Genomic DNA, 144179 nt, shown 5'->3' with positions numbered 1-144179 from the left:
GTGTAATGTTGAGGTCTTTAATGCATCTGGACTTGAGTTTTGTGCATGGTGATACATATGGATCTAGATTCATTCTTCTACAGGTTGACATCCAGTTATGCCAGCACCATTTGTTAAAGATGCTTTCCTTCTTCCATTGTATACCTTTAGATCCCTTGTCAAAAATTAGGTGTTCATAGGTTTGTGGGTTAATATCCGGGTCTTCTATTCAATTCCATAGGTCGACTTCTCTGTTGTTATGCCAATACCAAGCTGTTTTCAATACTGTTGCTCTGTAATAGAGTTTGAAGTCAGGGATGATAATGCCTCCAGAAGTTCCTTTATTGTATAAGATTGTTTTGGCTATCCTGGGTTTTTTGTTTTGCCATATAAACTTGATTATTGTTCTCTCAAGGTCTGTGAAGAAGTTTGATGGTATTTTGATGGGGATTGCATTGAATCTATAGATTGCTTTTGGTAGAATTGCCATTTTTACTATGTTGATTCTCCCAATCCAAGAGCAGGGGATGTCTTTACATTTTCTTGTATCCTCCTCAATTTCTTTCTTCAAAGACTTAAATTTCTTGTCAAATAGATCTTTCACTTCCTTGGTTAGAGTAACCCCAAGATATTTTATGCTATTTGTGGCTATCGTGAAAGGTAATGTTTCTCTGATTTCCCTCTTTGCTTCTTTATCATTTGTGTATAGGAGGGCAACCGATTTTTTGGAGTTGATCTTGTATCCTGCCACATTACTAAAGGTGTTTATCAGCTGTAGGAGTTCTTCGGTAGAGTTTTTAGGCTCGCTTATGTCCACTATCATATCGTCAGCAAATAACGAAAGTTTAACTTCATCCTTTATAATTCGAATCCCCTTGATCCTCTTATGTTGTCTTATTGCTATTGCTAGAACTTCAAGCACTGTATTGAAGAGGTATGGAGAGAGTGGACAGCCTTATCGTGTTCCTGATTTTAGTGGAAAGGCTTTGAGTTTCTCTCCATTCAATTTGATGTTAGCTGTCGGCTTGTTGTATATTACTTTTATTATATTTAGGTTTGATCCTTGTATCCCCAGTCTCTACAACACCTTGATCATAAATGGGTGTTGAATCTTGTCAAATGCTTTTTCAGCATTCAATGAGATGATCATATGGCTTTTTTTCTTTCAGTTTATTTATATCATGGATTACATTGATAGATTTGTATATGTTGAACAAGCCCTGCATCTCTGGGATGAAACTTACTTGATCATAATGGATAATTTTTCTAATGTGTTCTTGAATTCGGTTTTCCAGTATTTTATTGAGAATTTTCACGTCGATGTTCATGAATGAGATTGGCCTGTAATTCTCTTTCTTGGTTGTGTCTTTGTGTGGTTTTGGTATCAGGGTAACTGTAGCTTCATAAAAGGAGTTTGGCAATGACTCTTCTGTTTCTATATTGTGGAATACATTAAGGAGTATAGGTATTAGCTCTTCCTGGAAGTTCTGGTAAAATTCTGCTTTGAAACCATCTGGTCCTGAGCTTTTTTTGTAGGAAGATTTTTGATAACAGTTTCTAATTCTTCACAACTAACAGGTCTATTTAGATTGTTCACCTGTTCTTGGTTCAACTTTGGTATATGGTACTTATCTAAAAAGATGTCCATTTCTTTTACATTTTCCAGCATTGTGGCATATCTAATGATTCTCTGAATTTCCTCTGTGTCTGTGGTTATGTCCCCCATTTCATTTCTGATCTTATTAATTTGCATGTTCTCTCTCTGCCGTTTGATTAGTTTGGGTAGGGATTTGTCGATCTTGTTGATTTTCTCCAAAAAACAGCTTTTTATTTCATTGATTCTTTGGATTGTTTTCTGTGTTTCTATTTTGTTGATTTCAGCCCTCAGTTTGATTATTTCCAGTCGTCTACTCCTCCTGGGTGAATCAGCTTCTTTTTTTTATATAGCTTTCAAGTGTACTGTTAAGTCTCCAATGTGTGCTTTCTCCGTTTTCTTTAAGTGGGCACTTAGTGCTATGAACTTTCCTCTTAGCACTGCTTTCATAGTGTCCCATACGTTTGAGTATGTTGTGTCTTTATTTTCATTAAATTCAAGGAAGACTTTAATTTCTTTCTTTATTTCTTCCTCCACCCAGGGGTGATTTAATAATTGACAGTTCAACTTCCATGAGTTTGATGGCTTCCTGGGGGTAGCATTGTTGTTGAATACTAACTTTAATCAATGGTGGTCTGACAAGACACAGGTGGTTACTAATATTTTTTTGTATCTGTGGAAGTTGGCTTTGTTACCCAGTATGTGGTCAATTTTTGAGAAGGTTCCATGAGCTGCAGAGAAGAAGGTATATTCTTTCCTATTTGGGTGGAATGTTCTGTAGATATCTGTTAAGTCCATTTGTTTCAATACCTCCAATAATTCTCTTATTTCTCTGTTGGGTGTCTGTCTGATTGATCTGTCTATTGGTGAGAGAGGTCTGTTCATGTCTCCTACTATTAGTGTGTGTGGTTTGATGACTGCCTTGAGTTCTAGAAGAGTTTCTTTTACATAAGTGGGTGCCTTTATATTAGGGGCATAAATATTCAGGATTGAGACTTCCTCCTGATGAATTGTTCCTGTTTGAGTATGAAATGTCCATCTCTATCTCTTCTGATAGATTTTAGTTTGAAATCAACTTTGTTAGATATTAGAATGGCCACACCTGCTTGTTTCTTAGGTCTATTTGCTTGGAAAACCTTTTCCCAGCCCTTTACTCTGAGTAGATGTCTGTCTTTGTGGTTGTGGTGTGTTTCTTGTGAACAGCAGAATGCTGGATCCTGTTTTCGTATCCAATCTCTAAGTCTGTGCCTTTTTATAGGTGAGTTGAGTCCATTGATATTAAGTGATATTAATGACCAGTGGTTGTTGACTCCGGTCATTTTTGTGGGTATTAGAGTGTATGTGTTTTCCTTCTTTGTGTTGTGCTTGTGAAGGGTCGCTAGATGTCTGAGTTATTGTAGGCAGTGTTGGGAATGTTGGATTCCTTGGGTTGTGATTTTCCTTCTAATACATTCTGTAAGGCTGGATTTGTAGCTACATATTGCTTAATTTTTTTTTTATCCTGGAACATTTTGTTTTCTCCGTTGATAGTGAACGATAGCTTGTCTGGGTATAGTAGTCTGGGCTTGCATCCATGGTCTCTTAGATTCTGCAGTAACTCTATCCAGGACCTTCTGGCTTTCATGGTTTCCATAGAGAAGTCTGGTGTAAGTCTGATAGGTTTACCTTTATAAGTTACTTGATTATTATCCTTTGCAGCTCTTAATTTTCTCTCTTTAATCTGACTGTTTTGTGTTTTGATTATTATATGGCAAGGTGATGTTTTTTTTTTTTTTTGATCCAGTCTATTCGGTGTTCTGTATCATTCTTGAACCTTCATAGGGATATCGTTCTTTAGGTTGGGGAAGTTTTCTTCTATAATTTTGTTGAATATATTTTCTGGACCCTTGATCTGCACTTCTCCTTCTTCAATTCCTATTATTCTTAGATTTGTTTTTTTTATTGTGTCCCAGATTTCCTGAATGTTTTGTGATGAGAATTTGTTGGATTTGCTGTTTTCTTTGGTCAGAGTGTTTAATTTCTCTATGGTGTCCTCAGAGTCTGAGATTCTTTCTTCTATCTCTTGTATTCTGTTGGTTATGCTTGTTTCTGAAGTCTCTGTTCGTTTACCTAGATTTTCCATAACCAGCCGACCCTCGGTTTGTGATTTCTTCATTGACTCCATTTCAGTTTTCAAATCTTTAACTGTTTCTATTACCTGTTTGATTGTTTTTTCTTGGTGTCCCAGAATTTCATTTATGGATTTACTCATTTCTTCAAACTTTTTGGTATATTTCTCTTCCATTTCTTTACTCATTTCCTCAATCTTTTTGTTATACTTATCTTCCATTTTTTTACGGCAGATTTTCTCCTCCTGTTTAAGTTCCTCTATTATTTCCATAAAGATCCGCTTAGAGTCGATTTCTTCTATTTCTTCTAGGGGAAGGTGTTCAATTCTTCGTGTTCCCTGTATTCTGGAGATGTCATGTTGCCTTTCAGGTTGTTGGAAGAATTCTTGCATTGGCACCTGCCCATCTCTTCCTCTCTGGATGAAACTCCTCAGCACTTTCTGGATAGAACTCCTCAACACTCTCTGGGTAGATCTCCTCAGCACTCTCTGTATAGAACTCCTCATCACTCTCTGGGTAGAACTCCTCAGGAGTGCAACAGGTCTAGCTGGTCTTTCCAGGACCCAGGAGACAAAAGGGCGGCAGTAGTGGTGGCAGGGCGGGGTCCCGTGGAACACCGAAGACCCTGCCGCAGAAGCTGAGGGGGGAGGGGCTGTGCTCTCTTCCCAGAGAAGCAGGCCGCCCAGGCAAGCACCCACTCACCTCTCTGGGTAGAACTCCTCAGCAGTGCAACAGGGCTAGCTGGTCTTCCCAGGACCCAGGAGACACTTGTTGAATGATTTATATTGAGAGGATGTTGAATTTTTTAAATGCTTTTTGTATCAATCAAGATGGTGATTTTTGTCTTTCATTCTCTTGATGAATGACATTACATTTACTGATATTTGTGTTAAGTATATCTTGATACATCTTTACCTGACATGGTTCCCACTTTAACATATAGAATATTTTTAAATATTCTATTTAGATAGTCTGGGGACTTTTCATTACCAATCGTCCTGCGGCTTCATTTGGCTCCCGAATGTGGGCGTTTTTTCCCTTCCTGGTGCGGGCCCAGCAGCCTGAGCAAACAGCTCACCTGGGGTCTATCCAGTTCCTAGCCGCATTGGCGGGGCTACGCAACTAATTTCCTTGGCTTTTGCTACCCCAATTGGGCACTGTCTTCCCCCAGCACTCGATCTGTGAATTTAACCTCTGGATTTGAGAGTATATATTTTAGAATTTGTTTTCCGGGTCGGCACCATTGCCACGTGGATTCAGGTGTGCCCCTGCCGCTTACTGGCAGACAAGTGTCATTATAGGTAAGATTTTTCTTTTCAGTTGAAAACAAATAAATAAATACAATTTCTTTTGATTGAACGTGTCAGAAAATATTACTATCCAAAAATTTAATGGCCTTTTTAATTACGCCATGGAGGATATCCTCCATGAGGTTTCTGATATTCCCATTACTTTGCTATTTCTGGGAAATGTCGCTTTCCTGGTGTTTGGATATTTTATAAGGATGATTCAGTCCTTACAGATTGAATATACAATGCTGAGGGCAGAGATTAAAACCTTAAGGATAATTCAGACTGACACCAACCTCCTCAAAAAAAAGTTTGGAGTTTTCAAAGAGGAGACTAGATCAGAGGTTGGAGTTCTCAAAGAGCGGACAACCAAAATGACTCGTAACCTCCAGTCCGTGACTGTAAGTGCTGAAACATTAGCTGAGATGATTAAAACCATTGAATATGAAAATTGTACTTTATCAAAAGGGTATGATAGATTAATTGACAGAATTTCCATACAAGAAGGCACAGTACATGCCATGAGGATTATGTCCAAGGAGGATATGGTATCTCTAATGGACAAGCTCCATGCCTTAGAATTATCAATGAAGGCGATAGTGTCCAGGGAGGAAATGGTGTCTCTAATGGACAAGCTCCATGCCTTAGAGTCGTTAATGAAGGCTTTGGAGCATAATACTGGACAGGAGATTCAGGACTTACAGAAGGCAATGGTGAGCAGATTTAATAAGATTGAGGAAATCATAGACCCTGATGAACAGGAGTAAAAGGTAGAAAGGCCACATTTACCTCCGAAAACTCTGAGTCTACACAGAGTTATACCTGCCTTTCCAGTAATAACATCAGAAAAGATAACTGGCTCCAAAAACCCTAAGGTCATTAAAGAACATACATGGGAGCCTATACGTATGAATGATCTGAAAGAATTTAAGCAAGTAATTGTGAATTATGGACTACATTCCTCCTTTGTTAGAGAGATGTTAAAATCCTGGGCTCTGAGCAGCAGGGCCACCCCTCAAGATTGGCACCAGCTCACATCAGCTGTCCTTGAGAATGGACTTTTATAGCATTTCAAATGCCTATTCAAGCAAGAGGCCAGACTTTTACAACAACAAGAATCAGCGAAAGGAATTGAGGTTTCTCTAGATCAAATTCTAGGTGAAGGACTTTACTCTGATCCTCAGGAACAAGTTCTTTATGATTAAAACATTTTATCCATATGTGCCACAGCAGCTCTAAGAGCCTGAGACAGGGTTCAAGACTCAGATCAGAGAGTAGATTCACATATCAGGGTAAAACAGGGTCAGAGAGAACCCTTTAGTGACTTTTACAAAGACTAAGGCTGTACAAATAGGGATACCTGATCCAGAAGCAAGAAATACAGTAATTGAGTCTTTGGCTTATGAGAATGCCAATGTAGAATCCAAAAGGATCCTGGGGCCTTTAAAGATCAGACCAGTGCCTTTGGATGAATGGGTTTTACAAACAATGAATGTTGATACATTTGATTATGGCAATGAAACATGGGTGAAAGTAGAAATTTCCAAAGGTAAAAGGAGACATCAGATTACAAAATGTTTTCATTGTGGCAAAATGGGACACATGAAAAGGAACTGCAGACAATGGAATTCCAGGAATAATGGCTCTTCTAGAAACAACAGGAATAGGAGGACTCAGCCTTCAGGTTTATGTAGGAGATGTGGAAAGGGCAGGCATTGGACGAATGAGTGTAGGTCAACAAGACATAAACAGGGCAACCTGTTCCCATTGGGAAACTCAATAGGGGGCCTCTCGAAGGCCCCCATGGCAAATGTGGTCCAGTCATTTCTGATCATTGCAGAGAACATGCTTCTTCAGGGAAATTAGAATGCCCCATGCCTGCTGTTAAAAAGCAATAACGGCCTGAAGGATGAGTTAAATTTGGTGAAAGAATCAAAAAATCTAAGAGGACAAAGTAAATGTATATTCTGGCAGACTTCTATAAATGAACAAAGACCAAAGCTAAGAGTGTGTGTAAATGGCAAATTTATTACTGGCTTACTGAACACAGGTGCAGATGTAAGTATCATTACTCCAGAATCTTGGCATCCACATTGGCCTCTTCAGGAGGTAAATATTCAGTTCCTAGGAATTGAAACTCTATCTTGAGTAAGACAAAGCATGAGATGGGTCAATTGGATAGGTCCAGACAGACAAATAGGAAAACTAAGGCCATATGTAGCCAATATTGCAGTGAATTTATGGGGCCGTCACCTATTCCAGCAATGGAATACCCAAATTAACATTCCTGCTGCTTCTATAGCCTATATTCCTGAGGAAAATAGTACAAGCTATTGCAGATGGTGGAAACCGGCCATTAGAGCTATACAAGAAAGCAACACAATTGATGGCCATTCAGAGGTACCAACAGCCATGCCTCTTATATGGTTGACTGAGAAACCAATATGGATTAACAATGGCCTTTAGCTGAGGGAAAAGTTACAGGTTTTAAAACAGCTGGTACAAGAGCAATTAGATGCTCAACATACAGAAGAATCTACCAGCCCTTGGAATTCTCCTGTATTTGTTGTTAAGAAAAAATCTGGTAAATGGAGAATGGTGACAGATCTTAGAGCTATCAACAAGATTATTCAACCAATGGGCCCTCTGCAATCTGGAATTCCTCTGCCCTCCCTGTTACCAAAGGGATGGCCTCTTATAGTTATCGACCTGAAAGATTGTTTCTTCACTATACCTTTACAAGAAAAAGATAGAGAAAAGTTTGCCTTCACAGTGCCTACTTATAATAACTCTCAGCCTGCAAGGAGGTACCAATGGACCGTCCTCCCACAGGAAATGTTAAACTCTCCCACCCTGTGCCAATATTTTGTAAGCCAACCATTAAAAATTATACGCAAACAATTTCCTAAGTCCATAATATTCCATTATATGAATGATATCCTGATCTCTGATCAAAACAAATATACCTTAGAAAGGCTGTTTGAAGAAGTAAAAATAGTGTTACCTAAATGGGGATTGCAAATTACTCCTGAAAAAATTCAGAGGTGAGATTCTGTTAATTTTTTTAGGTTATAAAATAGGTTTACAAAGAATTAAGACTCAAAAGGCACAAATCAAGAGAGACCGGTTACGAACTCCTAATGACATTCAAAGATTATTAGGAGACATCTCCAGCCTACGACCGGCTCTTGGGATAACACCTGATCTAATAATTCATTTAAACAAAACCTTGGATGGTGATAAAGACTTAAAGAGTCCCAGAGAATTAACAGTTGAAGCAGAAAAAGAACTGACAATGGTTGAAGAAAAATTAAAGGAGGCTCATGTGGACAGGGTAAATCCAAAGCTTAGTTGTATTCTCGTTATATTGCCTTCCAGAATTTCGCCTACAGGAATCTTGATGCAAAGAGACGATATTATCTTGGAATGGATCTTTTTGCAACACAAACCAAGTAAAAAATTAAAAACTTATGTGGAAAAAGTCTCTGAATTGATTATAAAAGGAAAATTGAGACTCCGTCAATTAGCAGGTATAGACCCAGCAGAAATTATAGTGCCTTTCAATGATGATGAGATAAAAAAGTTGTGGGAAGACAATGAACCATGGCAAAGAGCTTGTGCTAATTTTTTGGGAGAAATCAATAACAATTACCCAAAAAGCAAGAGACTTAATTTTATAAAGAGAACTTCTTGGATCCTTCCTCGAATTGTCCGTGATGCTCCAATAACTGGAGCCTAAACATTTTATACTGATGCTAATAAATCAGGGAAAGCAGGTTACAAATCAGAAGAATTGAGTAAAGTGGAAAAAAGTCCTTATGATTCTGTACAGAAGGCAGAATCATATGCCATTTTTATGGTGCTTAGGGATTTTAAAGAACCTCTTAATATAATTACTGACTCACAATATGCAGAAAGAATTATCTTGCATATTGAAACTGCTGAATTTATACCTGATGATACAGAATTGACCTCATTGTTTATCCAGGTACAAGACATGATCAGGAACAGGCTTTGCCCTATGTATATAACACACATCCGATCCCATACGGGTCTGCCAGGTCCTCCAGCACAAGGTAATGCAGATATTGATCAATTATTAATTGGTAGTATGCTGCAGGCATCTGAATTTCATAAAAAAACATCATGTCAATAACAAATGCTTAAAAAAAGAGTTTTCTATTACATGGCAACAAGCTAAGGAGATTGTAAAGAAATGTCCTACTTGCTCTTTTTATAACTAAACACCATTGCCTGCAGGGACTAATCCAAAGGGTATTTAATGGAATAAAATTTGGCAGATGGATGTGTTTCACTTTCCAGAATTTGGCAAATTAAAATATGTACATCACACCATTGACACGTACTCAGGTTTCCAATGGGCAACTGCTTTAAGCTCAGAAAAAGTTGATTCAGTAATCACTCATTTATTAGTAGTTATGGCCATCATGGGTATACCTACAAAGATAAAGATGGATAATGGTCCAGCTTATGTTTCTAGGAAAATGAAAAGATTTTTTGCTTATTATAATATTAAACATGTTACAGGTATACCATATAATCCTACAGGTCAAACAGTTATAGAAAGATAAAATCAAACTATAAAAGATATGCTGAACAAACAGAAAGGGGTGGAAAATACCCCCAGGAATAGGTAACATAATGCTTTATTAACCTTGAATTTTCTCAGTGCTAATGAGAAGGGGACAACGGCTGCAGAAAGACATTGGATATTGGAAAAGTCTGCTGAATTAAATCAACCAATTTATTTCAAGGATGTGCTGCCCTCACAGTGGAAGCCAGGAGATGTGCTGTGTTGGGGAAGGGGTTTTGCTCTTGTTTCCACAGGAGAGGAAAAATTGTGGATACCATCAAAATTAATAAAGGTTCGGTTTGAAGAGGAGAAGCCTCTTGGAAGAAATAAATGATAACTCACAAGGATAATAATCACACCATAGGTAAGAGAAATATAGAGGTTGGGGGCAGGGTTTTCTTCTTGTCTCCACAGGAGAAGGCTCATTTTTAAAGGATCCAAGGGACCCTGGATAATTGAATATAGAAACTGCCTACGACCAAAAGAGGATCAACAATGAATCCAAATAGTTTAGGTAAGTATTACTATTTTTTTTAGCATGTACTAATGTGCATTTATTTATAAATATGTAGAGCTGGTTTTTGAATTTTACTATGGCTCAGTCCCTCTTCATTTCCAAGCCTGTTGATAAGAGATATTCCAGAGTTTCTGTCTCATGTCAAGAGCCAAGATACGGGACAGAATAACTATAATTGATAAGTTTTCTTTGCCTTTCCCCACATCTGTTTCTGTCTTTATATGTCTGAATATGTCTTTGTAGATAATGTTTAACTTTCCCATGACAAACAATAAATTTTCCTGCAGTAATCTTTAAAGATTCTAGGATGAAGATGGGGACCCACAACATCAACTTCACCTGGTTACTATGACATCATAATGTTGATAGCGCTGTATTTTTAGACCTGGTTTTGGTGGCAGCTACACAAAACAGTTGCAGATGATGCACAATATTTGACAACACTCTGGCCAGACCTCCTCAACTTATTCAGAGACTATTTACAACTCTCTCACACCAAATGCTTATATGGGAATTTTACCATCAATTATTTTCACAGAACCCCCTAAGAGAAACATTGCCCCCATGACAGCTGGAAGCAATTTTAGAGGATGAAGTCCCCTCTCCCAGTAGAATTTGCCCTCAGGTTTAGGGACATCATTTAGGGGTTGTTTATAGTTGATATAGGAATGAGGGAATGGGGGAGGTATTTTGTAAGCTCAGGGGTGTTTATCAAAAAAGAAAAAAAGAAGAAGATGGGATAGATTGGGATAATAATATATTGATATTTGTGAGTTATTGTTTTTAGAAAATTGTGTTGGTGTTGATTTTTGTACATTGATATATTGAATATAGTATGTGAGCATGCTTCTACCTCTATTTGTATTAATATATATATACATATATTTACATGTCTACCTCTGATTAAGATATTTATGTAATGATATACATTGTTTACATTTGGAGGTCATTGTACTCACTCATTGCACAGTTGTTCATTCTCTTAGTCTTCAAGTTAGATAGATAGAAATCAATAGTCATATATGTTTATTATATTTATATTTAGGTTAATCAGGTTATTTAGATGCATAGAGATCATATTTAGTATAGATAGTGTAATCTTCAACCTCTTCGCAGAGCTGTGAAAAATGGCTTTTAATTTAACTCATAGTTCTATAGTAGTGAGACACAATCACTCCTGACATCACCGCTCTACTCCCGAGAGAATGTTGAGCACCAAAGACACTCCACATGGAGCTTGTCTTCTTCCTGGCAGAACTGGCCTTTGGGCAAAGAAAAAGCCCATACCTCAACCACTGACAGAATTACAGAATATCCTAAATGAATAAAAGCAGGATTGTCTTATCTTGCCAAGACAGGGTGAGAGAGTCCTAAAAGGTTTCTTGCCTTTGAAAAGTGGCATGTCAGTTACATCAGGCCTTAGTCAAAGTTAGTTGACTCAACATTGCATATGAGACATTGGGTGATTGCCCAGGTATTCAGTTGTCTCTTCCATTCGTTGCACATTTCAGAAGTTTCCCACTTGTACTTCTGGGCTGCTTGAGTAAAATTATTTTCCTTCTCAGATCTTTGATGGAGTTGAAGATTAGATAGTTGTAGTTACCATCTACATTATTTAGACTCCCTGAAATAGAATGTTTAGCAGAACTTTTGTTATATGTTTCTTGCTTAACATTGTTTGTTACCTGTAACTTTATATTTATTATTTGCTTCTATTGTATGTAGTTGCATTTGGTTTGGTTCTGTCTAATTTTAGAAAAAAGGGGGAGATGATAGGGGAGCTCAGCCAATCACATTCTGATTTTGGGGCATGCCACCCTCAGGCTAAAGCCTGCCTATAAACCTAACAAGCACCTTCCGCTAGCTCTCTTTTAGCCTGGCTCCTGCATCTGGACAGACCGTTTGGATTCTGGTTTAAGCTGTTGTAAGTCTTACTTCTGTTTATTAAAGCTGTATATTTTATATCAAGATAGTCTGGGGACTTTTAATTACCAATTGCCCAGCGACTTCACAATTTTGAAGTCAAAGTGTTTTCAAAATACCTATCTTAGATCAATTCAGCAGAATTTATAAACAAATTTCTTTTAGCAACTGTTGCTCCTTCCTCAGCATTCAAACAATTCAAAAAGAACACAATAACATACAATATCCAGATGATTGTGTATTTTTCATATTTATGTAGCCTTATTTGAACCTCTATTTCTTTTTTTCTTTTTTTATTTTTTAAAGTTTATTAAAATATAAAAGTTTCCATTTTTGCCCCTCCTCCCAACACCCTCCCACTCCCCGCAATCCCTCTCCTCTTCCCTCTCCATCCCTAAGAGCAGTCAGGGTTTCCTGCCCTGTGGGTAGTTCAAATTCCTCCCCGCTCCCTCCAGGACCAGGAAGGTGAGTATCCAATCAGACTGGATCCCCAAAAATCCAGAATATGCAGAGGAAAGAAGTCCCAGAGTCATTGTCAATGGCTTTTTAGAAAGACTTCGGGCCAGCCACATTCAGAGAATCCAGCCTCCTCCAGAGAATCTGGTTGGATCAAGCGCTCCTTCAGTCCCAGTCAACTGGCCTTGGTGAACTCTCATTAGATCAGTCACCTTGTATCAGTGGGTGATCGCTCCCCTTGCAGTTCTGATTTGCTTTTTCATGTTCTTCCTCCTTCTGCTCCTCCTTTGGGCCTTGGGGGGCCCAGTTCGGTGCTCCAATGTGGGTCTCCATCTGCATTGCCATCCATCGCTGGATGAAGGTTCCCTCTGATCTTGCCCTCCCTGCTCACGTTCTTCTTCCTTCTGCTTCTCGGTTGGACCTAGGGAGTTAAGTCCAGTGTTCCGACGTTGGTCCCCGTCTCTATCTCCATCTATTGCCAGATGAAGGATCTATGGTGATAAGCAAAATATTCATCAGTATGGTTATGGGCCATGGCCAGTTCAGGCACTCTCTCCTCTGTCCAGAGAACAATCTGGGGATCTCTCCTTGGACCTGGGATCACATTTACAGTCAAGTTTCTAGTAAACCCTAAACTGACTTCCATAGTTGAGATATATTTTTCCCTGAACCCATATCTATCCTTCCTCCCTCCAACCCTCCCAGTCCCCCGAGCATTTCCCATTCCTCCCTTGCTCCCTTCTCTCTAACCTCCTCCCCTTCCAACTACAATCCCATCCCCCCATGCACCCTTGGTTACCTGGAACTCTTGTCTATTTCCAATCTCCAGGAGGAAAACTACCTGAATTTTCTTCAGGTTCACCTTCTTATTTAGCTTCTCTAGGATCACGAATAATAGGCTCAAAGACCTTTAATTATGGCTAGAATCCACTTATGAGTAAATACATACCTTATTCCTCTTTTTGGGTCTGGCATACCTCACTCAGTAAAGCGTTTTCTTTTTCTTTTTATTTATTTATTTATTTATTTATTTATTTATTTATTTATTTATATTATTTAATTTTTTACTGGGAAACCCTCAAGAATAAAGTCTCTTGCAAACCCTAGAATGGCTCTCTTAGTTGAGATATAAACTTCCCTGCTCCCATAACCATCCTTCCTCCCTCCCCCCTCCCATTCCCCCAAGCCATCCCCAATACTTGCCTTCTCTTGTCTCCCTAACCATCTTCCCTTACTTCCACCTCCCCACCCCCCATGCACCCGACTTTGCTTGGCAATCTTGCCTAGTTCTATTATCTAGGAGGATAACTATATAAATTTTCTTCAGGTTTACCTTCTTATCTAACTTCTCTAGGATAACAAATTATAGACCCAAAGACCTTTAACTATGGTTAGAATCCACTTATGAGTGAGTACATACCATATTCCTCTTTTTGGGTCTGGGTTACCTCACTCAGTAAAGCATTTCTATTTCCATCCATTTGCATGCAAAATTCAAGATGTCATTGTTCTTTACCGCTGAGTAAAACTCTAATGTATATATGTTCCACACCTTCTTTAACCATTTTTCTATTGAGGGGTACCTAGGTTGTTTCCAGGTTCTGGCTATTACAAATAGTGCAGCTATGAACATATTTGAACAAATACTTTTGTATTATGATAGGGCATCTCTTGGGTATATTCCCAAGAGTGGAATTGCTGGGTCCTGAGGGAGGTTGACTCCCAGTTTCCTGAGAAACCGCCACACTGATTTCCACAGTGGCTGCACGAGTTTGCATTCCCACCAACAATGGATGAGTGTTCCCCTCACCCCACATCCTCTCCAGCATAGGCTATCATTGGTGTTTTTGAGTTTTGCTATTCTGACAGGTGTAAGATGGTATCTCAAAGTGGTTTTGATTTGCATTTCCCTGATCGCTAAGGAGGTTGAGTATGACCTTAAGTGTCTTCTGGCCATTCGACGTTCATCTGTTGTGAATTCTCTGTTCAGATCAGTACCCCATTTTTTAATTGGGTTAATTAGAGTTTTAGTGTCTAGTTTCTTGAGTTCTTTGGATATTTTGGAGATCAGAACTTTGTCTGATGAGGGATTTGTGAAGATCTTCTCCCAGTCCGAAGGTAGCATTTTTGTCTTACTGACACTGTCCTTTGCTTTACAGAAGCTTCTCAGTTTCAGTAGATCCCATTTTTTCATTGTTTCTCTTATTGTCTGTGCCACTGGGGTCCTAATTAGGAAGAGGCCTCCTGTGCCTATATCTTGTAGACTACTTCCCACTTTCTCTTCTAACATGTTCAAAGTGGACCGATTAATGTTAATGTCTTTAATCGATTTGGACTTGATTTTTGTGCATGGTGATAGATATGGATCTACTTTCATTCTTTTCCAGGTTGACATCCAGTTATGCCAGCACCATTTGTTAAAGACGCTTTCCTTCTTTCATTGTATACCTTTAGCTCCCTTGTTGAAAATTAGGTGTTCATAGGGTGAGGGTTATTATCCGGGTCTTCTATTCGATTCCATAGGTCGACTTCTCTGTTCTTATGCCAATACCAAGCTGTTTTCAATACTGTAGCTCTGTAATAGAGTTTGAAGTCAGGGATGGTAATGCCTCCAGAAGTTCCTTTATTGTATAAGATTGTTTTGGCTATCCTGGGTTTTTTGTTTTGCCATATAAACTTGATTATTGTTCTCTCAAGGTCTGTGAAGAAGTTTGATGGAATTTTGATGGGGATTGCATTGAATCTATAGATTGCTTTTGGTAGAATTGCCATTTTTACTATGTTGATTCTCCCAATCCAAGAGCAGGGGAGGTCTTTCCATTTTCTTATATCCTCCTCAATTTCTCTTTTCAAAGGCTTAAAGTTCTTGACAAATAGGTCTTTCACTTCCTTGGTTAGAGTAACCCCAACATATTTTATGCTATTTGTGGCTATCGTGAAAGGTGATGTTTCTCTGATTTCCCTCTCTGCTTCTTTATCCTTTGTGTATAGGAGGGCCACTGATTTTTTGGAGTTGATCTTGTATCCTGCTATGTTACTAAAGGTGTTTATCAGCTGAAGGAGCTCTTTGGTAGAGTTTTTGGGGTTTCTTATGTACACTATCATATCGTCAGCAAATAACGAAAGTTTAACTTCATCCTTTCCAATTCGAACCCCCTTGATCTCCTTAGGTTGTCTTATTGCTATTGCTAGAACTTCAAGCACTATATTGAAGAGGTATGGAGAGAGTGGACAGCCTTGACTTGTTCCTGATTTTAGTGGAAAGGCTTTGAGTTTCTCTCCATTCAATTTGATGTTAGCTGTCGGCTTCCTGTATATTGCTTTTATTATATTTAGGTATGATCCTTGTATCCCCAGTCTCTCCAACACCTTTATCATAAATGGGTGTTGAATTTTGTCAAATGCTTTTTCAGCATCCAATGAAATGATCATATGGTTTTTTTTCTTTCAGTTTATTTATATGATGGATTACATTGATAGATTTGTATATGTTGAACCATCCCTGCATCTCTGCGATGAAGCCTACTTGATCATAATGGATAATTTTCCTAATGTGTTCTTGGATTCGGTTTGCCAGTATTTTATTGAGAATTTTCACGTCGATGTTCATGAGTGAGATTGGCTTGTAATTCTCTTTCTTGGTTGTTTCTTTGTGCGGTTTTTGTATTAGGGTGACTGTATCTTCATAAAAGGAGTTTGGCATTGACTCTTCTGTTTCTATATTGTGAAATACATTAAGGAGTATAGGTATTAGTTCTTCCTGGAAGTTCTGGTAGAATTCTGCATTGAAACCATCTGCTTCTGGGCTTTTTTTGGTAGGGAGATTTTTGATAACAGCGTCTAATTCTTCATGACTTACAGGTCTATTTAGATTGTTCACCTGGTTTTGGTTCATCTTTGGTATATGGTACTTATCTAAAAGAATGTCCATTTCTTTTACATTTTACAACTTTGTGGCATATAAACTTTCGTAGTAAGATCTAATGATTCTCTGAATTTCCTCTGTGTCTGTGGTTATGTCCCTCTTTTCATTTCAGATCCTATTAATTTGCAAGTTCTCTCTCTGCTGTTTGATTAGTTTGTTTAGGGGTTTGTCAATCTTGTTGATTTTCTCCAAGAACCAGCTTTTTGCTTCATTGATTCTTTGGATTGTTTTCTGTGTTTCTATTTTGTTGATTTCAGCCCTCAGTTTGATTATTTCCAGTCTTCTACGCCTCCTGGGTGAATCAGCTTCTTTTTTTTCTAGAGCTTTCAAGTGTGCTGTTAAGTCTCCAATGTGTGCTTTCTCCGTTTTCTTTAAGTGGGCACTTAGTGCTTTGAACTTTCCTCTTAGCACTGCTTTCATAGTGTCCCATAGGTTTGAATACATTGTGTCTTTGTTTTCATTAAATTCAAGGAAGAGTTTAATTTCTGTCTTTATTTCTTCCTTGACCCAGGGGTGATTTAGTAGTTGACTGTTCAACTTCCATGAATTTGTTGGCTTCCTGGGGGTACCATTGTTGTTGAATTCTAATTTTAATCCATGGTGATCTGACAAGACACATGTGGTTACTAATATTTTTTTTTGTATCTGTGGAAATTTGCTTTGTTACCAAGTATGTGGTCAATTTTCGAGAAGGTTCCATGAGCTGCAGAGAAGAAGGTATATTCTTTCCTATTTGGGTGGAGTGTTCTATAGATGTCTGTTAAGTCCATTTGATTCAGTACCTCCAATAAATCTCTTATTTCTCTGTTAGGTTTCTGTCTGATTGACCTGTCCATTGGTGAGAGAGGAGTGTTGAAGTCTCCTACTATTAGTGTGTTTGGTTTGATGACTGCCTTGAGTTCTAGAAGAGTTTCTTTTACATATGTGGGTACCTTTATATTAGGGGCACAGATATTCAAGATTGAGACTTCTTCCTGATGAATTGTTCCTGTTATGAGTATGAAATGTCCTTCTTCATCTCTTCTGATTGATTTTAGTTTGAAGTCGATTTTGTTAGATATTAGAATGGCCACACCCACTTTTTTCTTAGATCCATTTGCTTGGAAAACCTTTTCCCAACCCTTTACTCTGAGTAGGTGTCTGTCTTTGTGGTTGTGGTGTGTTTCTTGTAAACAGCACAATGTTGGATCCTGTTTTCGTATCCAATCTCTAAGTCTGTGCCTCTTTATAGGTGAGTTGAGTCCATTGATATTAAGTGATATTAATGACCAGTGGTTGTTGACTCCAGTCATTTTTGTGGGTATTAGAGTGTATGTGTTTTCCTTCTTTGTGTTGTGCTTGTGAAGGGTCGCTAGATGTCTGAATTAATGTAGGCAGTGTTGGGAATGTTGGATTCCTTGGGTTGTGATTTTCCTTATAATATTCTCTGTAAGGTTGGATTGCTAGCTACATATTGTTTAAATTTGTTTTTATCCTGGAATATTTTGTTTTCTCCGTTGATAGTGAACGATAGCTTGGCTGGGTAAAGTAGTCTGGGCTTGCATCCATGGTCTCTTAGTTTCTGCAGTACCTCTATCCATGACCTTCTGGCTTTCATGGTTTCCATAGAGAAGTCTGGTGTAAGTCTGATAGGTTTACCTTTATGAGTTACTTGACCTTTTTCCTTTGCAGTTCTCAATATCCTTTCTTTAGTCTGAATGCTTTGTGTTTTGATTATTATATGGTGAGGGGATGTTTTTTTCTGATCCAGTCTATTCGGTGTTTTGTATGCTTCTTGAACCTTCATAGGAATATCATTCTTTAGGATCGGAAAGTTTTCTTCTATAATTTTGTTGAGTATATTTTCTGGACCTTTGAAATGCAATTCTTCTCCTTCTTCTACTCCTATTATTCTTAGATTTGGTTTTTTTATTGTGTCCCACAGTTCCTGAATAATTTTTGATGAGAATTTGTTGGATTTGCTGTTTTCTTTGGTCAGAGTGTTTAATTTCTCTATGGTGTCCTCAGGGTCTGAGATTCTTTCTTCTATCTCTTGTATTCTGTTGGTTATGCTTGTTTCTGAAGTCTCTGTTCGTTTACCTAGATTTTCCATAACCAGCCGGCCCTCGGTTTGTTATTTCTTCATTGACTCCATTTCAGTTTTCAAATCTTGAACTGTTTCTATTACCTGTTTGATTGTTTTTTCTTGGTGTCCCAGAATTTCATTTACAGATTTACTCATTTCTCCAAACTTTTTGGTATATTTCTCTTCCATTACTTTACTCATTTCCTCAATCTTTTTGTTATACTTATCTTCCATTTCTTTACGGCAGATTTTCTCCTCCTGTTTAATTTCCTCTTTTATTTTCATAAAGATCTGCTTAGAGTCGATTTCTTCTATTTCTTCTGGCGTAGGGTGTTCAATTCTTCTTGTTTCGAGCTCCCTGGATTCTGGAGATGTCATGTTGCCTTTCAGGTTGTTGGAGGAATTCTTGTATTGGCGCCTGCCCATCTCCTCTACTCTGGATGAATCTCCCTAGCACTTTCTGGATAGAACTCCTCAACACTCTCTGGGTAGGACTTCTCAGCACTCTCTGGATAGAGCTCCTCAGCACTCTCTGGGAAGAGCTCCTCAGCAGTGCAACAGGTCTAGCTGGTCTTCCCAGGACCCGGGAGAAAAAGGGCCCGCAGCAGTGGGGGGAGGGAGGGGTCCCGTGGAACACCTAAGACCCTGCTGCAGAAGCTGAGGGGGGAGGGGCTGTGCTCTCTTCCAGGACAGGCTCGCTGCCCAGGCGAGCACCCACTCACCTCTCAGGGAAGAGCTCCTCCTCAGTGCAACAGGGCTAGCTGGTCTTCCCTGAACTTCTATTTCTTTTGTTTATATTTTTAATTTTTGGCTTTTTGAAACAGGATTTCTCTTGTATCTTTGGCTGTCCTGAAAGTCACTCTGCAGACAAGGTTATCCTTGAACTCGCAGAGATCTGTCTAGCTCTTTCTCCCTAATATTGTAATTAAAGATGTGTGCCAACACACCCAACTACTATCTTTTTTTTCTTTTAACAACTTTATTCTTTTATTCACCAAGCCTACAAATATTTTTAAACACACAGTAAACTGTTTACAGGTTTTTTTTGTCTTTGAATTTATCTTTATTGCATATCCCTTTTTTTCTGACCACATGAGTCTTTAATTTGCAAAGAAATATGGCTATGATTAAATCCACAGCTTTGACAGCTGGATTCAGCTCATTCCTTAGCTTTTTTCTAAGAATCAAGACTCATGGCAGAAGTACTGGCCAGAGCCATGTTTATTGCCACAACTCTATGGCATTTTAAGGTCATTGCCACCACCAAAATACATGCAGTCAGCTTTTCAACAACACTATTTTAGTGTTTTGTGGCAGGGCCTCTTAAAATGGCTGCACGGTTTTGTAGCTGAAGTTGAGTCAGGAAGCCTCTCTTAAATGAGAGTGATTGCCTCTAGCAAGCAGAGCACACTAGAGAAAGTGCTGCTATTTATAAGCCATGCTTTACTCTTTTATGTCTAGAATTACTTCCCAAGCTCTCTCAGGTTTTATGTGGATGCAGTTGTCCATGTTGGCACCATTTGTTTTCTTACCTGGTCTCACAGTTGTTCAGTCCCAAAGAAAAACACAGAGGTCTATATTATTCATCAACTGCTTGGCCAGGTAGCTCAGGCTTCTTATTAACTCTTATAAATTATATTGTTCCATAATACTTGTCTGTGTTAGCCATGTGGCTTGGTACATTTTTTGGTGAGGCAGTCACATCTTAATTGCTCTGTGTCTGGCTTCCTCTGCATCTGGGTAACAACTGCAGATTGAAACTTTCCTCTTCCCATAATGCTCGTTTTCATGCTTCTACTTCCTGCCTTGTCACTGTTACCCTGCCTATACTTGCCGCTGACTACTGGCTGATCAGCATCTTATTAAAATTAATACAAGCCACAGGGTAAAAGACCATTGTCCCAAAGCACTCTTGTACAGGTTTTGACAGGGTTTTTAAGGAACTTTTAATTTCAAATAAATTGGTGGCTTAATGTGAAATATACATTTTTATTCCTTTTAAAGAAAAATATTGGCTGAACTGTGCATATTTTAATATCATGTATTTTATTGGTGAAAATATTTCAGGCTTTGAAAAATGCATGCTCCCAGCCAGAGAGATGGCTCAGGGGGTAGAGTGCCCGACCATTCCGCCTGAGGATTAGAGTTCAATTCCCGGCCCAGTGCAAGAAGTTTCTTACCGTCTGTCAGGGACTCCCGCAGGCCTGCTCAACAAAGCATAGGCTTCCACCATCCACCGTAGGTCCGGGTAGAGTAGTAGGCAAAAATAAATAAAAAATAAAAAATAAAAATAAAAATGCATTCTTCTGGAGCTGGAGAAATGGCGCAGAAGATAAGAACACTTACTGCTTTTGCAGAACACCCACATATAGCAGCTCAAAGGTGCCTGTAACTCTAATTTAAAGGGATCCAATGACCTCCTCTTGCCTTTGTAGGTGTCCATGTGTACTTATACCTCATGGACATACACATATGCATATATGATAGAAAAGCAGATTTAAAAATGCATACATTTAGGTAAACTGTGAACTTTCATAGCACAAAGTACCTCTACCATGGCAGAAAATTTTTTCCACAATTTCCATATCATTAATCCTGAACCCTATTCTCCAAAGCAAACTTTTATAGTTTCTGTAAACACAAAGCAATCTTTAATTTTTTGTGTTCATACAATAATAATAATAGAATGAACACTTTCAGTACAATAACATTTTGATTTTTATTCCAATTCTAGTTGGTAGGACTGGTAGATGTTGTATCACATAACTAAATTTTTTGGAAGAAGTACAAAAGTGTTCAGCATCAAGAGCAGTCACTGCTCTTCTAGAAGATAGAAATTTGGTTCTCAGTACTGTGATCTTGCAAGTCATAACTGTACAAAACTCTAGCTCCTGTCTATCTGATGCTATCTCAGGCCTCCTACAGCAACCAAACATATTTATGTATACCTAAACAAATGCAATTTATTATTAAAATATTTTAGGAAAGATACATGTAAATATTATTGGTAATTTCATACAAACAGTATGAATCAATGTTGGATTCTTAATCTGAGACACAGGCTGAGAAATTTTTATGGAATTCTGGATATAAGGTATCCAACTGTGGTTAGATCCTGGTTGGTATACGGATATGGGATATACATTTGTGGAAATATTATATAAATGTGGTATATATGTTTTTGAGAGATAATGTGGATTATGTATAGTAGGGGAATCCCACATCAATTGTATGATGCTCTCTGAAGTTAATTATAGTATATGTAACTCTAAAGCAGATGCCTTTTGTGAGAAAAATATCAATGTTTCATAATTTTTAGAATATAAAATGGGGCAAATTCTACTTTTTTAGCAAAGTATTGAGAAACCTTACATCTGTTAGAGATCAAAGAGTATGCCCAATCAATCTTATGCCAAGCAGATGTTAAGTCTAGGTAACAATAAAATCCCTAATATCAAGGCATATAACAAACTAAATGTTATTATTTTTCACATGTATGGTAGAATTTAATATTTGAGACATCTGTTCCAAGTTTTCTCTAATGGAAGAATATTTAAATCAATCCATATCTTTATATATTTAGATATTTTATTGTTTTACTGACATATTTATAGATCTATATGAAGTGCAATGCCTAGTGAAGGAGAGAAGAAATTTAACTTTATTTTTCTGTTTTCTATAATGAAAAATCTTAGACAATGTTTCAATATTGGCAATAAGATTGAATATTTATTAAGGTTGAGTTACTGGTATAAGGGATAAAATCACTTCTAACAGAGGTAACTTGAGCACAACAAACATAACTTAAAATGTGAAATTTGGGCATATATCTTAAGGTTAATATGTAATATTTTTGTGTTGCTATGGTATTATGCTGAAACAAAACACTTTGTGCATTACAAAAGGCACTCTCACTCAAGGTGCTTCTACACAGATACTAAAGGTGATGCTGCTGGAAGGTTTACAGCTAGTAATCACCTTTCTACTGGGGCATGGCCTCTTACAATATATAACTTGATGATGCTGCAGAGTTCACCTCTTTTCTCCTCCCTCCCTGATTCCCATTTGCTCATTTGGAATGTTTGGATCCCATCTCCATCCACTATTCAAACAGAGAACCTGATTTCTAAGTTTTCCCCCTCAATAAAGATCTATTTCTCAGTTCTGAGCTAGTGTGAGTTTTTTTTTAAGTGTCTGATTTTTCCACCATCAATGTGATGTTAATATTTATCTAAGAGCCTAACTGCAGTAATTGAAGCTTCAATTATCCATGGTTGAATCTATCAATTTTCTGTTTGACATGATCTTTTCTTTATAAATTAAGGGAGTTTTGTTACAATTAGTGTTTAAATAATCATATTTCCTAAGTGTTTCCATGTTGTTAAAATGATGGCAGAATTTTTGTTTCATTTTCTTTTTGTTTTTATTTTTTCATGTAGAATCTCTGAGTTTGGAGTTTAACCATTAGCCTAGGTAGGATTTTCCAACTATCTTTTACTAAGAACTTTTGTTTGAGCTGTTGGCTTGCCTGGTAAAGCCAAGTTAATGAAATCTATGTGTTATCAGGATTAGAAAAAAAACCAAAAGTTAATGGCATATTTGTCAGAATACATGGCAGATTTGTCAATGTGTCTAACCTATAATTATTGACACCAGCACAGTATAGGATAATGTGTGGTGTGGGAGAATGGCATGTATCCTGTCAATCATGTTTTAAATAAATGCTGATTGGCCAGGCAGGAAGTATAGGTGGGTCAACCAGACAGGAAGTAGAGGCAGGGCAATGAGAACAGGAGAATTCTGGGAAGTAGTAAGCCCATTCCTCCCACTTCTACCCAGACCACCGAGAAGTAGGATGTTACCTGCCCCGCTGAAAAAGGTACTGAGCCATGTGGCTAACATAGACTAAAATAATTGTCTAACGTAATTTATAAGAGTTAATATGAAGCCTGAAATAATGGGCCAATCAGTTTCTAATCTTATGGAGACCTCTGTGTAATTTTCTGTGGGGCTTGGTGGCTATGGGGTACCAGGCAGAACAGATAACCCAACAAGCTGGCCTTCATGTTACAAATGTGCAGATGTACACAGTTGAAAAATTGATGGAAGTTTAATCTCTTATACAAAGTTTAAATACAGAAAGGTGAGACGTGACCTACTTTAAATAATGAAAATAGTAATGATAACATCTCTTTTAGTTTTATTAAAGAATTCTGTTAGACACAAGTACTTGAATTATGAGCGATGAGATGAGGGCCTAGGGCAAAAGAGAGAATTATTCTGATAGTCATGGTTGAATTCAATCTTGAAAATTGATTATTAGATGATATGAGATTATTCCCTATTGGGGTATGGAAATTCTATGAAATATCTTTCATAAGAGTCCATTTTTTTGTATCTGAAAAAGTCAAATCTTTGCCTTAGGCACTATCTATAATGGTGCTATCTTCAAAGGCATAAAGAAATGTCTGGAAAAAAGTCCTATTATAGACATGAAATATAGATATTTGTGAGATATAAATTATAAAACTTTTGAACATAGTAAAATATTTTAAGGTAACAACTATTGGAATACAACTCAATATTTAATAATAAATGTAAAGATGGGCAATTGGTTAATCAGGACATCCAATCCTAAGAAAGTCATATGAATTTTGGTTCATTTTGCTAAGTCTTAATTCTATCCTTTACCAATAATATCATAGTTTATGAAAAACAGAAGTATTACACTGAGCTCTATCATTTATAATGATTGCAGGTTATTTCTACAGTATCTAAAATAGCACATTGTTCATTTTATCAATTTCCAAGGCTTAACAGCTAGCTAGATAAGCAATATAGGAATTTTCTGATCTCCCCTAGCACTTAGCAACTTGAAAGAGAAAGAAGAATAAGTCACTGCTTTATGTATAAAAGAATGACAAAGTGACCAAGGTAGGCTCCAATTTGCATTAATGATGTCCTCATAATTGTGTGAAGCTTGAATATCTTGACAAGTGTTGAGAATAATTATTATACATCACTCTATTTTGAGCTTTGTGAATGCATTTTCAATTTATAGGTACTCCTATCTGTTAAGAGTTGCCTTGAGACTGAAAGGTGATATGGAACTTATAATTTTTAATACTGTTTGATTTGCTAAGGATTTGTAGGCATTTTGGTTATGAAATGCCTATTAGACTTTTGGGAAGAGGAACATATATTTTGAACTTTAAGTATCTCCCAGAAAGACTCATGTACTTGGTAATTTGGTAGCAAATTGGTAGCAATATTTTGAGAAGACCTGGACATTTATGCAGTAAGAATTTAATGGAAGAATTAAGTCAAAGAAGGGTATCATTGATAGTGTCATCTATCTATCTATCTATCTATCTATCTATTTATCATCTATCTATCCTTCTACCATACATCCTCATTGCCATGATATTTTGACATCATGATGTCTGCCAGCATAGTGATGAAATTACAAGCATGTGCCATTACAGGAGAAACTTTTAGTTAATTTTCCTTTGTCCCCCAGCATCCAACTTTTGTTTTACTGCTTGCAAAGAAAACATTTTATCCACTCTGCTGTCTTTTAAGCCTTGCAGTGTAGTCTAAATGGTGAGATCCATAGTGAAAAAAATTAATGGGAATAATACTATTTTTATTTATGAAGATTTATATATTAAATATTAAATCCTGAAGGAACTATTTTATCTCATGCTGGATTATATTAACTGTTACACTGTGAATTCATGAGTTTGTATTTATTATGATAATTTGGAAGTGCCAAAGACTTAATTCAATTTTAATTTATTATGTATAGTGTCAGTAATAGTTGCCAATTATAATAAAGTATGTTATAAAAGATATATATATATATGTATATACAGACAGAGAGAGAGAGAGAGAGAGAGACTCAAAGCCTTGAAATAATCTGGGCAATAAAAGTAACATATATCGCCTCACATATCTGAAGGGAAATTATTGATGTATTATATCAAACAATTTCTTATTCAGTATCTAAACAGAGGCGATTTTTCATCTTTATTCTAGATTTCAGAATGATTAATGGGGATGGGATTGGCTTAGGTGTAATAAAGAGTTTAATGAACTTAATCATAATGTAATGTATTAAATTTTTTAAACTTAATCATGGTGAGTAATTGACCTTTCATTTATTCTTACTCATCAACACCCTCTCAATTAGTAATCTACTTTCACGCTTGGTAAGTTTTGTTTTATTTTTTATTTCTTTTCCTTTATTTGAAACCACAAGAAAGTAGAGATAGTCATGATTTGTCCTTCTGCACCTATCTTATTCTAATTCAAATAATTACATTTGTGATATTACAGTGTCACAGGCTCTAGCTATGAGGTGACGATACTAATTTGCATTTTGAGTGACACAAACTGAAACTTTGAGATAGTATCCCCAGTGTCGTAATACACCTCCTTTCTAGACTTCTGTGAATATATGTCACTTCTTTTCAAGAGCATTCTATACTCTGTGGAAAAGGTGAAAACTTCTTCTAATATACAGATCACAAACACAAAAGAATAAAGAAAAGTTTGATCCATTTGACATCATAAGTGAACACCACAGATTACTAGCAACTGTCTCCAAATTGAATGCTTCTGTACTGGTATATTTGGTGTAACCTAAATCTGAGTTCCAGATCATAAACACTCAAATTTAACCCTAAAATAAACTTTTTTTCTCTTTTAGATCTAAGCTATTTTTCTTTGTTTATTTTTGTTTTCATATAGCACTAAGTCACATAATAGGGAAAAGTTACTATCAATAAATGGTACAGTGGATACAATAAACAATAGCAACAACTATTTCAAAATGTATTGAACTGTTAAATTTTAATACCTTAAACTCCTGAACTCCTGATAGCACACGTAATAAAAAGAAATATGAAATCGCTGTGAACTTCATTATAAACCTTTGTATGTGGCACCAAATACAGAGAAAACAAAAGTAAAAATGAACAAGTGAGACCATATCCAACTTGAAAGCTTTGTACTGGAATTAAAACAATAAAATTATTACCAATGTAATGACAAGAAATTGCTGCCTGGTTTCTATTTAATGATGAGTTTATATCTAAGATATACCATTTTCAATTCTTTTTAATTTGTGAAGCCTCCACGTTGTGTTAGATACTTGGCTTTGTTAATGTAAGTTCTCACTAACACTCTGCATTATTGCTGACTTTTACCTTTCATCTTCTAGATAATGTTTATCTACTCTGATAGGTCTGAGATGATATTATAGAGTGCTTTTTAAGTCTCATGTCTTTAATGACTGATGATTTTGTCTCGTTTTCACCCATTTTTTTGAACTTGTCTGTTTCCATTGCTCATTTTAAAAAAGGTATTTTCTTACTACTGATTTGTTTAACTTATTTACACTAGTTAGATGTTAATCATTTATTAAATACATACTGCATAAATGTTTCTTTGTTCTACAGGTGAAATTTTTTCTCTGTGTCATTCAGTTTTTATTTTTAATTGTTTGTGTTTGCATGCACGTTTGTGTACCAATTTGTGCCCACAACATGTAGACGCCTGAAGAAAAGATCAGATCACTTGGGATTGATTATACTGGTGCTGTGGGTCACCATGTGCCTTCTAGGAATTGAACTCATGTTCTCAGGAAGAGCAGCCAGTGAAACTTCTCTCAATTCCACATTCTTTTTGATTTGTTTCATTGTAGAAAGATTTCAGTTTGCTCACATTTGTTTTTTCTGCCTCTGTTACTGAATTCATTAATAAGAAAATGTTGCCCAGGTAATGGCCCAAAGGTTTTGTCTTTATCCTGTTTTTTTTTTTTTAAGTTGTCTTTGATTCCCGGTATATATAACTCTTAAATGGGTGTTTTTAATGCACATGTTTTCTCCGTATAAAATTTGTAAATAAGAAAGTACCACATTCAAAAATTTACCAAACCCAAAGTCAGAATATTTTATTGGGTTTCTGGATAGTGTGACATTATTTTCCTTTGTCTCCATATTACTATTTAGTTGCTAAACATTTTTTGAAGTACTTACTGCCTTACTGTGTGCTCTTGGTACCTTTGCCAGTTTTGTTTAAAATCATGTGGCCATACAGCCTGGATTTATTTCTGAGTTCTCAAATTTATACAACACAAAATCTTCAAAACTACATTAAATGAGCAGATGGAATTAATTTTCTCAAATCATGCTTTAGACCACACCTCCGGTTTTCCTGGTAACACTAAAATGGTAAACATTAGCTTTGGCTCTCCTTGAAATTTTAGTTACCATATGAAGAGATGAAGCTAACTAAACTTCATAGAGTTTCATTAAGGCAAAGCTACTTTTTTCCAAGTTAACAGAGTGGATTCTGAACTCTACAGAAAGTTAGGGTTGAGATGTGACATTCCAAGCCATCACAAGCTTCACATACTATGGCCTTCTCATTTTAAAAGTTAATCCAGCTGCTGGACCGTGGTGCCACATGCCTTTATTCCCAGTACTCAGGAGTCGATTATCTGTGAGTTCGAGACCAGCCTGGACTATAAGAGTTAGTTCCAAGACAGGCTCCAAAGCAGCACAGAGAAACCGTGTCTCAAAATAAATAAATAAATAAATAAATAAATAAATAAATAAATAAATAAATAAAAAGAAAGAATGAAAGAAAGAAAGAAAAAGGTTAATCCATCCATTCCCCCTTGTATAATAAATTCTAGAGATTTCATTGCTCTAGGCTTTGAGCATGTGCCTCTTGGTATGCTCACATGGTATAGATATAATGAACTCACATATTGTTGTGGCATATGTCATTCCAAAATTAATTACAAAAGCAGTTAAGAGGTCATATGCAGGATGTAAATAAATATTTCTTCTTCCCTTTCATTTTAAGTAAACCTTAGCTCTGTTTTCCAAGGCCGTGATCTTTTTGTGTCCCAGGGGATCAGTGAATTCTTTGTGAAAGTAATAAGTAGGCAGGAGCACATGAAAGCATGTGAAACACACATAGAAAGTACCTTTGTCATGTCCTGAAGGATTGGCCCCAGAGATTAATGTTCTCACCCTGATGTAGAGGATGATAATTCAATTTATTTGACCTCTCTCTGTGTTGTGTATTTGACTTATCAGGCAATTCCATGTTACCTTAATGAAAGTCACATCTCATAACCTTCAGAGAAATATTTCCAAACATTAGTTAATAAATATTTTAAAATAATGTTCCTTAGAACAGATCTCAAAACCTATATCAATAATTCTGTAAAGACCAGCACACTGAAAGAAAGCAGCTTTTCAGCTGCAGAGTGTAAGCAGAAAATTGTTGTTAAAACCTGGTCAATGCCAGATGAAGGTTCTATGGTGATATGCAAAATATTGATCAGTGTGGCTATAGAATAGGGTCAGTTCAGGCTCCCTCCCTTCAACTGCCCAAGGAACAAGCTGGGGACATCTGCTTGGACATCTGAGAACCCCTCTAGAGTCAAGTCTCTTGCAAACCCTAAAATAGCTCCCTTAATTAAGATATCTACTTCCCTGCTCTCATATCCACCCTTCCTCCATCCCAACCATCCCATTCCTCCAAGATCTTCCCATTCTCCCATTGGCACTTCTCTCTCCCCCCTCCCCTTACCCCCACCCCACTCCACCCCCAGTCTCCCAATTTTTGCCTGGCAATCTTGTCTTCTTCCAATATTCAGGAGGATAACTATATGCTTTTCTTTGGGGTCACCTTCTTATTTAGCTTCTCTGGGATCATGAATTATAGGCTCAATGTCCTTTAATTATGGCTAGAATCCACTTATGAGTGAGTACATACCATATTCACTTTTTGGGTCTGGGTTACCTCACTCTGGATAGTGTTTTCTATTTCCATCCATTTGCCTGAAAAATTCAAGATGTTATTATTTTTTACTGCTGAGTAGTAGAAGGAGTGAGAACATGAGCAAGGAAGCAGGATGCAAGGGGTGTACCCACTCACTGAGACTGCTGGACTTATCTAATGGGAGCTCACCAAGACAAGCTGGACTAGGACTGATGGAACATGTAATCAAACCAGACTCTCTGAACTTGGCTGAGAATGAGGGCTGACTGAGAAGCCAAGGACAATGGCACTGGGTTTTGATTCTACTACATGTAGTGGCTTTGTGGAAGCCTAGTCTGTTTGGAAGCTCACCTTCCTAGACCTGGATGGAGGGGGGGGATTTTGGACTTCCCACAGGGCAGGGAATCCTGACTGCACTTTAGACTGGAGAGGGAGGGGGAGGGGAAAGGGGGAGAGGAGGAGAGAAATAGGTGGAGGTGGAAATTTTTAATAATACTAAAGAAAAAAAACCTGGTCAATGCAACAGTTTAAGCTAGGGCACAATGCAACAGTTTAAGCTAGGGCACAAGGGCATAATCAATATGTTGCAGGAAAGTTGATGGAATGTCTAATAGATCAGGTGATGATAGTCATGACAAAGACAGTTTGGGTTTGGGACTAAGGATATTTCTCAGTGGTAGAGTACTTTCTTACCATGTACATGGTACTGAATTTGATCCCACATCTATAAAACACAGGTGATATATTCACAACCCAACTGAAGAAGCATGTTTTTCTATGTGGTACAATATTGGGCAGGACCAGGTTAAAGAACAAGAAAAAAAAATGGCTAAAAGTATCATTTTTGTTTTCCATCAAAACTCATGGATAAGTCAGCTTGAACACTCTTAACATTGGACACTTTGAATAATGAAGGGAACAGTAGTGCATAAACTCTGCTCCCTAGTTGTTTGGTTACTGAACCCCAAGTGAGTAAAGCATGCTACAGGAAGTAGTTAAGTGCTTAGGCTTTGGATTGGATGGTTGGCATTAGAAGGCATGCTCCAAGATGATTGCTTATTATCTTGAAATTGCCTTATACACCCAGGGGAATTTCCTGCTCGACAGGACAAGTTTGATGTGAAAGCATAGATTATTAGTCCTCTATATTAAGTTTGAAATGGGCCTTGAAATTTACAAGTATTTTTTCAGGAGTGAGTTTAACTACATTCAATGCTGTTTTATTCATTTTTCTTATATATTTGAATGTCTGTATTCATGTCAAATATCCCATTTTTGTATTTTTGTCTTACTTTTGTTGTTTATGATTTTATTTTTGAGACCAGATCTGAGAATGTAACACAGGCTGCCATGGTTTCTTGATCTCTTATATGCACCATCACATCTGTTTTCTTTTTATAATTTAACCCATGGATTATTGAAAAATTTCTTACATATTTTATTTCTATGAATTTTTGTGTTAACCATGTTGCGACTGAAAAATATACTAGGTGGTTTAGAATTTTTAATTTATTTCCATTAATGTTAAATGTTATAGCCATGAATGCAATATTTGTCAAAAATAATATGGTATACTTTATATATATGTGTGTGTGTGTGTGTGTGTTTAAAATCTTTCTATGTATTCCTCTTTTTGCTATTTTTGCTTTATACTAGTAGTTTTCAACATGTTGGCTGTTACACTTTTGGGTGGTAGTCAAATGATATTTTCACACAGGAAACCTATCAGATATTCTACATATCAGATATTAACATTATAATTCATTTGAGTAGCCAAACAACAGTTATGGAGTATCAAAGAACTAATTTAATGGTTGGGGTTTACCACAACATGAAAGAACTGCATTAAAGTGCTCTATTACGTAGCTTAGGAACCATTGCATTAGAGAGTTGTATGTTGTCTCTATGTGTATGTAAATATCTGTGAAACTGCAATTGCATATGTATGCATAGGTTTGCATTCATATGGGTGCACATACATGTAGAGACCTGAGGATAACCTTTGTGTCATTCTTCGGGTACAACAATCTATCTTGATTTCTTAAGCAGAGTCTCTGACTGACCTGGAACATACCATTGAGGCTAGACACACTGGCCAGCAAGTCTCAGGGACTTGCCTTTCTGCCACCTCTTCAACACTAGAAACGTAAGTTCATACTACAATGTCAAGTTATTTATTTTAATTTTTAAGATTAATTTATTTTATTTTATATAAGAGTGTTTGGTGAGCATGTATATATGGACACTTGCCTGTTGCCAGTGAAAGACAGAAGAGGTCATTAAATTCTCTGGAACTGGAGTTACAGATGGTTTTGAGTCACCATGGTGGCTGTTGGTAATCAAACCTCCATCCTTTGCAAAAATATCAAGGGCACTAAACCACTGAGCCACCTTTCCTTTTATTATATTTTTAAAATAAGTTTAGGGTCACTGAACTCAGGTTCTAATGCTTGCAACATAAATACTTTCTATTAACTTAGCCCAAATTAGAAAATTTTAAAGTTAAGAATATCATTATATATATGTAACATGAGGGGGGCCTGCTTGTTGGGGTATCTGTCCCGCCCAGTACCACACAACTGGCAAGCCCCAAAGAAAATCACACACAGGACTCTGTAAGATTATAAAACTGATTGGCCCATTAGATCAGATTACTTATTAGCTCTTATAACTTTTGTTACCCCATTATCCTTATCTACATTAGCCACATGGCTCATTACATTTCTCAGCTGGGCAGGTTACATGCTGCCTCTTTGGTGGTCTGGTCAAGAATGGTGGAGTGAGCTTCTTGCCTCCCAGAATATTCCTGTTCTCATCACCCCGCCTCTACTTCCTGTCTGGTTGACCAACCTATACTTCCTGCCTGGCCAATCAGTGTTTATTTAAAACATGATTGACAGAATACAGACAATTCTCCTGCACCATTTCCCCCTCTTTTATTTTTTTTTAAACAAAGGAAGATACCCATAGTCTATTTGTTGGGAATGTGGGCATAGTATTTCAGGCTACTTCCTGCTGGTTGGGGGTGCTGATAATCTTATGGGGACCTAAAGAAAATTTAGAGTTATAATCAAGTCCTGACTGGAATATCCTGTGAGTCTTGATCATCTCAGGCAGTAGTCCTGAATCTGTTCTATATGTAGAATTCAGACATCCAGGCCATTTGTTCCTGCTGGAGATTTCTCGGGTGGTCTTCCTTGATCAAATCTGATTTTTCTTAGCTCAGAATGAATCCACAGCCTCTCATTTCCTGTGGAAACAAAAGCACAATCTATTCTCCAAAGTAGCATACCTTTTGACTTCAATTTTGAAGCCAAGGTATTTTCAAAATATCTATCTTGGATAAATTCAGCAGCATTTAAAAGCAAATATCATTTAGCAGCAGTTGCTCCTTCCTCAGCATTCACACAATTCAAAGAGAGCATAATAACACACAGTATCAAGATTCTCTGTGTATTTTCCATCTTTATTTTAACCTCTATTTCTTCTATTTTTACTTTATCTTTTTGAGACAGGATCTCTATATATCTTTGTCCTGGAATAACTCTGTAGACCAGGCTGTCCTTGAACTCACAGAGATCCTTCTGTCTCTGACTCCCCAGCACTGGGTTTAAAGGTGTCTGCCACCACACCTTGAATTCACAGAGGTCTGTCTGCCTCTGCTTCCCAAACTTTGGGATTTAAGGCGTGTGCTACCACACCTTGAATTCACAGAGATCTGTCTGCCTTTGCCTCCTAGGCATTGGGATTAAAGTTGTGTACCACCACACCCAACTACTCTCTTTCTCTCTCTCTCTCTCTCTCTTTTTTACTTTAAGAAGTTTAATTTTTAGCCTGCTATTTTAACACAGTTTAAACCACTTAGAGGTTTTCTTCATCTTTGAATCTCTCTTTACTGTATATCTTCCTTTTTCTGACTACATGAGTAGTTAAAGAGAATACTAGAGCCATGGCTTTGATAGCGGAATCCAGCCCATTCCTAGCTTTCCAGCCTCATGGCAGAGGTACCGCTGGAGCCATTTTTCTTGACACAACTCTGTCGCACTTCAAGGTCCTTGCCAGCAAGCAAACTATAGCATTCTGCTCACAGACCACACTCAGTCGGACTGCCTGCCTGAAAGAGTCAGAGTTTGCCCTGGCAAGACAACCCAGAAAGCCAGCATTTTAAAACAGCGCAGCTTTTTTACTGCTACGACTGAAAGCAGAAAAGCATACGTTCAGCTTTTCGTCAACACCATTTAAATGTTTCATGGCAGGACCTCTTAATGAGCTGCAGGGTTTTGCAGCTAAAGCTGAGTCAGGAAGTCTCTCTTAGATGAGAGCCTTACTTGCCTCTAGCATGCATAACAGACCCGAGAAATTGCTGCTACCAAGAAAACATGATTTACTCTATTCTTTTCCAAACTTTTCAAGCTTTCTGTGGATTTAGTTATCCACGTCTGGGTGACATTTGTAACGTGAGGAGTGGCAGGCAGGCCTGCTTTTCATCCTGCCCTGCTCCGACATGGCTAGCTTAGCCCTGGAAATAACAACACACAAATTATATTCATTTAAACACTGTCTGGCCCATTATCCCTAGAGAGTTAGTTACTGGCTAACTCTCACATCTTGATTAACCCATTTCTAATAATCTGTGTAGCACCATGAGGTGGTGGCTTACCGGGAAAGATTCAGCATGTCTGACCTGGTGGCTGGCCCCAAGTTGTCTGCCTCACTTCCCTCTTCCCAGCATTCTGGTCTGTTTACTCCATCTACCTAATTTTCTGTCCTATCAAAGGGCCAAGGCAGTCTCTTTATTAACCAATGAAAATAACACAGACAGAAGGCCCACCTACATCATATATATATATATATATATATACATATATATACATATATATATATGTATATATATATATATATATATAGTTTATAACATGGTGTTGCTGGATACATACAGATAGCAAAATCATCTATTAATCATGTAAGATAACATGAACTACTAATAAATAGTAGATTAGTACAGGCACTGTGGAAATCTCTTTAGTGACATATCTTTGAATTTAAATAGAGCAACTGTTGTGTGAGCTCTTTCAGTCAATAGCTGTTTAGATACTGGCCCAATTTTGGCATGGTCTCAAGTACTATAATTACTATACAGATTAAAAGTATGTGCAGCTCTCTTTTCTGCAGGATTCAATTCCTGGTTTCTAGCCCCACAAAGAGGACTGTGAATCCTTACACATACAGTGAGTTTATAAACAAACAAATAAACCTTTCTTATACTCCATTCTAGACTATTGTAGAACTTATTAATAAGTATACAATTTGGTCATCGGTTGGGGGTTGTTAATAAGTCATATAGGGTTGATGGTGGAAATGAAGTAGGCTCAGCTCAGAGATCTCTTTTGGGAAAAGCAAGGAGTGGATGGACAGTATGAGATAATAAGCAATTAGTATATCTACTTGTGAACCTTTAGTTATAACAATTTAAATTGGTATTGATTTCTGTATATTGATACAAATTCGAATTATATGTATTGTATTTAATATACTCCTATTTATGTTTAAAATGTTTGTGCATCTATTAAAATTCATTTTGACATATTGTATGTATGCATGTTTCTACTTCTGCTTAAGATATTTTAAATATTGAGGCAATTTAAGGATATGTTCATCATATTGTACCATACATTTCTACTTCTATGTACTTAAATATACATATGTGTATGTATGTATATATATACATATATATATATAGTTTGCATTCTGAGGTTATTGGCTACATTTGCTTCACATTTGTTTAAAGATTGTATAATATTTTAATGTGATGCCTTTGTCTTTAAGCTACATATGAATTAAGAATTATAGATCTATAATCACCCATGTTTGTCATACTGATAGCCTAGTCAGGTTCTTTAGATTCAGAGAGATTTTATTCAGCCTAGATAGGTAATCTTCAAACACCTCAAAGAACTATAGAATATGGCATTTAAATAACTCAAGATTATGTTCATATGAGACAAGATTGCTGCCAGCATCAACAATCTATTCCTGAAAGAATGTTGGGTACTGAAGATATTGCAGTTGGAGCTTGTTTTCTTCTTGGCAAAACTGGTCTTTGGGCTTAAAACTGCCCCTGCATCAACTACTGGAAAAATGCATAGTATCTAAATTGGACATGCAGTATACAATCAAAAATGCCTTCCAAACCTTACCAAGACAGTGTAAGACTTTATTTTTTTTCAAGTTTTGCTGTCTGTGTACAATGGTCTGTTAAAATTCTCAGCCTTAGCCAAAGTTGTTTGCTCCAAATTTGAAAATGAGATTTTGGGTGATTGCCTAGGTAGCTGGTTGTCTCTGTCTTTTTTTCTCTTCATTTTGTTTTTATTATAGCATGTTTGCTTAATTTACAGAAAGCAGAAAATAAGCTGGGTTTTGTTTTGATCCAAACATTAATGTTTTATAGGTTGTACACAATATTTGTTTAAAAGAATATATAAAAATACCTTTTTAGAAGCTACTATAAGAAAGAAAATACAAAGCTTAATCCCACAACTTTCCTCTTTGCTAGAACTGCAAACTACTGCTACAGTTTTAAATAGACTTTTTGTTGTTAAAAGTATACATACAGGAAAAATCTAAAAAAATTAAAGAAACATGCATGTAAATGACTGCATAGCAGAACAAGAACAGTAACTGCAAACAATTAAGAAATGAAAGTTAAAAATACTTAAATATACAAAGATTCTAGAATTAATCCTCCAAACACATTCCACAAACAGTTCTTAAAAACCATCTTTTATTCTCTACCAGCAAGGCCTAGATTTCTGTAATCAAAATTGAAAGAAAAAAATCAGGTAATCCTCTTGAAGGATTGCTCCTACAGTATCTCAACTCACCTCCATAAGCAAGCAGTCTGAGATTTTAAAGATGCTTACTTTAAATTATAAAATAACACTGAACATTTCAAGTCACTCTTCTGTCTCCTACAATCTTGAAGAGAAATACTAGAAATTTTAAATATTTAAGAGTATCAATTACTTATTTTAGCCATGTCCTACCTTATCAAAAACTAAGTGATGTGGCCTTTGCTTATAACTCAACATTTTCCAAAGATTCATGGCATCACAAAATCATCTAGGAGTGTCATCTTTCAACTTGCCTACATTAATAAACTGAGGTGTAAAGAGCAAACCTCCCTCATGAAGAGGACAGGCAGACTCTAATACAAACACACACACACACACACCAAGTGCTCTAAGCACCAAAATTCACTTTGTTTTACACTATGTATATAAACAACTTGTACTTTCAAGCAGTTTACTTGCTCCTAACAGAAAAAAACAAACAAAGTAAAACCCCTAAATAACAATTATAACAATAGTTGAATTTTAGAGAAACAATGCTAGAAACAGTCTTTTCACCTTAAAATGATTTCTGCCATCACTGACAGGTTCAAAACTTAAGGGAGAATTTTTATGTATAATTTTATATTTCAATTCTTTGATACCAGCAGGGCGGGGGGAAGAGGAAAGCAGGGTAGGCTCCACGTTTCACTGAAAAGTTCAATCTTCCTGAAAATACTATTTAACCCATTTGGCATCAATCCCCAGACAGTGGAGTTAACAAAAATCAAAACCAAAACAAACAAACAAAACAAAACCTATTCCACATTGCATCATAAATAGTCACCATGGGCTTAGACATCTTGACCAGACATAAAGGTCCACCCTGAACCTAAATGTGTCTGAGCAGTCAGTGTTGTAATGTGGCTACAACTTCACTTTTATATCATTCTATCTTCTTAGCAAGCTACATTTCTAGGTTAAAACTTATACCTAATATGGATATAAAAATTTATTTTTAATAAGACAATGTTGCAAATTATGGTCAACCAACATATTTTCACCAAATACTTCAAGCATAAATAAATGAGGATCTTTAACGAAAATATACAGAAACACCACAAATTGGTAGCTGCCCATAACATTAAACAAACTGGACTCTTAAGAGTGGCTTCTCAATAGCATATCCTTTTAACTAAAACCATTGCCTGGTACAGGGAAAACTAATAAGTGTTTTTATATTTTATTTTTTAAAAACGCGTCATTGCAACATTGTATTCTTGATAATTTAAGTGTACCAAACTATGAGTAAATGAATGATACATGCCTAGAAAGTATCATGATTTATACTATCTGTGGCCACTGGACTTGGGACTAGTCCAAGAACTTGATCTAGATTTTGACCTAGACCTAGACTGTGATCTTGACTGCGATTTGGATCTAGGTGGTTCTTTTTTCCTTGATTCCTTTTCATATCTTGATCCAGACTTATAATGTACTTTGGAATCTGTTTTAGAGGTGCCTCTAGTTTTGGTGTGAGATGCAGACCTAGAACGTGATTTAGACTTCATTTCTTTCTTGGACTTGAACTTGGACAGTGATCTTGAATTGGATTTAGATCTTGAAAAAGATCGATTTTGGTGTTTGAATCTATCATTGACGGAATGGCTTCGGCTATATCGTGGTCTTCCAGTCGGTCTACTATTTCTAGGACTGTATGATCTCCTATAGCTGTAATCAAAAGAGTGACTCCTTGATCTCCTCCTTTCATAACTTCGGCTCTGAGAACATCTATATCGATCATAATCATCATATCGTGAAGAGCTGTATACATTTCTCCCTTCCTTGGCTTTCATTTGATTTGGTGTCTTCCGATCCCGCTGTGCGAACTGTATTTCAATCTGACTCCCACAAATCCATTTTCTGTCCAAATTATGTAAAGCATCTTCAGCATCAATAACATCCTCAAATTGAACGTATGAAAATCTTCTTGGTCATCGAGTATAGAAATCAAGTGAAACATAAACATCTACTATTGGACGAACAGAGATGTGTTGGGGGCACGCAGGTAGCGGGACATGGCAGCGGCACTAATGGGCTCAGCAAACCCTCTGCGGCTCCCAGCCACTCACACTCTCTGTCTCTGTCATTTTTTGCACCTTTTGGAAGCCGCTTGATTGCACTTGCTTCTTACTCAGGCAATATTATTTCCCTTCTCAGTTCTTGATGGTCTTGAAGATTTGATAACCATGACTTAGCGAAGACTTTTCAAATATAAGACTTAGACTCCTTAGGATAGGGTAAATATTGAAATATTAAGCATATATTTCTTACTTGATATTGTTTATCCTGGTTATAATCCTAATTTTTATGATTTTTATGTATGTTTCTGCCACTTCTTTTTTCTGGAAAATACTTGATATTTGTTCTTATTGTATATAGTTTTGCATTAGGTTTAGAACCCTCTTATTTAGACAAAGGGGGAGGTGTTGTGCAAAATCGTTCAGCCAATATCCCTTTAGATACTTTCCCATTTTGGGTGTGGTCTCAGGCACTGTAAGTGCAGATGAAAAGTAGAAGCAGGTCAAGGAGTACAGGAGAATTCTGGGAAAAGGAAAGCCCATTCCTCTGCAGAGCCACAGAGCCAGCAAAAATGGTACCGAGCCATATGACTAATGTAGAGAAGAATAATGGGCTAATTAATATGTCAAAAGACTTAATAAGAAGCCTGAAAGAATGGGCCAATCAATTTATAGTTAATGTAGACCTCTGTGTGATTTCCTTGGGAATTAATGATTGCAAGGACTGGGTGGAAAAGAAACCTCACACTTTTGGGCCTACACCTATTTCTATCTTTCTATCATTTTAATGAAGTCTGAGCTTCTGTTATAGGACAGATGATCATATCTCCTTTAGGTGAACACTTTCCCATTTTCTAGACTTACCTATCTTTGGTACATGCAATTTATTTATAAATGATTCTTTTTAATGCAGCTTGTGATAAAAAGATCTTATCTGTCTTTGACTGATGACCTCTGTAACCAAGAGGTTAAGTGAGAAACATATCTTTAGGCATCCTGTGCATTGTGTTGAAATATCATGGGTCAATGATTACCAGACTAACTAAAAGATAAACCAATTATATATTTCTCTATTATAAGGGACAAACTCATGAAACAGGAACAAAAAATCCAAGCTCAGATGTGTAGTGTAGGACCTGCCCATGCCTTGATCGCTGGTAAAGTACATGGTGTCTGGTATGGATAGTGAGGACACAAGAAAAAGCACTGCCAAACATTGACAAGTGTAAGACATTTCTGAAAGTTTTTCTGCCTCTGAAAATGATCTGTCAGTGACATTAGGCTTTAGCCAAAGTTGGTTGCTGCAACATTACAAATGAGATTTGGCTGATTGCTCAGGGAGCCAATAGTCTCCATCGTATACCGCTCTCTTTGGAAGCTACTTGATTTCACTTCCTGTCTATTCAAGTCATATCATCTCCCTTCTCAGGTCTTTGATGGGGTTGAAGATTAGCTAGTCTTAATTACCATCCTCTTATGATTTAGCCAAGCCATTTCCAATGCAAGACTTAGAATCTTTTATTTATTTATTATTATTATTATTTTTTTTTGGTTTTTTGAGACAGGGTTTCACTGTAGCTTTTTTGGAGTCTGTCCAGGAACTAGCTCTTGTAGAGCAGGCTGGGCTTGAACTCACAAAGATCCTCCTACCTCTGCCTCCCGAGTGCTGGGATTAAAGGCATGTGCCACCACTGTCCAGCCGGCAAGACTTAGAATCATTAGAATAAAATGTCTATTAAATATTTAGCACCACTTCCTTGCTTAATATTTTTTATGTTGTTTGTAATCATAATTTTAAATTTGATATCTTTCCCTAGCATCTATAGCTTTGAATTTGGTTTGGAATTCTCTTATTTACGCAAAAGGGGGAGGTGATGTTACTCTGAGACCTCAGCATCTGCAAGCTTAATGGTGTATAACCATGACATTTTTTATTATCTTTGTTTTATTATTTTAAATATTGTAATCTCCAAATTCAGAGAATTTCTGAATCCTCCTATCTGTTAAAATGTCATAGATTTACCCATTATAGGGTCCTTGACTCATGGCCCTATTAGTCTTTAATCATTTCTCACAAGCCTCTAAACTTTGTTTCCTGACTTTTCTTACTCTGCACCGATGAGTGAAGCAGACCCATTCAGCTGACTACAGAATGGGTGCATGAGCTACTGCAATTTCATCAGTAGCCCAGAGGCTATATCTCTATGACCACAGCCTAGATCCATAGGTCAGGCTTTATGGCAAAGGCACACGTTGTGTTTTATGGTCCCTTTATTCTTTCACCATCTCAGTAGCAGCACTGCAGCTCCATGTCCAGAGCACTGCCACTTGCCTTGGGTGCAGTCAGCACTGCAATTTGTCTTCTCCAAGTCCAGGAGTAGCCCAAAGATGGCAGTGGGTATACTGCCAGTGGGGAAATATACTGTTTACACTATCTACAAACTCTGAAAATCTCTGCATTTGTTTATACTCCACTCCAGTTTCTTTGACTATCAAAATACACCCAAGCATCTGTACAGACAGTTGAATACTATTTTCTTCTCCCATATTTACAAATATTTACAGTTGTAATACCAATATAATCATTGTCCCTTCATATTAATTTTCTATATTAATATAGGTCCTCACCTTGTATTCCTATACTTGTGGTGTCTCATTTATGGAAGATGCCCATCATGTTTCTCCATTGTACCACTGGCCACACATCCCTGTGTTGTGGGGTGTATTTGTTGCCCCATGTTTAGCACCATTTGTTGGAGACAAGCTTTGACAAGTATAACACTTACCAGGGTAGGAGCATGATGAATAGAAAAATAAGTAAAGAGAATGAAGATATAAGTGAAAATAATATAACAGAAACATAGGGTAGTACCTGGAGCGAGTTTCAGTGAATACTTAAGTGTGCCTGTGTTCTTTCCATATACTTTTATACCATAGTATAAAAAGGAGAAGAAAAAGGCTGCTTTAACATGATACAAAGAACAACTAGAACAGTTGTATTCTCCAATAATTTGAGACATCAAACCATTAATTCATTAGAAAACCATTCTGTTGTTTGGGTAGTGAACTTACCCTAGCCCAAGTATCTGGAAAGCAGTTACTCATTAGGTCAAACCTCCTAATTCAAAATAATCAGCATAAGTATGCTAGAATTCTCTGACCTTTAGTCAGGGTAGGGTGGATCTACCTGTATGGGTGATCTTAATGCCCAACATGCCAAGTAAACATTCCCTAGGTCAGAGTATGTAGCCCCACTTTCTGTCAACAACTTTGGGCAAGCTAAAACTCTGTGACCTTCAGACAAGGTAGAAATTCACTCACATTTTTGGGCCTCCAAAGCACAGAACCTATAAGATTAGCAAACAAACAAACAAACAAACAAACAAACAAACAAAAATAGACCAATACCAAATGCTGAGTTAGCACTGTGAGACAAAAAACCTCCAAGGACACATTTGAGTTCTTTTTATGATAGTTATATCCTCCTGGGAATGGATTGTACCTTAAGAGTGGCTTGTTTTTGAGACTAATCTCTGATGGCTTGGCCACACAGTGGGGAGGGATTTTTTCCTACCCCAAATTAATGTACTATACTTTATTGACTCCCTATAGGAGCAATATTGAGTTGGAAGGAGTGGATGGGAGGTGGGCTAGGGGTAGATGAGGAAGAGTAGAAGGGGTTGGAAGAGAGAAATGTGATTGGACTATAGAAAGAAATTTTAAAAATTAATAATAAAAAATGTCAAAAAAGAGCCCCCCCCCCATTGAGACTCCCTTGAAGAAAACTTTTCTTACTTGCAAGTAGCGATCCAGTGGAGATTGCTTCTGGTTTAGATATAGGGTTATGTGTCTATTTCTTTCAACTTTAAAATCTCATCTGTTGTAGACCCCTGCAGGTTTTGTGCATGCTGCTCTGTGAATTCATATGTGCTTCAGCCCTGTTTGTCTATAAGGAGTTAATTAATGATGTCTTCCATTTTTCTTACATTCTTTCTGTTTCATATTTCACAGAGTCCCCTAAGAAATGAAGGGAGGGATTTGATGAAGACATTTCTTTTAGAGCTTAATGTTCTGAGATTTATCACCCTCTGCATATTGTCAGGTTATAAATATCTGTATTTATTCCCCTCTGCTGCAGTAGAAAGTATAATTAATTTTTCAGCCACAATAACGCTGAACTTCTGACTTCTAAAGGTGAACACATGCAGACAGGCCCTCAGGAGAGATGCCTGAGCGATTAAAGGGTCCCTATGTCATGCACATGAATGCATTTGTGGTTACTTCCACATATGACTCAGCAAAACCCTTGTGCAAATGTATGCATCACCCATCATTTGCATCATCAGCATGTGACATAATCATGCCAACCCCCTGTGCACATATGCTAGGCAGCTTTTAAAAGCTGGACAAACCATCTGCCTCTCTCTGTATGCACACTGATCCCCAGGCCTGTACACACACCCTCTAATAAATTTCTAAGTGGGTTTGTTGCATGTTCCGTGTTTCCTTCTCACGAGTGCCAGGAATTTTCATTGGTACTGAGACTCAAGAGGCTTCTCCAATGGTTGGGATCTGGAACCAGGGATTTTCTTCACAACCACCACGTGTTCCATATGCCTGAGCATAATTTCTCTTAACAACACTGGCTTCAATTTGTGAATTTCCCCATTCTGGTCATCTTAACTATTTTTCTGAACTTGAGGAATTGACCATTGAACTCCAGCAATCCTCTGGTGTTCCTAGAAATGGAGGGACTGCCCCCAACCAAGGTCTTCAAAGCCCTTCACTGACATTCATGTCTGGATTTCTTCCCTTAGCTGAAATTGTGCTTGGAATGGCCCGAGACCAATCCACCCACAACCGGGGTCCCACGGTCCCTCAGATTCTTCTTTCTCTTTTTTTCCATTTCTTTTCTTTTCTTTTTTTCCCTTTGTAGTAGGGAGAACAGAGCCCTTTGTTCCATCCTGCCTAGCTAGCTTACACCCAAAATAATCACACAGAAATTGTATTAATTAAATTGCTGCCTATTCCATTAGCTCTAGCCTCTTATTGGCTAACTCTCATATCTTGATTAACCCATTTCTATTAAATTTATGTATCACCACATGATTGTGGTTTACTGGCAAGAGTCTATCCTACATCCGTCTCAGGCAGGAGATTCATGACATCTGCCACACTGCTCTTCCCAGAATTCTGTTCTGTTTACTCCATTTATTTCAGTTCTGCCCTATCAACTAGGCCAAGGCAGTTTATTTGATAACCAATGAAAGCAACACAAATACAGAAGGACCTCCTACATTATCTCTGACTGTGAAAGGTTGCTCAGAGCAGCCCCTAGCCACTCTGTGTTCCTAGTTGCTACAACTAGATCCAGTCAGGTAAGGCCCAGTAAGGCTGTCCCACACTTGGCCAGGGGATGCCTTCCCATGGGTCTTGTGATGCACTGATTCACACCCCGCCCACTGTTGAGAGATGTCTTACTGTGCGCCTTGTAGTGTCACCATATCATGGGTTTTCACAATTTTGGCTATGAGTAGCATGCCATCCAAACACATCAACCCAGCCCCCCCTCCCAGATGCCTTTGAGAGGCCCAGAAATCCCAGGTCTTAATGCCCTTCCTACATATTCCCACACTTGTCCACCATTGTTCAAAAAAAATGGCCTTGTTACAATTTAGATCACAATCTAAAGTGGCTGCCTAACAGCACCTTTGATTCCAATATTTTAGTGGAGCTTTCTAACTACTGTCAGTGCACAGGCAAATGGAAGGGGTTTCTTTACATCCAAGCCTTTTACTATTTAGGCTCTAAGCCTAAGCCCTCTGTCCTCAAAAGCTGTTAACCTGCTCACATTTTCCTGGCTATGCCATTTGTACTGGAAAATCCCTCCTCTTCCTCTCTGGACCCAGCTAATGAACCCTTGCCTTTTTTACCTCAGCAAGGCAGCTACCCCTATCCTCTCAGTGCCTACTCCTGCTCCTTCAACCCCTGTCCCTTTTGCTCCTGCCATTCCTTCATCCCCAGCTTCTACTCCTGTCTCTTTAACTCCACCTGCTGTTCCTTCAGCATCAGTTTCGACCCCTGTCTCTTTAGCTCCTGCTGTTGTTCCTTCAGCCCCACATTTTACTCTTCTTTCTATGGCAATTTCTTTAGTTACTGTTCTGGACCCCGCTAAGGAATCCACACCTTCCCAACTTCAACAGTCAGATACTTCTGTTTCTTTACTTCCCACTGCCTCTCTACCTCCCTTTGCTGGCTCTTCAGCACTATCCCCCCCCCCACTACCTGTTCCAGCAGCCGTGATGAATCAGTCTTCCTCTCTGGTGCCTGGCCTCAGCAGTTGCCTAGCACTGGCACCCACATTTGCAACTCCTCTCACATGCTCCCGTGCAGCTATGGAACCCAACCCTAAGAAGGCCAAGCCTGCTACAGTTCTCCCATTGCAAGAGAAGGCCAGCAAAGATGGATGGATTAGGATACATGTTCCTTTCTCACTCTAAGAACTCTTCCATATAGAACAAAAACTGGGGTCCTATACGTCTAACCCTACCACTTTCATAAAACAATTCCAATGTCACCATTCACGACATCTATATGATCTTATCTAGCAACCTACTTCATGAAAAGCACAGGTGAGTTTGGAAGCAGGCCAGAATATGTGCAGATGAGATTCACAAAACTCTTGCCTCCTACCCTCCCAGAGTAGAGGCAGTCACAGAGCAAGAGCCACACTGGGATTATAATACTCTGAGTGGGATTTAAGCTAGGGACCAGTTTTTGACTTGCCTCCTGGCAGGTCTCCGTAAGGCTGCCCTCAAGCCAGTGAACTATACTAAGCTCTCAGAGATCATTTGAGCTACGAAGGAAAGTCCTTCGGCATTTTTGAAACACCTCATAAAAGCTCTGTTACAGTATACTCACCTAGATCCAGAAACCATGGAAGGTGGACAGTTACTCATGACTCATGGGTTTTTTTTTTGATGTTTTGAGAAAGGCCCCTTGACTCCGCAGGCAGAACGGTTAGAGCTGGCTTTCAAGGTGTACTCTGTGAGGACTGACAAAGCCTGCGATCATCGTCATGTGCTAACCACAGGCCTCTCAACTGACCAAGGTGACAGACTGCCTGATCCATTCTGTTCATGCTGCTCCCTTGCCCCCCCCAGGGCTTGAGAACCACCACACCCGTGTTTCAAATGTGTTAGAACTGGTCACGGGGCCTGAGCATGCCCTAATCCTCATTTTGGTCCCATGAAACCTTGTCAGAGATGCCATTGGGAAGGACATTGAGCAGTAGATTGTTCTCCCCCACATAGTGGCATGGAGACATCAAACCCAGAAAATTCCCATGTTGACCTACTAGGTCTGGCCATGGATGAGTGAGGCTACCCAGACTCCTTTGATCTGACCACAAGCATCATCTGTAACAGAGAGCCATGAGTAAACATCACAGTCTCAGGACAGCCTATATCCTTTGTCTTGAACACTGGAGCCACATACTAGGTACTGAGGGAATTCTGGGGACCTACCTCTCCATCTAGTTTCCCTATTGTTGGGTTAGAGGGACAGCTTTATCTACCTCAGCAGACCCCACTACTCAACTGTGTTTTCAGGGGTACTTATCTCACTCTTTTATTTTTAGTCATGCCAACCTGCCTGGCACCTCTCATGGGAAGGAAAGTTTTAGCAAAAGTAGAAGCTTCCATTTCATTTGCTCCTTCCATTTACCTTACTCCATACTCACCAGCAACTCTACTCTTCCTTCTCCTAGCCTCTCAACCTCCCAATTCCAATGTGTCATTTCCTCTATAAGCTTCCCTGGTAGATCCCCAAGTCTGGGACACCAAAACCCCCTCCTTTGCTTAACACCACTCTGCCATTGTTATTCAATTACAAGATCCTACTAAGTACATTACCCAAGCTCAGTACCCACTCTCTCTCCAGAATCTTAGGGGACTTAAGCCTGTTATCTCTGACCTTTTAAGAAAAAATCCTACTTTGCCCCACCTCTTCTTCTTTTCACACACTTATACTAGCTGTTAAAAAATCTTATGGAACTGGTTCAAGACTTCTGGTTCATTAACTTTGCAGTGGTCCCTGTTCATCCTGTAGTGTCTAACCCTTACACACTTCTTTCCACTGTTCCTACAGGAACATCCCACTTCTCAGTTCTATACCTAAAGGATAACTTTTTCTTTATTCCTTTTAGCTCTCAATATCAAAACATCTTTGCCTTCACCTGGACTGATCCTGACACTCACCTCTCTACACAGCTCACTTGGACTGTTCTTTCCCAGGGATTCCAGAACAGCCCACACATGTTTGTCCAGGCTTTAGCTTCTGACCTTCTCTCACTGTCTCTCCCTAAGTCTAAACTCAGGCAGTATGTGCATGATGTTTTACTTTGCAGTCCATCATTGGAGATCAGCAAAACCGATATCTCTGCTCTTTTAAACTTCCTGTCCAAAATGAGCTATAGAATCTTACCTTCTAAGGACCAACTGTCTACCCCTCAAGTAATTTATTTGTGGATTAACTATTACCCCAACTCAAAAATATATTACCCTAGATAGAGGAAAGTTAATTCATTCCCTTTCAGTTCCTTCCACAAAAGAAAAGGTTTTACGGTTCCTAGGAATAGCTGACGTCCTGCTTTCCTGGATCCCCTCTTTTTCTCTCCTCACCCACCCCTTATATGAGGCAGCTCTCATCTCTCTGCATGAGCCCCTTCTCCATCCCATTACTAAATCCTTCCAGAGACTCCAGCAAGCCCTTATCCAGGCTCCAGCTCTTCATCTCCCAGACTTAACTCATACTTTCTCCCTCTATGTAACAGAGAAGGAGGGATATGCCCTTGGGGTCCTAAGACAGCAGCTGGGACCTTGTTTTGCACCCATAGAATGAATACCTATCCAAGAAGATGGACCTCACCACTCAGGTTCTGGCACCCTGCATATGTGCTTTAGCAGCCCCTGAGCTTCTTAGTTGTGAGTCAAAGAAACTAACTTTTAGGTCACCCACCACTGTCGTCTACCACCAAAATCTATCTCATCTCTTAACTTAAAAAGTCTTATAAACCTTATCTCCTTCCCTAGTTCTTTCCCTTCAGGTGGCACTAGTAGAAGATTCCACACTCACTTTCCAATGCTGCCCACTCCTTAATACCTCAAATCTCCGACCTTATCATAACATTAATCACTCCCCATCTCACTCCTGCATAGAGATCTTAGAGGATCTACTGCCCCACCCATCACATATAAAGGAGGGCAAACTGTCCCAGGCCACTTATACCTGGTACACAGATGGCATCTCCTTTTTGTGTGATGGGAACTGTATGTAATGTTTGTTCTGTCTCTTTAAGAGATAAGCCATGCCCACTACCTCCCCCATCTGCTGAAGCAGACTGATGTTCAGCTTCCTGCCTGATTTCCCTCATTTTTCTGGCTCCCTCTTGAAGAGGCAGCTTCGCTCTCTCTCTCTCTCTCTCTCTCTCTCTTCTCTCTCTCTCTTTCTCTGTCTCTCTCTCTCTTCCACTTTCTGTCTCTCTGTTCTTCTTCCATTCTCTCTTCTCTTCCATAACCACTAAATAAATATTCAACCTCAATCTGCACAGTGTGCAGTATCTCGCCCACTACTGCCATATGGCTCACCACCAGTTACCAGCCACCTGTCTCAAGCACAGTCCTGTCTAGGACTGGCTGTTCTCAGGACCCCCTGCCCACTGCCTGCAACCACCAGGGATCCCATAGCAAGCTACTTGGGGATCTGCAGCAATTTTTAATAATCCATTACATTGGTGCCATGACTCAGATAGCTTTCCCACCCCAGCCCCTCAACCAGGATCAGGACCCGGAACCAGATATTTTCTCCACAACAACTACAAGTTCCATATTCCTGAGCGAAATTCCTACTCACAACAGCAGCTTCGATTGGTGAGTTTGCTCCATTCTGCTGTGGATTGCTTCCCGTAGTGACCCAGGGTCACTCTGTGTGGTGCATTTGACTGGGGTCCCTCAGTTTCTTCTTTCTCTTTTTTTCCCCATTTCTTTTTTTTCCTCACTACAAAAGCCTGTTCGGAGTGGCCTCTGGCCTCTCTAGGTTCTGAGTAGGCACAGTTGGATCCAGCCAGGCCTTACCTTCCCACTCATGACCTGAGGGGATGCACTCCTACGAGTCTTGCAGAGGTCATATGCTAATTCACACCTTGACCACAGTCAAGAGCCATCTTACTCTGTGCCTTGTGGTGTTGCTGTTTTGTGAGTTTTTATGATTTCAGCTGTGGGTAGCAAGCCATCCATGTCTGTCCACCCCTTTAGGTGTAAGCCTTTTAGAGGCCCCCAAACCCCAAGACTTAATGCCCTACTTCTTCAGCACTTACCCTTACTTTGCCATTGACCCATCAGCTCCAATTTTAGGGGAGCTTACTGAATACTGTCAGTAGGAACTTTCTAACTACTGTCAGCATACAGGCAAATGGATCCTGCCACGGTTAGTGCTGTCAACAAGATTGGTCAGATCCATGAGATAGCCTTTTTCAATTCCAGCTTTTTGCTCCCTTCTGCGACTTGTGGCATGGCAGCTCAGCCACAGATCAGATCACACCTCTAGGTATCTCTTATTAAGCTTAAAATACCTGCATCTCAAAAATTGTGGCTTTTCCATACAACATGTGACTGCTGCCATTTTGACTATGGTCAGGTGACCTTGCTGCAATCTTGGCTGAGAGCCAGGTTAGGTAACTAAGATTCACCATCTTTACTGAGATATTTCCTGCTTTTATCACCAGTGTTAACTCTGTTACATGGGTGACCTTACTGCCATATTGACAGTATGCCATAGTGACATACTGAGAGCCAGGTCAGGAGTCCAAGTTCTCCCATCTTTTTTTATACTATACCCTACCTTGTCCCATGGTTTACTTATGTTTTTTTTTTCACTAAATTCCTCTTGTTGAATCTGTTGCCTGTGTTATGTTCAGAGGCATGCCTTTGGTAGGGCCCACCAAGAGCATCCACTTTGCCCAATTCCTGTTCACTCTCTGTGTGTATGTTCATACATGTAACTTAAATGTACCTATTGTTAATGTTATAATTGTTCATTGCAAGTCATTTCAGACTACAAAAACAATAAGTCTTATGTTTTAAAATGATATGTAATTTTAAGTCTCTTGCAAAAATACTTTATATTTAATTCAATCCTCATTTAAAATATATTAAGCTGTTCTCTACTATTGTCAATTCTGCTGTTAACCTTCTATTGCAAGCAGTTTTTTCTTCTTTCTGTCTTTTTATGAGTGTAAATCTTATCTTTTAAGTTAAGAGCCAATACAGTCAAGCTCAGACCCAGCTCTCCAGGCAGATTATATATTGTAGTTTTACCTGATAAACAGCCCTCAACTGATCAGAGATCTGGGGAATATGACATTTAAGTATTGAATTATTGGGAAACTCTTCATAACAGAAAGAGACAGGTTGGCTCTTAGTAGCACACTACTATCTGCAAAGAAGACAGAACACAAATGGGTACACCATATCCATCTACAAATTGCTACAACTGCTAAGTGCTAACCACTGGGAAAAACTGCCTTTCATATAAACAAAAGATCTCCAGACATGGACAGAATCACTGGAATCAACAGCATGGATGCTCAAGTCAAGGTAGGCTTGTCTTCCTACAGAGTTCTTAGTCCACAGGATCTTCTGGAGCCTGGCAGGTCCTGTACGAAACAGAAAATTGCAAATGGGTCCCTCAGTGTCCATGGAGAACCCTGTGGAGGAACTCTAGGTGTCAACCAAGCAAGTTCTCTGCCATTTTCTAACCAGTAACACAAATAAAATTTTATCCTTCTCAGAGATCTCTGATGTAGTTTGACAGTTGAAATATTTTGTCAGTTTAAAAGAACAACCTCACCAAACAAATTTCAGATCAAATTTCTCTCTCATGTTGCCTTTCATAGTCCTAAAAATACTTTTCATTGTGCAAAAATATCTGTCACAGTCATTCTGACATAAATGTATATATGTTTATATAATGTATATACACTGTTTATATAATGTATAGGTCTAAAACTTCTGTTTTCACAAATCCAAAGAATTTGTGTGAGCTCCAGGGAGCCGAATTGAAGGATCCACCTTAAACAAGTCAGAAACATCCCCCTCAATTCCCTGATCCTAAATATTTTTTCCTTGACTTAACTTTGTCCTCTGTTCTGTAAATACCTTAAATAGGTGTAAGAGACACCAGCCATTTCCATACCAGAAATTCCAGACAGGAGATAAAAGACCAACTATGTCAGGATGTGACCAGCACCCAGCCTTCTCAGGTTCCCCCTAAAGATGATGCTCCCTAATAAGCAGGAAGAGGTCTTGAGAATCCGTAGCCCCAATTACTTTAACCTGTGGTACCTAATTTCCCTCCTTTTTATTATAAAAAAAAGATGGGAATGTAATGATTGTTCTGTCTCTTTAAGAGTCAAGCCACACCCACTCCTTCCCCCATCCGATGAGGTAGGCTGATTTTCAGCTTCCTGCCTGAATTCTCTCTCTTTTCAGGCTTCCTCTTGGAGAGGCAGCTTTGGTCTCTCCTCTGTCTCTCCCCACCCCACCCCACCCCCGCCTCTCTGTTCTTCTACCATTCTACCTTTCCATCCATAACCACTCAATAAATATTCAACCTCACTTTGTATGATGTGCCTCCATCTGTCTCTTACCTGCTGCCCCAAGGCTTGTTGCAGGGGAGGCCGCTGGGGACCAACAGCCTTCAAAGACCTGCTGTGTGGTCTCACGTGCAGTCCCTGCCTTAGACTAGCTGCTCTTGGAAACCCTGCCCACTGCCTGCCACCACAGGGTATCCCAGAGCAAGATACTCAGGGATCTGCAGCAATTTTTAATAATCCATACACTGTAGAGCAAGTTATGAATTAGTATCAGATACTGGGGTAGTAGAGGCATAGTCACTGCCTGCCCATGCCACTAATCAGTAGGCTGATTTAATAGCTCTTACCTGTCCCTTTCAGTTAGCAAAGGGACATTTTTTAAATGTTTACACAGACTCCAAATATGCTTTTCATTTCCTCCTGTCCCACACAGCTATCTGGAAGCAGTGTGGGCTGCTTATGACAGAAGGAGGATCCATAACTAACTTAGGTTACATTATGAACCTGTTAAAAGCCTCTTATCTCCCCAAAGATATTGGAATTATTCACTGTTGTCTTATTAGATGGACAGTCCCACTATTTCCAATGGAAATAACTGGGCTGACCAAGCTGCTAGAACAGCAGAATTCAAGAGCCCACACCTACCACAATCACCTAGGGCATTCATACAGTATAGCCCACATTCTTGCAGACACCTGTGACACCCAGCAAATTCTATCCTACCTACACCAGCTCTTTCATCCTAATAGCAAAACTCTGTTATATATTTTCAAGGCTTACCTCCAACCCAACCCTGAAGACTTAGATTTCTTAAAAGCTATCACTGCCCCCTTGTAAAATCTGTCAAAAGTCAGATCCAAGACCAAATATTGTAGTTTTGCTTTTCCTACCCACCAGGCCAGGGGTCCCTTCTAGGAACTGACTGGCAGCTGAATTTTTCTCATATGCCCACAGTCAGAAGACTTAAATATCTCCTAGTCTTAGTGGACACAATGTCTGGGTGGATTGAAGCATTTCCCACCACTAATAAGAGGGTCCTGACAGTTTCTGATGTTCTTCTTTGAAAAAATCATCCACTGGTTTGGAATCCCAACCTCTCTTCACTCAGATAATGGCCCAGAGTTCATTTGCCAGATTTCCCAAAATTTATTCAAGGCTCTCAACATCCCCTGGCATTTTCATATCTCATACCACCCCCAGTCTTCAGGGAAGATAGAACAAACTAACTGTTCATTAAAAAAATTTCTTATTAAAATATCACAGGAGCTTCACCTCAACTGGGTAAAACTTTTGCCTCTGTCCCTTCTAAGACTTAGGACTCTCCCCCAAAGCCCCCCTTTTCATCTTGCCCTTTGAACTCATGTATGGGCAGTCAGTTTTAACCACTAGCCTTTCACCTAAAACCTCTACCCTTCCTGATCACCTGCTTACCCCACTGTTATCCCATTTATGCTCCCTATTATGAGATTTTACCAACTACTCATTAGTTCAATCTTGTGCTAATTCATGCCCACCACTGATTAAAATAGGGGACCAGGTTCTGTTCTCTCCCCTAGACCAATGTCCCTCAACCCTTTCCCCTAAATGGCAGGGCTCCTTTAAAGTAATTCTTGTAACTCCCACAGCTGTCAAGCTCAAGGCACTTCCTCATTGGATTCTCCTGCCCCATCTTAAACCTTTTACTCTTCCAGCTCAAGATACTCCCTCGTATATGCTAATTCAAACAGGGCCCTGTTCTCTTAAGTTCCAGAGGGCACCAAGATCAGTCACTCTTTCTCCAGTTACAGAAAAATAAAAGTCTTATCCTTAATCAACTCTCCTATGCCACCAAAAACTCCATATACTCTCACTCTTCTGTTTCCCCATATGCTTTACCAATGTTTCCATATCTCCAATGCCATGCTTAAATTTTCAGTTAACCATTCAGCTGTTATTACAGGGACTATCATTAAAAACAGAACCATAGGTACAAGGACCTTCAAAAGCCCAGTAGGTATGAAACAATAACAAGTTTGCAGTCCCAACCAAACTCAAAAAATCTCACAAAACTGACTTTAACATAGCAGGTTTGTCACTGACTGCAGCTGTGTTCCCTAGACGTTAATGTAATACCGTAATGCAAAAGGAAAACCAGTGCATTAAGATTTTATTTCAGATAAAACATTAAAGGGTCTAATTATTATCTTTTTCAATAATTTCCCACTTCTTCCCTCCCTACCACCTTCCATTCTATCATTGTCATCATAAAGTTTTAATACATTTAAAATTTATTTCTTTTCAAACATTTTTTTTTTCATAAGCTCCAGGGATTCAATTTGATCTACCTAAATGGACCAGACTCGCCCAGAATAAGTATAATTTACTTCTTCCCTTATCATCTCTGGTCTCAGAAACCCCTGGGAGATTGTCTTCTAAACCCCACAAAAGAACTCCACTCTACCTTCCATCTTGGGATTCTCCTCTCTTTATCATCGAGATCTAAAATTTTTCCAGACATAATTTTCTGTCTTTCTAGCATCTTGCGAGGTCCAAGCTATCAGCCAGCCAGTTCCTCAGAGCCCGGAAGAATACAACAGTAATCAGCTACCCCAGAACATTGTCAAGCATCTCAACTCCCCAACGTCCACAGAATTAAAGACACCCACAAAGTCAGTGTAAAGCTGTCATGAGATTCCTTATGACGCCCCATTCCCACCCATTAAGACATCCAAACTCCCAAATTTTTATAATAAACAAAAGGGTGGAATGTAATTATTCAGCCACAGATAAGGCTGGACTTCTGTGTCCTAAAGGCAAACACATGCAGACAGGCCCTTGGTGAGATGCCTGAATGATTAAAGCCTTCCCGACATGACCCAGCTGCCCGTCGTCTGTGTCATCAGCATATGACATAGTCTCAGCAACCCCCTCTTCATAAGTGCTTGGCATCTTTTAAAACCTGGACAGGCCACCTCCCCCTCTCTCTCTGCATACTGATCCTCAGGCCTGTACATGCTCCCTCTAATAATTTTGTACTTGGGTTTGTTGCATGTTCTGTGATCCCTTCTCATTCGAGTCAGATAATTTCCGGAAGCCTCTTCTGATAATGATTGTACAAGACACTGATGTATGGGTTATAGGAGAATGTCATTAAGAGTTATTTTATTGATAATTTCCTTTAGCTGAACTGAAACATTTGGTTCCCATATTGCCTTGTATATTTTGGAAAATTATGAATCTGTACAACCTTTATGATTTCTTTCTGCATTTATCTGTTTGGGTTAAGGCTTTGCCACAGCCACTAGCAGCCCTATACCAAAAGAGTCTGGAATGTTTGGATGAAAAGTTTCATCGAAAGTCCCCTTTTCTTGGAGTTTACTCAGTCGAGACTCCACCTTTAGGGAAGCCCACCAAATGTTTACTTCTCCCCAGAGATGCTCAAGAACACTCTCACTGGGTATTTAAACTGAACCCTAGAGAAGAAATATGTAGTTTCCAGTTTTTCTTCCCCATCTCCTCTCTGAGGGCCTGAAAGGCCACTTGGGAGCACTGGCATCCATTAAATCTTGACATTTTAAATTTTGGTTTAATTTGGTCTGTTCCAGATTATTGCATCAGTAGAAAGGTTTATTCAGGTGCAAAAATTTTAATCTAGAGGTCCCATGGAGGGGGATGTTTTTCCCACCAGCTCAGGGATACATGTTGGGAAAATACCATTCTCCCCTGCACCTGCTCTACACCATGTTAAGATCATCTTTGTCTGGGTAAGTTCCCATTTTTCAGTCATTGCCTTTACTGCCCAGATCTTCATTTGATTTTCGGGCTGTCTGTGGAAGATGCAGCCATGTCAAGCAGCACCCAATCTGACCAGACAAAGATCTTTCTTGTTCTTGAGGGGACAAGCACCTGCCTTGCCTTTTTGGGTTTCCTACCTTAGGCCATGTCCTTCCAAGGAATTTCCCACACCTCTAATTTTGACTCAAAAGTCTATCACAGTGGATACATTGTGTTAGGCCCTGAATCCCAAGTCTTGGCATAGATTTGCGAGATGGGAACCTGCAATTCAAAGCCTGTTCCTCAAATGCCCTTGGGTTGCCTTCTACAAACTCTTTTTAAATTGAGACTATCCAATACCATCTGTCCCAAATATCTAATGTCTCTATGCATTAAGATCTGGCCTCAATATGACATTGACAATAAGAAATAATGTCCACCTGATGGAACTCTTGAATTTTCCATCCTTTGTAACCTTGAAAATTTTGCTGGATGAAGATAAGTAGATATGACTCTTGTATGTCCATAGTTTCTGGCACAGTGCTCCTATCCTTCCCTCATTGGTCGATGTCTTACTGCACTGGTTTTGGTTACCAGGATCCCAACTATCTGGTAGCTGGGATCCTGAAAGTTCCTCCATGAACATGCTGTCAGAGGCACTGGCCACTCTTCTACTCCCTCAAATCCTGATTACCCAACCCACTCTTATAGGGCAACATTCTTCACATTCCTCACCCTATCCACCCTTTCCACTTCCTCCCCAGTCAAAGAGAGGGTTGCAGGCCAACTTCCTTCTCCTTACCTACTTTGCTCCCCTCCCCTTCCTACTACTGCCTCTCCCTACCCTTCCTTTTCACAAACCACCTCTTGGAACCCTTCTATACACTATTCTAACCCCCCAAATCCTCCCCGTCTCTTCTCATATCAGATCTCACCATACCCCTGTCCTTCTCTGCCTGCTCAGAGAGGTAGCAGGAACTGATGGAATTGTTAGAGTTCATGTTCCCCTCTCTCTTCAGCACATCTCAAAATTAAGAAAAGCAGTTGGATTATTTCTCTGCTAATCCTTTTGTTTATATCAAGGAGTTTTGCTATCTGTCTCAGGACTATGACTGGCATGATCTCTTTGTCATCCTGGCCTCTACTATCACTCCTGAAGAACAAAATAGCATTCAGGCAGCAGCTAGATAGTATGCAGACCAGACCCACCTAGAGGACACATTTCCTGTGGGGACTTTGCCATGATAGCTACAGAATCATTCCAGAATTATCATCCAGGCCAGAAGGGCCAATGGTGGTGGGACATCATAGTCCTCTGACTCCTTTAAGGAATGAAGATGGTCTTGGAAAAAGTTAACATCAACAATCTCTGAGAGATAACACAGTAGTTTATGAAAACCTGGCCATTCTTCTTCTTCTTCTTCTTCTTCTTCTTCTTCTTCTTCTTCTTCTTCTTCTTCTTCTTCTTCTTCTTCTTCTTCTTCTTCTTCTTTAAACTGATTAAAAGAGAACATAGTTCAATATACTCCAATGGACCCAGCCTCCCCAGTGGGAGTCATGGTCCTGGCTATCTAATTCATTTCTCAGTCAGCAACAGACATTAGGAAGAAATTTTAAAAGGCTGAGGAGTGTCCCCAAACAGTCATACAGGAATTGGTGAAAATGGTTTTCAAAGATTATAATGCTCAAAAAGGGGCAGTTGAGTCCTCCCAATAGACAAAGCTGCAGAAGGCAGATATGCTCCAATCCCAAACCCTAGAAGCTGCCCTGAGGCCACTGGGAGCTCCACAAGGGATACAAGAGAATTCAACCATGAGGCTCCATCCTGCAGAAGCTCAGTTAAAGTCAACTTCACCGGGAATCTGCTATACATGCAGCCATAATTGTCATTTGGCACAATATTGCCCTGAGTCTCCACTGTCTGTGAGGCCATGCCTTTTCTGTCAGCAGCCTGGACACTGGAAATCACAATGGCTCCATGAGCGCTGGTCCTTTATGCCATGCCATGGAGTTCCAGCCTCACCACCACCAACAAGTGAGACTGTGCCAGCCTTCAAGCTACTCAGCCTGATGGAGGATTAATGTGGTCCATTCTTGTTGACTCCCATTGCCCTCTCTGATACTAGGGTAACACTGTAGGTAGCAGGTAAGTCCTTTACTTTTCTTTTGGACATGGGAGCTACCTACTCTGTTTTTTCATTTTTGGCGGGGATTTTATTGCTTGAAAAATAAGGTTTCACTTTTAGAGATACATAGTTTATTTACAGAAAATATGGGCTTTTCACATTTTTCTATTTTCAGTCTTATTTATTTATTAAAAATGTCCACCTCCTCCCCACCTCCCATTTCCCTCATACTCCCCCACTCTCCCTCCCCCTCCCTCTCCAGTCCAAAGAGCAGTCAGGTTTCTCTGCACTGTGGGCAGTCCAAGGTTCCCCCCTTCCATCCAGGTCTAGGAAGGTGAGCCTCCAAACAAACCATGCACCCACAAGGCCAGTTGATGCAGTAGAATCAAAGCCCAGAGTCATTGTCAGTGGTTTCTCAGTAAGCCCTCCTTGTCAGTCACATTCAGGGAGTCTGGTTTGATCACATGTTCCTTCAGTCCCAGTCCAGCTGACCTTGGTGAGCTCCCATTAGATCAGTCCCACCATCTCAGTGGGCGGACACACCCTTGGCGATCCTGACTCCGTTGCTGATGTTCTCACTCCTTCTGCTCCTCATTTGGACCTTTGGAGCTCAGTCCAGTGCTCCAATGTGGGTCTCTGTCTCTATCTCCATCCATCGCCAGATGAAGGTTCTATGGTGATATGCAAAGTATTCATCAGTGTGGCTATGGGACAAGGGCAGTTCAGGCACCCTCTCCTCTGCTGAACAAGGAGCAAGCTGGGGACATCTTGGACACCTGGGAACCTCTCTAGAATAAAGTCTCTTGCAAACCCTAAAATGACTCCCTTTATTAAGACATCTACTTCCCTGTCCTCATATCCACCCTTCTTAAATCCAAACCATACCATTCCCCCAAGCTCTCCCCAATCCTCCCCTTCTCCCTTCCCCCTCCCCATCTCCCCTTACACCCACCCCACCCCCTCTGCCATGCACCCAACTTTTGCCTGGCAATCTTGTCTCCTTCCAATATCCAGGAGGATAACTATATGATTTTCTTTGGGTTCTCCTTCTTATTTAGCTTCTCTAGGATCATGAATTATAGGCTCAATGTCCTTTATTTATGGCTAGAAGCTACTTATCAGTGAGTATATACCATATTCATCTTTTTGGGTCTGGGTTATCTCACTCAGTAAAGTGTTTTCTATTTTCATCTGTTTGCATGCAAGATTAAAGATGTCATTTTTTTAACACTGAGTAAAACTCTAAAGTGTATATGTGTCACACCTTCTTTACCCATTCTTCTATTGAGGGCCACCTAGGTTGTTTCCAGGTTCTGACTATAACAAATAGTGCTGCTATGAACATAGCTGAACAAATGCTTTTGTAGTATCATTGGGCATCTCTTGGGTTTATTCCCAATAGTGGAATTGCTAGATCCTGTGGTAGGTTGACTCCCAATTTCCAGAGAAACAACCACACTGATTTCCAAAGGGGTTGTACAAGTTTGCATTCCCACCAACAATGGATGAGTGTTCCCCTTACTTCACATCCTCTCCAGCGTGGGCTATCATTGATGTTTTTGATTTTTGCTATTCTGACAGGTGTAAGATGATATCTCATAGTTGTTTTGATTTGCATTTCCCTGATTGTTAAGGAGGTTGAGCATGACCTTAAGTGTCTTTTGGCCATTTGAACTTCTTCTGTTGAGAATTATCTGTTCATTTCAGTACCCCCATTTTTCAGTTGGGTTAATTAGAGCTTTTATGTCTAGTTTCATGAGTTCTTTATATATTTTGGAGATCAGACCTTTGTCTGATGCAGGGTTGGTGAAGATATTCTCCCAATCAGTAGGTTGCCTTTTTGTCTTAATGACAGTGTCCTTTGCTTTACAGAAGCTTCTCAGTTTCAGGAGGTTCCATTTATTCATTGTTGCTCTTATTGTCAGTGCTGCTGTGGTTCAACATAGGAAGTGGTCTCCTGTCCCCATATGTTGCAGAGTACTTCCCATTTTCTCTTCTATCAGGTTCCATGTGGTCAGATTAATACTGAGGTCTTTAATCCATTTGGACTTGAGTTTTGTGCATGGTGATAGATATGGATCTATTTTCATTCTTCTACATGTTGACATCCAGTAATGCCAGCACCATTTGTTAAAGATACTTTCTTTCTTCCATTGTATACTTTTAGCTCCTTTGTCAAATATCAGTTGTTCAGAGGTTTGTGGATTAATATCTGGGTCTTCGATTGATTTCATTAGTCAACATGTCTGTTTTTGTGCCAATACCAAGCAGTTTTCATTACTATAACTCTGTAATAGAGTTTGAAGTCAAGGATGGTAACGCCTCGAGAAGTACTTTTATTGTATAGGATTTTTTTTTTGGCTATCTTGGGTCTTTTGTTTTTCCATATAAATTTGATTATTGTTCTCTCAAGGTCTGTGAAGAATTTTGTTGGGATTTTTATGGGGATTGCATTGAATCTAGAAATAAAGAAAGAAATTAAACTCTTCCTACTCTGTTTTAACATCTCACTCAGGTCCTACAATTCTATCACCAATTTCAGTCATGGGGATAGAGAGGACCCTTTCCTTCCCACTTAAGACCTTGTCACTGCCCTCCCTATTCTTCCAGGGAGATTCTTTTCTCATTCTTTCCTACTCATACCTGATTGCCCTGCACCAGTAATTGGTCATGATATTCTTAGATGCTTTGGGGCCACACTCATCTTGGTCCCACACCCTCTACTGAGTACCACTTTCTTCCCACCTTAATAGACTCACAAGTTCCTTCCTCAGACTGTCCTGTCCCTAGTCTCCCTGATCTAGAACATCCGCAAGTTGGGTTATTTCCACTCCTATGGTTGCTACTCACCACCAATCGGTCCTCCAGTCATGACCTTAAAGACCCTTCTTCATTCCCTTCTAGCCCCTAGTTTTCTATTCTTGAAATCTACTGCTGATGTCCTAAGCTTATTATCACCCACCTTTTATTTCTGGTACTTTTTAATTCCTATCGACTCATTCTACAACACTCCCATCCCTCCTGTGCATAAGCCTTTTGGTACTTACCATTTCGTTCAAGACCTGCACCTCATACATGAGGCAGTTATTCCAATTCATCCAGTGGTTATCAACCCATACAATTTCTTATCTAATATTCTTCCTGCAAACTCCTGCTTTAATGTTCTGGACCTGAAAGATATGTTCTTCACTGTTCCTTTATACCCTGACTCATATTTCCATTTTGCTTTCACCTAGGATAACCCTGACACCTGGTTCTCCAGACAACTTACATGGACTGATCTCCCTCAGGGATTTTGGGACAGTCCCCCACACATACTTCTTTTTTTCCAAGCTCTGGATCAGGATATCTCAAACTTTGACCCTGCTCATAGCATGCTTCTTCAGTATGTTGATGATCTCCTTCTCTGCATTTACACATTGCCTTTGTCCCAACAGGGCACCTCTTCACTCGTAAACTACCTCATAACACAGGTATATTGAGATTCACTAGCTAAAGCTCAGCTGTGTCCTACCACAGTGGTGTATTTTGGTGTTCAACTCAACCTAGAATTTAAGGCCCTCACCTCCGACAGTGACCAGGCCCTGTGGAATTTACAAGCCCCAACTACAATTGCTCAGATTCTCTCATTTTTTGGGTCTGATGGGTTTCTTCCATCATTAGATCACTAACTTTGTCATTATAGCTAAGTCTTTGTACCAGGCAGCCAGAGAGATCCCCATAGGGCCTCTCACCCACACAACCATTATCTGCCACCACTTGTCTCTACTGCGAGATGCCATCCTAACAGCCCTTGCCCTTGCTCTTCCAGACCCCACGAGACCTTACCATATCCTTTATACAGAAGAAATGTTAAGAATGGCCACTGGATTTCTAACAAAATAGTTTGAATCTTTGAATTGGGCTGTTGCCTTTTTGTACAGACAGCTGGACCTCACCATCTATAGATGGCAGCCATGCTTGAGAGCTCTGGCAAAAGCAGCTGAACTCACCTGAAAGGTTCTCAAGATTACCCTGTCCAGGCCTATCATGGTATATTCAACCCACTGCATCTCAGACATACTTAGTCATTCCTCTCTCTCCCTCCTTGGACATTCACGAGTCTGTCTTTTACTTAATATTTTTAGAAAGCCCCCAAATAATCTCAGCCTCCAGTCTTGCCCTAAACCATGCAACCCACTTTCCTGTTCCTTCCCCCTCTGGTACCTTCTCTCACTCTTGCCCAGAGGCTATGAAAGACTTACAATTACCTTGGCCGTGGCCCAGTCTCCCGGACCACCACTTACAAATCCCACCTCACCCTGTTTGTTAATGAAAGTTCCCTTATAGACAAATCAGGAAACTTCCAGGGAGTGTATGCAGTGGTCACTTACCCTAAAACAGTTCAAGCAACCTACCTGCCAATGGGAACCTCTTCAAAAAAGGCCAAATTAATTGACTGTACTAGAGCACTCCTGATAGCCAAGGGCCAATGAGCTAACATTTATACTGATTCTAAATATGCTTTTTTAATAGCTCTTTCCCATTCTGTACTCTAAAATGAAAGGGACTTCCTTACTATCAAGGGTACTCTCATTGCTAATGGACCCCTTATAGCCAATCTCTTGGAGACCCTCCAGCTCCCTGCAGAAGTAGCTATAATTCACTCTCTGGAACACCAATGCTCCAAGAGCCCAGTGGTCTTAGGCAATGCTAAATCTGACTCAGGGTCTCAAGGCCTGGCTGCCAGATCTTCTGATTCCACAGAACATATTTTGTTTTTTACTCCCCCCTATCAGCCCTTTTATCAAACAGAAGAGAGGTACAAACTCATAAAAAGGGGGGGCACAAAAACAAAGAATGGATGGTTCTACTTAAATAACTGTCTAATCCTTCCTCAAGACCAGGCATTATCAAACATTTCAGACATCCACCAGACCTTACACATAGGCCCCAAAGTCTTGTCCCACTTCTTAGAGTTTCTCTTTAACCCCACCCATCTCCATTTCACAGGTTCACCCCTCCTGCCAGACTTGTGCCTAGGCAATCCACAAGAGACTCTCCGTATACGTAGGTTTCTGTATCAGCTTCATTGATATTAACCAGGTGAAGATTGGCAGATTGTTTTCAACCATATGTCTACTCATAAAAAAATTCCATTATCTCCTTACATTTGTGAATGCTTTTACAATATAAATAGAAACATTTTAGGCCTCCAGGAAAACAGCAGCTGTGGTGACTCAGGTACTCCTGGATTACATCATTCCTCAGTTTGCTATTCCATAGACCATCCAAAGGAACAATGTTCCAGCTTTCACTTACAGGGTCATGGAGTTTATGTCAGAAGCCCTCAACATCTCTTGGAAACTACATATCCCCTATAGACCAAAATCCTTGGGAAAGGTGGAGAGGGCCAATGGTCTCATCAAACAACAGCTAAACATACTCTCAATTGAACTCAGGTTATCTTGGCCCTTCCTTCTCCCTGATTGCCCTTACCTATCTCTGGGCCACCCTGCATTCTTCTATAGATCTAATCTCTTTTGAACTCCTTCATGGCAGGCACTTTCCCCTTAGTCACCATCTCCCAACCCAAACTCCTATATTGGCCCTACCTCTCTTACCCTACCTCTCTCTTCTTAGGCACCTTCTCCATTTACATGCTGATAATTATCTCCCTAGGCACCCTCCAACAATGGACCCAAATGTCCCTGAATCTACTTTATTTTCTCCAGGGGACAGAGTTCTCCTCAAATAGCTAGTTCCCAGGTCTCTTGAACCTTGATAAACAGGATTTTACACAGTAATCCTCACCACCCTCTCGGCTGCTTAGCTTCTGGGACACTCATGCTGGAACCACCTATCCAGGCTCAAGCAGGCACCTATTAAGGGTACTTGGTCTGTCTAGCAGTTAGGACCCTCCACCCTCTGGTTTTCCATGATTCCACAAAAAAGGACATATATGTGCCTCGACCTGGCACACTAATCTTTGTTAGTACATCCAAGACAGATGATAACACTCTATTTTATCTCCTAGCAATCTGCCTTCTCAGCTCTCTTAGGGAACAGATGCCTGAGGTCTCCAGGATGCTTCTCCAGCCAAACCTCCCACTGAACATGAGCCCACCAATTCCGAACTCTCCTCTCCCCTATGTCATCCCATGCCCTCAGGAAGTAGCCAGACTTGAACTGGCATCCATATACCCATAGAATCTGGGATGATTGGTTGGAAGTGTCATCCTAGCCCATGGCATACATATATCTAAATATCTGGAATGTTAAGGTTAAGGCTTCACCCCATCCCCTGGCACCCCTATACCCAAAGGGTATGGAATGTTTGGGTTAATGTTCATCTCAACCCCTATATCTGTATATAAAAGAAAAGTCTGGAATGTTTGGGTGGAAAGTTTTATACCAAGCCTCCTCGTCTAGGAGTTGCATCAGTTCAGACTCCACTTCTGAGAAAGCCTGACAAATAGTGACCCCTACCCAGATAGGCTCAAGACTATTCCCTCCAAGTATTTAAACTAATCCCCAGAGAACAAACATGTGGTTTCCTGGTCTTTCTTTCCTGTCTCCTTTCTGAGGGCCTGGAAGGCCACCCAGGAACATTGGTATCCATTATACCTGGTCTTATGCTAATTTGGTTTGATTTAATCTGTTTGGGGGTATTGCATCAGCAGAGAGTCTTATGCGATGCAAAAACTTTTCATTATCTATTTTAACTCTTTCTCTTTCCATACAAATGTACATGCACACACACACACACTCATATGAAAATGACATAGAAAATGAAATCAAGACTGCATTAGCTCTGCTGAGTATTTGGATGTTATTAATGTTCTAATAATATTAAGTTTTCCAATCTGTCTTTACAGATTTCTTTTTATTTGTTCATGCTTTATTTAATTTCTTTTATAAAAAGTATATAGTTTTTTGAAATCAATTTTTACCTCTTGATTTAAATTATTCTAAAATAAGTATTTCAATATTGCTGTGATAGTGTTTTTATTCATGTATTTTATTTTGTTTTGTAAACACACTGATGAATGAATACACTTTTCAAACATTCATGGTAGAAAACTGGATATGTTCCATCATATCATATTATCTAAAAATTAGCCACAACAACTCAAACTTCATAGAACCCCTAATCATAAGACTCGTATATTTAAATACCCTTTAAGAAATACTATATGCATTGTGGAACTCTATTACTAAAATACTTGCTATCATGGGAGTATAAAATTTCACTCTCTTACCTATCTCTCACAGAAAAATTTTATCTTCAGCTTCAATGAGAAAACTTAAATTTCTAATATGATTTGTAAAATAAAAATGCACTGCTGCATTTGTTTAAGCATAACTTGCTCACCTCTATTGATTTTCAATTTTCTCTCTGTGGGATTTATACTACTTCCTTTGGGAACTTTCTGCTTTTCTTTTTATTTATTAATATATATTTTCTTCCTGTTTCCTGAATTTCTCTTTTGAATCTCTCTCTCTCTCCCTCTCTCTCTCTCCATATATATATAAGGTATGGGTGTGTGTCTGTGCAATAAATTTTTCAATATAATTTGTAATGAAATAGCTTCAGATTTAAAATCTATAGGTTTTTTTCTATTTCCATCTATTTGCATGCAAAATTCAAGATGTTATTGTTTTTTTTACCACTGCATAGTACTCTAATACCTATATATTCCACACTTTCTTTATCCATTCTTCCACTGAGGGGCATCTAGGTTGTTTTCAGGTTCTGGCTATTACAAATATTGCTGCCAAGAAAATAGTTTAACAAATGTTTTTGAAGTATGATAGGGCATCTCTTGGGTATATACCCATTAGTGGTATTGCTGATCCTGAGGTAGGTTGACTCCCAGTTTCCTGAGAAACTGCCACACTGATTTCCAAAGTGGTTGCACAAGTTTGCATTCCCACCAGCAATGGATAAGTGTTCCCCTTACTCCACATACTCTCCAGCAAAGGTTATCATTGGTGTTTTTGATTTTCAACATTCTGACAGGTGAAAGATAGTATCTCAAAGTTGTTTTGATTTGCATTTCCCTGATTGCTAAGGAGTTTGAATGTGACCTTAAGTGTCTTTTGGCCATTTGAATTTCTTCAGTTGAGAATTCTCTGTTCAGTTCAGAGCCCCATTTTTTAATTGGGTTAATTAGCATTTTAAAGTCTAGTTTCTTCAGTTCTTTATATGTTTTGGAGATCAGACCTTTGTCTGTTGCGGGGTTGGTGAAGATCACCCAATCAGTAGGTTGCCTTCTTGTTTTAATGACAGTGTCCTCTGCTTAACAGAAGCTTCTCAGTTTTAGAAGGTACCATTAAAGATGAATAATACGGTATGTACTCATTCATTAGTGGATTCTAGCCATAAATAAAGGACATTGAGCCTATAATTCGTGATCCAAGAGAAGCTAAATAGGAAGGTGAACCCAAAGAAAAACATGTAGTTATCTTTCTGGATATTGGAAGTAGACAAGATTACCAGGCAAAAATTGGGAGCTTGGGGGTGGGGGTGGGGTGGGGTAAGGAGATATGGGGAGAGAAAAGTGAGAAGGGGAGGATGGGGAGAGCTTGTGGGAACGAGATGGTTGGGTTGGACGAAGAGTGGATATGGGAGCAGGGAAGTATAGATCTTAATTAAGGGAGTCATTTTAGGGTTGACAAGAGACTGGACTCTAGAGGGCTTCCCAGGTGTCCAAGGTTATGTCCCCATCTTGTTCCGTGAGCAGCTGAGAGGGCACCTGAACTGGCCCCTTCCTATAGCTACACTGAAGAATATCTTACATATCACCATAGAATCCTCATCTGGCAATGAATGGAGATAGAGACAGAGACCCACATTGGAGCACTGGACTGATTTCCCAAGGTCCCTATGAGTAGCTGAAGGAGAGAGAACGTGAGGAAAGAAGTCAGGACTGCAATAAGTGTGCCCACCCACTGTGACGGTGGGTGGGGCTGATCTAATGGGAGCTCACCAAGGCCAGCTGGACTGGGACTGATGGAGCACGTATTCAAATCGGACTCTCTGAATGTGACTGACAAGGAGGGCTGACTGAGAAACCCACTGACAATGACTCTGGGCTTTGATTCTACTGCATATACTAGTTTTGTGGGAGCCTAGTCTGTTTGGATGCTTACCTTCCTCGACCTGGATGGAGGGGGGAGGACCTTAGATTTCCCACAGGGAAGGGAACCCTGACTGCTCTTTGGACTGTAGAGGGAGGTGGGGAATGGGAGGAGGGGGAGGGAAATGCGAGGAGGGGAAGAGATGAAAAATTTTAATAATAATAATAATAATAATAATAAAATAAAAAATAATCTATAGGTTTTGGTGTATTCCAAAGGGTAAATATACCATCTTATTATTGTTTTTATCACTCAAATTTCAGCTCACCTCCATATGCCTCACATATTCTCAGTTTCTGATCAGCATTTCTCAAAGATTTAGATGTAACATAGGATTACTGAAAATGTATTCACCATTTAGATGAAGCCAAAAATCAATATTTTTCAACTAAATGAATAATTACTTATCAATTGAATAGCAGTATATAAAGATTTAATGACTTAGACAGTAATAATTTATAGCTTTTTACAATTACTGTAAAATAATGCCAAACTTTATATACTGTTATCAATATTATTATCATCATATTTTGTATACAACCAGCATCACTTGTGGTGTTACCACATTCCATGATATCCTATTTACTTTTTTAGCAATGTCAAATGTTTTAAAGTCATTTTTCATGTTTTAATGTGAATGGAAACTGAACCATCAACAAGACTTGAATTTTTAACATTTATATTTGATTCAGTTTTAGATATTCTGACAATTCTCTAAAATGACCGCTTCCATAATGACTCTGATGCTGAAAAATATCTGCACTTACAGGCTTGTTAATTCCATTCAGATTCTTAGAATTACCTACTATATAACATCATTTCTAGCTTTCACATTTTTCTGCTACATGTGCCAACTTTCCATTTTAATGATTTCACACATCCTAGTTTGTCATTTTATTCTGTTTATATACTACATCTGATTATTTGTAACCTTTTCTAAGACTTATTTTTTTGACTACCCTTAAACCATAGGGTTTTAAGAGAATCATGTGACCATCTTCACATTCCCTTATTTCCTCTAATTCCAATCTCCAGTACATCACCTGCTCTGTAGTGGAGCATTTTCTGTGACTTTCCTTTCCTTTCTAGCCCTATACCCAGCATTTTACCCAGACATTTACTACAGCCTTCCTCTATCACAGCATTTTTTTTATTAATCTCCAACTTCTGCACATATTCCCTGGAAATCTTTTGGTCATGTAAGCCAGAGAATAAATTTAGGTATTTTCATTCTCATTCCTTACCTCCAATTTCAGTTCTCTAGTCTCATTCCCATCAATGTAGTAAACTACTTAGTGTGGCATTCCCTTCTATTACAGCTCATATCCCAAGATTTAACACTGGTCCTAGTGGCATAGCCTGCTTTCCTCTTTCCTACAGACCCTACTGTCACCACCTTTTTTGGTCTATGCTCATTGCTTAATGTCAGCTCACAAAACCTGAAAATACTTTTTACAAAGAAACCCAAGTGGCTACTCCTCACAAACCATCAGAAATATTCCTTACTAGAGAATCTACAGCCCCCATACTATTTAATAACCAGAGAAGGCAACAGAAATCAATGAATGAAAGCACACCTAACAAAGATAAGATTGGTTATCAACACTTAGAGTCATAATAGTCACTAACGCAGATGCCTAGACAACAACCTAAAACAATCAGTAAAACTAGGGACCATATATATGTTCCCACTAGAGCTTAGCAATTTATGTACAAAGGGCCCTGAGATATACAACATAGCTGAAGCACAGATAAGGACTTCAAAATACCTACTATGCGTATGTCAAATGTTCTTAAAGATGATATGAATAAATCTATTAATGAAATCATGTCTTGTTTTTTACAACATTGCAGTGCAGGTAAACTTCTGTGTTCTGCAACTTGTGTATCAGCATCTATATATGTTTCCTATGTTTTTGTGTTGCTTTTTTTCTTCTGTTTGTTTTGTCGTATTCAGATGCCTATTTTTGATTTGCCTTTTTTTATTCTATTATTATTCTTCAAATGCCTGTTTGTTTTATAAGAATAGACAGAATGGGCATGACTCTGGAAGAGAGAGAAGTTGGGGAAGAATTCAGAGGAGTTGTGAAGGGAAACTGTATCATAATATAAATAAGAAAATTTATATTTCCAAAGAAAGAAAAATAGACATGTGATGAAGGTTTTGGATGAAAAAACCTCAATATTATATTCTTAAGTAAATGTAGATATTCAAAATTTATATTAGGATTAATTTTTTCTAGAGAGCAATTTATGAAAATAGTTTTTCATCATTTTTAATATGTTTCTTAAATATTTCAATTTTTTGATTCACTTCATACTCTGTATTTTACCTTGATAAAGATCCATACTTAATTAATAAACATTTACTTTTTAAATACTTTTATTACATAACACTATACAGAATACACTTTTAAAGATGTATCTTTCTTCTTAATAAAATAATTTTTTTAAAAGACAATAACTACCATAATCCAAGATCAAAACCAGAAAGTTGAAATGTATTGTATGACTAACCATCACAGAACGGTTTTTCATTTGTTAATTATTTTATTAAATGATCAGTGATGTGTTTCCTCTTTAAGAAAAGATATATTACCCCTCCCCTCTGGGGCCACAAGATCTCCCCAGAGCTGCTCCCTTGCACGCTGGATCTGGGCTGTGGGCTCAGTCCGGCAGGAGCAGTTCCTGTGCTTTGAGAGCCTGCCTGAAGACAGGCAAGCTCTGTCTCAGCTCAGCCACATTCCTGGCCAGCAAGAGAGAGTGAACTTCTAGCAGACATCCATTGGAGGAGGGGTGAGTTTGCTCCTGGCCCGAGGGCTTCAGCTAAGAGGAATTCAGACTTTCCCCACCCCCCTCGACTTTCTGGTCACCCAGCAGAGGAGGCTCCTCCCTGCGGAGCTCTCCCGAATCCCGTCCCAGCCTTTATCCAGGTACACCTTCCTCTCTTTCCCCCTCCCCTCTGGAGCCACAAGATCTCCCCAGAGCTGCTCCCTTGCACGCTGGGCCTGGGCTGTGGGTGCAGTACAGCAAGGGGCAGTTTCGGTGCTTTGAGAGCCTGCCTGACGACAGGCAAGCCCTGTCTCAGCTCAGCCACATTCCTGGCCAGCAAGAGAGAGTGAACTTCTAGCAGACATCCATTGGAGGAGGGGTGAGTTTGCTCCTGGCCTGAGGGCTTCGGCTAGGAGAAATTCAGACTTTCCCCGTACCCCTCGACTTTCTGGTCACCCTGCAGTGGTGGCTCCACCCTGCTGAGTTCTCCCGAATCCCATCCCAGCATTCATCCAGGTACACCTTCCTCTCTTCCCCCTTTCCCCCTGGGGCCACAAGATCTTGTCAGAGCTGCTCCCTTGCGTGTTGGGCCTGTACTGTGAGTGCAACCCGGCAGGAGGGAGTGCCTGTGTTTCAATAGACTGCCTGAGGACAGGTAGGCCTTCTGTCAGTGAAGTCCCTGCCCAACAAGGGAACCTGACCCGCTACCAGAAGATCCAATAGAGAGCATTTGAAGGAAGAGATTGGCAGATGCCAAGGCAAGAACTCCTCTAACAATCTAAAAACCAACATGAAAACACCAGATCCCAATGACCCTACAATAGAAGGACCTGAACCTCTTAATTCAGAAGAAGTGGAAAAAAGTGCCATTATGAAAGCAATAGAGTCCCTTAAACAGGATATGAATAACTCCCTTAAAGAACTGGATGAGAAGTACAACAAAAAGATGGAAGAAATGAGTAAAGAACTGGATGAGAAGTATAACAAAAAGTTCGAAGAAATGAGTAAATCCGTGAATGATACACTGGGAAACCAAGAAAAAACAATCAAACAGGTAATGGAAACAGTTCAAGAATTGAAAACTGAAATGGAGGCAATGAAGAAAACACAAAACGAGGGCCGGTTGGATATGGAAAATCTAGGTAAACGAACGGAGACTACAGAATCAAGCATAACCAATAGGATACAAGAGATCGAAGAACGAATCTCAGATTCTGAAGATACCATAGAGAAAATAAATGCTCTGATCAACGAAAACAGCAAATCCAACAAAATCTCATCACAAAACATTCAAGAAATCTGGGACACAATAAAAAACCAAATCTAAGAATAATAGGGATTGAAGAAGGAGAAGAACTGCAGATCAAAGGACCAGAAAATATATTCAACAAAATTATAGAAGAAAACTTTCCCAACCTAAATAATGATATTCCTATGAAGGTTCAAGAAGCATACAGAACATCGAATAGACTTGATCAAAAAAAAAATCCCCTCGCCATATAATAATCAAAACACAAAGCATTCAGACTAAAGAAAGAATATTAAGAGCTGCAAAGGAAAAAGGGCAAGTAACTTATAAAGGTAAACATATCAGACTTACACCGGAATTCTCTATGTAAACCATGAAATCCAGACGGTCCTGGATAGAGGTACTGCAGAAACTAAGAGACCATGGATGCAAACCCAGACTACTATACCCAGCCAAGCTATCGTTCACTATCAATGAAGAAAACAAAATATTCCAGGATAAGAATAAATTTAAACAATTCATAGTCACAAACCCAGCCTTACAGAAAGTAATAGAAGGAAAATCACAACTCAAGGAATCCAACATTGCCAACACTGCCTACAATAAATCAGACATCTAGCAACCCTTCACGAGCTTAACTCAAAGAAGGGACACATACAAACACTATTAGACAAGTAAACAAAAAATAATTATAACCGGAGTCAACAACCACTGGTCATTAATATCACTTAATATTAATGGACACTATTCACCTATAAAAAGGCACAGACTAAGAGATTGGATACAAAAACAGGATCCAACATTCTGCTGTTTACAAGAAACACACCTCAACCACAAAGACTGACATCTACTCAGAGTAAAGGGTTGGGAAAAGGTTTTTCAAGCAAACAGACCTAAGAAACAAGCAGGTGTGGCCATTCTAATTTCCAACAAAATTGACTTCAAACTAAAATCAATCAGAAGAGATGGAGACAGACATTTTATACTCATAACAGGAACAATTCATCAAGAGGAAGTCTCAATCCTGAATATCTATGCCCCTAATGTAAAGCCTCCTACTTATGTAAAAAAAATACTTCTAGAATTCAAGGCAGTCATCAAACCACAGACACTAATAATAGGAGACTTCAATACTCCTCTCTCACCAATGGACAGGTCAATCAGACAGAAACCTAACAGAGAAATAAGAGAATTATTGGAGGTATTGAATCAAATGGACTTAACAGACATCTATAGAACACTCCACCCAAATAGGAAAGAATATACCTTTTCCTCTGCAGCTCATGGAACCTTCTCGAAAATTGACCATATACTGGGTAACAAAGCAAACTTCCACAGATACAAAAAAAATATTAGTAACCGCCTGTGTCTTGTCAGACCACCATGGATTATAGTTAGAATTCAAAAACAGTGCTACCCCCAGGAAGCCAACAAATTCATGGAAGTTGAACAGTCAACTACTGAATCACCGCTGGGTCAAGGAAGAAATAAAGAAAGAAATTAAACTCTTCCTTGAATTTAATTAAAATAAAGACAAAACATACTCAAACCTATGGGACACTATGAAAGCAGTGCTAAGAGGAAAGTTCATAGCACTAAGTGCCCAATTAAAGAAAACGGAGAAAGCACACGTTGGAGACTTAACAGCACACGTGGAAAGCTCTAGAAAAAAGAAGCTGATTCATCCAGGACGAGTAGAAGACTGGAAATAATCAAACTGAGGGCTGAAATCAATAAAATAGAAACACAGGAAAACAATCCAAAGAATCAATGAATCAAAAAGCTGGTTCTTGGAGAAAATCAACAAGATTGACAAACCCTTATCCAAACTAATCAAACGGCAGAGAGAGAACATGCAAATTAACAAGATCAGAAATGAAAAGGGGGAAATAACCACAGACACAGAGGAAATTCAGAGAATCATTAGATCTTATTATGAAAATGTATATGCCTCAAAGTTGGAAAATGTAAAAGAAATGGACATTTTTTTAGATAAGTACCATATACCAAAGTTGAAACAAGACCAGGTGAACAATCTAAATAGACCTGTCAGTCGTGAAGAATTAGAAGCTGTTATTAAAAATCTCCCTACCAAAAAAAGCCCAGGACCAGATGGTTTCAATGCAGAATTCTACCAGAACTTCCAGGAAGAACTAATACCTATACTCCTTAATGTATTTCACAATATAGAAACAGAAGAATCATGGTCAAACTCTTTTTATGAAGCTACAGTTACCCTGATACCAAAACCACACAAAGACACAACCAAGAAAGAGAATTACAGACCAATCTCACTCATGAACATTGACAAGGCTGTCCACTCTCTCCATACCTCTTCAATATAGTGCTTGAAGTTCTAGCAATAGCAATAAGACAACATAAGGGGATCAAGGGGACTCGAATTGGAAAGGATGAAATTAAACTTTCGTTATTTGCAGACGATATGATAGTGTACATAAGCGACACCAAAAACTCTACCAAAGAACTCCTACAGTTGATAAACAACTTTAATAATATGGCAGGATACAAGATCAATTCCACAAAATTGGTAGTCCTCCTATACACAAAGGATAAAGAAGCAGAGAGGGAAATCAGAGAAACATCACCTTTCATGATAGCCACAAATAGCATAAAATATCTTGGGGTAACTCTAACCAAGGAAGTGAAAGACCTATTTGACATAACTTTAAGTCCTTGAAAAAAGAAATTTAGGAGGATACCAGAAAATGGAAAGACCTTCCCTGCTCTTGGATTGGGAGAATCAACATAGTAAAAATGGCAATTCTACCAAAAGCAATCTATAGATTCAATGCAATTCCCATCAAAATCCCATCAAACTTCTTCACAGACCATGTGAGAACAATAATCAAGTTTGTATGGCAAAACAAAAAACCCAGGATAGCCAAAACAATCTTATACAATAAAGGAACTTCTGGAGGCATTACCATCCCTGACTTCAAACTCTATTACATAGCAACAGTATTGAAAACAGCTTGGTATTGGCATAACAACAGAGAAGTCGACCTATGGAATCAAATAGAAGACCCGGGTATTAACCCACAAACTTATGAACACCTGATTTTTGACAAGGGAGCTAAAGCTATACAATGGAAGAAGGAAAGCATCTTTAACAAATGGTGCTGGCATAACTGGATGTCAACCTGTAGAAGAATGAAAATAGATCCATATCTATCACCATGCACAAAACTCAGGTCCAAATGGATTAAAGACATCAACATTAATCCGACCACTTTGAACCTGATAAAAGAGAAAGTTGGAAGTAGTCTACAAGATATAGGCACAGGAGACCACTTCCTAAGCAGAACCCCAGGAGCGCAGACAATAAGAGAAACAATGAATAAATGGGACCTACTGAAACTGAGAAGCTTCTGTAAAGCAAAGGACACTGTCAGTAAGACAAAAAGGCTGCCTTCTGACTGGGAGAAGATCTTCACCAACCCCTCATCAGACAAAGGTCTGATCTCCAAAATATACAGAGAACTCATGAAACTAGACACTAAAACTCTAATTAACCCAATTAAAAAATGGGGTACTGAACTGAACTGAAGAGAATTCACAACAGATGAACTTCGAATGGCCAAAAGACACTTAAGGTCATGCTCAACCTCCTTAGCGATCAGGGAAATGCAAATCAAAACAACTATGAGATATCATCTTACACCTGTCAGAATAGCCAAACTCAAAAACACCAATGATAGCCTATGCTGGAGAGGATGTGGAATGAGGCGAACACTCATCCATTGTTGGTGGGAATGCAGACTTGTGCAGCCACTGTGGAAATCAATGTGGCAGTTTCTCAGGAAACTGGGAGTCAACCTCCCTCAGGACCCAGCAATTCCACTCTTGGGAATATACCCAAGAGATGCCCTAACATACTACAAAAGCATTTGTTCAACTATGTTCATAGCAGCACTATTTGTAATAGCCAGAACCTGGAAACAACCTAGGTGCCCCTCAATAGAAGAATGGTTAAAAAAAGTGTGGAACATATACACATTAGAGTTTTACTCAGCGGTAAAGAACAATGACATCTTGAATTTTGCATGCAAATAGATGGAAATAGAAAACGCTTTACTGAGTGAAGTAAGCCAGACCCAAAAAGAGGAATATGATATGTATTCACTCATAAGTGGATCCTAACCATTATTAAAGGTCTTTGAGCCTATTATTCGTGATCCTAGAGAAGCTAAATAAGAAGGTGAACCTGATGAAAATCATGTAGCTATCCACCTGGAGATTGGAAATAGACAAGAGTGCCAGGTAACCTCGGGTGCATGGGGGGTGGGTGGGCTGTTGGAAGTGGAGATGGTTAGAGAGAAGGGAGTAGGGGAGGAATGGGGAAAGATCGGGGGACTGGGATGGGGGGGAGGGAGGAAGGATGGATATGGGATCAGGGAAGTATATACCTCAACTTAGGGAGTCATTTTAGGGTTTACAAGAGACTTGATTATAAAGGGGATCCCAGGTCCAAGGAGAGATCCCCAGATTGTTCTCTGGACAGAAGAGAGGGTGCCTGAACTGGCCTTGTCCCACAACCATACTGATGAATATTTTGCATATCACCATAGATCCCTCATCTGGCGATGGATGGAGATGGAGGCGGAGACCCACGTTGAAACACTGGACCTAGCTCCCTAGGTCCAAACGAGAGGCAGAAGGAAAGAGAACGTGAGCAAAGAACGCAAAAGCAGCGGAAACCTTCATCCGACGTTGGATGGCAATACAGACGGAGACCCATATTGGAGCATCATACTGAGCCCTCCATGGTCCAAATGAGGAGCAGAAGGATGAAGAAAATGAAAAAAGAAATCACGACTGCGAGGGATGCGATCACCCACTGATACAAGGGGACTGATCTAATGAGAGTTCACCAAGGCCAGTTGGACTGGGACTCAACGAGGACGTGATCCAACCAGATTCTCTGAATGTGGCTGGATTCTCTGGATGTGGCTGGCCTGGAGCCTTTCTGAAATGCCATTGACAATGACACTGGGACTTGCTTCCTCTGCATATACTGAATTTTGGCGATCCAGTCTGTTTGGATTCTCACCTTCCCTGGACCTGGAGGGAGGGGGGAGGAACTTGAACTTCCCACAGAGCAGGAAACCCTGACTGCTCTTAGGGATGGAGAGGGAGGAGGAGAGGGAGTGGGGGGAGTGGGAGGGTGTTGGGAGGAGGGGAGGAATTGGAAACTTTTATAATTTAATAAAATTTAAAAAAATAAAGTTACAAAATGAAAAAAAAGAAAAGATATATTTTTGCTTCTTTTATATATGTTTCTAGATTTTTGTGTGTAAGAGAGAAAAAGTATATGCCACATGTGGGAAGGTGTCTTTAGATACCAGAAGAATGATTTAACCCTGAGAACTGGAGTTCTACGTGGTTGTGAGCTGCATAGGTGATGGGATCTTAATTTGCAAAATCTAGAAGGGAAGAAAACACATTAACTGCTGAACCATTTCTCCAGTCTTCGTCATTTTCATATACTTTAATATTTCATCAGAGTTCTTGGTCACATTTCAATCTTGCCTATATTCACACTTTGTGGATAATTTTAAAGAATGATTTCACTTGGATATTTTAAAGATTCTGAATATCTTTTGTTATTTATGAGTCAGAAAACAAGATGATACAATTTTCTCATTTATTTAATTTTTTTCATTTAAAAATGTATCCATGCCATCCATGTTTTAAATAAATGTTTCCCTTAGCCTAGAAATCACTGTCAATTATTAATCTGTTATTATCATCTCTCAGAAAAGATTAAAGAGAGAATAGAAACATAGTTGATGGTTTGGTTATCATATCTTCAGTAAATGATGAGCATGACCTGAATCAATCATGAAAGATTAGGTAAATGTGAGAGAATTATTTGTGTCATTTCATAACTGTAATTTCAAACTAATCCTAAATTGGCATATCTAACCTTGTACAGATAATATTCTGTATGGTTAGTAATTAGCCATACAAATTAAAAACCAACACAGGGAACAATCTATTAGTTAAAAAGCTCATCTACAATTGATTATTAGAAAAAGTAAAGGAAATATGGGATAAATGACAGTAATAATTTGGAAAGAGATATGTGTCATCAAATTTTATTGTGAGGAGAGCAATTAATGTGATTAAGGTAATATCACTGTTATTACATAAATCCTTCATAATTTCAAACAAGGAAGAATTCCATAAACATAAAATTGATGTCTGCTATGTTACAGCCACTGGCTATTTAGTTTAGGAAACTTTTATTAAATTTATAATCTTTAGAAAATATTATTACATGATCTAATTGAGGTAATAAGATGTTCACAGTGATAGGATGTGAATATAAGCATTCTAAAAATTTGGCAGCCTTGCTCATGACACTCATAATTTCCACTTACAGAAATTTTATGATAATAGATTATTGTCATATATGTACTTATGTATGCATACATAACAATGATTAGTAACTAGTTTAAGCAACGGTAAACTACTTATCCATATAATATTGTTTGTCAAAAAGTATAACCAACATGATTACTCAAACACTAGTTGCACAAGGCTGAAACCAATAGATATGCCAAAGTTAATGAGCAAAAATCTATGAGACCTCTACCATATATAATGAAATACACATAACTAAGAAATGCAAAGTGTGTGAGAAATAGTCTTCTTTATGAAAGAACATAGAGGCTTGACTATCTAATACCAAATCGTCAGTCCTAAAAAGATTTAGTCAATCAATGTTCTAGTGCTGTGAAGAGACACCATTACCACCACAACACTTATAAAGTTAAATAAATATTTAATTGGCATGAATCCCTTATAGTTTAGAAGTATAGTTACTATCATCCTGGTGGGAATCACGAAAGCACATATGTAGACATGATGCTTGAGAGATAGCTGAGAGTTCTAAGTCTACATCTGTGGGCAGCAGGAGCAGGGGGGATATTGAGACTAGCCTGAGCATATGAAATCCCAAATCCCTCCCTCAGTGACACACTTCCTTTATCAAGGACACACCTACACCTACAAAGCCTCACTTCATAATCCTTGTCAATTAGCACTATTCCATAATGACAAAATCTCAAATACAAGAGACTCTTGGTGCCAATGTTAATCAAATTACCACAAATACATTCAAGTAGCATTTTATTGACTAAGCAGGGTGTGTTTATATGTTTAAGAATATATGTGCATATCTATACATGTATATGACAGTAAATAATGAAAAGAGAGTCTTTGAATTTGAAAGAGATTGAGAAGTGGTACATGTGAGTATTTGTAAAAAGAAAAGAAAAGGGGGAAATAATATAACTATTGTAATATAAAAAAGTACTGAGTTATCTTATTAAGCACATAAAAACAATGAAGACTGACAAACATTTTAAAAATATTATGGAGAGATGATGACTAAATGCAAAGTAATATACCTTAACATGTCTTGTACAACTTGGCATCTTGACCTGACTAGGGAAAAGGGTCACGAAGAAGAGAACAGACATTTTGACACATAAAACAAATGTGGGTTCAGATAGGCTGTACACTCTTTGAAGGAGCTACACATACTTTGTTGTAACAAGCAGAATTTTAGTCACTTTATTATGTACAACACAGGTAGGGGGGCTAATAGTCTCTATAAGGGATGTATACTAATCAGCAGTCTCAGGCTGTAAACATTTGGGAGGATGTAATTGCAGTTGCTAGATTTGTTAACAGTAAGCAATTGTTCATAAACACTCAAACTTTAACACACTGTCAATATTTACACATGGACCAGAGGAAAGCTCTGCTAAGCCAAGTTTGAACCCTAAAGGGTAGGCTTTGCTGATTTCTTGTAGGTGTGGGATATTGATCCCTGACATGGCCATGCCCATTTTAATAATATACCGTCATTCAGGATTTTCTCTTTACACACACATGGTTTCTTTAGTTCTCAGAAATCCTTTATTGGATGGTAGAAGAGAAGCAGAACTTAAAATAATTAAACTCTCCAAATCTGAATGAAATTTCCAGCTTGGATAAGTAATAGAAAATGACAGGGTATTTAAAATATTTGCAATTTTGAATCAAATATATTGTATAGAGGATCTTATCTGGTCATATATACTAGAAATCTGTAGTAGCTGATAGGGATTGCCAACTTGATTATTCATGGAGAAAGCAACTCTCAGTTGAAAAATAACTTTCATCACATTAGCCTATGAGCATGTGGGACATATCTTTTCCTTTCCTTTCCTTTCCTTTCCTTTCCTTTCCTTTCCTTTCCTTTCCTTTCCTTTCCTTTCCTTTCCTTTCCTTTCCTCTTCTTTCCTTTTCTGTTTCAAGGTGGTCTCACTATGTAGCTTTGACTGTCCTGTATCTTGGTTTGCCCTGTAGTCAGACTGTAGTCTTAAATATCACCATAGAACCTTCATCCAGGAACTGATGGAAACAGAGACAGAGACCTGCATCAGAGCACTGGACTGAGCTGCCAAAGTCCAGTTAAAGAGTAGGAGGAAAAAGAATAGGAGCAGAGAGGGCAATACCATGATAGGTTCACTCACTGAAATGGTCTACCTGAGCTAATGGAGCCCACCAACTCTAACTGGACTGGGAGGGAACAAGCATAGGACCAAACTAGTCCGTCTGAATGTGTTTGACAGTTGCATGGCTGGAGCAGACTGAGGGGCCACAGTCAGTGGCACCAGGATTTATGCCTACTGCATGTAGTGGCTTTTTCTGAATCTATTCTCTTTGGATGTATATCTTGCTCAACCTAAAGATAGTAGGAAGGGCCTTGGACATTCCACAAGGCAAAGTGCCTTACCCTCTCTGAGGATCAGAGGGAGTGGTTTTGGAGAGTGTGTGGAGGGAATGGGAAAATGGGAAAGAATGCAACTTGAATTGGTATTTTTTAAAAATCTAATAAATTAAAAAAAAAAAAAGGAATACCAGTATATAAATTCCACGAGGGCACGGAAAATCTGAAAAACAGCCAGGCAATAGAATTTCATATATATATATATATATACATATATATATGTGTGTATATGTGTATATATACACATATATATATGTATATATGTATATATATACATATATATGTAGAACATACCACTCAATAACAGTAGACTAGACTTGCACCTGACTAAGAAAGAGCATACTTATATTGCTGAAATTAACGACTATAAATCTAAGAAATATTAAATAATATAGAATATTTCACCTTACCATAATAGAGCATAATAACCTGTAAAAATAAAAAGGTTAATTTAAGTTATAAGAGCTAGTTTTGATACAAGCCTAAGCTAAAGGCCAAATTTTCATGATAAATAAGTCTCCATGTCCTTATTTGGGAGCAGCTGGCAATCCCCAAAATAAAGTCTGACAAGAAAGTCCTACTAAATATTTGACTATCCTTACATTAGTAACACACTTTCTATATTACTGTCACTTTGGAAATATATTTTAAATATAAGTATTATGTATTCTTTGAGAATTTTGTATATGTGTACTGCCATCTGTTTTTTAAATTATTGCTTGCTGTTTTTATTCAATTAAATGTTTAAACTATCCTTAATATGCCTCTATGGAAAAACAAGTTTTTGCCGTGCATGATGGAATACCTGATTCATGTGATTCTTCTTAACCTCCTGAGTATAAACTGCACAGTAATCTTAAAAAAGTTGACAATTGTGTGAGAGAAAAAAAACCTGTAAAAAAAGACAACTGATAATTTTCTAAACCATTAGCTACCTAAATAATAAAATTTAAATAAAAAGTTAAAGAAAAATATGAATTATATATATATATATACATTCCTGCATGTATGTAAGCATATGCATGTAAATAGTAATGAATTAAAACAAAAAGTAAAATCAAAATATAAAATATTTGACATATATTGGAAGCATCATTGAGAAGAATTTTGAAGCATGAAATGCTAAAATTTGAAAACTGTAGCAGTTTAGGATCAATCATCTAAAATTAGAATCTTAAAAATCCGTGAAATAAAAAGTGAGAACAAAATGAAACCAATGGAAGTATAACCAGGAGATAAGAAAAGAAAAATGGAGATGTGAAATGAGAATTCAACATGAAAAGCAAATGAAGAAAGAAGTAGTTCACAGTTCAATGATAATACCCATTAGATAGTGTACCCTTCAAAAAATTAAGAAGAAAAGGCACTTTTTCCCTGGTTTTTTAATTAGATTTTTCTTTAAAAAAATTACCAATCCAAATTCCTAGTCCTGCCTCTCCTCCTATTCCTATCACACATCCTCCCATCCTATGCCCCCTAATCCTAAGAGAGGGTAAGGCACTTGGGTTTGTGTAACGTCCAAGACCCTCCCTACTACTACTAGGCTGAGCAAGGTATACATCCAAAGACAATAGGTTCCAAAAAATTCAGTACATGCATGCAGTAGAGGTAAAACACAGGGCCACTGCTTGTAGCCCCTCAGTCGGCCCCAGCCATACAACTGTCAGCTACATTCAGAGGAATGTAACTTATTCCTTCCCAGTCCAGCTGGATTTGGTGTTCTCCTACTAGCTCATGTAAACTGTTTCAGTGGATGAACACTACATGATCTTGACCTCTTTGCTCTTATTCTTATTCCTACTACTCTTCAACTGGACCTTGAGAGCTCATTCCAGTGCTCTGATGTGGGTCTCTGCCTCAGTTCCATATGTTGTGTAATGAAGGTTCTATAGTGATATTTAAGACAATCATCAGTCTGACTACAGGGCAAGGACAGTTCGGGCTCTCTCTCCTCTATTGCTTAGGGTCTTAGCTGGGGTCATTCTTGTGGATTCCTGGTAATTTTTCTGGAGTCAGGTTTCTTGATAACCCCATAATGGTTCATTCAATCAATCTCTTTCCTTGCTCTCATATCTGTCCCTCCTCCATACTCAACTAACCCATTCCCTCAAGTTCTCCTCAACCCTTTTTGAGGGTTCTCCTCTCCCCTTTTCCCCTACCTTCGACTCCCTGCCCCCATGATCCTTTCTTGTCAGGACATCTTGTCAGTTTCCAAATTCCAGGTGGGTTATATATGGTTTTTTTTTTTTTGGTTCATCTTATTACTTAGCTTCTCTAGGATCATGACCTATGATCCTAGAAAAGACATTTTTAAATCCGACCACTTTGAACCTGATAGAAGAGAAAGTGGGAAATAGTCTACAAGATATAGGCACAGGAGACCACTTCCTAAGCAGAACCCCAGGAGCACAGACAATAAGAGAATCAATGAATAAATGGGACCTACTGAAACTGAGAAGCTTCTGTAAAGCAAAGGACACTGTCAGTAAGACAAAAAGGCTGCCTTCTGACTGGGAGAAGATCTTCACCAACCCCTCATCAGACAAAGGTCTGATCTCCAAAATATACAAAGAACTCAAGAAACTAGACACTAAAACTCTAATTAACCCAATTAAAAAATGGGGTACTGAACTTAACAGAGAATTCACAACAGATGAACTTTGAATGGCCAACAGACACTTAAGGTCATTCTCAACCTCCTTAGCGATCAGGGAAATGCAAATCAAAACAACTATGAGATATCATCTTACACCTGTCAGAATAGCCAAACTCAAAAACACCAATGATAGTCTATGCTGGAGAGGATGTGGAATGAGGGGAACACTCATCCATTGTTGGTGGGAATGCAAACTTGTGCAGCCACTGTCGAAATCAGTGTGGCGGTTTCTCAGGAAACTGGGAGTCAACCTCCCTCAGGACCCAGCAATTCCACTCTTGGGAATATACCCAAGAGATGCCCTATCATACTACAAAAGCATTTGTTCAACTATATTCATAGCAGCACTATTTGTAATAGCCAGAACCTGCAAACAACCTAGGTGCCCCTCAATAGAAGAATGGTTAAAGAAGGTGTGGAACATATACACATTGGAGTTTTACTCAGCAGTAAAAAACAATGACATCTTGAATTTTGCATGCAAATAGATGGAAATAGAAAACGCTTTACTGAGTGAGGTAAGTCAGACCCAAAAAGAGGAAAATGGTATGTACTCACTCATAAGTGGATTCTAGCCATAGTTAAAGGTCTTTGAGCCTATAATTCGTGATCCTAGAGAAGCTAAATAAGAAGGTGAACATGAAGAAAATCTTATAGTTATCCTCTTGGATATTGGAAGTAGACAAGATTGCCAGGCAAACGTGGGTGTAGGGGGGTGGGGTGGGGGGTGGAAGTAAGGGGAGATGGTTAGAGAGAAGGGAGAGGGGGAGGATTGGGGATGGCTTGGGAGAATGGGAGGGGGGAGGAAGGATAGATATGGGACTAGGGAAGTATATATCTCAACTAAGGGAGCCATTTTAGGGTTTGCAAGAGTCTTGATTCTGGAGGGGTTCCCAGGCCCAAGAGAGGTCCCCAGATTGTTCCCTGGGCAGCAGAGAAGAGCGTACCTGAACTGGCCCTGGTTCATAACCATACTGATGAATATTTTGTATATCACCATAGATCCTTCATCGGGTGATGGATGGAGATAGAGATAGAAACACACATTGGAACACTGGACTTAACTCCCTAGGTCCAAATGAGAAGCAGAAGGAGGGAGAACGTGAGCAAGAAAGGCAGGACTAGAGGGAACCTTCATCTGAGGATAGATGGAGATAGAGACGGAGACCCACATTGGAGCACTGGACTGAGCACCCAAGGTCCAAATGAGGAGCAGGAGGAGAGAGATTATGAAAAAGGAAATCAGAACCGTGTGGGATGCGTTCACCCTCGGATACAAGGGGACTGATCGAATGAGAGCTCACCAAGGCCAGCTGGACTGGGACTGAATGAGCATGTGATCAAACCGGAGTCTCTAAATGTGACTGACATGGGGGCTGACTGAGAAGCCATTGTCAATGACACTGGGTCTTGTTTTGTCTGCATGTACTAGCTTTCTGGGATCCTAGTCTGTTTGGATGCTCACCTTCCTAGCCCTGGAGGGAGAGGGGAGGAACTTGAACTTCCCACAGGGCAGGAAACCCTGACTACTCTTAGGACTGGAGAGGGAGGAGTGGAGGGAGTGGGGGGGAGGGAGTGGCGAGAATGGGAGGGTATGGGGAGGAGGGGAGGAATTGGAAATTTTTATAAACAAATAAATTAATTAATAAAAAAGTAAAAGTAATTAATTAACCTATATGAAACAGGAAATCTAGATCTTAAGAATCTGTGACCTGAAAATAGTATTAGGAAAATAAAATAGTATTCTAAAATATGTCCTTACATATTTGAGAAGGCAAAATTTATCTTAGGAAAATATAACAAATGGGGACAAATGGAAAAATATCAAAATAACTAACAATAAACAAATTTAGTCATCTCATCTTGACTTCTTTTCATAATATATCAATTTAAAACTACAATGGAAAATTTCTGAAACATAAATCTGAATTTAAGTCATTTAGTTTTCCTCACATGATGTTTAAAAGGAAATGAAAATATTTGAGGAAGTTAGGACTGTGTTGGTGCAACATATTGAGAACACTTGTCTACTCTTAGAAAAACATGATATGTGGACAATATATGTAAAAGTCTAAATACATTCATATAAAGGAGGAACTTCAAACTTTACATTGAAAACAATTTTCTGAAAATTTATAGTATTGAGTTTTACATTTTATTTTTCAGCCCCTAAAAGGACCATGAGTAAAATTTGAAATAGTTTTATTTTAAAATAGCCACAGCCTTCAGTAATACATTTTATATGCAAACTATTCTTTATCCCCACCTTGTATGTCCTACATGCATTTTATGCCAATTATTATATGCTCTTTTTACAGTCTCCTAATGAATTCTTTGGTATGCAAACATCTGCCTGAAGCAAATACAAACAAGTAAGTAGAATGAAACAAGACTCTCAGTACACCAACAAAAAGTAATCAACATTTTAGCAACATGGTGTAACTATTCCAGTGTGATAAAGGACATCTTAAAAAAAATATAACTGACATCTCACTTAATTGTGAAAAACTGAATTTTTTTCCCTCTGTTGTAAGGAAGAGGCCAAAGATTCTCAGGATCTACACTCTGCTTTATAAGAATACTGCAAGATTTAGGTATTCCTATATGGCAAAACAAAACAAAATTAATCAAAAGCACAAACAACAACATAAAAAGAAAATAAATGAGTAAAATAAAACTTGTTTGTAGCTTTTCCTAAAGTTTTCTAGTGACACACTAGGACAGGTCTTCTGATTGCAGTTGACAGGGCAACTGACAGACCAAAGTAATGATTCTACCAAAGTGCAGCTTTTTAAGCCAAAGTGTTCTCTGGGGCAAATTAATTGAGTTTATTGTAACATAGGCAGCTCAAAGTCCCCAAAACCCCATTCTAACTTGTCTGGGAATTCTTGAGAAATGTATCTCTGGAGCCCTCTGCTTCACTTACAATTTGATAGATCGGTTTGAGAGTCTCCGACATGAATCACACCTGGGTGTGGGTTAATAAAGATGAAGAATTCTGGTCTGAAGACATGCTCAATGTTTAAGAGAATTAGTGTCTCTTTCAGAAGACCCAGGTTTTGTTCTAAGCATGTACATGAGAGGTCACAACCATTTGTAAGTCTAGTTCCAAGAGATCTGACACTCGTATGGTCTCCCATGAAACCACAATATCAATTCAAATAAATAAAATAAAATAAATCTTTATATAAAAACAAAGAATGCATTAAATAATAGTAGTTAGTATAGAATGTGTGCTAGAGGTGTCCTATCTGAATATGTTGGCCCTAGAAATTCATGACGCTTCACAAAATAAAAACCTTATTGCCATTATCATGCTAGAAGAAAATGGTAAGTTCATATTGCTGAAGACACCAAAGATTCTCCCAATGACATGAAGAAATCAAGATGGTACAGAATTGGATGTTCACCACTCTCGTGCTGAATGATGCTCAAAACACTGGGTCAAATCCTCGATGGTGTCTTCATCTGTTTTTTGTTTACACAGAAATGTCAATAAAAGGTATGTGGCAGTGTTGACACAGCTGATGGTACATTGAATCTGTCACTGAATATGAAGTCCACCTACCAATTCCATACAGAACAGGTTCTTTTATGTCCTTAATTGAGACTATACCTATAGCAAGTATCAGAAGTTTGAACAGCATTCGAAATGCCAGAATATTTCATAGCAGTTCCAGCAGCTTTAGAGATTGAGTACAGATGCACAGAATTTAGTAAGTGCATTTACTTCTTGGTTTTCAGGGATGCTTGATAGACTATAGGCCACCACATAGAAACCTACCATTTGCAATGATTTCTATTGAGTTCTGTAACATAATTCCCTCTTCATCTGTCAGTTTTTCTTTTTCTACTGGGACATCCATGAAGCACGGCATCTGAATACAGCCAAACTGTCAAGGAGAAAATTTCACAGACTAAGTTTAATGAGTTACTAATATCCATGCTGCTCTTAGTATTAATGCCCATCAGCTACATTAATCATTTTTGTTTTTCTAGTCATGCATCACACAGTGTCTCTATTGTTATACAACATTGTTTGATGTTTCCACTCAAACAAGCCAGTCATCTACTGAGATGTGTAAAACTGTGTTTTCTTGCAGTGTACCATTAAAAAGTAGGTGAACCAGTCTATACCACATACAGAAATACAACTTTCTTGGGATTTCTGCAATAGAAAATCTACATTGTGATGTATCAGTCTTAGTTTTATAACCTACTACCCATAGCAAGAAGCCATACTACCACATAATTCATGGGTAATGCTGCTCATATGGAGATTCCACCAGAGATAATCCTTTCTCAGATGACTCAGCCTCAGTTGCATATTTCAATACCCATTACAGGAGCCATGTAACCACTCCTTCCCAAATCATCTACTGTTTATCAGTTTCTGTTTGAATCACAATTGTGTTCTGTGAGACCTTTCCTTGGAAGACATGAGCAGACATCCACTTACCTCAGATAGAGAATCAAAGCCAGATCAAAATAATTATCCTATTGAAGTTAAATCTTACTAACTAATAAATTTATTGAGGTTCATTATTACAAGAACATAGGTGAGTTTCCCCCTCTTCATCAGAAATTTAACAGTTCAAAAGTACTGGGGCAGGCCTTGAGAATATTCTTAGTTTTGGAGCTTTAGAGACTTGTGTGTTATTTACATTCTGATCTTCACAGGCCTTCCTCCTCCCTTGAGGGAGACTTCATCAATTTGGAAGACTTTTCTGTGTAACATTTGGAAAGCAATAGTAAGTTCAATTTGTAGACTGTGTATACCTCTTTGGAGAAAAATTTTAAAAGATCAAAAACAATTGCCAGAGTAAATGGCCTGATTAAATCACAGGATCCAAAAAAACATACAAATATATAATTGTGTCTCTAACCATTAGTAATAAATGCATAAAAAGAAAATTTAACATGTTATTCCACACACCATCAGTAAATTTTAAAATCATGTGCATGGTAAGATTGCTAATGTTTCCAAAGCTCTAAAAGAAGAAATTTAATTAAGACTAGTTAACAGAAAATTGTGTGTATAAATTATAAAATATGGCAGAGTAAATGTTAAATTTCCCCAAAATGATTTTTTGAATCCATTGCAATTCCTAGAGAAGTTCTATAGGGTATTATGAATATTTACAGTGTACTATCAACATGAGAAAAGCAAAACATTCAAAAGAGTTTTATATAAACATGCATTCTGATTTTTGTTTCTGGTTCTATTGCAAACACCATGGTTAAACAACTTGGAGAGAAGGCTTTATTTGGTTTAAACTTTAAAATCACAATCAATAATTAAGGGAAATCATGACCTGAACTCAAGCAGGAACTGAATCAGAACAATAGAAAAACCCTGATTACTGGGCGACCCTCTAAATGCTGTATTTTATGCTGTTTTATTTATACAGCCTAGGCTTATCAGCCAAGAAATGATGCTGCCCACAGCGGTCTTGGGCCCTTGCATGTCAATCATTAATTAATAAATCTCTTGCAGATATTAACACAGGACAATCTTATCTAGGGGAGTGTTTAAAGTTCCCTCTTTGTTTCAAAATGGCAATAAAAACTAACTAGCAATTGCCATTCTCTGTGATAAACTGAAGGTAAGATCATATTACTGAAGACATAAAACATCAGAAACTTGGATTCAAGCAAGACTCTTCCCTAAGAAGTAGCTCTAGTAACAGAAATAACAAAAGGAGTTATACAAAGTGCTAAGAGTAAAATCCATTAATTTTTCTATGAAGCTATAAAGTCTATGAATCACAAGAATGACTAGAATGTCAGAATATTCCAAAAGGTAAAATAGTAGTACTTATATCCTGGTATATTAATCAAAATGCCTTCAAAGAATTAAACAAAATATATATGAGATGTGGTCTGCATCATCCAACAATAACTGGATAACAATAACAAAATGAACAGATCAAAAATTCAATAGTTGTTCAGTTTATGAGACTGGATGTCTTGATAGTCCCAAACTGTCACTAGGAAACTTTAGGAGTTCCAAAGTGCTGTTGATTTTCAGATTATGTTGCATTCCTGAATAAATTAGCTTTAATACTGCTGTAACAAAATGATTGATCAACTTGCCAGCAAAAACAAAACATAGGCAAAATGTAAAATTTCCTTTTTTCCACTCCTTTTATGTGAACAGCCACCAGACATTGTTGTCTATATTTAGGATGGGTCTTCCTGCTTCAAATACTATGATTAAGAAAATCTCTCATAATTACTTTTAGAAGTTTGAAGTTCAGTTGAATCCAAATGTAGTCAAGTTGCCAAACAAGATTAGTCATCACATGAAGGGAAAATAAACCTAATCAAACTTAAGTCCCATTCAAGGAAATTCATGCCTGGGATTAAAAACCAAGACTACTCCCTATGACTGTTTAGACCATGGTCTCCAGAAAAGAACTATTGACTGACACGTAACTTAACTTGCATAACTTCTGTGTTCACAATCTTATCCATGTAACCACAGATAAATGTAGCTCTTTCCCTTTCCCAAAAAAGATTCATTTTGCAGCAGACAAAGATCATTATAGAAAATCATAACTTTTGAAAATGAAAGGTACAAGCTGGGTGGGGATGGCACATGCCTTTAGTCCCAGCACTCAGGAGACAGAAAGAGGCAGATGTCTGTGAGTTTGAAGCCAACCTGGTCTACATGAACTAGTTCTAGGACTGGTTCCAAGGCTACAGAAACCTTTCCTCAAATAAAAAAAAAGAAAAGAAAGAACAGAAAAAGAAAGAAAAAAAAAAAGAAAAAGAGAGGAGCATTGGCTATGGCAAATTCAGTCCCAGTTGACACATTAAAACTGATTTCTTCCACCAAGGCTAAAGAAACATCACAAAAAAGAGGCAAAAATATTGGTCAAGTCTAGTACATACTTGTCAAGTAACTCTCTTGATTTGTGCTTAATTATCTGTTCATTTCTAAAATCATCATGTTCAATTAATTTACTGTTACTATGACACAATGTTTCTCTCTTCAAAAATGTGATCACTTCTTCCACTTAGATTCTCAAATATATATATATATATATGTGTGTGTGTGTGTGTGTGTGTGTGTGTGTATTGATTATATTCTCTCAAATAATTATCTCATTCATAATTACAAAATATCCCTCCATTTATTTAGTAGTTTTTAAAATGATTTATTTACTTTTTCTGTGAGTGTACAAATGTATGCTACATAGATGTCGGCTCCCACATAGGCCACAAATGTCAGATATTTTGAAGCTAGAGCAATATGTCAGTGTGAGCTATGAAAGGGGAATTCTAGGAAATAGACTCCAATTCCCAGGGAGAGTAGCAAGGGGTCTTAACCACCAAGACAAATCTACAGCCCCTGTTTAATAATACTTTATATGAAGTCCATTTTCTCAAATATATCACTAATCTGATGACTTTTGTTCATAATTGCTGTAGAAGCACATTTTGCTCCTTCAGCCAATATCTTTTAACATACCAGCCTACTAGGGCTTGGTCTCTTATTCTGTAAATTTAGCTAGAAAACATTAACTCACTCTCTTGCTTCTGGCTATCTTTTTTGGATGTGAGATTCAGGCACTATTCCCCATTTCTGCAGAGGATTGTGACCTGTGAGTCTACCCTAAAATAATTAACCCCATATTATTCTCAATTTTGAGCTAGTGCGGGATTATTTTGTGGCTTCTGACATCATATATCACTCCACTGTTTTGTTAAAGAACCCATAGCTCTGACTGCATGCACATCCTCTGCCTGGCTTGGTGAGAGTCTTCTCCCAGCCTACTATGGCTGCAGACTGTATATGGAGCCAGCAGTTCATATAGAATTCTCTCACAGTGGCTTTTCTTGCAATGAATTGCCTGTGACTCTTTATATTTTTTCTTTATATGCCTCAGAGTGGCTTCAAGTCCCCACACATGCCACCATTTCCCTCCTGTCAGCATGCTCCGTAGAAACTCAGGTGAGACATGGTCTTCTCAAATCTGAGCCAACTGTTCTGTGGCTTCTAACAATTTTTCTGTATTTGCTCTTCTACTGCTCTAGAGACATCCACGGATTGCACAGTATGTGATTTATATTAAATAACTATTGTTAATCTGAGCATATCTTTCATCATTTCACTCTAAAATTTGATTCAGAATAACCACATGATTCCATGTCCACCTGAGCAGAGATGGGTTTGTTTTGGAGGTTCTTGTGACAGATAATGACTTTTGCACCTACTCCAGCTCAAAATCAACCAAAGATAAGATTTATAATATGAAATATAAATTATAAATTTATAATTTAAAAGGGCATTATGCCAGAACCTAAGCATTCAGGGTTTCAATAGCCTCTTTATTTACAACATGTATGAGGTTTTACAACATACGTATGATTTCCCTCCTACATCACAATTTTTGATTCTGGGGATTAGTTTTGTTCTCAATATTTTTTCTTAAAAATATGGTTTGATAATAGGGATAAGAATGAGGCACTTTTAGAAATTGTGTAGTCTTTACAGACTGATACCAAACTTCTCAAAAAAGAGGTCAGAAGTCTGAAGGATACAAACAATTTAGTAATCAAAACTTAGTCAATAGAGAAACTCTTAGAAATGGTACAAACGGATATTATTAAAAGGAAAATTCAGCTCTCTGGAGAAGGATACAGCTGATTTGGAACATAAAACCCTGTCAATGACAGTGGGTGCTAAAACATTATTTGAGAGACCTTGTACTGTTAAATATAATAATTGGACTCTGTCAAAGGGTAATGACAGATTGACTGATGAGTGTCTCTCCAGGAAGATAATATGCATGTTATGAAGATTTTGTCCAAAGATGAGACATTATCTCTACTGGACAGAATTCATACCTTGGAATACTCAATGAGGGCATTAGAACAGAACACTGGAGAGGAGATCCAGACTTTATAAAAGACAGTGGAAAATAGATTTGAAAAGATTGAGGAACTTATTGAATTTGATGACCAGGGACAAAAGGTACAAAGACAAAATTTAGCCTCATCAGTACATAAAAATTTCAAGGATATCTTCCCAAGAGGTCTGCCTTCTTTCTGGTAATAACATCAGAAAAAGTATCTGGCCCCAAATACCCTAAGGTTATCAAAGAATATTCATGGGAGCCCATACGTATGACTGATCTAAAGGAAATTAAACAAGCAATTGTAGCTTACAGACTGCATTCATCCTTTGTTAGGGTAATGGTCAAAATGTGGGCTTCCAGTTACAAAGCAATACCACAAGACTGTACTCAGTTAATCTCAGCAGTCCTAGAAACTGGATCACAGTTGCGCTGGGGGAGTTATTTTAAAGAAGAAGCTAAAATTTTAGAGCAACAGGAAAAAGGAAAAGGACTTGAGATTTCTCTTGATCAAATTCTAAGTGAGAGACTTTACTCTGAATCTCAGGATCAAGCTCTTTGTAATGACTACAACTTCTCCCACAGTAGCACAGCACTTTTAAAGTCTTGGGACAGGATTCAGGAACTAGGAAAGAGAATTGAATCATACCTTAGAGTTACACAGGGTCAGAGAGAATCTTTTAGTGACTTTTTTTCAAGACTTACTAAGGCTGTACAAATAAGAGCAGCTGACCCAGAAACTAGACATTTTATAATTAAAATTTTGGCTTATGAGAATGCCACAATAGCATGAAAAAGGATCTTTGGGCCTTTAATCATCAGATCAGCACCCATGGATGAATGAATCTTGTGCAAAATGAATGCTGAAACACTTGACTATGGTACTGAAACTTGTTTAAGAAAAGCAATTCCCCATGGTAAGAGAAGACATTAAAATACCAAATATTTTAACTGGGATAGAATGGGAAATCTGAGAGGGAATTGAAGGCAAGGGATTCTTAGGAATAATGTCTCCTCTAGGAATGGTAGGGAAAGGAGGACAAAGCCTTCAGGTATATGTAAGAGGTGTGGCAAAGGCCAACATTGGACTGATGAATGTTGGTAAATAAAAGATAGATAAGCAACCCAATACCATCAGAAAGTGCAATGAGGAGTCTCTTGTAGGCCCCCATAATGAATGCAGTTCAGTCATTTCCAGTTACTCTGGAGAATGTGCCTCACCAGGAAAATTAAAAAATCCAATGCCTACTTTAAAAAATAATACTGGTCTGAATAATGAAATAAAATTGGAAGATGAGTCAATAACTCCAGTAGGACATAAGGAATGTATATTCTGGAAGACTTCTATAAATGATCAAAGACCAATGCTAAGAGTGTATTATAAATGGCATTTTTATTGAAGGCAAATTAGATACTGGTGTGGATGTAAGTATCATTACTCCAGAATCTTTGCATCCAAATTGGCCTCTTCAAGATGTAGATGTTCACTTCCTAGGGATTGGAACAATATGTCAGGTAAAGCAAAGTATGAGATTGGTTGAATGTCTGGGGCCAGAAGGCAGACAGGAAGACTGACGTCATATGTAGCTAATAGTGCTGTGAATTTGTGGGGCCCTGACCTATTGCAGTAATGGAATACCCAGATTAACTTTCCTGCAGCCCCCAAAAATTATATTTTTGGGGAAAATATTAGAAGATAATATAAATGATGGTCACCAGCCATTCGGGCTATACAGGAACACAAAACAATTGATAAAGATTCAGAGGAATGAATGGTCCTGTTTTTAAAATGATTAACTGAGAAATCAATAGGGGTTAAGCAGTGGACTCTAGCTAAAGAAAAGCTGCAGGCTTTTCTTTTTGTACAGCCTGGTACAAGATCAACTAGATGTTCAACATATCGAAGAATCTACCAGCCCTTGGAATTCTCCTGTATTTGTTGTTAAAAATAAATCTGAAAAATGGAGAATGGTGACAGGTTTTAGAGCAATTAGCAAAGTTATTCAACTTATGGGCCCTCAAAAATCTGAAATTCTTCTGTCTTCTCTGTTACCAAAGTAATTGCCTCTTATAGTTATTGATTTAAAGAATTGTTTCTTCACTATACTTTTACAAGAAAAGGATAGAGAAAAATATGTCATCATGATTCCTACTTATAATAATTGTCACCCTACTAGGAGATATCAATGGAATATCCTCCCACAGGGAATGTTCAATAACCCCACCCTGTGCCAATTCTTTGTCAGACAGCCATTAGAAATAATACATAAGCAATTTCCTAAGTCTATAATCTACCATTACATGAAAAATAATTTGTTATCTGATTCAAATACAGATAATTTAGAAAGGATGTTTGAAAAAGTAAAGAAATTTTTGCCTAAATAGGAATTAAAATTGCTCCTGAAAAGATTCATAGAGGAGAATCTGTTAACTACCTAGGTTACAGAATAGGTTTGTAAAAAAATTAGAACACAAAAGGCATAAATTAGGAGAGAGCAGTTTTGGATTCTTAATGACTTTCAAAGATTATTGGGAGATATCTCCAGTCTACAACTGGCTGTTGGGATAGCACCTAACCTAATAGTTTATTTGAATAAAATTTTATATTGTGATAAAGACTTGCATAGTCCCAGAGAATTAATAGATGAGGCAGAAAAGGAATTGACAATTGTTGAGAAGAAATTACAGGAGGCATATGTGGATAGAGTGAATCCAAATCTTAATTGTATTCTAGTCATATTGCCTTCCAGAATTTCTCACACAGGAATTTTAATGCATTGGGATGATATTATCTTAGAATTGAACTTTTAACCAAGTAAACCAAGAAAAAAATGGGTTTTATCTCTACTGCATGTACTGGCTTTTTGGGATCATATTCTTTTTGGCTCTCTGTTGTTACTTCAGGTCTGAGTTCCCAGGAAGCAAGGAAACATAGTAGCAGATTTTCTTACAGAAAAATTGACATCAACATGACCAGCTAAAATTCACTTAAAGTCTGTGAGAGTTTGGGAAGGAGAGTTAAGCACACATAAACACTGTGGTTCCTTTAGGAGAGGTTTTCCTGATTCAGTGGTAGAAAAAATAAGGGGCTGCACAGTTTGGAAATGTCAGCTTTTCTGGGCAATCCTGCCAATGTAAACACTTACTTTTTCTGGATGTCCAGATATGTAGCATATAAAAGGGTTTTGTGAACAGAATGCTACAACTTGTTTAATGGCAACATAGACTGACTGTGTGCCTAAAAATGGGGCTTTAAGCATTGTTCTCAGAGGAAGGAAACAGCTCTGCCTTGCTGGGTTGGGTGGGCCAAGCAGGCAGTGCTGTATTTCACCTAGCAATGGCACTGCTTAATTTCATAAAAAGGCTTAATATTTTAAGAAGAACCTCTGTTCTGAAAATAATTACAGAAACACAATAAAGACAAGCTCAGAAATAAAAGATCTCTAAATGGGTCACAAAGTGTTTAAAAATATGCACAGGATTTGGAGATCAAAGATAAATAATATAGTCATAAAAGGAAATAAATGATTAAAAAACAAAGTATTTAAAGAGACAGAGTACGGACAGTCATCAATTAAATTAGTAAAGATAATAAAATAAATATTAAAAAATAATAGTATATATATATATATATATATATATATATGCCACATAAATATGGACTAGACCCATAGAGTCTGGATTATGTATATTATTGTGTTGTCTTTGAAGTTTCTGACTACATTCTGACTACAGGGAGACATTTGATTCTGGGAATTGCTGAGCTAAACCAACATGTATACTTTAAAGGTATCTTGATTTCAAAACATGGATGTAAAGATATGTGGTTTTGGAAAAGAAGTTGTTCTTTTGTTTTCCCAGAAGATGAGAACTTGTGGATTTATTCTAGGCTAATGTGGTTTGATGCACCAAAACCCCTTGACGGTCACCAAAAACACATCAAAAAATTACTTTCCACAACAAAAAGCAGGAAGCAGTAAGGAGAGAACTGTGCCAATATTTCCAAATACTGTCTATAAATATGTGTTTACATATAAAGGAGGAAATGCTATAAAGATTTGCATTGGTAGGGATATTGCTCTATTAATGCAAACTTGAGGTCAATTTTATTATATGTATACTTCTGACTTTGATTAAGGTATGTGTTTGTGCAGTTCATTTAAAAAATGTAATGCATAATTAAGAAATACAGGTTAATAAATAATCATCTATAATAGTCAAGCTTGTAGTCATGTTAGATTTTCTAGATGTACTGAGAAGTATTTCAGATGGATAGACATTTTTCAACCTTTATAAAGACTACAGAATATAGCATTTAAAAATATTTTATGAACTTAGGACTTTTCAAGATAATGAAAGACATCTGTTAGTGGCAGCACCAATTACTTCAAGATAAAGATGGGCATTAAAGAGGCTTTTTATGGAGTTGGTTATCCATTTGGGCAAGAAACTGGTCTTGCCTGGACTGCTTGATGAACTGGATATGCAGGACCTGCAGAGAAATGACTGATGATCTTGCCTTAAAGTGAAACTGTCCTTCAGGGTTCCTGCTTCATGAAAGAGTATTAAAGATATTCTGCAGGACACAGAAGAAAGTTACTGAGAAACTGCCAATATAGGCAGAACTATCTTTTTTTTCTTTTTTTTAAAGTAAATTTTATCAAATTATAAAAGTTTCCATTTCTGCCCCTCTTCCCAACACCCTCCCACTCCCCCTACTCCCTCTCCTCCTCCCTCTTCGTCCCTTAGGGCAGTCAGGGTTTCCTGCCCTGTGGGAAGTTCCAGTTCCTTCCCCCTCCCTCCAGGTAAGGAAGGTGAGTGTCCAAACAGACTGGATCCCCAAAATCCAGTATATGCAGAGGAAACAGGTCCCAGTATCATAGTCAATGGCTTTTCAGAAAGACTTCGGGCCAGCCACAGTCAGAGAATCCGGCCAAATTCCGAGAATCTGGTTAGATCACCTCCTCGTTCAGTCCCAGTCCAACTGGCCTTGGTAAACTCTCATTAGATCCGTTCCCTTGTATCAGTGGGTGATAGCATCCCTCGCAGTACTGATTTCGTTTTTCATGTTCTTCCTCATTCTGCTCCTCATTTGGACCTCAGGGGGCTCAGTCCGGTGTCCAATGTGGGTCTCCGACTGTATCGCCGTCCTTCGTCAGATGAAGGATCTATGGTGATAAGCAAAATATACATCAGTATGGTTATGGGCCACGGCCGATTCAGGCACCCTCTCCTCTGTCCAGAGAACAAACTGGGGGATCTCTCCTTGGACCTGGGATCCCATATATAATCAAGTCTCCTGTAAACCCTAAAATGACTCCCTTAGTAGAAATATATTCTTCCCTGATCCCATATTCATCCTTCCTCCCTCCCCCCCCATCCCAGGCCACCGAACTTTCCCAGTTCCTCCCCTACTCCCTTCTCTCTAACCCTCTCCCCTGCCATCAACCCTCCCACCCCCCCTTGCACCCGAGGTTACCTGGGACTCTTGTCTATTTCCTACCTCCTGGTGGATAGCTAAATAATCTTCATCAGGTTCATCTTCTTATTTAGCTTCTCTAGGATCACGAATAATAGGCTCAAAGACCTTTAATTATGGTTAGAATCCACTTATGAGTGAATACATACCGTGTTCCTCTTTTTGGGTCTGGCTTATCTCACTCAGTAAAGCGTTTTCTATTTCCATCCATTTGCATGCAAAATTCAAGATGTCATTGTTTTTTACCGCTGAGTAAAATTCTAATGTGTCTATGTTCCACACCTTTTTTAACCATTCTTCTATTGAGGGGCACCTAGGCTGTTTCCAGGTTCTGGCTATTACAAATAGTGCTGCTATGAACATAGTAGAACAAATGCTTTTGTAGTATGTTAGGGAATCTTTAGGGTATATTCTCAAGAGTGGAATTGCTGGGTCCTGAGGGAGGTTGACTCCCAGTATCCTGAGAAACCGCCACATTGATTTCCACAGTGGCTGCACGAGTTTGCATTCCCACCAACAATGGATGAGTGTTCCCCTCACCCCACATCCTCTCCAGCATAGGCTATCATTGGTGTTTTTGACTTTGGCTATTCTGACAGGTGTAAGATGGTATCGCAAAGTGGTTTTGATTTGCATTTCCCTGACCGCTAAGGAGGTTGAGCATGACCTTAAGTGTCCTTCTGGCCATTTGAAGTTCATCTGTTGTGAATTCTCTGTTAAGTTCAGTACCCCATTTTTTAATTGGGTTAATTAGAGTTTTAGTGTCTAGTTTCTTGAGTTCTTTGTATATTTTGGAGATCAGACCTTTGTCTGATGAGGGGTTGGTGAAGATCTTCTCCCAGTCAGAAGGCAGCCTTTTTGTCTTACTGACAGTGTCCTTTGCTTTACAGAAGCTTCTCAGTTTCAGTAGATCCCATTTATTCATTGTTTCTCTTATTGTCTGGGCTGCTGGGGTCCTACTTAGGAAGAGGCCTCCTGTGCCTATATCTTGTAGACTACTTCCCACTTTCTCTTCTATCAGGTTCAAAGTGGACGGATTAATGTTGATGTCTTTAATCCATTTGGACTTGATTTTTGTGCATGGTGATAAATATGGATCTACTTTCATTTTTTTACAGGTTGACATCCAGTTATGCCAGCACCATTTGTTAAAGATGCTTTCCTTCTTCCATTGTATACCTTTAGCTCCCTTGTCGAAAATTAGATGTTCATAAGTTTGTGGGTTAATATCTGGGTCTTCTATTCGATTCCATAGGTCGACTTCTCTGTTCTTATGCCAATACCAAGCTGTTTTCAATACTGTAGCTCTATAATAGAGTTTGAAGTCAGGGATGGTAATGCCTCCAGAAGTTCTTTTATTGTATAAGATTGTTTTGGCTATCCTGGGTTTTTTGTTTTTCCATATAAACTTGATTATTGTTCTCTCAATGTCTGTGAAGAAGTTTGATGGGATTTTGATGGGGATTGCATTGAATCTATAGATTGCTTTTGGTAGAATTGCCATTTTTACTATGTTGATTCTCCCAATCCAAGAGCAGGGGAGGTCTTTCCATTTTCTGGTATCCTCCTCAATTTCTTTCTTCAAAGACTTAAAGTTTTTGTCAAATAGGTCTTTCACTTCCTTGGTTAGAGTAACCCCAAGATATTTTATGCTGTTTGTGGCTATCATGAAAGGTGATGCTTCTCTGATTTCCTTCTCTGCTTCTTTATCCTTTGTGTATAGGAGGGCCACTGATTTTTTGGAGTTGATCTTGTATCCTGCCACGTTACTAAAGGTGTTTATCAGCTGTAGGAGTTCTTTGGTAGAGTTTTTGGGGTCACTTATGTAAACTATCATATCGTCAGCAAATAACGAAAGTTTACCTTCATCCTTTCCAATACGAATCCCCTTGATCTCCTTATGTTGTCTTATTGCTATTGCTAGAACTTCAAGCACAATATTGAAGAGGTATGGAGAAAGTGGACAGCCTTGTCGGGTTCCTGATTTTAGTGGAAAGGCTTTGAGTTTCTCTCCATTCAGTTTGATGTTAGCTGTCGGCTTGCTGTATATTGCTTTTATTATATTTAGGTATGATCCTTGTATCCCCAGTCTCTCCAACACCTTTATCATAAATGGGTGTTGAATTTTGTCAAATGCTTTTTCAGCATCTAGTGAGATGATCATATGGTTTTTTTCTTTCAGTTTATTTATATGATGGATTACATTGATAGATTTGCGTATGTTGAACCAGCCCTGCATCTCTGGAATGAAGCCGACTTGATCATAATGGATAATTTTTCTAAAGTGCTCTTGGATTCGGTTTGCCAGTATTTTATTGAGAATTTTCGCGTCGATGTTCATGAGTGAGATTGGCCTGTAATTCTCTTTCTTGGTTGTGTCTTTGTGTGGTTTTGGTATTAGGGTAACTGTAGCTTCATAAAAGGAGTTAGGAAATGACTCTTCTGTTTCTATATTGTGGAATACGTTAAGGAGTATAGGTATTAGCTCTTCCTGGAAGTTCTGGTAGAATTCTGCATTGAAACCATCTGGTCCTGGGCTTTTTTTGGTAGGGAGATTTTTGATAACAGCTTCTAATTCTTCGCGACTAACAGGTCTATTTAGATTGTTCACCTGTTCTTGGTTAAACTTTGGTATATGGTACTTATCTAAAAAAATGTCTATTTCTTTTACATTTTCCAACTTTGTGGCATATAAACTTTCATAGTAAGATCTAATGATTCTCTGAATTTCCTCTGTGTCTGTGGTTATGTCCCCCTTTTCATTTCTGATCTTATTAATTTGCATGTTCTCTCTCTGCCGTTTGATTAATTTGGATAGGGGTTTGTCAATCTTGTTGATTTTCTCCAATAACCAGCTTTTTGATTCATTGATTCTTTGGATTGTTTTCTCTGTTTCTATTTTGTTGATTTCAGCCCTCAGTTTGATTATTTCCAGTCTTCTAGACCTCCTGGGTGAATCAGCTTCTTTTTTTTCTAGATCTTTCAAGTGTGCTGTTAAGTCTCCAATGTGTGCTTTCTCCGCTTTCTTTAGGTGGGCACTTAGTGCTATGAACTTTCCTCTTAGCACTGCTTTCATAGTGTCCCATAGGTTTGAGTATGTTGTGTCTTTGTTTTCATTAAATTCAAGGAAGAGTTTAATTTCTTTCTTTATTTCTTCCTTGACCCAGTGGTGATTCAGTAGTTGACTGTTCAGTTTCCATGAGTTTGTTGGCTTCCTGGGGGGAGCATTGTTGTTGAATTCTAATTTTAGTCCATGGTGATCTGACAAGACATAGGTAGTTACTAATATTTTTTTGTATCTGTGGAAGTTTGCTTTGTTACCGAGTATGTGGTCAATCTTCGAGAAGGTTCCATGAGCTGCAGAGAAAAAGGTATATTCTTTCCTATTTGGGTGGAGTGTTCTATAGATGTCTGTTAAGTCCATTTGATTCAATACCTCCAATAGATCTCTCAATTCTCTGTTTGGTTTCTGTCTGATTGACCTGTCCATTGGTGAGAGAGGTTTTTTGAAGTCTCCTACTATTAGTGTGTGTGGTTTGATGATCGCCTTGAGTTCTAGAAGAGTTTCTTTTACATATGTTGGTGCCTTTATATTAGGAGCATAGATATTCAGGATTGATACTTCCTCCTGATGAATTGTTCCAGTTATGAGTATGAAATGTCCATCTCCATTTCTTCTGATTGATTTTAGTTTGAAGTCGATTTTGTTAGATATTAGAATGGCCACGCCCGCTTGTTTCTTAGGTCCATTTGCTTGGAAAACCTTTTCCCAACCCTTTACTCTGAGTAGGTGTCTGTCTTTGTGGTTGAGGTGTGTTTCTTGTAAACAGCAGAATGTTGGATCCTGTTTTCGTATCCAATCTCTAAGTCTGTGCCTCTTTATAGGTGAATTGAGTCCATTGATATTAAGTGATATTAATGACCATTGGTTGTTGACTCCGGTCATTTTTTTTTTTTAGGTAGTAGAGTGTATGTGTTTTTCTTCTTTGATTTGTGCTTGTGAATGGTCGCTAGATGTTCGAGTTATTGTAGGCCGTGTTGGAAATGTTGGATTCCTTCGGTAGTGATTTTCCTTATAATATTCTCTGTAAGGCTGGATTAGTAGCTACGCATTGTTTAAATTTGTTTTTATCCTGGAATATTTTGTTTTCTCCGTTGATAGTGAACAATAGCTTGGCTGGGTATAGTAGTCTGGGTTTGCATCCATGGTCTCTTAGTTTCTGCAGTACCTCTATCCAGGATCTTCTGGCTTTCATGGTTTCCATAGAGAAATCCGGTGTAAGTCTGATAGGTTTACCTTTATAAGTTACTTAACCTTTTTCCTTTGCAGCTCTTAAAATTTTTTCTTTAATATTTATGTTTTGTGTTTTGATTATTATATGGCGAGGGGATGTTTTTCTTCTGATCCAGTCTATTCGGTGTTCTGTATGCTTCTTGAACCTTCATAGGAATATCTTTCTTTAGGTTGGGAAAGTTTTCTTCTATAATTTTGTTGAATATATTTTCTGGGCCTTTGATCTGCAGTTCTTCTCCTTCTTCAATCCCTATTATTCTTAGATTTGGTTTTTTTTATTGTGTCCCAGATTTCCTGAATGTTTTGTGAAGAGAATTTGTTGGATTTGCCGTTTTCTTTGACCAGAGAATTTATTTTCTCTATGGTATCTTCAGATTCCGAGATTCATTCTTCTATCTCTTGTATCCTATTGGTTATGATTGATTCTGTAGTCTCCGTTCGTTTACCTAGGTTTTCCATATCCAGCCGGTTCTCCGTTTGTGTTTTCTTCATTGCCTCCATTTCAGTTTTCAATTCTTGAACTGTTTCCTTTGCTTGTTTGATTGTTTTTTCTTGGTTTCTCAGGGTCTCATTCACGGATTTACTTATTTCTTCAAACTTTTTGTTATATTTATCATCCAATTCTTTAAGGGAGTTATTCATATCCTGTTTAAGGGACTCTATTGCTTTCATTGTGGCACTTTTTTCCACTTCTTCTGGGTTAAGGTGTTCAAGCCCTTCTGTTGTAGGGTCCTTGGGATCTGGTGTTTTCATGTTGTTTTTCAGATTGTTGGATGAGGTCTTGCCTTGGCGTCTGCCCATCTCTTACTTCAAATGTTCTCTATTGGAACTTCTGTTACTGGGTCAGGTTCCCTTGTTGGGCAGGGACTTCACTGACAGAATGCCCACCTTTCCTCAGGGAGGCTATTGAAGCACAGGCACTCCCTCTTTCCTGGATGTGCTTACAATGCAGGCTCAGCTTGCAAGGCAGCTGAGCTGGGGAAAATTTTATGGCCCCAGGGGAAGGGAGAAATATAGGAATTCGTACCTGGATGGGAGCTGGGATGGCAGGCGGGAGGGGGTAGCCAGAACTGCAGGGCGACCTGGGCGACTGTGGTGTCGGGGAACGCCAAAGCTCTTCCTCACCAGGACCCTGTCAAGGCCCGAAGCAAACTCACCCCTCCGATGGCCCTCTGCTAGAAGTCAGGGCCCCTGCTGGTCAGGAATGTGGCTGAGCTGGCACCTGGTCCACCTGTCCTCAGGGAGGCCTTTAAGACCCAGGAACTGCCTCGAGCTGGGCTGTGCCTATAGCCCAGGCCCAGCTGGCAAGGCAGCTGAGCTGGGGAAATTTTATGGCCCCAGGGGGAAAAGAGAAATATAGGAATTCGTACCTGGATGGGAGCTGGGATGGCAGGCAGGAGGGGGTAGCCAGCACTGCAGGGTGACCTGGGCGTCTATGGGGTCGGGGAACACTCAAGCTCCTCCTCACCGGGACCCTGCCATGGCCCGAAGCAAGCTCACCCCACCGATGGTCCTCTGCTAGAAGTCAGGGCCCCTGCTGGATGGGAGCCGGGATGGTAGGCGGGAGGGGGTAGCCAGCACTGCAGGGGGACCTGGGCGTCTATGGGTTCGGGGAACGCCCAAGCTCCTCCTCGCCGGGACCCTGCCACGGCCCGAAGCCAGCTCACCCCACAGAAGGCTCTCTGCTAGAAGTCAGGGCCCCTGCTGGTCAGGAATGTGGCTGAGCTGGCACCTGGACCACCTGTCCTCAGGGAGGCCTTTAGGACCCAGGAACTGCCTCGAGCCGAGCTGCGCCTATAGCCCAGGCCCAGCTGGCCAGGCAGCTGAGCTGGGGAAATTTTATGGCCCCAGGGGGAAAAGAGAAATATAGGAATTCGTACCTGGATGGGAGCTGGGATGGCAGGCGGGAGGGGGTAGCCAGCACTGCAGGGCGACCTGGGCGACTGTGGGGTCGGGGAACGCCAAAGCTCTTCCTCACCAGGACCCTGTCAAGGCCCGAAGCAAACTCACCCCTCCGATGGCCCTCTGCTAGAAGTCAGGGCCCCTGCTGGTCAGGAATGTGGCTGAGCTGGCACCTGGTCCACCTGTCCTCAGGGAGGCCTTTAGGACCCAGGAACTGCCTCGAGCCCAGCTGCGCCTACAGCCAAGGCCCAGCTTGCAAGGCAGCTGAGCTTGGGAAATTTTATGTCCCCAGGGGGAAGGGAGAAATATAGGAATTCGTACCTGGATGGGAGCTAGGATGGCAGGAGGGAGGGGGTAGCCAGCCCTGCAGGGCGACCTGGGCGTCTATGGGGTCGGGGAACACCCAAGCTCCTCCTCACCGGGACCCTGCCACGGCCCGAAGGAAACTCACCCCACCGATGGTCCTCTACTAGAAGTCAGGGCCCCTGCTGGATGGGAGCCGGGATGGCAGGCGGGAGGGGGTAGCCAGCACTGCAGGGCGACCTGGGCGTCTATGGGGTCGGGGAACGCCCAAGCTCCTCCTCGCCGGGACCCTGCCACGGCCTGAAGCAAGCTCACCCCACAGAAGGCTCTCTGCTAGAAGTCAGGGCCCCTGCTGGTCAGGAATGTGGCTGAGCTGGCACCTGGACCACCTGTCCTCAGGGAGGCCTTTAGGACCCAGGAACTGCCTCGAGCCGAGCTGCGCCTATAGCCCAGGCCCAGCTGGCCAGGCAGCTGAGCTGGGGAAATTTTATGGCCCCAGGGGGAAAAGAGAAATATAGGAATTCGTACCTGGATGGGAGCTGGGATGGCAGGCGGGAGGGGGTAGCCAGCACTGCAGGGCGACCTGGGCGACTGTGGGGTCGGGGAACGCCAAAGCTCTTCCTCACCAGGACCCTGTCAAGGCCCGAAGCAAACTCACCCCTCCGATGGCCCTCTGCTAGAAGTCAGGGCCCCTGCTGGTCAGGAATGTGGCTGAGCTGGCACCTGGTCCACCTGTCCTCAGGGAGGCCTTTAGGACCCAGGAACTGCCTCGAGCCCAGCTGCGCCTACAGCCAAGGCCCAGCTTGCAAGGCAGCTGAGCTTGGGAAATTTTATGTCCCCAGGGGGAAGGGAGAAATATAGGAATTCGTACCTGGATGGGAGCTAGGATGGCAGGAGGGAGGGGGTAGCCAGCCCTGCAGGGCGACCTGGGCGTCTATGGGGTCGGGGAACACCCAAGCTCCTCCTCACCGGGACCCTGCCACGGCCCGAAGGAAACTCACCCCACCGATGGTCCTCTACTAGAAGTCAGGGCCCCTGCTGGATGGGAGCCGGGATGGCAGGCGGGAGGGGGTAGCCAGCACTGCAGGGCGACCTGGGCGTCTATGGGGTCGGGGAACGCCCAAGCTCCTCCTCGCCGGGACCCTGCCACGGCCCGAAGTCAGCTCACCCCACAGAAGGCTCTCTGCTAGAAGTCAGGGCCCCTGCTGGTCTGGAATGTGGCTGAGCTGGCACCTGGACCACCTGTCCTCAGGGAGACCTTTAGGACCCAGGAACTGCCTCGAGCCGAGCTGCGCCTACAGCCAAGGCCCAGCTTGCAAGGCAGCTGAGCTGGGGAAGTTTTATGTCCCCAGGGGGAAGGGAGAAATACAGGAATTCGTACCTGGATGGGAGCTAGGATGGCAGGCGGGAGGGGGTAGCCAGCCCTGCAGGGCGACCTGGGCGTCTATGGGGTCGGGGAACGCCCAAGCTCCTCCTCGCCGGGACCCTGCCACGGCCCGAAGCCAGCTCACCCCACAGAAGTTCCTCTGCTAGAAGTCAGGGCCCCTGCTGGTCAGGAATGTGGCTGAGCTGGCACCTGGACCACCTGTCCTCCCAGAACTATCTTTGAAATTTCCTGCTTCATTGAAAAGTTTGCTGGAGACTATAGACCTTTAGGCTGAAGATGGATGCCCTAGTGGTGCAAAAGAACTTTTGGTGACTGTTTAGGCAGTGAGATGTCTCTGTCAATTCTAGAGTTTTGGAAGTTTCTTACAATGCACTTTCTGTCTACTTAGGTAATATAATATTCTTCTGGGGTCGTTGATGGTGCTGAGGAATAGATAGTTTAAGTATAGTTTTCCTTAGATAAGATAAAATATAAAATAGATACAAATATTGTAACTATAATTCTTGCTTAATACCTGTTTTGTTATATGTAATTTTATTATATTAAAGTTAAAACCTTCCCTTTTATTTAATCAGAAAAGGGGAGGTAATGTGGGATTACCCTCTATATGCTGTGTATACCATTGGTGAATAAAGAAACTGCCTTGGCCTGTTGATAGAGCAGAAATTAGGTAGGCAAGGAAAACTAAACTGAATGCTGGGAGAAAGGAGGCAGATTCAGAGAGAAGCCCTGGAGCACCACCAGAGACAGACACTGGAACTTTAGCCAGTAAGCCACAGACACATGACAATATACAGATTAATAGAGATGGGTTAAAGTAAGATATAAGAATTAGTTAATTATAAGCTAGAGCTAATGTGCCAAAAAGTGATTTAAATAATATAATTTCCATGTGGTGATTTTGGGGCTGAGCAGCAGGGAGCCAATAAGCAGCTTATTACAACAATGGTCTCTAGGGGAGAACATTTTCTGTTATTCTTCTAAATGATCATAGCATTGAAATGACTTCTTATGACTTATTGTTATACCCATACATACATCTCTCAATCCTCATTGAAAAATTTATATTTTCAGAAAATGGAGATTAACAAACTGACCTCACCACTCTATGACTCATGGATTAATGAAGAATTGAGGTAGAAAGAGTATATTGGCCCTTTGGGTGGTAAATGACTAACGGGAAGCATTTTGTTTGGGACAGAGCAGAGAAATTGAACATATCAACTCACAGTAGTTGTCACATTAGGTTTAAATTCTGTGCATGCCCAAGCATAACCAAATGGCACCATGAAAAAGGCACAATATTCCATCTCAATCCATGCAGCAACAGCAATGTTTAGCTGCTTGGAAGAGAAAAAATTCTCTAAAATTATAGACTTTGTTATGTCAATCAATCTCCAGTGGTAGACCACATATTTGGACATTATGAATTGGTCAATATGGTTGTAATAAAAAAACAACACAAAATTGTGTAGGTAGGAAAGCAAGGTTGAATCCAAGAGGAGGTGAGGGAGAAGATGAATATGATAAAAGTATACTGTATGAAAATTTAAAGGAACTAGATTTTAAAAATACAAGAAAAAATAATCAAAATTTATTAAAGCTCCTTAGAAATTGATAGTCCTCCTTTCTAAAATGATTACAATCTCCTAAATACTGTCTATTTTTCTCTAATAGTTACATTATACCTTAAGCTATCTCTGTCTTTAACATTTTCCCGTTGCTCCTAAAAATATATCTGGGATTCTGGAACCTCCAAGGGAGTAGACTGGAGCCAGAGATCTTTGCAGGACCAGGTCTAAGCCAGGGACTTTTCAAGATCAGGCCCAGACAAGAGACATTTACAGAAATTGGACTGAGTCAGTGGCCTAGGGCAGTACTGGCCTGAGACAGTGAACTCCACAGAAGCAGGTAAAAGGGAGCAACTGCTGAGGGAGTGGACCTATATCAGAGACTTCTGCAGTTCTGAATGTGAGTCTGGGAACTCTGAAGAAATAGGCCTGAGCCAGGACATCTGTTGTTACAGCGAGATTCTGGGACCTCCAAGGGAGTAAACCAGAGCCACCGACCTTTGCATGACAAGGTCTAAGCCAGGGATCCTTGAGGCAGCAGGCCCAGAACAGGGACATTTATGGAAACAGGGCTGAATCAGCAACCTAAGCCTGAGCAGGTCTGAGATGGCGAAATCCACAGAAGCAGAGTGAAACCTGAGAGTGAAGAGCAACTGCCAGGAACAACGGGGTGACTAGAATCATGGCTCTGACTACACCATGAGAAGCAACCATCTGAGCTTGAGCCTTAGATCCACAGACAGCTGTAAGATTGAGCACCAGAGTCACAGAGAACAGCAAATACACCAATCAGAGGAAAAGATGGGTAGACAAGGTAAAAACACAAACAACACCACAAAGAGAAACACATCACCATTAAAAACTAGTGGCCCTACAACAGCAAGAATTCTATAACCAAACATAGGTGAAATAGAAGAAAATTACCAAAAAAAAACTTTAGAAGAATGATCTACACTTAAAGAGGAAATGAAAAATTCCCTCAAATAACTGAAGGAAAAGACAAATAAAAAAATTTGAAGACATCAACAAATCCCTTAAAGAAAACAAAGAAAAATCAATCAAACATCTGAAAGAAACTGTTCAAGACTTGAAAACTGAAATAGAGATTAATAAAGAAAACCCAAGCCAAGGGAATTATAGAAACAGAAATAATGAGCCACAAATGCAAGCATAAACAGAAGAATACAAGAAAGAGAAGACAGAAGATACAACACAGGAAATGGACTCATCAGTCAAAGAAAACATTAAATCTAAGAAAAGCTTAACTCAAAATATCCATGAAAAAACCAAACCTAAGAATAGTCAGTATAAAAGAAGTTCAAAACTCAAAAGCACCACAAATTTATTTAACAAAATCATAGAGAAAACATATAGAATAAAAAAAGAACATTAAGAGGTGCAAAGAAAAAAAAAAACAAGTAACATATAAAGGCAGAACAATCGGACTTAGATCTGACTTCTCAATGGAAACAATGAAACGTCCTGGTCAAGTATTATGTAGACATTAATACACCATGGATGCCAGCCCAGAGTATTATAGACAGCAACATTTTCAATCACCATAGAAAGATGAAACAAGAAATTCTATGACAGAATCAGATTTAACCAATACCTAGTCACAAACCCACCACTACATAAAATACAAGAAGTGAAACATCAACCCAAGGAAATTGAATATATCAGCAAAAACAGAGACAATAGATGATCTCACAGAAGCAAGTCTCAAAGAAGGGAAAAATGCACAAAATAACATCACCAGCAAGAAAAACTAAATAATTGACAGCAATCACTGGTCATTAATATCCCTTAATATAAATAGACTCAACTCACCTATGAAAAGACACATGCTAACATATTGGAGACGAAAACAGAAGCCATTCTTCTGCTGCATAAAAGAAACATACCTCAACCTCAAAGACAGACATCACCTAAGAGTAAAGGGTTGGAAAAAATATTTACAATCAAATGGAACTGAGAAAAAAGCTATCCTAATATCTAACAAAATAGATTTTAAACTAAAATCAATCAAAAGAGATAAAGAAGAACATTTCATATTATTCACAGGAAAAATCCATTAAGAGGAAATCTCAATGCTGAATGTCTTTTCTCAAATACTTATATAAAATAAACACTTCTAAAGCTTACTAAAGCTTAAATCACACATTAAATATGACAAACTGATAGTCGGAGACTTCAACACTCCACTCTCACCACTGGACAGGTCTTTCAGATAGAAACTTGACAGAGAAATAAGGAAACTAATAGATGTTATGACTCATATGGACTTAAGAAACATCTACAGAATATTCCATCAAAATATAAAAGAATATGCTTTCTTTTCAGCACCTTATGGAACCTACTCAAAAACTGACCACATGCTAGGTAACAAAACAAACCTAAAGAGACACAAAAGAATCAGAATAACCCCATGTATATTATCAGATCACCATGACTTAAAACTAGAATTCAACATCAACAGTAATTAGAGAAATCAAGCAAACACATGCTTACCTGAAGAATCAATAGCTTAAGGTAGAAATAAAGTAAGAAATTAAAGACATCCTAAAATTGAATGAAAATGGCCACACAACATATCCAGATTTATGGGACAAAGTGAAAGCAGTGTTAAGTGGAATTTTCAGAGCACTAAGTGCCTACATGAAGAATCTGTAAAAAATCCTACACTAGTGAGTTAACAGAATACCTAAAAAATCTAGAACAAAAAGAATAAAACTCACTTAGGAGAACAAGATGGAAGGAAATAATTAAATTGAGAGCTGAAATAAACACAATATAAAAGAAAATAATACAAAGAATCAATGAGTCAAAAATTTGTTTCTTAGAGAAAATAAATAAAATAGACAAAACCTAATCCAAACTAAGCAAAAAGCAGATAAAGAATATGCAAATTAACAAAACCAGAAACGAAAAGTGGGACATAACAACAGGCATGAAGGAAAACCAAAGAATCATTAGGCCATATTTTGAAAACCTAGACTCCACAAAATTGGAAAACTTTAAGGAAATGGAAAACTTTCAGGATAAATATAACTTACCAGAATTAAATCAAGACTAGATAAGCAAATTAAATAGACCTATAACTGTTCAAACAATAGAAATAGTCAGCAAAATAACCCAAACCAAAAAAAGTCCAGGACAAGGTGGTTTCTGCTAAGAATTCTACAAGATTTTCAAAGAAGAACTAATACCAATACTCCCCAAATTTCTCCACACATGAGAAACAGAAGGAACATTGTCAAACTCTTTTAATGTGGCTCTAATTATCATGATACTCAATCCACACAAAAATGTTACTAAGAACGAGAATTACAGACCAGTCTCACTCATGAACATTCATGCAAAAATACTCAATAAAATACTGGCAAGTTGAATCCAAGAACATATCTAAATATCATCCACCATGATCAAGTTGGTTTTATCCCATAGATACAGGGATGATTTAACATATGAAAATCTGTCAATATAATCCACCATATCAACAAACTTAAAAAAAGACATGAATATCTCATTAGATACTGAAAAAGCTTTCTAAAAAATACAGCATTCTTTCATGATAAAGGTATTGTAAAGAGCAGGGATACATGGAACATAATGAAGGCAATAAACAGCAAGCCAACAGTGAATATCAAATTAAATGGAGAGAAACTCACAGTGATTCCACTGAAATCAGCAACAAGACAAGGTTGTCCATTCTCTCCATATCTCCATATAGTTCTTGATGTCCTAACTAGACCAATAAGACAACAAAAGGAGATCAAGGAGATACAAATCAGAAAAGAAGTCAAACTCTCACTATTTGCTGATGATATGATAGTTTATGTAAGAAACCCCAAAAGTTCTACCAAGGAACTTCTATAACTCATAAACACTTTCAGTAATATAGCAGGATACAAGATTAACTCAAAAAGAAAAAAAAAACAGTAGCCTTCCTTTACACAGATGGTAAATGGTCTGAGAGAGAAAACAGAGAAACATCACCTTTTACAATATCTCAGAGTAACACTAACCAAAAAAGTGGAAGATTTGTATGATAAGAACTTTAAATCTTTGAAGAAAGAAAGTGAAGAAGATACAGGAAAGTAGAAAGATATCTCATGCTCTTGGGTAGGCAGAATTAACATAGTACAAATGGCAATCTTACCAAAAGCAATCTACAGATTTATTGCAATGCCCATCAAATTCCAAGCAAAATTCGTCAAAGACCTCTAAAGAACCATACTCAACTTCATATGGAAAAGCCAAAAAACGGGAATAGGCAAAACAACTTCTGGAGACATCACATTCGCTGACTTCAAGCTCTACTACGAAGCTACAGTCCTGAAAACACCTGGCATTTGCATAAAAACAGACAGGGGGACAAATGCAACAGAATGAAAGACCTGAATATTAATCCAGACACCTACAAACACCTGATTTTTGATAAAGAAGCAAAATATTTAAAATGGAAAAAATGAAATTATATTTAACAAATGATGCTGGCATAACTGAATATTAATATGTAAAAGAAAGAAAATAAATTCATGTCTATCATCATGTACAAAACTCAAGTCCAGATGAAACAAAGACCTCAACATAACATTGAAATCCCCTTTAAACAGTGTGCAACTGTACTGCATCTTTCACAGAAGATTAACTCCTTAATGACTGGAACAACAATTTCAAATACTTTATCTAAGAGGCATATCTATTTAGAAACCTAAGATTTTGTATCCTGACCACAGAACACCTTGACATTACCTTTACTTGAGACAACAGCATAGTTGCAAGTGAACAGCTTTTAATATATATTCTCTTTCCAGTGCCATAGTAATATATTACCTAAATAAAGAATTAATCATTATGATGCTAAAGTCAATAAGCTCATCAGTTTCACAAAGCAAAGATGTATTGACAGATAAGTTCAAAAATCAATTTCAATAGTGAAAAAATGTATAATTTTGCATTTATTACTGATCTAATTTTGATTTCCCAATTTTGTGACTCTGAATGAATCCTTACACCTGGATAATGAATGGCTATTATTTTCACACAAGAAACCAAGACTCCATTTTTCTTACAATAAAAAGTGCAATGCCAAATATAATTTATCTTTTTATATAATATGTTTGAATACAGACATTTATTAGGAAATAAATTTATTCTCTGCACATAAAACAACACACATCCACAAATTATACATCTAGGATGGTATCATCACAAAATTGAGATTGTAAGTTAATTAATAGAAAAGAGTAAAGACAAAAGGGAATAAAAATCAACGTAGATTAAAAAAGAAGAATTCTAATTATAGAATTATCTATAATTCTAGACTTACAAAATGATACACAAATACAATGCATCATCATTATTTTTTAATAAATATTTCCCCAGATTTAGTTCATTCAATTAAATTAAAACTTTTGTCTTCTCTTTTAAATATTTCATTTTACTTTATATTATGTTTTTGTGTGTTTGTGAATATGTGTATAAGTTCTAGCCATGTCCAGAATAAAGCATTGCATCTGTTGGAGCCAAGTTTCAGGTGATTATGAACAACCCAACATGTAACCTAGGGACTGAACTTGAGTCTTTTGCAATAGTAGTAGTGTGTGTTCATGAAGGCACAGTCATTTGTCCAACCTTCTATTTTTATATTTGCTTTTTTTAAAAAAGGAACCACTTCATTGTTTCATTTGCAGCTGTTCAATTTTCTCCTCATTTTTCACGTTGTCTCTCTGAAGAACCCATTCAGTCTTTGTTATGGTTAATTGTAATGGTAAATGTCAACTTTGTGATGATAATCGACAACTTGACAGATTCCAAAAATGGCCTGGGAGATAGACATCTGGTTATGTCTGTGGGGAATTATTTTGAATTCATTTATTCATATGAGAAGACGTATTTTTACTATGGGCAGGAACTCTTTCCTCAGCAGGAAATCCTGGAGTGAAAAAAAATGCTGAAATCAATCTAATACCAGAACATAATCATTACTCTGCTTTTTGATGATGGATATACAATGCGACTCACCATGTGCTTCAAATTCATGCTGCCATGCTTTCTAATTTTAAATGGTAAGCTAAAATAGAACATTTCTCCCTTAAGTTACTTTTGTCAGAGAACTTAATCACAACAATAACGTCAACAAAACCTGAAATTAAGATAGTCTCTAACATAGGAACACTAACACCTAGGAAAATCATCAAAATCTAAATTTCTTCTCTCCCAGAAATTCTCAGCATATTCAGACCTTTTTCCCCCAAAAGTAACAAATGTGGGTATCATGAATAAAGGTGACCTAGAAGACACAAAGGAAGAGAACAGTTTTGAACACATAGTCTTTTTTATTCCGTGAAGGTATTAGCTGTTAATATTGTAAAATGAATATAAATTTTCAGTTAATCTAAAGTTCTGTCAGCACTGAAGAAAAATGACTTTATTACTGCTCAGAATACAATGAGGGCATTTTAAAATTTTCCAGAAGGTTTTATTTTAAAACTTTTGTCTCAAACCTTTGACATTATTAATGCAACTTTCACCTTTTCTGTGTTCCTTTCCTGAAGTACTGTCTAACAAAGACCAAAACAAGTGTCAGTGAACTAAAATAGGTGTTTTTCTTTCAAAATATAAAGCAAAGAAAATCAGCCTATAAACCACAATCACAGAGAACTTAGACAACAATGAGGACACTAAGAGTAACTTACATAGATCTAATCTACATGGGAAGTAGGAAAAGACAAGATCTCCTGAGTAAATTGGAAACATGGGGACCTTGGGGGAAGGTTGAACGGGAAAGGGGAGAGTAAAGGGTGAAAGCAGAGAAAAATGTAGAGCTCAATATAAATCAATAAGAAAATTTAAACTGTAAGTTAAACCAAACCTTGTTTCAATAAAAATTTATCTTCTCTGGCATTTTGGTATAACAGAAGAAAATGAAAATGAATACAAGAATTGGGAATACTGTTGTGAATATACATGAGAATATAAAGTAGGAGCTTTAGCATTTGGTTTGTAAAAAGAGTTTGGAAATTTTGGAGAAGCAGAATGGAGAAAGCATGGAATTGTGCATTTGTTACTTGATGTACTTTTCTGGTGAAATCCTAAATGACCAAAATGTTAACAGAAATATGCAAGAGTATGATTATGATTCTAATGCTTCATGTGGAATGGAGGTTTCCACTGTGAATAGGAATACCGATCATGAAAATAAACTGCTGTGTCATGTTCATATTCTGAGATTTTATGGCAGGCTGAGACTAAATATGGCAGATTAATTTGAATATCTCAGAAAATTCCAAGCCAACATACCATTCATTCAACAAGAATATTGCTACTTAAGAGCAGATTTAAGGTACTACCAAGGAAAACAGACTTCCAAAAAATATTTACATTCTTAAAAAAAGCCAATTATTTTCCTCACTTTATCAATAGAAAAAAATGCCATCAAGACACCTCAGAAATATTCAAGACCCAATACATGACAGGCTCAAGGTTATACCATGTCAGTTTCCAAAGATAGTATTTGTTTGAGAAGAGAACCCTAGGACACATTGTTCCCACAGATTGTCAAGAGAATTAGCTTGCTGTGAATCAATTTTCCTTCTTCCTTCAAGGCAGTCAGAGTTACTTTACACATTCCTGAAGTGGTTCCAAGTATACCATGCTGTCATGAACTTGATGGTACTTTTGTTTACATATAGAATGAAAGATTCATGAGTTTCTCAATGATTTCCCTGAGAATTCAAAGATATGTCTCAGAAAGTAAGCAATGTTTGGTAGTGTCATATTCCCTGAGAATAGTCTCTGATGGGTGAACCCAGGAGATGTGAGAGATGAGAGAAACCACTGTAATGGAGACTCTGAAAGGTTAAATATGACAAGGATGTGGAATTACTGTATGAATAAGCAGGCGACAGCAAATGCAGACAACCCATTAGAGTAGCTATCAGGACTGCAGCCAAAAAGGCCATAAGATAAACCTTAGAAATATATTTGAGGTTAATATTATAATGATGGTAAAACTTGATATGGAGCTGTGTGATTTTGTGTTGTCCCTGATTGTTTTCAGTTTTACACTGTTTGTAGTCCTCTCTTTGTTTCTTTGATCCCTCTGTGTAGAGGTAGGAATGCTAGCATTGCATCATTTATCTTACAATTTGGTAAATTTTCTTGTGATCTTTTCACGAAATGGCAACTAAAATTGCTTTTGATCTCAGGGGAGATTTTGGACCAAATCTTTTGAACAAAAGAGATATTCTTAAGACTTTGGTGACTCTTTAATATGGACTGAATATATTTTGTATTATGAGATAGACAAGTATCTTTTGAGACTTGAGAACAATGGAATTGTGCAGATCAAGAATATACTTCAAAGGTCTATGTGGTGCAGTTTGGGTCCCTGTTCTGTTTGTAGTGGGTGGAAAAGAATTCTGAGTCAGGGCATGCTAAATCATTGGAGACATTACCTGAATAGGCTTTATTGAGAACGTTAACTTTTAAATTTTTGAATAGTTCTTGCTTTTAGGTTCCTGCCCTTAAGCAGAGGCCATGGAGAAGCATTGTTTACTAACTTCTTCTCAAGAACATGCTCAGTGTTTTTTCTTATACAAATCTGGACCACCTTTCAAGGGATGGAACCACCAGAGTGGGCTGGCCCCTCCCACATCAAACATTAATCAAGAAAAGGACTTGCAAATATGCTTACAAGTCATTCTAATGGAGACATTTTTTCCCAATAGAGACTCCTCTTCCCAGATAACTCTAGCTTGTGTCAAGTTAACAGAAAACCAACCAAATAATAATAATAATAAAAAACCTCACCAGGACTGTTTATCCCTTGTCAATATGACATAGCAGTACATTCCTATTAAACTATAAACTTTCCCTCCTTGTTTACTTCCAAGATCTCATATTCATATTAATATGATTATATAAAATGTTCCAAACTTTAAAAGTCCCGTTGCATTTAAAGTTGTCTCTTTAAAAGATCAAGTATCTCTCTAAATTAATCAAAGTCAGATAGCAATATTTCTTTTTGTTATAGAAAATTAGTTACTTGCTTTCTTATTTCAATAGGGAATAATCAGGACAGAATTACATTAAAACCATATTTCAACACAGTAAAAAATTCAGTGATTGAGACTTGGCACCCATTAATGAGCCTAAGGATGACAAAAGACCAAGTCAGACTCATTTCTATGGACCTATCATCCACAGATCGTGTAGGATTTTGCCTCATATCAAACTGGCTTCATTGTAAAATTGATCGAAAGAAAAATGATAAAGAGGAAAGATAAGAAATTAATAAAATTAAACATGATCATGCAATTCTTCCAACTCCATCACTCTCCTCCTCAGAGAGAGAAGACTCTCCTTATAATTAAAGGTAATAAATTTAGACTCAGAGAAACCAAAGATACTGAGAATAAGTCACATCAAAGTGTTCAGCCATAAACAAGAAATTTATGCCTCTCCCTCTAAAGCTCATGCAGCATTGCTGGAGAGAGTAAAGAAGTATGTAATAACTGTTAGAGTGAAGATATGTGAAATCTTTTCTCTAGAAAATATACAATCACAAACATTAACCCACAGTTGTTACCTGTGCTGAATGTATAAAATGCTCCTATTAATAATCACTAATGGGAAGATGAAAAGTCTAGGGGGGTCTTACCTTTGAACTATTGGCTATTGATAGATTCTGGAGAATCACTATCTTTTTTTGTATTTCCACTGATGAGTTCTGTAGTATGAGGACCAACGTGCATCCTGTGGCCCAGCTTGCTTAATCCCTGAAATCACCACAAAGAAATTGTATTAATATAATTACTGCCTCTCCCATTACATCTAGCCTCTTCTTGACCAACTCTCACATCCTGATCTACCCCATTTCTGTTAATCTGTGTATCACCATGAGCTCGTGGCTTACCGGGAAAGATTCAGCTTCTCTGACCTGGTGACTTCATGGCAACTTTCTCTGTCTGCTTTCCTCCTCCAAACATTCAGTTCGGTCTTCCCGCCTATTTAAGAACTGCCCTTTCAAAAGGCCATGGCAGTATCTTTATTTAACCAATGAAAGCAACACAAATACAGAAGAACCTCCTATATCATTTCCCCTTTTTCTGTTTTTTTTTTTGCCTTTGAGTTTATTTTTTTTTCTTTTAGTAATTTTATTAAATTATAAAAAGTTTCCATTTACGCCCCTCCTCCCAACGCCCTCCCACTCCCCCCCTCCCTCTCCTCCTCCCTCTTTGTCCCCAAGGGAAGTCAGGGTCTCCTGCCCTGTGGGAAGTCCAAGTTCCTCCCCCCTCACTCCAGGTCCAGGAAGGTGAGCATCCAAACAGACTGGATCCCAAAAATCCAGTATATGCAGAGGAAACCAGTCCCAGTGTCATTGTCAATGGCTTCTCGGAAAGACTGCAGGCCAGCCACATTCAGAAAATCCAACCACATTCAGAGAATCTGGTTGGATCACATGCTCTTTCAGTCACGGTCCATCTGGCCTTGGTAAACTCTCATTAGATCCGACCCCTTGTATCAGTGGGTGATAGTATCCCTCGCAGTCCTTCGTCATTTTCTTCCTCCTTATGCTCCTCGTTTGGAACTTGGGGGGCTCAGTTCGGTGCTCCAACGCGGGCCTCCATCTGTATCGTCATCCAACGCCAGGTGAGGGATCTATGGTGATAAGCAAAATATTCATCAGTATGGTCACGGGCCAAGGCTGGTTCAGGCACCCCCTCCTCTGTCCAGAGAACAATCTGGGGATCTCTCCTTGGACCTGGGATCCCATATATAATCAAGTTTCCTGTAAACTCTAATATGACTCCCTTAGTTGAAATATATTCTTCCCTGATCCCACATTCATCCTTCCTCCCTTCCCCCCATCCCGGTCAACCGAGCTTTCTCCATTCCTCCCCTACTCCCTTCTCTCTAACCCTCTCCCCTTCCAACAACCCTCCCACCACCCCCCCCCATGCACCCAAGGTTACCTGGGACTCTTGACTATTTCCTACCTCCTGGCGGATAGGTAAATAATCTTCATCAGGTTCGTCTTCTTATTTAGCTTCTCTAGGATCACGAATAATAGGCTCAAAGACCTTTAATTATGGTTAGAATCCACTTATGAGTGAATACATACCGTGATCCTCTTTTTGGGTCTGGCTTACCTCACTCAGTAAAGCGTTTTCTATGTCCATCCATTTGCATGCAAAATTCAAGATGTCATTATTTTTTACCGCTGAGTAAAACTCTAATGTGTATATGTTCCACACCTTTTTTAACCATTCTTCTATTGAGGGGCACCTAGGCTGTTTCCAGGTTCTGGCTATTACAAATAGTGCTGCTATGAACATAGTTGAACAAACGCTTTTGTAGTATGTTTGGGCATCTCTAGGGTATATTCCCAAGAGAGGAATTGCTGGGTCCTGAGGGAGGTTGACTCCCAGTTTCCTGAGAAACCGCCACACTGATTTCCAAAGTGGCTGCACAAGTTTGCATTCCCACCAACAATGGATGAGTGTTCCCCTCATTCCACATCCCCTCCAGCATAGGCTATCATTGGTGCTTTTAACTTTAGCTATTCTGACAGGTGTAAGATGGTATCTCAAAGTGGTTTTGATTTGCATTTCCCTGATCGCTAAGGAGGTTGAGCATGACCTTAACTGTCTTCTGGCCATTCGAAGTTCATCTGTTGTGAATTCTCTGTTCAGATCAGTACCCCATTTTTTTAATTGGGTTAATTAGAGTTTTAGTGCCTAGTTTCTTGAGTTCTTTGTATATTCTGGAGATCAGACCTTTGTCTGATGAGGGGTTGGTGAAGATCTTCTCCCAGTCAGAAGGCAGCCTTTTTGTCCTACTGACAGTGTCCTTTGCTTTACAGAAGCTTCTCAGTTTCAGTAGATCCCATTTATTCATTGTTTCTCTTATTGTCTGGGCTGCTGGGGTCCTACTTAGGAAGAGGACTCCTGTGCCTATATCTTGTAGACTACTTCCCACTTTCTCTTCTATCAGGTTCAGAGTGGACGGATTAATGTTGATGTCTTTAATCCATTTGGACTTGATTTTTGTGCATGGTGATAGATATGGATCTACTTTCATTTTTTTACAGGTTGACATCTAGTTATGCCAGCACCATTTGTTAAAGATGCTTTCCTTCTTCCATTGTATACCTTTAGCTCCCTTGTCAAAAATTAGGTGCTCATAGGTTTGTGGGTTAATATCCGGGTCTTCTATTCGATTCCAAAGGTCGATTTCTCTGTTCTTATGCCAATACCAAGCTGTTTTCAATACTGTAGCTCTATAATAGAGTTTGAAGTCAGGGATGGTAATGCCTCCTGAAGTTCCTTTATTGTATAAGATTGTTTTGGCTATCCTGGGTTTTTTCTTTTGCCATATAAACTTGATTATTGTTCTCTCAAGGTCTGTGAAGAAGTTTGATGGGATTTTGATGGGGATTGCATTGAATCTATAGATTGCTTTTGGTAGAATTGCCATTTTTACTATGTTGATTCTCCCAATCCAAGAGCAGGGGAGGTCTTTCCATTTTCTGGTATCCTCCTCAATTTCTTTCTTCAAAGACTTAAAGTTTTTGTCAAATAGGTCTTTCACTTCCTTGGTTAGAGTAACCCCAAGATATTTTATGCTATTTGTGGCTATCATGAAAGGTGATGTTTCTCTGATTTCCCTCTCTGCTTCTTTATCCTTTGTGTATAGGAAGGCCACTGATTTTTTGGAGTTGATCTTGTACCCTGCCACGTTACTAAAGGTGTTTATCAGCTGTAGGAGTTCTTTGATAGAGTTTTTGGGGTCACTTATGTAAACTATCACATCGTCAGCAAATAACGAAAGTTTGACTTCATCCTTTCCAATTTGAATCCCCTTGATCTCCTTATGTTGTCTTATTGCTATTGCTAGAACTTCAAGCACTATATTGAAGAGGTATGGAGAGAGTGGACAGCCTTGTCGCGTTCCTGATTTTAGTGGAAAGGCTTTGAGTTTCTCTCCATTCAGTTTGATGTTAGCTGTCGGCTTGCTGTATATTGCTTTTATTATATTTAGGTATGATCCTTGTATCCCCAGTCTCTCCAACACCTTTATCATAAATGGGTGTTGAATTTTGTCAAATGCTTTTTCAGCATCTAGTGAGATGATCATATGGTTTTTTTCTTTCAGTTTATTTATATGATGGATTACATTGATAGATTTGCGAATGTTGAACCAGCCCTGCATCTCTGGAATGAAGCCGACTTGATCATAATGGATAATTTTTCTAATGTGCTCTTGGATACGGTTTGCCAGTATTTTATTGAGAATTTTCGCGTCAATGTTCATGAGTGAGATTGGCCTGTAATTCTCTTTCTTGGTTGTGTCTTTGTGTGGTTTTGGTATTAGAGTAACTGTAGCTTCATAAAAGGAGTTAGGCAATGACTCTTCTGTTTCTATATTGTGGAATACGTCAAGGAGTATAGGTATTAGCTCTTCCTGGAAGTTCTGGTAGAATTCTGCATTGAAACCATCTGGTCCTGGGCTTTTTTTGGTAGGGAGATTTTTGATAACAGCTTCTAATTCTTCGCGACTAACAGGTCTATTTAGATTGTTCACCTGTTCTTGGTTCAACTTTGGTATATGGTACTTATCTAAAAAAATGTCCATTTCTTTTACATTTTCCAACTTTGTGGCATATAAACTTTCGTAGTAAGATCTAATGATTCTCTGAATTTCCTCTGTGTCTGTGGTTATGTCCCCCTTTTCATTTCTGATCCTATTAATTTGCACGTTCTCTCTCTGCCGTTTGATTAGTTTGGATAGGGGTTTGTCAATCTTGTTGATTTTCTCCAAGAACCAGCTTTTTGATTCATTGATTCTTTGGATTGTTTTCTCTGGTTCTATTTTGTTGATTTCAGCCCTCAGTTTGATTATTTCCAGTCTTCTACTCCTCCTGGGTGAATCAGCTTCTTTTTTTTCTAGAGCTTCCAAGTGTGCTGTTAGGTCTCCAATGTGTGCTTTCTCCGTTTTCTTTATTTGGGCACCTATTGCTATGAACTTTCCTCTTAGCACTGCTTTCATAGTGTCCCATAGGTTTGAGTATGTTGTGTCTTTGTTTTCATTAAATTCAAGGAAGTCTTTAATTTCTTTCTTAATTTCGTCCTTGACCCAGGGGTGATTTAGTAGTTGACTGTTCAACTTCCATGAGTTTGTTGACTTCCTGGGGTTAGCATTGTTGTTGAATTCTAATTTTAATCCATGGTGATCTGACAAGACACATGTGGTTACTAATATTTTTTTGTATCTGTGGAAGTTTGCTTTGTTACCGAGTATGTGGTCAATCTTCGAGAAGGTTCCATGAACTGCAGAGAAGAAGGTATATTCTTTCCTATTTGGGTGGAGTGTTCTATAGATGTCTGTTAAGTCCATTTGATTCAATACCTCCAATAAATCTCTTAATTCTCTGTTTGGTTTCTGTGTGATTGACCTGTCCATTGGTGAGAGAGGAGTGTTGAAGTCTCCTACTATTAGTGTGTGTGGTTTGATGACTGCCTTGAGTTCTAGAAGAGTTTGTTTTATATAAGTGGGTGCCTTTATATTAGGGGCATAGATATTCAGGATTGAGACTTCTTCCTGATGAGTTGTTCCTGTTATGAGTATGAAATGTCCATCTCCATCTCTTCTGATTGATTTTAGTTTGAAGTCGATTTTGTTAGATATTAGAATGGCCACACCCGCTTGTTTCTTAGGTCCATTTGCTTGGAAAACCTTTTCCCAACCCTTTACTCTGAGTAGGTGTCTGTCTTTGTGGTTGAGGTGTGTTTCTTGTAAACAGCAGAATGTTGGATCCTGTTTTCGTATCCAATCTCTAAGTCTGTGCCTCTTTATAGGTGAATTGAGTCCATTGATATTAAGAGATATTAATGACCAGTGGTTGTTGACTCGAGTCATTTTTTTTTTTTTTAGGTAGTAGAGTCTATGTGTTTTCCTTCTTTGGGTTGTGCTAGTGAAGGGTCGCTAGATGTCTGAGTTATTGTAGTCAGTGTTGGCAATGTTGGATTCCTTGGGATGTAATTTTCCTTCTAATATTCTCTGTAAGGCTGGATTAGTAGTTACGTATTGTTTAAATTTGTTTTTATCCTGGAATATTTTGTTTTCTCCGTTGATAGTGAATGAAAGCTTGGCTGGGTATATTAATCTGGGCTTGCATCCATGGTCCCTTAGTTTCTGCAGTACCTCTATCCAGGACCTTCTGGCTTTCATGGTTTCTATAGAGAAGTCTGGTGTAAGTCTGATAGGTTTACCTTTATAGGTTACTTGACCTTTTTCCTTTGCAGCTCTTAATATCCTTTCTTTAATCTGAATGCTTTGTGTTTTGATTATTATATGGCGAGGGGATGTTTTTTTCTGATCCAGTCTATTCGGTGTTCTGTATGCTTCTTGCACCTTCATAGGAATATCACTCTTTAGGATGGGAAAGTTTTCTTCTATAATTTTGTTGAATATATTTTCTGGACCTTTGGACTGCAATTCTTCTCCTTCTTCTACTCCTATTATTCTTAGATTTGGTTTTTTTATTATGTCCCATATTTCCTGAATGTTTTGTGATGAGAATTTGTTGGATTTGCTGTTTTCTTTGGTCAGGGCATTTATTTTCTCTATGGTGTCTTCATAATCTGAGATTCGTTCTTCTATCTCTTGTATTCTATTGGTTATGCTTGTTCCTGAAGTCTCTGTTTGTTTACCTAGATTTTCCATATCCAGCCGGTCCTCGGTTTGTGTTTTCTTCACTGCCTCCATTTCAGTTTTCAATTCTTGAACTGATTCCATTACCTGTTTGATTATTTTTTCTTGGTTTCCCAGGGTATCATTTACGAATTTACTTATTTCTTCAAACTTTTTGTTATATTTGTCTTCCATTTCTTTACTCATTTCTTCCATCTTTTTGTTATATTTCTCTTCTATTTCTTTAAGTGAGTTATTCATACCCTGTTTAAGAGACTCTATTGCTTTTATAATGACACTGTTTTCCACTTCTTCCGGTATAGGGTGTTCAAGTCCTTCTGTCATAAGATCGCTGGGATCTGGTGTTTTCGTGTTGTTTTTCAGATTGTTGGAGGAATTCTTGCCTTGGCGCCTGCCCATCTCTTCCTTCAGATGCTCTCCAATGGCTCTTCCCTCCGCTGGGTCTTTTGCTACTGGATTAATGCCCCTTGCTATCCAGGAATCACTTTGCCTGCAGCCTTAGGTTGCTGCAGGCAGGCTTTAGAACAAAGGGATTTCCGTCCCTTTGCACTCACCGCCTGTACGTCCCTCGGTGCCCACCCCGGCTGAGATGGAGGAATTTAAGCCCCGAAAAAAGGAGAGGGGAGGGTATGGGTTCCAGGCAGAAAGCTGGGATGGCGTTGCAGGAGAGAGGGATTAGCTGGGGAAGCTGCCCCTTTGGAGTAGTCAGGGAGATAAGGGTGGTGGGAGTATTGTGTGTTCCCTAACCGGCCTTGTGTGGCGGTCAGGAACAATACACTTACCCCTCCACAGGAACAGAGCCCCTCGCTGGTCAGAGGTGCCCCTGCCTGCAGTCTTGGCTTGCTGCAGGCCGGCTTTTGGAACAAAGGGACTCCAGCCCCTTTGCACTCACCGCCAAACCTGGCCCGCGGTGCCCACCCCGGCTGAGATGGAGGAATTTAAGCCCCGAAAAAAGGAGAGGGGAGGGTATGGGTTCCAGGCAGAAAGCTGGGATGGCGTTGCAGGAGAGAGGGATTAGCTGGGGAAGCTGCCCCTTTGGAGTAGTCAGGGAGATAAGGGTGGCGGGAGTATTGTGTGTTCCCTAACCGGCCTTGTGTGGCGGTCAGGAACAATACACTTACCCCTCCACAGGAACAGAGCCCCTCGCTGGTCAGAGGTGCCCCTGCCTGCAGTCTTGGCTTGCTGCAGGCCGGCTTTTGGAACAAAGGGACTCCAGCCCCTTTGCACTCACCGCCTAACCTGGCCCGCGGTGCCCACCCCGGCTGAGATGGAGGAATTTAAGCCCCGAAAAAAGGAGAGGGGAGGGTATGGGTTCCAGGCAGAAAGCTGGGATGGCGTTGCAGGAGAGAGGGATTAGCTGGGGAAGCTGCCCCTTTGGAGTAGTCAGGGAGATAAGGGTGGCGGGAGTATTGTGTGTTCCCTAACCGGCCTTGTGTGGCGGTCAGGAACAATACACTTACCCCTCCACAGGAACAGAGCCCCTCGCTGGTCAGAGGTGCCCCTGCCTGCAGTCTTGGCTTGCTGCAGGCCGGCTTTTGGAACAAAGGGACTCCAGCCCCTTTGCACTCACCGCCTAACCTGGCCCGCGGTGCCCACCCCGGCTGAGATGGAGGAATTTAAGCCCCGAAAAAAGGAGAGGGGAGGGTATGGGTTCCAGGCAGAAAGCTGGGATGGCGTTGCAGGAGAGAGGGATTAGCTGGGGAAGCTGCCCCTTTGGAGTAGTCAGGGAGATAAGGGTGGCGGGAGTATTGTGTGTTCCCTAACCGGCCTTGTGTGGCGGTCAGGAACAATACACTTACCCCTCCACAGGAACAGAGCCCCTCGCTGGTCAGAGGTGCCCCTGCCTGCAGTCTTGGCTTGCTGCAGGCCGGCTTTTGGAACAAAGGGACTCCAGCCCCTTTGCACTCACCGCCTAACCTGGCCCGCGGTGCCCACCCCGGCTGAGATGGAGGAATTTAAGCCCCGAAAAAAGGAGAGGGGAGGGTATGGGTTCCAGGCAGAAAGCTGGGATGGCGTTGCAGGAGAGAGGGATTAGCTGGGGAAGCTGCCCCTTTGGAGTAGTCAGGGAGATAAGGGTGGCGGGAGTATTGTGTGTTCCCTAACCGGCCTTGTGTGGCGGTCAGGAACAATACACTTACCCCTCCACAGGAACAGAGCCCCTCGCTGGTCAGAGGTGCCCCTGCCTGCAGTCTTGGCTTGCTGCAGGCCGGCTTTTGGAACCCCCTTTTTCTGTTTAAATAAAAAAGAAAAGCTTTCATTTTAACATAGTAAAATCGCTTATAACAAAATAGTTATCAAGAAAGAATTACAGCTGCAATATTTATATCTAATTTATCTTTTATCATAACTAAGGAAAACTATAAATATCCATTCTTCAACTCCAGCAAAGACTCCGGAAGGATAATATGTTGCCTAAGTAAACAAGAAGTAAGCATATTCAAAAACTCTAGAAATGAGAGAGACATCCCGCTGCCTGAACAGTCACCCAAAGTTTTTTTGTACCATTGGGACATCCATCTTCGGCCTTCAGGCTCATATTATCCAGAAGACATTTCCATGAAGCATAAAATTTTAAATACAGTTCAGTCATTTTCTTTTGTGTCCTGCAGACTCTTTCATGAATCAGGAACCCTGAAAGATCATCTCACCTTTAGGTAAGTTCAGCAGTCCTCTCCCTGTGGATTCTTCATGTCCAATTTATGCAACAACAGTCCAGGCAAGAGCAGTTTCTGGCCCAAATGGTTAACTAACTCCATGAGGAGCCTCTTCAATGCCCATCTTTCTCTTGAAGTAGTTTGGTGCTGGCAGGAGTAGACGTATCTCAGTGTCATGAAAAGTCCTAAGTAATTACAACATCTTAAATGTCATATTCTGTAGTCATTGAAAGATAGAAAGAATATCTCCCTAATTGAAAGTGAGCAAGGAAGGCAAGATCAGAGGGAACCTTCATCCAACGATGGATGGAGATATCGACGGAGACCCACATTGGAGCACCGGACTGAGCCCCCCAAGGTCCAAATGAGGAGCAGAAGGAGGAAGAAAATGAAAAAGTAAATCAGGACTGCGAGGGATGCGATCACCCACTGATACAAGGGGACTGATCTAATGAGAGTTCACCAAGGCCAGTTGGACTGGGATTGAACGGGGACGTGATCCAACCAGATTCTCTGAATGTGGCCGGATTCTCTGAATGTGGCTGGCCCGGAGTCTTTTTGAAAAGCCATTGACAATGGCACTGGGACTTGTTTCCTCTGCATATACTGGATTTTGGGGATCCAGTCCGTCTGGACACTCACCTTTCTGGACCTGGAGGGAGGGGGGAGGAATTTGAACTTCTCACAGGGCAGGAAACCCTGACTGCTCTTAGGGATGAAGAGGGAGGGAGAGAGGGAGTGGAGGGAGTGGGAGGGTGTTGGGAGGAGGGGCAGAAATGGAAACTTTTATAATTTAATAAAATTACTTCCTCAAAAAAAGAAATATATCTCTATATATCTAGAAAATCTAACTAACATGACTACAAACTTGACTATTATCAATGATTATCCACTATCCTATACTTCTTAATTATACATTACATTTTTTAAATGAACTCTATAATCACAATACCTTAATCAAGATCAGAAATACATATACATATAAGAAAATTGACCTTAAATTTATATCAACAAAGGAAAATTTATACCAATGTAAATTATTTGTATCTATATCATATCTGTCTTTAAATGTAAAAGAACATTTATAAACAATATGTGGGAATATGAGTGCAGTTTTTATCTCAAAACTGCTTTGTGCTGTATGGGAGCATGGCTAATTAGGTCTTTCATGGTGTATCCTATGTGCCAGGTTCATGTCAGATGGCAATTGAGCAAAGTAAGTTTCTTGGTCAAAGTTTTTCTGAGAAAATGTCAAAATACAGGGAAAATTTCCATATTTAAGTGATGATGACAATGCTAGATTTTAACATAATGTATATTCCATAAGAAATTGCAGTGAATTTAGTGTTGTAAGAATAATGATTATATACATAATCTCTATCAGATATGTGCTAAGAGTTCTGTTTTTACTTTGTAAAAAGTTAGTCTATGAATTTTCTCCATATCTGGTGAACTCATTTTATTTTTTTTAATTTATGTATTTTAAGACTATTAGAGATTTCAGAGAGTATTGTTGGTTTTAACTGTACATAGATGATAACTCTAGAATTTATTTTCCAGAATAGTACTTTGACTTGCTAATGGAAATATTTGGTATGGTTTTATCAATCAGAAGGAAACTTGCTGATGTAACATTGAGATAAGAGATTGTTATCAACTCCAGGTTGCAAATAGGCAGTAAGGTGGAAGTGTCATTTGGCTGGGGAATTATTTCTTGGGATATACAAAAAATCTGAACAAGATTGCTGTCATTTTCTTAAGGAGGCCTCACAGCTTGAGCACCTCCTCCCTCTAGTCCTGCTTTCATTTTTTCTCCTCTGTCGTTTTCTCCTTGCCATTTTATTTTGTGGGGTTTTTGCTATCATCACAATATGAAAGACAAATATTTCAAGTGAAAAGAAGACCCCAAAATAGTGCTGGGTTTTAAATGTTATTTATCTGGAATTTTAGAATTGCTACTCCAAAGCTTTTTCGACTCTGCTCAGAATTCAAAGCAGTAATATTTTTAGAAATATGTCAAGCCATCAAACCATAGAATACTGGGTTTATCCCATTCTCCTTATTAACTTTCATTGAGGGAAACCATTTTTTGGTCCTTCTGCATAGAACCATATAATCTGCCTCAACATTTGTAAAAGTATTTTGTGAATAATTAATAATCTTAGTTTTAATTTAAACATGTTCTATTGTCTTTGACTCTCTTTCTTATAATTTACTTTATATAAATCATATATATGCACACACACACACACACACATATATATATATATATATTATTGTGTGGCATTCAATGTACATATGACTCCAAAGTCCATTGTAAACTTCCTTGAAATGGGTGGGCAGCATGAAGTTAAAATAAGTCATACTAAAAAGTGATAATGTATCTTTTGTGCTTATCTTAGTTAAGTTTAATTGTCAACAATATACAGGAAAGGAAAGTCTTCTTAGAAGAAATGTCTAGATTAGAATGATCTGAGAAAGAGGGAGAGCCCAGTATACTCTGAGCAAAACCATCCATAAGCAGAAGATCCTGGGCTGTATAAGAATCAAGTTAAGCAAGAACTTGTGAGCAAACCAGAGAATGAGCCCTTGAGATAAATTCTTCCATTTTTATCTAAATAGCATGTATTCTAGTAACATTTCATAAAACATGCCATGTTTGTTTTATGTTTTCAAGTTCTTACCTTGAGTTCATGTCCTGATTTCCCAAAAGGGTAAGCTATGTTTGGGAACTGTAAGAAAAATAAACCCTTTACTCCCATAAGTGGCCTATTGTTCAAAGGTTTTATCATAGAAAAGTAAAGAAGCTAGAATTATATGCAACATTAAATGTTTGAAGAAATAAGATTAAAGATAAGCACAGTTAAAACATAAACAGTTTCCTTTGCTTGTTGGATCTTCTAACTGGCTCAGACACTGTACTTGCCATCCACAAACATGGCATGTTTTATGAAATTTTACTAGAATATATGCTATTTAGATAAAAATGACCTACTATCAAATTATTTTAATGGGAAATAATCAGTAAAATACATCACTTTTCACATATAAATTCACAGAGACTGAGACAGCAAGATGGGAACTGTACAGGCTCTATCAGGTCCTTTGTGTATATATTATAGTTTTTACTTTAATGCTTTTATAGAGTCCCTGAGAGTGTGAACTACAGGGTCTCTGATTCTTAAGACTTCCCTTTGAGCCTTCAGTTCATTTTGTTTATTTCTGATATGTTAGCTTTTATTTTATCTCAATATATTCTGTTTTATTATTATCATTTAGAAGTCTGTTTGTTTTCAAATGAGAATCAGTAAAGGAGTGGATCCAGAAAGTAGGGGAGATACAGATGGGAGGAACTGAAAAGAGTAGATGGAGGGGAAACTGTAATCAGGATGTATTACAAGAGGGAAAAAAATCTGTTTTCAAGAAAAGGAAGAGAAATATAGTGAATCTTTATGTTTTTATTTTAATGATAGTAAGTCTAGTTTTGTATTTGTAATTTTGAAAAGAAAATTCCATGTTTGTCAGAAAATAACCAATAAGATTAATATCCAATAGAAAGTTAGACAAATTTTGTCCTGCTAATTTCAGTGATTTCTGGCATTCTCCAAATATAACTAAAAGTTGTTTATTTTAAAAGTTGTTACTATGTTATCAAACAATGTACAATCAATTGAATGGGGGGATATACCTTATTTCCAGCATCATTGTGCAATGTTTAGAAAATGTGCTGGTGCCAACGATAAGCTGTGGGAATTAATGGGGAAAAATAGGATACAAAGGATTAATTGAATGGAGACAGATGGAAAATATAATATTTATGTGTGTATTTACATTTTGTGTGTGTGTGTGTTTGTACATGTGTACATGTAAACAAGCATGTGAATGCATATGCACATGTGGAGGCCAGAAATCAGCAATAATTGGATTTCTCAATCACTTTCTATTTCACTTTTTGAGCTAGGTTGGAGTTTCTAGGAAGAACTATCTTTGCAATGTGACTTCAGCATGGTTCCTGATGTCTTCTGGCTTCAGCCAATCAGCATGTTTGGGCCCTGTCAACCTGCTGTGAGAGGTTTTTCTGTCTTGGCTTTTAAATGCTGCAGGTAGTTATACATTTTTATTTAAAATAGAATTAAACCACTTTCCACTTTCTTTTTCTTCCCTCCAGTCCCTTCAAATTACACTGTCTCTCAAATTGATAGCCTCTTTTTCCTTGATTATTATTGCTACATGCACATGTATGAATATATGTGCATGCATATATAAATACAATCTGATGAGTCTGTTTTTGTTGTTTGTGCATATGGTTTCAGGACTGACTACTTTGTATTGGCTCTTGTTTAAAAAAAATCATGAAAATAAACCAGTCAAAAAAGTTTATCAACATGAATATCAGTAATATTTTCTGTCATTCTCTTGGGTTTATGGTATTAAAGAATATTCTTACCTTTCATAGAACTAGCAGAAGATGAAAATTTCAGACAGTCTAGGAACATGGTAAAAATAAAAGTGTTGAAGTTAAAAAAAGAGCAAAAATGATTTTACTATATTTTGCTAATTTGATGGTAATATAGTTAAAGAATATCATTAGGTATGGAAATAAAATATTTTCATTTACAATATCAGATAGGCCAAGAAAATGCAACAAACGCACTTGTATATGGACCTGACAAAATAATGACCTATTGCTTTCATGCATAGTTTCTAGATCTATTATATACTTGAAGAGAATACACAGGTAAATTTAAATTCAGATGGATATGGCTCATGTTACTATGCTGAAAACATATTTGATCATATTTTGTAAATACTTAAAATCTCTTATTGCTAAGGAACTAAAACTTTACTGTCTATCTTACATTGTGTGTAGTGACTTTGCTTCACACATTTCCAATCTTGGAGAAAATTAAAGGTTTTTTTTTGTGTATGTGTTCCACATAATAAGCTCACAAATTCTCTGAGCTCTTTCTATTATCCAACATCTAAAGAAGATTTTAAGTTAACAATTTAACTTATGACACTGCAGAGGCTTGTATTTTCTTGCTGAGTTTCACATGTGTGAATCTGGTGATGCAGTCAACAGAATTTTCCAAAGGACAAAAGATCAAAGAGCCAATTGTTTGTTATGAAGCTCATCTTGTAGAAGGAAACATACTAATGAAAATGGAGAGGAAGGGTGTATTCAAACTTGATAAACATAATAAGACTTTATTAATATAGAAATCATGATTTTTGCATATGTAAGGGATTATTTTGTTATTAGTTGTAAAAGACAGATCTGCCTTTTTTAGACAGAAGTGTCAGCTAGACAGAAGAATTAGTGTTAGACTCATTGCTCTAGATGAGTGGCTATATATGTTGACATTTGATTCTATGACCTACCTCAAATGGAAGTAAATACTTGAATTTATGACTAACAGTTTTAAAGAATAATAAAAAGTGAAGTAAAGTTAAAACTTTAAGTATCAAATTTAACTTACTTTAGATGAAGGAACTGGAATGTGATTAATTTATAAAATATTTATATACACTTTTATAAGATATGTGCTAGTTGAGGCTTTTTAAGGTGAGGGATCTAAAAATGCATATTAGGGATATTGTGAGGAAGAGGGGAGGTGACTCTCATATAAGGGGAGAACTAGGTTGAGGAATCATAAACGCTATTTGTTATTTTTTTGCTTTTAGACTTTTTATAAGGAATACATATCGTTCTTGAGCATGTGGCCCTTGTTCAAGACACCATATGATAAACTACAATACAAAAACCATAAATTTTTCAATAGCCAATATTAACTTATAAAAGTTAAAAATGAGTATATTTTGTTTCTATAGTAAGTATATATAGGTGCATTCTAAAAACACCATAAAATTTACAGAAGCTAAAATTAATATGGTAATACCATATTTCAACATCTGTATATATTATGTATTTGAACAATGTTCAAATAAGTATGAATGCATATCCTCAACCACTTACTATTTGTTACTTATTCATGAAATGATCTTTCTAATTTTTTTCTTTCAGTTAGTAGAAATGCAAAGAAGTTTATTAGCACTTCAATATGCAATCTCTCAACCAAACTTTTATCTACTTGACTATAATTCAATATTAATTGAGAAGCTTTTCAGTGTACTTCCTTTTCCTCATCCTTTCCCTAGCCTCTGGTAACCAACATTTCAATCAAAAGTTTCTATGAGGTCAATAATTTTAGATTCCATATATAAGTGAGGTTGTGCCATGCTTGTCTTTCTCTGTCTGTCTTATTTCAGTTCACATTCCCTTCACTTTAATTGATGTCATGAATAGCAGGGTATTGTTCTTTTATATCTTAATGCAGTGTTCACATGGTCTACTTTTTCTTCACGCATTCATAAATTTTCCATCATTTGAATGTATCATGTGTTAAAATAAATAGGGGAACATGCATATTTGTTTGGCATTCTGAAGTTGTTTGTAGTTGGATAGCTGGAGATAAGGTAGTTATACTCTTAATATCTTGAGGAACCTATATATTACTTTTAATTTTGCTAATTTGTTTTCCCAACAACATTATTGAATTCTTCTTTCTATCATCCTATTTAACTCCTGTCAGACTTAATATTCTCTAAAACATCTATTTTGGAGAAATGTGGTGAAATAAAAAGTAGGTATTATCTGTAGGTTTTGTATGAATTTTCCTAAGGATTAACAGTTTTGAGCAGTTAGCCTTGTAGTTTTTTTTTTTTTTGTATATCTCCTTTTTCAAAGTATCTATTTAGTAATCGGTATTTTATTCAGTTTTATTTTTAAAATGTAACCCCAAAGTTTTTTTCTGATAAATTTTAGATGTTACCCTTTACATGCATACATTACAAATATTTTGTCCTGTGTTATCATTGATTTCATCATTTTCATTTTATTTTACGTGACAAAAGATTTAGTTTGCTATAACCACCTCTCGAACTGTTTGCTTTTATTTCTTGTGCATTTATATAGTATTGTCTAAAAAGGTTATTTCAACATAAATATTTTTTTCTTCTAAAGTAGTTTTGAGCTGTAGTATTATATTCATATAGTTAGTTTATTTTAGATGTTTTTAATTCTTTATTTATTTATTTATTAAAAAATTCTACCTCCTCACCTCTTCCTGATTCCCTCCCACTCCGTTCACTCCACCCCCCCATGTTCCCAACTTTTGCATGGCAAGAACTTAAGAAACTAGACATGAAAATTCTGAATAACTCAATTAAAAATGGGGTACTGAACTGAACAGAGGATTCTAAACAGAAGAATTTCAAATGGTCAAAAGACACTTAAGGTCATGCTCAAACTCCTTAACAATCAGGGAAATGCAAATCAAACAACTTTGAGATATCATCTTACACCTGTCAGAATAGCGAAAATCAAAAACATCAATGATAGCCAATGCTGGAGAGGATGTGGAGTAAGGGGAACACTCATCCATTGTAGGTGGGAATGAAAACTTGTGCAACCCCTTTGGAAATCAGTGTGGTAGTTTCTCAGGAAACTGGGAGTCAACCTACCTCAGGATCCAGCAATTCCATTCTTAGAAATATACCAAAGAGAAGCCCAATCATACTACAAAGGCATTTGCTCAACTCTGTTCATAGCAGCATTATTTGTAATAGCCAGAACCTGGAAACAACCTAGGTGCCCCTCAATGAAAGAATAGATAAAGAAGGTGTGGCACATATACACATTAGAATTCTACTCAGTGGTAAAAAATAGTGACATCTTGAATTTTGCGTGCAAATGGATAAAAATAGAAAACACTTTACTGAGTGAGATAACCCAGACCCAAAAGAAATGAATATGGTATGTAGTCACTCATTAGTGGATTCTAGCCATAGACAAAGGACCTTGAGCCTATAGTGGTGCAGGAGAATTGTCTGTAATCTTTCAATCATGTTTTAAATAAATGCTGATAGGTCAGGCATGAAGTATGGGCCAGAAAACCAGACAGTAAGTAGAAATGATGCAATGAGAACAAGAGAATTTTGGGAAGGAGGAAGTTATTTCCTCCCACTCCAGACAGAGCACTGAAGCAGCAGGATATGATCTGCCCCATTGAAAAAGGTACTTAGCCACATGGCTAACACAGATCCGAATAATGGATTCATATAAGCGACAAGAGCTAATGATTAGCATGAGTTAATGGACCAATCAGCTTTATAACTTATAGATATCCTTGTGTGATTTTCTTTGTGACTTGCTGGTTGTGGGGTACCAGGCAGGACATAAGCCCCAATAAGCCGGGCCCCTCATTGCTACATTATAGTTTGTGAACCTAGAGAACCAAAATAATAAGGTATACTTAAGAAAAAAACATATATTTATCCTCCTTGACATTTTAAATGGTTTTTAATATGGCTGTTTATATATTTTGTGTGTTAGATGGATCACAAATCTATGACATACACTGAGAAGTCAGGTTAAAATGCAGAAATTAAATTTTTCATTCCACCATGTAATTAATTATGGGAATGGAACTCAAATAATCAGGCTTGTTGTCAAATATTTTTGCCCATTCTACCATCTTGTCATTCTTGATTGCATTATTCTAGCATGGGAGACAGAGTACCTAGTTAATTATTCTGCCTTGAACGCTCAATTTTTCTAATACTGCTTATTGAAAACACTATTATTTCTCAAACAAATGCACTAATCATTTTTCTAAAAAATAATAGTTTTTAGTAAATATTTACTTTTTAAATCTTAACAACTAATTGACTTTAATTTGCGCTGCTCATATACTTCTGGACATTGGGACACTGAGTAGAGGATAGTTGACATACAAAGAAGCATTCATGAATAAAAGTAAAGGCATTTCTAGTCCTACATAACTATGCGGGATATGTTTTGTCTTTTTGTCTCTAGCTTTCTCATGATCAGTTGTTTTCTCCTGGATATCTGCTCATTTCTGAAAGGAAATGGATAAGAATAAGATCTGGAAGAGAGGCAAAGAGGAGGGGAGCAGGCAGAAGTTGAGGGATGTAAAAAAATGTGGTCAAGATGAATAATGTATGGGAGAAGAATCTATATTCAATTAAAAATGAAAGAAAGAAAAGTAACTCACATTTACCCAAAAGTCATTTGTTATCAGTATTACATTTTAATTATCCATTTATCAGTTGATGGATATTTAGGTTGTTACCATGTCTTAGATTATGTAAATAGAGTAACATGGATAACATGTCACCCTGTAATAAGAAGTAGATTCCTTTGACTAGATGTCCAGGAATTGATCTATTTGATTCAGACAGTATGTCTATTTACAGTTTTCTGAGAAATTGATATACTATTTTCCACACTTACTGCATCAATTTGTTACTCCACCGAGAAGGTCTTGATGATTCCTTTTTGTCACATCTTTTCAACATTGTTTTCTTTCAATTTCTTAAAGCTTACTTTTGGCTATGGTAAAAAAAATCTCAAAGTAGTTTTAATTCACATTTTTCTAATAGCTGACGATTGCCAACGCCTTGTTTTCAAATTGTGATATCTTCGCATTATTTCTTCTTCCCAGTATTCTCTCATTAACCCACTTCCAACTGCTCTCTCCTGAAGCATGATTAATAAAACTAAGAGAGAGAAATATTGGGGTTCAAACTTTTGAACCTTTTTATTATTATTTTATTATTTTTATTATTATTACAAATTAATAATCTCTTAGTAAGTATTATAATGCCGTTTTTTTCTTCCTTTACATTTCATGGAAGTCAATACATTATCCTCAGTTAACACACAAAAATCCTTAAGAAAATTTTCCTGGATTCAGTAGCAATCATTTCAGTCTCTTACTAGCTGAAAAATATAATAAATTAGTTTCCAATAGCTAGGTTTTCATAATAACACTTGAAAATACCAATATTCACAAAAAAAAACATCCTGAGTAAAGTAATTGAGACCCAGAGAGATGAACCTGATATGCACTCTCTCATAAGTGGATACTAACTTTAAAGCAAATGATGTTGAGCCTATTTACAGTTCATGATCTTAGAAAAGCTAACTAACAAGGTGAACTCTAAGAAAAACATAAATAGATCCACCTGGAATGGGGAAATAGACAAGGTTGCCTGACAAAAATGCAATCATGGGGGTGAGGGGAGAAGGGAGGGTGGCAGGGGAATAGAAGGGAAAAGGGATTGAGGGAGACCTTGGGGAAATGGGATAGTTGAGATGGAGGAAGAACAGAGATGAGAGCAAGAAAAGAGATTATTTTCATTGAGCAAGTAGTTATGGGGCTTATAAGAAGCATGGTGCTAGGGAAATTCTCAGGAATCTACAGGGATGACCCAGCTAAGACTCTAGCAATGGTGGAGCATGTCCCTGAACTGGCCTTGTCCTGTAGTCAGACTAATGAATATCTTAAATATCACCATGGAATCTTCATCCAATGTTGGCCACTGCACTTTTCTGTGAATACCCACACACGATTCAGGCACACGCTTTCCCGAACCGAGTCCACGAGAATGGATTAATATCCTAAGGGTTGAAGCACAAAGACATCACAAGACCTGCTCATTCACCAAAGAGTAAATGGCCACTTTATTAAACTCAAGTCGGGTATATATATATTAGTGGGCAAGGGGGCAAAAGGGCAAAGCCCCCTCCCATCAGGAGCAGTGGAAGAGGATGACAGGCTCCCGGCGCCCCAGGCCAGAAGCAGCTGTGGGAGGCAGGCATGGCAGGCATATAGGGCCCGTGGCTGGAACCTTGTTTACAGGTGGAGTTACCATAACAAAAGAGGGTCAAGTTCTTTCTAAGCTAAACCCTCAGGCCAGTGAAAGTGCAGAAGAGCCAGGGAGCCAGAGGTCAGATGGCCCTGCAAATCGCCACAAACCAAAGGGGGAAAGACCTGTGTACCTACAATCCAACATCTGATGGAAACAGAAATAGAGACCCACAGAAGATAACTGGGCTCTGATTCCAAAGCCCAGCTGAAGAGTAGGAGGAGAGACAATATGAGCAAAGATAGAATTTCACATGGGTTGAAACATCCCTGTTTTTCTATAATGAAGTCTACCTAGTCAGGGTAAAAAATACTTTTGATATGTTCTTGGATTGATTTTGCAAGTTCATTGAGATTTTGTGTTTATATATTCATATGGGAACATGCAAACATACAATATATTCAAAAACAAAATTCATCTGTAATTCTCTTTCTTTGTTGATTATATGTGTGGTTTTTGTATCTGCTGTGGGACAATGATTTTACCTTGTAAACATTTGTTTCTTGTAATTGATTCCTGTTTAATAAAATGTTGATTGGCCTTTAGACAGGAAGAAAGTATAGGCAGAGTGCCCATGCAGGAAGTAGAAGAGGGACAATGAGAACAGGAGGATTCTGGGAAGAGGATTCTGTAGTCTGCAGTTGTGACCTAGCCTCAGAGTAAACAAGATGTGACTGACTTGCCAAAAAGAGTACCGAGACTCGTGGCTAACATAGACAAAAATAATGGGCTAATATAAGTTATAAGAGTTAATAAGAAGTCTGAGCTACTAGGCCAATCAGTTTATAACTAATATAGACCTCTGTGGTTTTTTGGGGGGGGTTAAAAAGCTGTGGGACCTGGTGGGACAGAAAACCTCAGATAGAATGCATCAGGGTGACTATGGTTGCAAATGAATTTGGTAATGTTCGTTCTGTTTGTATTTTGTAGAATAATTTGTGGTATTATGGCATTAACACTTCTTTGTACATCTGGTCGAATTCTGCATTAAAACTGGCACTGGGCTTTTTTATTTTGATTGAAGGCCATTTAATGACTGATTCTATATAACTAGAGGTTATGTCTACTTAAATTTTTTATCTTATTTTGAGTTAACTTTAATGTTATCTCTTAGATTTCCAGCTTAGTGCAGTACAGGTTTTTAAGTATGATCTAATGATCCTTTAGAATTCCTAAGAGTCTTGTGTTATGTCCCTCTTTTAGTTTCTGATTTTCTTTACTTGGATATTCTCTCTGTGTCATTTAGATAGTTTGGATAAGGGTTTGTCTAACTTGTTGATTTTTGCCAAAGTAACACAAACTTCTTGTTTTATTTATCCTTTGCATTGTTCATTTTGTTTCTATTTTCTTAATTCCATCCCTGAGGTTGCCTTTTTCTTGCCTTCTATTTATCTTGTGTGTGTTTGTTTCTTTTTCTTCTGGAGTTTTCAGTGTGCTATTTAGTTGCTAGTATGAGCTCTCTCCAATCTCTTCATGTTGACAAATAGTGCTATACATTCCCTCTTAGCACCCCTTTTATAATGATCCATAAGTTTGGGTATATGGTGCATTTATTTTCATTGTTTTCTATGAAATCATTAATTCATTTATATTTACCATTTCCAAGTGGTCATTTAGTAGAGAGGTGTTAAGTTTCCATAAATTTGTAGGTTTTCTGTTTTTTTTTTCAGTTGTTAACTAAATCCAGTTTTAATCAATGGTGGTCTGATTAGATGTATGCAGTTATATAAATTTTCTTGTATTTGTTGAGAATTGTGTGACAGAATATATGGTTGATTTTGGAGAATGCTCCTTGACATTCTTAGAAGAAAGTATAGTCTTATGAGTTTGGGTGACATCTTCTGTAGATATCTGTTAGGTACGTTTGGTTCATATTGTCTGTTAGCTTCAGTATTTCTCTATTTGGTTTTTGTCTGGATTACTTGCATATATTGATGAGAATGGAGTAATGAAGTCTCCCACTATCAATGTGTGAGGACCCCTGTGTGATCTGAGCTTTTATTATCATTCTTTTAAAAATATAGGTTCCTTTGCGTTTGGAGCATAGATGTTCACAGTTTTTGGTACACAATCTTGGTCAATTTTATTTGATGATCATGAGTTTTCCTTCCCAGTTTCTTTTAATACATTTTGGATTGAAGTCTATTAGAATAGCTACACAGAGTTAATACTTAGGTGAATTTGCTTGAAAAACCTTTAACTCTTTTTTCTGAGGCAATGTTTTTCTTTCAGGTTGAGGTATGTTTCTTTTATTCAGAAGGACTGAACCTGATTTTGCATACATTTTGTTAGTCTGTGTCTTTTTACAGAGAAATTGAGTCCATTTATATGGAGAGATATTAATGAATAATGCTTGTTCATTTCTGTTATATTGTTGTTATTGGTGGTATAAGCATGTGGGAGTGTGTATGTTTGCATGTATGCTCTTCCCACATTTTTTGATGGTGTCAGTTTATTTATATTTCCTGTGTTTCCATGGGTTTAGTTAATTTCCTTGTTTTAAGTTGTCTTTCTACTATATCTTGTAGTGGTGGATTTGTAGATATATACTATTTTAATTTGACTTTATCAAATTAAAATAGTATATCATGAATTTTTTTTTATTCATTATCATGACTGAAAGTTTTTCTGGATGTAGTAGTCTGAGCTGACATCTGTGGTATTTGAGAGTCAGCAGGTACTGGAGAGATGACTCAGTCATCAAAGGATAGACTTCAAATCAAAAATAGAAGAGACTATGCAGGATTGTAAGTCTAGATGCCTATTTCTGTGCTTGTCTTTGGTAGACTGGTGTTTTCTTTCTTGGTTTCTGAGTCCTCTCTCATCTTCTGGCCTCTGCTGTCTGTGGTTGGGCAGGGGTTCTCTGCACAATTTGAGAGCTAAACTTCTGGTGATTGTTGTGGCCTCTTGTTAAGCAGGGGATCTCCACCTTAGTTGGAGCTTGTGACATGATGGCAAGGAGGAAAAGGAGGATTTCTACAGTGTCAGGTACACTGAGAGAGTGGAAGAGGTCCAAGGACAGTTGGTCTACATGAAGTTCTGACAGCAATCATGGTCCCTGGTCCAGCAAAGAATCTCTGCCTGAGTTAGGGTCTGATACAAGGCTGCATGTATAGGAGGGGGTTATTGGAGATGGGAGAAACAGAGAATGAGAGAGATTCATGAGCAAGCAACCCACCTGGAATTCTGGTGGCCTTTGCTTAAAGAAGGGGTCTCTGCCAGATTTGGAATCTGTAACACAGTGATGAGGAATGGAGGTGTGATTAAATACAGTATGTACTGGGGGAGGAACCAAGAGAGTTAAGAAGGTCTGTGAGCATACATCCTATCTTGTGTTCTGGTGCCCAAAGTAGCATTTGGTTTAGCAGGGAGTCTCTGGCTGAGGTCACTTACCTGTTTTTCTGGCTTGCATAGCCTCTATTTGATCAGGGCATGTCTGCCTAAGCTGGGGACATGGATACAGCTACAGGATGTAGACAGAGGAACAATGGTAGAAGACTTCTGCTTGTTGGAATGGAGGGAATAAGGAAGATTTTATGGGTAGACTACTTGTTCTTCTGGATCATGTGGCCTGCATCTAAGCATAGAATCAATATATACATGTTTTAAATATGCCCTCATGATTATCTGAAATTACTTAGTGTCTATTGTCATGTCTCTGTTTATATTTCTAATCTTACTAATTTAGGTCTTGACTTACTTTTTTTGGTTAATTGACTAAATGTTTGTAAATAACTTCAAAGTATCAAGTATTTTTTCATTGAAATTTTGTATGCTTTCTTTTATTAATTTTCACCCTGACTTTGACAGTCTTTTCCAGTCTATTTAGTGGCAGTATTTGTTCTTATATTTTCAGTGTCTTCAAATGTATCAGTTAATATTTTGTGATTTCTTAATTGCTTTTTTATGTAGGCATTAACTGTTATAAACGTTCCTCTTTTGACTGCCTTTATTGTGTACCATAGATTTTGTTATGTTGTATTTGTGCTTTCACTTTTTTTGATTTTCAAATTTCCTTCTTGATTTCTTCATTGACATAATTCTCATCTGATTATTTTCTTTTTACAAATTAACAATTGTTCTAGAAATAGTCATCTTTGGTAAATGGGTGGGATAAAGAAAACAAGGAAACTTTGTAAAGTTTTTAAAAGATCTTTCTTTAAGGAAATCTGACATTCCATTTCTTCAAGGGGTTCTGGCTCTCTATATAAGTTAAGAAGTTAGTTGAGAATTCATGTATTTCTGTTGAGATGAGTCAGAGTTGTTTTTCATTCATTTATTCTGTTATGATTCGGCTCAGAAACATCAAGCAAAGACTTAGTAGGCCTACCATTCATTTCATTTCTGGGGATATCATCATTAATTAGGCTTTGTTATCATCTACATTAGTTGAACTATTGGAATTGTTTCTTGTCTTATGTTGTCCATTGCAATAAATAAGCTTCCCATATCTTTGGCAATAAATTTCATAATCAATATTAAACTGTCTTTATATCATTCATAGGAGGGAAAATTTTGATCAATGTCGCTTCCAACAAGTCTAATAAACTAATGAAATTTTCTTTTATTTTCAAGAAATGTAATGTTAAACCTAGAATCTCTGTTCAATACATCAAGGGAGGCTGTGCTGGAATCATTATTCAACACTGTTGACTTTCAGAATGAGATGTTACCTTTCCCCATACAAGAAAACCATGAAGCATTGGCTTTGGTACAGAAAAGTATTCTAGGAACAACCAATATAAGAGAGGGAGTTTAATATGGGATTATAGTGTAGATTTTACGCATATGGTATAAGAAAATTAAATGCTAGAAAAAAATAGATATCCTCATTTGGTTATGAGATTTTCAAAAGAGAGCTTCTCTTTGATGTGTCAAGAAATATATCAAATATATATATATATATATATATATATATATATAGAGAGAGAGAGAGAGAGAGAGAGAGAGAGAGAGAAAGAGAGAGAGAGAGAGAGAGAGAGAGAGAGAGAGAATTTGTGTAGCTTACAAGCTACATTTCTAAAGGTTGCTAAGAAACCTTTAAAAAACATTTCTCAGAGACTATAGTTTACAATAAATTAAAAGGTCTTCTGTTTTCTTTTGTAGACAATGTCTGAGGGTGCAGTGTAAATTTGTGGGTGAGAGAAAGTGTCAAAATTACATGTAGTGTTATTTTGGGCCAAAATACACACAGATAATTTTAGAAATCTTAGCAGAGTGTTAAAATTTGAGCTTACATGTTTCTTTGGCTCTAAGTAAGTACATCTAGCTTTAGGAAGAAACACATTATTTCTGTAGGCAATTTTCCCTATTGTGTTTGATGTCTCCTTCTTCTGTGATGCAGGAAAAGAAAGCAAAACTGCACACTAAAGGCTTCTGTTATTACTTTCCTATTCCCCTTAATTTTCTGTGCTTTTATCCTGCCTTCAATGACTCTATTGAAAAACATTCTTCTTACTCTGATTTTTATCTCCCTTCAACAGCTATCCCACACTCTTAAAATCCATTTCCACCTATTTTTCCAGGATCCCTGTATGCATAAATGAGAAAATTCATGAATTTTGTAGGTAGTATAGTGTCATTGTTGGCTGTTTGTTTGCTTCCAGCTATTTAGCCCAAAATAACCACACAGAAACTGTATTAATTAAATCACTGCTTGGACTATTAGAACCAGCTTCTTTTTGGCTAGCTCTAACATCTTAATTTAACCAATTTTTGTTAATCGGCTTATTGTCATGTGGCTGTGGCTTAATGGTTCTGGCTTGTCTGTCCCAAGTGAAAGCTGCACGGACCCTCTCTGACTCTGCCTTCTTTCTCACAGCACTCAGTTTAGTTTTCCCCACCTACTTCTGTTCTGAACTGCTATAGGCCCAACGCAGTTTCTTTATTCATTAACCAATAAAAGCAAAACATATACAGAAGAAATTCCCACACCTGTATAGCATGTCTTCTGATGGTTTACACTGTGAATCTATTCTGTAGAGGTCTGCTGAGACATGACATGCATCTGGTTAAAGTGTACAGAAAAAGATGAATATTGAAAGTGTTCCTTGAGGGTCACTGACTTAGATGTACCACACTTCGTATCTTCTTCAGGATATTCATCTGTCATTTACACAGATAATTCAAGATTAATCCCCTCTGTCAAGGTCTATGAGAACAGTACTGACTATATTATGAACAGTGGTATATTTATCACCAAAGTTTGGAAACTGCTTTACACAAAATTAATACTTACACCTTTCTGACTTTTCTCCCCTTGATCTCCTTCATCTGTCTTATTGCTCTAAAACTTCAAATACAATATTGATTAGCTTTGAAAAGGGTAGACATCCATGTCATATTTCTGTTTTTAATGGAAAGGATTTGAATTTCTCTTGAATTAGAATAAGGTTGACTGTACACTTGCTGTAAATTGTCTTTATTGAGATCTGTCTCTCATATCCATAGGATCCCCAGGGCTTCCATCACAAAGCAATGTTAGATTTTATCAATGGCCTTTTCTATATTTAATTAAATTATCATGTTATTTCTGTCTTATCTCTTTATGTGGTAGTATACTTTTAATGACAGTTATTGTTGAAGCATTCATGTAGTTCTGAGATTAAAACAACTTGGTCATAGTGCATTTTATGTATTCTTGATTTTAGTTTGTAAGTACAATAATAAAATTTTTTGCATCTCTGTTCATTTTGTTCATTTGTTTGTTTTGTTTGTTTTATGCTTTGTTTTTGAGAGAATTTAAATGTCTGCTTCTACATCATTAGGTATTATGGATAAGTTTAAATTTTTCATTTATCTTGGTTAAACTTTGTTAGGTATTTTATATGCATATCAATAAATCCATGCAATTCTTTTATGCTTTCCAGTTTTATGGAATGCAACTTTTTTAATGTTGTGCTCTTATAATTCAGTCACTTCAGTGAAAATTTCAATGTTTCCCATTTCATCTCTAATTTTATTAGTTTGGTTTTTGTGTCTTATCTTTTGCTTCATTTGACTAAAATTTGTCAATCTTGATTTTTGTCCTAAAAACTAACTCTTCCTTTCACTTAACCATTGTGTGTCTAAATAAAAATATTTAAACCTGAGATTTAATCTTTGGAGATTTTATTTCTTCTTTTTTTACTTAAAAACTCTGTAATTTTTAGTTTATTAGTATCATCCAGGACTCATGCTCAGTATTCCTTCTCAAATTACATTAAAAATGCAAATGTAAATAATTTATGTCTAAATTATATAACAATCACCTCTCCTTCACAAAAACTTGCAAAACTAGAAGAATGCTATTTTAAAACATTGACACATTAAAAGAATGATAGTCTCAAAAAAAAAAACCATAAAATTGCCAAATTGTTCCCTAAACTGCTAAGGAGATTAAACATGACTAATGAATGAGTTTGGGTTTTATGAAGAGAAACTAAATGGATTGGACATCTGGTATAAATAAACAAAGTTTTCTTGCATCTGATTTAATAAAGGGACAAATCACAATATAGGAAAACATAACCTTATTTTAATTTTAAATGTGGAATAATTTTAAGAAAAGCTGGCTCCACTAATTAAAAATACTTTTAAATAGTCGAGTTTCCTGAGCAATCCTGTTTTTAGATAGAAGGGCAAAGACATTATAGCCAGGGTTTTCATCATAGCTTTCAGTAGGACTAATGTCAAAAAAAGTTTAATATGGCAGTTTTGTATTATAGGATTACACTTTTAGAGACACATTTTGTTTTTGTTTTTTGTTTTTATCTTCAGTTGTCTCTCATGCAGCTTATACAAAGATAATTGGTGTTTTGTTAAATAAATACCACCATGTAATTGCAAAAATATTAACTGTTTTATTGATATTCTGAATTCTTCTAAATATATTTTTATTAGTATTATTGTCCTTTTTATAGGTTTGAAATTTTCTTCTCAAGGGGAAGCTAGTCTTTTGCTTTTGCCAATTTTAAGCCACATGATTTATTTCAGTGTTTCTTTTCATAGAGTTACCTGGAAGAAAGAAGCTTTCTTAAACACACCCTGCATATTGTGGTGGGGATAACATTTCATCAATATTTAACTCCAAATTCATGATCAGTCAGGTTAGAGAAAGTACATAACCAACCCACTTGCAAAACTGAGTCTGATCAATTCTATCATACCATGGAATTATTAGTATGAAACAGTCTGAAAGTCTGTTCTTGAAGGACAAGTAGAATAGTATGTTCTAATCCTTACATGTAGGCTCTTCTTAGCTTCCATTACTGTGTAACGGCAGTTATATTCTGCAGTTAGCCTACTAAATTTCTTCTTAATTTTAAAGCATTTAATCACATCATTAAGTTTTTATTAGTAGTTATCTCCTGGGTTTTGAAGAGGACAGTTCATACAATTAACTTTCCTCAGAATTACATTTATGTTGAACTACAGATTTTGAAATGTTGTATTTTCATTCTCATTCTATTTTTAAATCATTTTTAACTTTTAATCTTAATTTCTTTCTTGCCCTAGTTTTCATTCAGTACTGATTTATTTAGCTTCCATGAGTTTCTGTATTCCCCAATGTTTCTATTATTACTGATGTTTTGATTTAATTCATAGTTTCAAGATAGGATGGCAGGTGCTATTTACATTGTCCCATATCTGCTAATTCCTATTATAACTAATATGTCATAAAATTTGAAGACTGTTCCAGGGGCTTCTGAAAAGAAATTTTGTTCTTCAGTGTTTAAGTGGAATTTTCCACATATGTCTGTTATTGTAAGACCCTCATTCCTTATTGTTAAAGGAATGAGAAGGAATTTCCTAACAGAATGTTTTAAAAATCAAAATCCCCAGACTAGCTTCATGTTCCCCGTAAGGATAGTGGCCCCTCCGACTCAGGAGAACACAAAGCATAGAGTCAGGATGGCTTCCCCACCATCTGGTGATAAGGATGTCTTGACTCAGGGACAGCATGGCCTTGCTTGCAAAAAAAAAAAAAAACCTGCAATGGGAAAAAGCAGATCTTCAAAAGCTTGCACCTGTGTCAAACCTCCCTGAAAACCCTTAAGGGCTGCCCGTGTTTCTTTTGTCTTTAAAAAACAAACCACACAAAGGAACTCTTATCTTCTCTCTCTACCTCACTGTGACTGGGTGTTGGACATGGGGGTTCTGAGCTAGCTTACAATAAAGAAACCTTGCTTTTAGAAGCCTGGTCTTCTCTGGTTTCTGGTGGTCCCTTTGGGGGTTATAATCTGGCCTAACAGTTATGCCCATTTGATTTATAATGTGATTTAACTCCAGGATATCTCTATTTAGATGTTGTCTGGAAGATCTTTCTATTAGCACAGAGAGTTTACCTTGATACCAGTCAGCTGTGATAGTTATGAGATCCCTGGAATGTGGCCTAGGGTCAAAGAGAAATCCCAGAAGATTGTAGATGAACTGATTAAATAGATGAGTAAGTAGGTTGTTGAATGGAGAACTATGAGGACTTTGTGTTCATATCACATATAATAGTGAATTTCAAGGGTGTTGTTGTAGGTTAGAAGGATGGAATTAGGGAGGAAGCACTGGTGCATGTAGTAATACCCTAATAAGGCCACAATGGAGAAGTAGAGTAAATATATCTTGACTGTGTCTCTACCAAGTTTTGTGAATGTGGGATTTCTGGACAAGAGTGGGTAGCCAGTCTGCCATCTGTAGGGAGTCAAAAAAGGAATGGAGACAGCCTGTGAGGAATGACTGAGGTGGAATAACAAGTATAGGGGCCCAAAGTATTTATTTTTATTAACATCATTATCCTTTTAGTACAGGCTGTTTGATGTAACATCTTTGCATAAGATAGTCTTTTTATATAATGTATCCTCTCTTGATAATTATGTTACTGTATGTAGTATAGTAGTATAAATTCCTGTGGCATATTTCTAAATGCACAAACAATTAAACTGGCACTTATATTCTTATATAAATGCCATTTCAGAAGTTAAAAAGGAGCAGT

The 144179-nt window shown here is 38.3% G+C and overlaps 1 protein-coding gene across 1 annotated transcript; it reads right to left on the bottom strand.

Annotated features, from left to right (window-relative positions):
* Positions 1 to 37405: 37405 nt before the first annotated feature.
* LOC125389251 (uncharacterized) lies at positions 37406 to 85176 on the bottom strand. Its single transcript, XM_085685180.2, is given in 4 exon segments — positions 37406 to 38170; positions 41234 to 41279; positions 44095 to 44332; positions 85083 to 85176. Coding segments are annotated over 4 exon segments (1119 nt in total). The 3' UTR covers positions 37406 to 37429.
* Positions 85177 to 144179: the final 59003 nt, after the last annotated feature.

This window comes from Myodes glareolus, chromosome X, assembly GCF_982192425.1.
Source record: "Myodes glareolus chromosome X, mMyoGla1.1, whole genome shotgun sequence".
NCBI lineage: Eukaryota > Metazoa > Chordata > Mammalia > Rodentia > Cricetidae > Myodes > Myodes glareolus.
This window is presented reverse-complemented; position numbering and strand designations above follow the sequence as displayed.